The following is a 144,179-nucleotide window of genomic DNA, read 5'->3' as shown; positions in this document are numbered from 1 at the left end:
GCTAATCCAGAGTCATTCCACCCCCACCCCGCCCATTCAGGGAAGGGGCAGTGCTGGGGGCTGTACATCTAGGGGATCAGATTTTAGGAAGAAAATGGCAGGAGAGAAGGGGGGAACAAGCCTTCCCCTGAACACCCAGCTACTCTGCCTCTATGTCTTTAATATCCACAGAAAGGAGCGTGATGGGTTTCTTGAGTTTGTACCACAGCCCTCCCATCTCTCTCACTGTGGCCAGGGATTCAGTGAGGAAACCGGACAAGTGGCCATGGGGGATGAAGAAAAGCCAAACAGACACACAGAGAGAGACAAAAGTGGGGCCAGGTGGGCAGCCAAACTCGGGTGGAGTTTGACAGATCCAGAGCTAGCTTGCATGTTTATTAAATAGGTTTCCCCAAAAGGTTATTTGTGGGAAAGTTTTAGCAGAGCAGGCGATCCATCTGCAGGACACAGGACTGGCGAGTCATTGGAGTTACCTTGTTATGCCCAGAATTCTCTGTTCCCAGGAGTTGGTGACTGAGCTCAGGGTTCCGACTGACACAGCTGCTCAACTTCGCACACAGCCCACGTGCCTCCTCTGGCCGGGCATCACCATAGCAACTGGGCCATCTTGACCTGCACCTTCACACAGGGAGTTCCCAGAGCCAACGCAGCCGAGAGAGAGTCAGAAAGACCGTCATCACTCTCCACCCAGGTTTGAATGGGACCTTTGTTCCTTCCTATTCTGGCCTGGGATTCTCACGTGGGGATCAGTGTCACCGTCCCCCACTCTCTCTCCAGGAGGTGGCAATGAAGATTAGATGAGAGTGCCTGGTTTATAACAGGGTGACTTCAGGAGTGTGTGTTGTGGTCTATACTGTTGTCTGAAAGGCCTCAAGGGGGGTTTGGAGAGGGAGAAGCCCAGGTTCCAGCTCTCCAGGGAGAGGGAGGCTCAGGCCACCTCAAGCAGAGGAATTTTAATTACAAGTCTGTACTTCACAGACAACTAGGGCAGGGACGGCAGAGCTTTTCAGATTCTGGCATCGAACAGGCAGAAACCAGGCTCTTGGGGCCATGGACTCCCTAACCTGTGCTCTGCTCTGCATGTTTACAAATCTCCTCCTTCTCTCATAAATTTGTTGAGAAACTGCTCTATCCCTGGCATGGAGCCAAGAAGTACATATGACTATGAGAATTCAGAGTCTGTCCCCAAAGGGCCCAAGAGGAAGGCTGTGTGGAGATACCACATGATAATCATCCACATGGTAGTAGAACTCTGTACCAGGATTGTCTCCCTTTATGGAGCTAAATAATATTCCACTGTATGTGTATGTATATATATATATATAAACACATTTTGTTTATCCATTTATCCACTGATAGACCCTTGGCTTGCTTCTACCTTTGGGCTATTGTGACTGACCCGCAATAAACATGGGTTTACAAACCTAACCTCCCTTTCACACGTGAAAAAAAAATTATAATTAAGGAGAGTGGACCCCCCTACCATAAAAAAATGCATAATGGAAGGACCTAACCTAGTAGAGGAAGAGAATCCACACAGGGCTCCCCTTTGAGGAAGTGACATTTTGGTTGGAAACTAAAGGACGAGAAGTCATCCAGGAAGAATCTAACTGAAGAATAGTTCTGGCCACATGTGACTGCCCCGAGGTTGTAAGAGACTTGTGTTGTTCCAGAAATGTAAAAGGATCTGGCGTGACTGGGGGATAGAGACCACAGGGCCTTGTCACAAGGGTTCATTAAAAACAAGCTTTTCCCTGGCCAGGCATGGTGGGCACATGCCTGTAATCCCTGCAACTCAGGAGGCTGAGGCAGGAGGATCACAAGTTCAAGACCAGCCCCAGCAATTCCGTGAGGCCCTAAGCAACTTAGTGAGACCCTGTCTCAAAATAAAACATTAAAAAGTTGAGGGATGTGGCTTAGGGGTTAAGCATCGCCAGATTCAATCCCAGTACCCCCTCCCCCCCAAAAAAGGAATGGGGTGGTGTGGGTGGGGGGAGCTTTTCCCCTAAAAACTGTGGTTGATCACTGAAGGCTTTTAAGGAAAAGAGGGAAATGTCCAAATATATAGTTTTTTGAAAAATCACTCTGACCTAGTGGGAGGAATGAACCAGAAGTTGGAAGGGGGTATGTGGTGGGAGTGGGGCAGGAAGACCTACTGGGCACCATGGTGCTTGTCCGGGCAAGAGAAGCTGGTACTCAGGATTGACCTGGTGACAGAGAAGAAGAGAGAAATAGATGTATTAAAGAAACATTCAGGGCCAGATGTGGTGGTGCTCACCTTTAGTTCCAGTGGTACCATGGAGGCTGTCAGGAGGCAGGAGGATCCTAAGTTTGAGGCCTCAGCAACTTAATAAGACCCTATCTCAAAACAAGAATAAAAAAGGGTTGGGGGCAGACTGCAGTAGTAGAGCACCTGGGGTTCGATCCCCAAGACTGAAACACACACACACACACACACAAAACAAACAGAAGCCATCCAGGAAGTCAACATAATTTGATGATTGATTAGATAGATTTTGGGGAATAAAGGAGAAAGGAATATCTGGTCAACCCTGTGTTTGTGGGATGAGCACGTGAGTGTGTGTTGTGTTATTTGCCGTGACAGGGAACAGTGAGGAGACGTGGGTTGGAGGTGTATGGAGATTATTCACTTGGTGTTAGACGTCACAGGGCTGAGATTCCAAATGACATGGCTGTGGTTGCTGGGTAGACACAGTGGGCACGTGGCTCTTAGAAAAGAGGGTAGTGGGAAAAGCAGGCTGGGCCACCTTTAAGATAATGGTAGCCAACAATTTCAAGTCATCTCCATGTGAGAGTTATTATTGCTATTAGCTTATAGACAGGGACACTGAAACATGGAGAGGCTCCAAAACTACCCAAACAATTTACAAGTGACAGTGCCTGGAATCTAGACCCAGGCAGTCCAGGTACCATGTGTCTTGTTTGTCCTACAATCCCAAAATACGAGCAGAGCAGATGTGGCTGGCCCAACCTTTACGTTTACAAGTAAAAAAAAAAAAAGTCACCCAGGATGAATGATTGGCCCAGGAGCACCCCAGCTGGTTTTAGAAGAGATTGAACCAAGCTTCAGGTCCAAGTTGTTTCTCATTATGTCCCCTCCTGTCGTACACTCAATTTCAAGTCGTTCAACTTCTTTTTCTCAGATTTGATAGTATTAACATTTTTTCCCCTTATTTTCTTCTTTTTTTTTTTTGTACCAGGGATTGAACCCAGGGTGCCTAACCACTGAGCCACATTCCCAGCCCTTTCTAGTTTTTAACGTTGAGACAGGGTCTTACAAAGTTGTTTAGGGCCTTGCTTAGTTGCTAAGGCTGACCTTGAACTTAAGATACTCCTGCTTCAGCCTCCCGAGCTGTCAGGATGACAGTGTGCATCACCACGCTGGGCAAGACTGGTTCTTATAAGGACTTTTCACAAGAGTTGGAAATCCTAACATTGAAGTTTAGCCCTGAGATGCTGATTCAGTGTAGACATTTGATGGGTATTTGAAAGCACCTGGCTTGACCTTAGATTGGCAAGAAGTTTTGGATGCAAAGGCTATTTTCTAAGGTATTAGTAATTCCTTTCTTTCACATCTTTGTTTGACAATGTGAACATTGTGGATCAATGGCCAGTTTGGGGTGAATCCTGTGATGTGCAGCTAGAGACCTATTTCTCTGCCTGTGATGATGACTAACAGGAGAAATTGGGGCAATGATGATTCAGACACCATTCCACGTAACCTGGTCTGCATCTGACCTATTTATTAACTTAATTTTTTAAATTCGTTGTTTTGGTACTAGGAATTGAACCCAGGGGTGCTTTACCACTGAGCCACATTCCCCAGCCCTTTTTATTTTTAATTTTTTAAATAATTAATTTATTTTAATTAGGTATATATGACAGCAGAATGAATTTTGAATGACTGTACACAATTGCAGCACAACTTGACATTTCTATGGTTGTACAAGATATAGCATCACACCATATATACAGTCATACATGTACCTAGGGTAATGATGTCTATCTCATTCCACCATCTTTTCTGCCCCCATGCACCCTCAAACAAAGATGTAAAAGAAAGGAATGACTAATACCTGAGAAAATAGCATTTGCATCCAAAACTTCTTGCCAATCTAAGGCCCTCCCCTTTGCCCAAAGTTCCTCTATTTTTCCCATGCCTCTTCCCTCCCTGTTATAGATCAGCTCCACTTACCAGAGAACATTTGACCTTTGGTTTTTTGGGATTGTCTTACTTCACTTAGCATGATATTCTCCAACTTCATCCATGTACCTGCAAGTGCCACAATTTTATTCTTTTTTTTTTTAATGCTGAGTAATATTCCATTGTGTATCTATATCATAGTTTCTTTATCCATTCATCTATTGAAGGGCATCTAGGTTGATTCCGAAGTTTAGCTATTGTGAATTGAGCTGCTATAAACATTGATATGGCTGCGTTACTATAGTATGCTGATTTTAAGTCCTTTGGGTATAGACTGAGGAATGGGATTTTGTTTTTAATTTTGAGACAGGGTCTCCTGAAGTTGCTTATGGCCTCGCTGAGTTGCTGAGGCTGGTTTTGAACTTGTGATCCTCCTGCCTCAGTCGCCTGAGCCCCTGGGATACAGGTGTGCGCCATCGTGCCCAAACTATTTGTTTATTTATCCCATGTTTCTTTTTACATTTGAGCCAATGAGGCATACAGGAGATGCATAACATAAAATGGTAAAGCATAAATTAAGAACCAGGGCGGCTGGGGTTGTGGTTCAGTGGTAGAGCGCTTGCCTAGCACATGCGAGGTGCTGGGTTCAATCCTCCCCACCACATAAAAATAAATAAAATAAAGATATTGTATCCAACTACAGCTAAAAAACAGTTTAAAAAAAAAAAAGACGACTGAGGTTGTGGCTCAGAGGTAGAGCGCTCGCTTACCACGCGTGAGGCCCTGGGTTCAATTCTCAACACCACATAAAAATAAAATAAAGATGTTGTATCCACCTATAACTAAAAAATAAAAATTAAAAAAAAAAGAACCAGAGTAAGGAAAACACATTAAACATGAAGTCAAGACCAGGTGGGTACAGTGTAGATTGGATAGAATGAAGACAGGATCACAACGAAGTCCTCCTGTTGCTACCCATTGGCTGAAGCTTGGGTTTGGGCTTTCTGGAAAGGAGGGGCACAGTTGACTCTTTTCCCTTTGATGGCAAAAGGCCTGCTGACATACAGCTAGTATTGCTCCAATCTATAGCTCATCACCACTGTGAGAAACTAACTGAGATGACACAATTTGCTCTTTGTCACCAACTGTAGCCCCAGTGACCTCCATTTCCTTCCCTCCCTCCCTCATTTCCTTCCTTTCTTTCTCTTTCTCTTTCTTTCTTTCTTTTTGCAGTACTGGGGATTGCACTCAGGGGCACTCTACCACCGAGCTACATCTCCAGCCATTTTCATCTCTTACTCTGAGACAGGGTCTCACTAAATTGCCCAAGCTGGTCTTGAATTCGCCATTCTCCCCAGTTGCTGGGATTACAGGTGTGCACTTCAACTTCTAACTGCCTTCAGGTCACCTCTGCACTGCTCTGTGCCTCTGTCCCTTTCCCACTTCCGGTCCAGGCTTCTGTTATATGCGCAGAGTTTGCCTTCCTTGTAACCTGAGCTCTCATGTGGCTTTGTCTCATCATGGGCCAGATTCCATCCTGGGGTCTTTTCAAATTTGCCTACCTCTACTGAGTCAAGTTATTTGCAAGAATAATAATCTCATTGGCCCAGTTCATCTTTGACACCTTGTTCTAGGTTCTAGGTGGATCACCAGTCTATGGGTCAAGTTACATCATCCAAAATATGACCCGGGGGTGCAGTGGGGATGTGGAAGGAGCTGTGTGGGAAGCAGTTCCTTTGCAGTGAGGCTTAAGTATGGCAAGCCACATCTTCTATTCATCTGGGAGAGGGATTGGGTACTAGCGTGGGAAAACAAGCAGCCCACTTATCTTTCTTGCATTGGTTTATAAAATAAAGACTTTTATCTTTCTGCAAAGCTATCCTGAGTTTCTCAAGTTACTGGGGAGTCCTGCAGTAGACATGCCCTCTTAAATGTATTAAACACAGGGATTTCTGAGGGTATTTGACTTTAAGACTCTTGTGGCTCAGATGGAGGTTCGCAGAGGCATCGCCTGGCAACCTTTATAAATGCAGAATTCAGACTCTCCCCATATATACTGAATCAGAATCTGCATTTCAACGAGACTTCCAGGAGACTGTGATGGGCATTAGGGTTTGAGAAGCACAGATGGTAGAGCACACTCTGGGAAACATTGAACATCTCCAGTAAGTGACTGAGGCTTCTAGAAGGGTTGTGTCTTGCCTGAAGTCCCCTATTGTCAGTAGTAGATTTGGGATCAGAATCCAGGGGTCTAGAGTCCTGGTCACACTCACTTTGCATCTCCAGATGCTGCACCTTCACTTAGGAAGCAAGGAGTCTCCACTGGGAACAGTGGCACCCAGCTATAATCCCAGTGACTCAGGAGGCTGAGGCAGGAGGATGGCAAGTTTGAGGCCAGCCTCAGCAAGTTACTAAGAACCTGTTTCAAAATTAAACAATCAGCATCAACAACAATAACAAGAAGAAGAAGAAGAAAGAGGAGGAGGGGGGAGGAGGAGGAGGAGGAGGAAAGAAAGAAAGAAAAAGGGCTGGAGGTATAGCTTGGTGGTAGAATACCTTTGGGTTTAATCCCCAGTGTCTCTCTCTCTCACACCAAAGGGTGGGGGAGACAAAGCCTCTATTAGATCATGGTTAAAGTAGTAAATTAACTTATAATTTGGGTGACCATATGACTTATTTTCCAAACAATCACTTTTGAGAGTAAAAGAGGACACTGTTAACTATTTCAGGACAATATTGCCATCAGACACACTTTATATACCTGAAGTTTTTTCTTTTCTTTTCTATTATTTCTTTTTTGGTGGCGGGTGGGGATGGGGTACCAGGGATTGAACCCAGGGGTTCTTAACCACTGAGACACATCCCCAGCCCTTTGGAGACAGGGTGTCACTAAGTTGCTTAGTGCCTTGCTAAGCAACTAAGGCTGAGGCTGATTTTGAATTTTCGATCCTCTTGCCTCAGCCTCCTGAGCAGCTGGGATCACAGGCATGAGCCACCACACCCAGTACCTGAAGTTTTTTCTAGTTTACAGAGTAATTAATTGATTAATTATTATTAGTGTTTGGAGGTGGGGTCTTGCTGTATCACCCAGACTGGCCTTGAACGTATGAACTTTCTGCCTCAGCCTCCTAAGTAGCTGGGATTATAGGTGTGTGCCACCATGCCCAGCTTGTTAGCTAAGCAGCACAAATACCCAGTGACTAGATTTTGGTCTCAAAATTCCAACTTAAAGAAAAAAAATAAAAACCTGATCCTCTGCTGGATATAGTGGTGTACACCTATATTCCCTGTGACTTGGGAAGCTGAGGCAGGAGGATGGCAAGTTCAAGGACAGCCTGGGCAAGTTAGTGAGACCCTGCCTCAAAATGAAAAATAAAAAATAAAGGGCTGGGAATGTAGCTCAGTGGTAGAGTGCTCCTGGGCTCAAACCTCGGTACTACTAAGCAAACAAACAAACAAAAATGACAACAACACTCTCCCACCTACATACACAAAGTAGATCTAATTATAATAGGAAAAATCAGTATCTGATCAGATTGAGAAAAGGGGAGCAAATTAGCAAAACAAGATGCAGGAGACACAATCAGAGAGGTGCACAAGTTTAAAAATACTTTGCTGATCCTGTTTGATAGATTTGAAATGTGAATTCAAATAAATATGGGAACCTGGAGGAAGCAGTAGTTTCCCTGCTGTCGGAGGGTGACATCCAGCATCACGGCTGTCTGCCAAGTCATTTCCTGATGAGTCAACTAGACCCTCAGAGCAGCTCTCTGAACTGTTATTCCCACACCGTAACTCAGTGCAGAGGTCTGCGGAGTCCAGATGATCTGCTAGGTGCACCTCTCAGCACAAATGCCCACCCTTCCTCTTCTGACATCAGCTTTATCTGCCCCACTTAGGTCACTCAGCTCTGGGAATAAGAAGCGGGCATGTCTTTGGTCCTGACAATCCTGGGTGTCAGACCTGGGACATCTCATTCTGTCATAGGTTTAGTTAGTATTTCAAATTTTGTGCTCTGTTTATGATTCTAATATTAATAATAGTAATAACAACTGATATTTATTGAATCATTACTCTCTTATCTCCCCTTAATATAACCATTCAAGGTAGGCACTGTCATTGTTCCATCTCCACTTGATAGAAATCAAAGCACAGAGGGGTTAAGCAACTTACCCAAAGTCACACAAATAGTAAGCAGGGTTGAGGTTTGACTCCAAGTAATCTGATTCCATAGACTATACTCTTCTTCCATTTTTACTCCAACAGTTTATAAGCTTAAACACACACACACACACACACACGACTATAATATGTGTTTGTGTGCATACACAGCATACACACATATGATGTTTATATATGTATACATATTACATATGTATATGTGTATGTATGTATGTGCATATATATGTATGTGTGTGTATATATGCATATATACATACATACATGCTTGGGGTGTAGTTCAGTGGTAAAGCTGTCCTTGGCCTGGGAGACAGTGAAGATTCTATTGCTAGCCCTGGGGTAGGGGGTTGGGACTGAGCTTGTGTGTGCAAAGACAGTCCCAGGAGGCAAAGGAGAAATATTACTCACTGGACATTCACCGCGGGTTATTCCTGGTTCTAAAGGGTTGTACGTGCATTGGCTCAGTAATCTCAAAACCAAAACCAGAACCAAAGAAGGAGCAGTTATTCTTGTTGATCAGATGAGAAAAAGGAAGCCCAGAGAGCTACCATACCTGACTCGAAAGCCCAGAGCTGAGTGGCAAATCTGGGTTTCAGAGCCAGCCCCATCTAGCGTGTGAGCAGCGTCTTCGCCACCAACCACACTCCAGGCCATTGGTTGACATGAGGGTCCGCTAGACAAAGCTCCAAAGCTCGCCAAATACGGTTTTCATTTTCTCAGGCTTTAGCGGTGCAGCCAAGTCTCGCTCCTTGGGACAGATCGGTCTGCTGGCGCGTCCCTGACCTGCGGGTCTCACCTGAGGCTCCGCGGGGTACAGGTGGGACCGGACGCCGCCCCCTGGTGGCAGGTGCGCGCCCTCGCAGCGCATGCTAATGAGCCCGCGGCGCCGCTCGCTGATTGGCTGGCGCGGATTCCAGCTGCTTTGCAAGTCGGCGGGTGCGAGGGAGAGTCGAGGGGCCGCGGGCGGCAGCGAGGCTCAGTGATCCCCCCAGTCCGGCTTCTCGCGGGCCACGTCAGGCTGCCTTGCTAACTTGGGGCTTTCCCCTTGTCTCCCATCTGTGTTCAGGGTCCAGGATGTCGACCCGACACCAGGGCCAGCAGTACAGGCCCAGGATGGCATTTCTTCAAAAGATAAACCGGTGCCCACACCTGAGCCTTGGCAGGTGGGCGGGGTCCGAGTCTGGGGAGAGGGAGCCAGGACATTCTGTGCAGAAGGGGCGGGCAGCCCTGCGGGGCGGTCTCGGGGTTCCATCGTATTGACTATATGTGTTTCAATAATATTTTTAAAAATGTATTTATTTAGGTTTCCAATCTGCTTCTGGATCCTGAAGGAAGAATCAGCACTGCATGGGCAGAATGTGGGAGGGGCAGAGCCTGCCCCCAGGAGCAAGGGGCAGACACCCGTTCAGCCGGGCCCCTGGCTGCTCTGAGTCACATAAGGAACCCAGTCACCCACGTGTCAATTTCGCAGCTTCTATAGGTTGCCATTTCTGGATCTGAAGTGTGATATTTGAAAGTAAAAACTTATCCCACACACATAGACCACAACATGCCCGCAGCTCCAAAGGCAGTGGTCACTGTCTCCTGTCGCTTGGATCCCTTGGTTGGGTTTGGGGCTAAATGTCAGGGGTTCTTGGTGCCAACCTCGTTCTGCACCATTTCCTCTCAGTCAGCCAGTCAGCCGTCCACGTGTACAAATACTGTGCTGAGCATTGTTCATGTTCTGGGGACACATGGTGAGCATGACAGGAGCAACCCTGCACTCGATGACCCCAGAGGCTAAGGGACCCATCCAAGGGCAGCTTCAGGGTGTCCAGCCTGGGGCAATGTGGGTGGACTGAGGGCTAGGCCCACCACAAGGAATCTTGTGGTGTCCTAGTCCAGACAAGCCAAGCTCTCTCCGTCCAATGGCAGAGCCGGAGGTAGGCCATATAGATGCTGTTGGCTTCCCACCCCAAACCAAGGACTTCAGCTTCAAGCTCCTGAACCTCTTGACCAGGAGGGTTACTTTAGCACTGTGAACATGACTGGCACTTATGTGACCTGAGTAGATGCCCCAGGAGCAGCCTGCAAATGACACTGAAGGTAAATATGAAGCTTCCTCCCCTCTCAGGTGGGGCTCTTCTGACAGTGTTCCCCTGTTTCTCCTCCCAGTAGGATGCCACTCCAGTGGCCCAGAGGGATAACCTGCTCATAAATGTGTCTGTGTTGCTCTCCTTATGATCCCTGTCTGGTTCCCCAAGTACCTACTATGGCTTCTTAGGGTCTATAGCCCCACCAAGGCTGTAAGTCTATTATCTCCATTTTACAGGGTAAGGAAACTGAGGGAGGGGGAGCAGGGGGCCCAGGCAGCCGGTGCCATGTGCTCCAGGACCCAGGTGTGAGAATCCGGCAGGATTGAGGGCAAGTTGTTCACTAATGCTGAGCTTACTGTGCAAGGGGAGTGTGAGGCTGGGCAGGCAGGAAGGGGGTGGATCATCAGGTCCCCTGAGCTTTACAAATGTGCTCCAGGTTTGCCTGAAGGGAGCCACTGAGGAATTTGTAGCTGAAGAGTGACTTGGTCAGGTTCAGGTTCAAGAGCCCACTCTGATGTAAGCAAGAGCAGTGGCTGGGATGTCTTGTTGAGAGCCACAGCGGAAGGGGCCCAGCAAACTTCCAGCTGCCAGCAAACTTCCAGCTGCCGGCTGATGATTGGCTCACAGCGGCCCCAGCAACATCTAGCTGATTGGCTCCTCTGCGGTGATGCTCATTGGGCTGTTTCCCTGCCCTTTCAGACCACGGAGCTGCTCATTGGGGGACTTTTTTGGCTCTGCCCACGTGACCCAGCCAATCGGCCTCAAGAGCAGGAGGATTGTGGGAGGCGGAGAGAAGCTTGTGGGGGAGAGAGAGGCTTGTGGAAAGCGGTGGTGGCAGTTGAGGCTCTGAGGATTTTTCCTGAGAGGCTGTTTTGTTTGGCCTGTGTGGTTCTAAAAATAAAGTTAGTTTCTTTTGACAAGTGGCTCCTGATTGTGCCCAGCCAGACTGCGGCAATGTCTCTTGTTTTTCCCAAGCTGTAGAGTCTTCCTGTGTCCCCCACAACTCTGGCCACCTAGGAAATGGCAGCTTCTCGTGAGGCCAGGGAGAGCCGTGTGGTCCAAGGGCCCTTCCTTCTCCTGGGATTCCCAGCAAGCTCAAGGTCATGCTTCCACCTCCCCCATCTCAGGCTCAGGCTGCCCCTGGGGAGACTTTCTCCACCAGCCAAGTCGTCAACAAGTGATGCCTGGACTTGTTTAAGATGTGGTAGAGAGAGGGGGAGAGTTCGCCTGCCAGGGGCTTTGCCTGGGGGAGTCAGCCAAGGAATGTAGTGGATGGATGCAGGGGAGGCAGCCTGCCGTGGCCTCCAGCAACCTTGGGCCTCCTGTTCCAGCTCCTGGAAGCTGCTGTGTTCCAGCCGTCCTGGCCCCTAGGATAAGATGGAAAAAAAGAAAAGTTCTCCAGCCCTCTAAAGTACTTTTGTACCTGGCTTAAGGAAACAGTTGGGCTTGGGTGAGGGCTACAAGGAGTAGGGATCTTGAGGAGGTCTGGGTGGGGTTGGACTTGCTTGAATAGTTCATACATTTCTCTGCTTAACGTTTATTGGGCACTTACTATGGTCTCAGATATTGTTAGATGCTGAATAACAAAGACTTCAAGACCCAGTTCTTGTCTTCGGGTAACTTACAGTTTAGTCGTGGGAGATGACCATGGACACTCTGTGGCCTGTCACAGCTGCAATGGCAGACACTTGGAGGCTAAGGAAGTGTCTAAGTATGGGTATTTGCTTTATGCAGGAAGGAGTTCTTTCTGTGAGAAGATTCTGAGAAGCTTGTTGAGTTTTTAGGTGGGCCTAGAAGGATGTGAGGGTGTTCTTCAGGCAGATGGGGTGCCAGAAGGTGGTGTTGCGACAAAGAAGAAGGGAAATGTGGGTTTCACTGTGGCTCTAGTACATGTCTGTTGGTTGGAGCCAAGTGGCAATGTCTGGCAGACAGTTTTCTCTCTCAAGGAATATTCTGGAAGACTTGAGACACACATCGAACAGGTCATTGAGGATGTAACAAGAACAGGCTGGGCCCAGCTAACAGGTCCATACTGGGCCTGGGCACTTTGTGACAGGGATGTCACTGGGATGAGTCATCTTCTAGAAAACAGAGTGGTTTGGGATTATGATTGATGTCTCTGCACAGCCAAGTAGATGATGACGATTGTCCCCCAGGGAGCCCTCTCTGGTTTATAGGAAAATTCCAGTCCTTGAGTTCTGATGGAGGGTGACAGCCACTGAATGAGAGAAAAAAAGTTCGTCTGGGTGAGATGGGTTCACAAGCCATTGATTTCTGACACTTTAGTGACTGTCTGGGTTCTTTGAAGTTAGTTTTTTTTTTGGGGGGGGGGGTGGGGGTGGGAGTAGGGGTGCTGGGGATTGAACCCAGGGCTTCATGCGTGCTAGGCAAACACTCTACCACTGAGCTCCAACCCCGCCCTGGCTGGAGTCTTTCAAACCCTCAACCCCCTGCTTCAGTCAACTGGAATCTGAGAGGGAACACTAGGCCTGGGATGGGGCCCCATGAGGTCCATTGATGACCCATTTCTTGAAACATTTGTCTGTGGCCTGGAGAAATAGTTATGGAGAAGTTGGGATTCTGGAAGAACCAGGAAGTTGTGGTCTGGTCAATAGAGGGGAGGTGGAGTGTGGAGGGGACCGTGTGCAGAAGGACCAGGACACTTCACTGTGCTTGAAAGAGGCCAACCCAGAGGGATGCACGCAGAATGTGAAGATATAGGGGCCTGGAAAGGTCCCAGTATGCACCCTTTCCAGAGAGCTTTCAATCAAGGTGAAACTACAATGCACCAATAAAAATGTGGAAAAAAATAAAGTGATACCTGTTATGATTAAAAAATAAAGCTACAAAAAAAAAATCAAGGTAGATTTTATTTTGTTGTTTCTGCTTGAGCAAGAAGGTCAAGACCACTGCTCCAAGACCATTCCAGACCTCAGTCAGTCAGATTTTTTGTACTTTTGACTCATTATGATTTTAATTTTTTTGGCACTGGGGATGGAACTCAGGGGTGTTTTACCACTGAGCTACATCCCCAGCCCTTTCTATTTTTTATTTTGAAACAGGACCTTGCTAAGTAGCTGAAACTGGCCTCAAAATTGTGATCCTCCTGCTTCAGCCTCCCAAGTCACTGGGACTACAGGTGTGCCACTGTGTCTGTCTTGATTCATTATACTTTTTTGGGGGGCAGGGGTATTGGGGATTGAATTGGGGGAACTCAACCATTGAGCCACAACTCCAGCCCTATTTTGTATTTTCTTTAGAGACAGAGTCTCACTGCGTTGCTTATGCATCGCTTTTTTTGCTGAGGCTGGCTTTGAACTCGTGATCCTCGTGCCTCAGCCTCCCACGCTGCTGGGATTACAGGTGTGCGCCACCACGTCTGGCTGGACTCATTATACTTTTTAAAACGGACCCCTTAAATGAATTTACATGGGGAAAGGGCAGAGGAAAACTATTCTGCACCCTAATGTTAAGGCCCTAAAAATATCCATGGAGCACATGTTCCCTTCTTCCAGCAAATGCGTTTTGTGCAAAGTGAGACTTTCCTGCTGGAAAGAAATCTACCTTTCTTTTTTGTGCTTTTGAAATAACTCTTGTCAATTCTCATTGAAGAATTAGTTTCAAAGTCTTCAGATTGATTTCTTTTTCTTTTTAACACAAAGAGAAGGGAATGAAATGGCTGATACTTTTATCAGAGAAGTTTAAATTTTGAACTGGCAAAGCAGATTCATCCTTCATCCTCTTCATCCTCTGCTGAGAGCCCTCTGCCTCCTTACCAGGAAGATGGTTGCCCCTCCAGCAAGGGAGGACAGTGTTTGGAGTGAAAGTTATTTATTACTTGAAAAGCTACCAACGAGAGGATGAAGAAGCTGTAACCCCTGTCATCAGAAACTAACATGACAGGCCGTGTGTGTGTGTGTGTGTGTGTGTGTGTGTGTTGGGCAGGGAGGAGAGGGCAGGTGGCTGCTGCTGGATCCTCAGTGATGCTGAGGTTGGTGGCTCCTTGGTCCCTGGCCATCCCCAGGAGCAGTGGCTGCCTCCCAGCTCCCTCTCTAATCCCCCCTGGGACTGTCTCTTTGCTTTCCTCTCTGTTGCTGACCCCACAGCCGACCCTGTGGCCTGAGACACTGCCAGGCCCTGACACTGCAGAAGGCCAAGGACTGCAGCTCCGAGTGGAGCCACCATGAAGAGTTCCTTTTCCAAAATAATTCTGTGAGCCAGGAAAGTGTCTGTGCAGATGAAGTGTGCAGTCTTGCACGAGGAGCCCCAGCCGGGCCTTGCATGCTGGCTGAGCCCCTGGTGCTGTGCCCAGAGTGCGGAGGGCTGAGGCGTCCTCACAGTCTGCACCGAGCACCTGATCTTTCTCCAGACTGTGGTCAGCAGCAAGTGCTGGCTTAGCAACAGATCGAAATAGGAAGTCCCAACCCTTGGGGTTGATCTAGGACATTGCCCCGAGCTCCTTCCCTCCTGGAGAAGGTGGGACTCTTCCAGCCACAGGAGCAGGCTGGTGGCAGGTGGAAGTTGTCCGACTCAGCTCTCTCCTGCCTGATTCTTTTCCTCTCTGATGCAACCAGGTGAGTCCACGCCTCCTTCTTGTCTACCTGGCTGCATCATGTCTTACACTTCCTGTTGTAGGAAGCATTCCCTGGGCACCCTGTCATCAGTGTCCCTTCTGAGCTCCTGGGTCATTTGCCCTGCATGGCTCACCTGGGCTGTATGTTTGGTCATCCCTTTCTGTCTAACTTTGCTATCCAGCTCCTGGAGGACAGAAATTATGCCCTTTATTTGCTACAGTCATGGCCCTTGGGTGCATAAGCATCAGTCAGATCCTTTCAGGAAGGTTGTCCAGCTGAGTTTTTCTTATGGAGCTTTCGGCTGGTCCCTAAAGGCCATATTGTGACAACAGTAACTTCTATCAGTACCACTCTCACCCCAGCTGCCACCCTTCCTGTTATTGCCTTTGAGATCATATCTGTTTCACATTCATTATTTTCATTTGATCTTTGCAACCACTCTTTTAAATAGATGGGTCATGTATTAATTTTTTTCCCTAGTGGATGAAAATACTGAGGTTCAGAGAGGTCAAATAATCAGCCCAGGGTCACCCAGCTGACATTTTTTTTCAATTTTTTTAAGATGTCAATGCATCTTTATTTTATTCATTTATTTATATGTGGTGCTGAGAATCGAACCCAGGGCCTCGCACATTCTACCACTGAGCTACAACCCCAGCCCCACAGCTGACTTTTTCTATTTCTCAACTTCACTGAGGTGAGGAAAAACATTGAACTCATTGAGAGCACAGGTGCATTCCTGCATGTTAGAAGAACTTGGTGAATTGAGGGTCTATGCAATGTTACATGGAATTGTAATAAATTGCAATAAATAGTTACTATAAGATTGCAACAGTGAAATCAGAATGACAATCAGGAAGCCTCTGGATTTGGTTGATAGGACCTAGACAGCTGGGTGCATTGAGGGGGCGCCAGATGCAGATATATAACAAGCAGCCGGAAGTGGCTCTGAGCAGGGCTGGAAGGACGGAGTTCATGGGAAGGAGAGACTTGGGTTCTTACCATAGTTACCTGAGTGTACCTGGGAGCTCTAGCCTTCCTTCCTTTGCTTATTCTATTCTCTCATCCTGGGAAGCCCTTCCTCACTCATCAGAGTTCAAGGTTGTATTTCCAGTGAAACTTCATGGACATGTGTGTGTATATGTTCCAGCAGCAGGGCATAACGGAAATCTTTCTCTTCCAAAATAGGCTGCTTCTTCTGAATTTCCTGTTTCAGACACTGATACCAATATTTGCTCAGCAGGAAACCTTGGAATCCTGTTCTCTTGTCCTCCTCAAATCACATCCAGTCTCCAAGTACGAGAGAGTCCCCATCTCCAAGGGTGCTTCCAGAGACCATCCCTGCCTGCCCGTCCTCACTGCTTCTGCCTGGGCCTTTGCTATATCCAGTTGGCTGTCCTGCCATCTCTGCAGTCCTTCTGGCTATCATCTATAATCTTGCAAAACAAGGCAAACTATGATGGTCCCCTTTCCCCCAAGAGCTTCCTGTTGCCTACAGAATGATGTTAAGGCCTTCCATGTCCTAGGCCCACTGCTCTTCCCACCCACACCATGCCCTTTTATATCCTCAAGCCTTTGCACAATATCCCTTGGTCTGGAATGCCCCCTTTCTCTGTGGCAGACAATACATTCTCACCAAACATTCCATGTGCTCTTTTAGTTAGAACTGATGGGTCACGCGTGGAGGTGATGTGTGTGTGCGCGTTCGTGTGTGTGTGTGCGCGCGCGCGTATGTGTGTGTTTTCCAAGTTAAAGAAATGTGAGTTCTTCATGTTTTTCACTCTTTCTCCTGCACAGAAATCAGGAATGCATGGGATGGAATGAGAGGAGCTGCAGGTGGTACCAGCCCAGATTGCTGAGTCACTACGTCAAAGGAGGAACCTGGGCATTGCTCAACTTGAGTTAGTGTATGTGGTAAACCTTTGTTACTGCAGCATGACCTAATCTGTCCTAATACACTCTCATTTTCTACCAGCTAAAAGCTTCATCTTTTAAGTCCCAGTTTAAATGCTAACTCTTTCTTAAAAGCCTTCAGAACCAACCCATCCTGAGTCAGAATTAACGGCTCTCCCTTTGTGCTTTCACAGCATGTGTAAGTCATGTCTGTTTGATGCTTAATGCATATTATCATGGTTGGTTATGTACATGCAGGGTTAGTGACACAGAATGATTAAGAGTGTGAATTCCAGAGCCAGACTGACTGGGTTCATATCTCAGCTCTGTCACTTAGCATTGGGACCTTCAATGAGTTACTTAATCTTCCAGGACCTTGGTACATGTTTGTCCCCTCAGTACCCACTAGAGTACCTGATATGATAATTGTTAAATAGTACCTGTTTGCCAGTCTCTGTTTTGTCTCGCAGACAGAAGCACCAGTAAAAGACACGCAGAACCAGAAATGGGAATCAAAATGCAAAGCCAGGAAATCAGAGGCCTTCTACAACCTACCAGGTGGAGTAGCTCATGGTCCAGGTGAGGTCTGCAATAGGCTATAGTTTTCTCCTACAAATTAATTCCTTCTGCTGGGACAGAACTCTAAAAGGGAGGAAGATATTAGATCTACCGCTTCAAACCACTTTCCCTGAAGTCATTGTTTTTATGTATGTATCCAGATGATTTTATGATTTTGTTTTTTTCCACTATTGTGATAAATTACTTTGATTGATTTTTAGAATATTAAATCACCCTTGCATTCCTGGAATAAACTCTATAGATGGAAGCTTGGTTTTATTTGCTAGATTTTGCATCTATACTCACTAACAAAAAAATTTTTTTTTCTCTTCTCCTGACACCACTCACCAGTTTTTGGATTCTACAACACCAACCAGGCATCCTATATTTCCATCCAATTTTGACACTAACTCCCCAGAGTCAGCATCAGTTCCAACAGATTGAAGGGCTCAGTCCCACAAGACTGCCACCACTTCAGATGCCAGTCACAAGTCCTGGACCACTTGTACTTCTGAGCAACGGGCGATAAATCAGGGAGTCCCATGACTTCTCTTCAGGTTCGATCATTTGCTGGAACAACTCACAGGACTCAGGAAAGTGCTTTTCTTAATGTTACTGGTTTATCATAAGAATACAACTCAGAAATAGCTGAATTGAAGAGATACAGAGGGCAAAGTATGGGTCCATTGCCCTCCCAGCACCTTGATATGTTCACTAACCTGGAAACTTCCTGAGCCCCTTTATTTAGGGGCTTTTATGGAGGTGCCATTACACAGCCATGAATAATTAAATCACAGCCAGTGGCGACTCACTCAGCCTCCAACCCTTCACCTTTCTCTCCTCCCTGGAGGTCGTGGAGGAGCCTGAAAACTCCAACTGTCTAAGCACGCCTAGGTTGTTCTGGTGACCCCCATGTCCCATCCTGATGCTACCCAGAGGCCTCTCATTAGCATACAGAAGACACTCTTGTCTGTGAAGATTCCAAGAGCTTGGGGAGTTCTTAGAACCAAGAGGAACTAAGGACAAAGACCAACTATTTTTTTTTTTTTTTTGTTATACCACAATGATTGAGACTGGTCTATGATTTTTTCCTTTGTGCAGTATCCTAGTCCAGTTTCTTTCTTCTTCTTTTCCTATAGAGGTTATATTGGCCATATAAAAAGAGTTGGGAAGGGTACATGGATTTTTCTGTTTTCTGGAAGAGTTTGTGCAAGATTGTTATTCTTTAAATATTTGAAAGAATTAATTGATGAAGCCATCAAGTTGTCAAATAATAGATTCAATTTATTTATTGCATATTGGATATTCTGATTTTCTTTTCTTTTTCTAGTCCATTTTGGAAAGCTGCATTTCTCAAGGAATTTGTCCATTTCATTCAAACTGCCAAAACAAACAAACAATAAAGTTTTTATTTTTTGAGGTGCTGGGGCAAGTTGTCAATTTTTTGATGTAAGACAACATTCTTTTATCTTTTTGATGTCTGTAGGGTCTATAGTGACGTCCTTTCTGATATTTGGAAGTTTGTGTTTTCTATTTTTGTTGATGGGTATTGCTAGGAATTTATCCATTAAAATATACTATTTTCAAAGAACCAACTTTTTATTTTCTTATTTTCCCCTAATGTATATTTGTTTTCTATTTCACTGATTCATAATTGCTGGGAGCCATTAGCCAAGTAGGTATGACAATTTCCTTGCCAGCGTACCCCATGTTGCATTTTTTTTTTTTTTAAATAAATAACTTGGCTAATGGCTCCCAGCACATAATCTTTATTATTTTCTTCCTTCTATTTTCCTTAGATATATTTTTCTATTCTTTTGTTTTTAATATAGAACAAACCATTTTCAGCCTTTCCATTTTTATAAGGTTATAAATTTCCCTGTATGCCTACCATTAGCTATATCCCATGAATTTTCATGTAATGTCCTTTTTTGGGGCACTGGAGACTGAACCCAGGGGTGCTTAACCACTGAGCCACATCCCCAGCCCTTTTTATTTTTTGAGACAGGGTCTTGCTAAGTTTCTTAGGGCCTTGGAAAGTTGCTGAGGCTGGCTTTTTTTTCTTTTTAAAGAGGAATAAAAGTTTATTTGGGGTTCATGGTTTCAGAGATCTCAGGCCATAGATGGCCAACTCCATTGCTCTGGGCCCGAGCAAGGCAGAACATTGTGGTGGAAGAGTGTGGTGGGAGAAAGCAGCTCAGGTTATGGCACCAGGAAGTAGAGAGAGACAGCGTCACTCAGCAAGGATAAAATCTATATCCCAAAGGCACACCTCCAGGGACCTATTGAGGCTAGCTTTGAGCTTGTGATCCTCCTGTCTCAGCCTCCTGAGTTGCTGGGGTTGCAGGCATGTATTTGAATGGAAATTTTAGATTCACTCAGAAAAGAAAACCTGTATTGGTCAATACATTTTCACAAACAGAATGTGGTATATATATTTTAGAACATAAAATTCTGGGGTCAGGGATGTAGTTCCAGTGGTAGAGCACTTGCCTCATAGGCATGAGGCCCTGGGTTGGTTCCCCAGCACAGTAAAACAAACAAATAAAATAAAAATGAAAAAATTCTGTTAAAAGAAGATATACTTTGTATCCCATAAATACAATACTGTCCATGCAGATGGCTTTCTGAAGAAACGTGTGTGACTTCGCATCGTGTGGCCTTCATTCACAGACCTCCCGACCGTGACCGGGTTTCTTTCTTCTTGCCAAGGTGTCCCCCTCAATTCAATTCATCTCTGCTCAGGCCAACCCAGCCAGGGCCTCCCAGGCAGCTTTCTGGCTTCCTTCCTTCTGGAGGGAAGTCCTTCCTCAAGCTCCCCAGTCTCTTTCCACATGTTGTTCCCCAAGTTGGTCTGGAGCCCGGTGTCCAGGCTGCTCTAAGAAGTGGCCTGGGGCTGGCAGCAGGGCCTCCCTTTGATGGCACCATTTGTCAGCTGTGCTTTGGCCTCCCATGGAGAGGATGGAAAAGGCTCCTGTCAGTGACGACTGATCTGGCAACCAGAGCTTGCACTGTTTGGGAGGGAGGCGGACTGTTAACATCCTAGCAGCCGCCATTCACTGAGCACCTACGGATGCCAGGTTCTTTGCTGGAGACTTCTGGGTGGTGTCTTGTTTATCTTCACCACAACTCTGAGGAAAATGCTATTACTGTCCAATTCTGAATAACGAAGTGGAGCTTCCAAGAAGTAATGTGCCTGTGGACACCGGTGGTCAGTGCAGAGAGGCCTTGCATCAGGTCTGACTCCAGGGCTAGTGCCACTTCCATGACCAGCTCACTGCTGAAACCCTGCGACTCAGCTCTCCCATTTCCCTGGAATTGCAGGAGCTGGACAGGATCAGAGAGCTGGCCCAGCCAAGCCCCTTGTTTCTGATGAGGAGAACAAGACTTGGAGCAGGTTAGTGGCCTGACCAAGGTCACACTGTGATGATGGACAGGCCGGTCCTCACTCTCATGTCTCTGGAGTCCCTTCTCTTACTGTTGGCCGTCATTAGAGGACTACTCTCCTACAATGGGGAACTTTGGCTGTTCTGTGGACCTAATCAATATGTTGGTCTCTGTGTCCATTTCTCTTTCCCAGAAAGGTGTCAATAACAGTTCACCTTGGACCACCAGTGTGATGACTGCTTCTCTGACTCTCAAGGTGGGGCACTCTGCACGGACCATGACCTTCTTTACTACCTATGTTTTTTTCCCACCTCTTCCACACTTGGCGAGGAGGGACTGAAGCCTTGACTCAGAGTGTGTCTTCTTTTGACACTGACTTTCCAAGTCTGCCCAGCAGCTTTGCACTCGAGGTCATACCAGGCTGGATGTGGATATGCTGCAGCTGCTCTGGAATGACACTGGCCATCCCCTTCTTCAGGGTGATGATGTCTCTCCCACTTTGCTGGCACTGGCTGAGGTCACAGTGCTGCGGCCATCATGAGTGTCTGTTTGAGAAGACCCAGCCAAGCCAGAATTTCTTGGTCTTTGCTTATGTAGCAGCAAAGACCTATTCTACACAGTAGTCCTTTTGTGCCTTGACAAGAGTTCCTAGAGGTAGCACATGAAAATGGTACAGAGATGGTTAATTTTGTGCATCAACTTGTCTGGGCCAAAGGATGCCCAGATAGTTGGTAGCACATTACTTGTAGGTGTGTCTGTGAGGGGGTCTCATGAAAAAATTAGCATTTGAATCAGTAGACTGAGAAAGATAGGTTGGCCTCACCAGCATGAGTGGGCATTATCCAATCAGTAGAAAGAATAGATGAAACAAAAAATAGAGAAAGTTGCTGGGGTGGTGGCGCATGCCTGTAATCCCAGCACCTCGGGAGGCTGAGGCAGGAGGATCATGAGTTCAAAGCCAGCCTCTGCAACTTCGAGGTGCTCAGCAACTCAGTGAGACCCTGTGTTTTATTAAAACACAAAAATAGGGCTGGGGATGTGGCTCTGTCTTTGAGTGTCCCTGAGTTTAATCCCCAGTACTCCCCCCTGCAAAAAATGGAGAAAAGGTGAACTCTCTGTTCTTGAGCTGGCGCTTTCATTCTGTCCTGTCCTTGGACGTGGGAGCTTCTGGTTTTTGGACCTTTGGACTCCAGGACTTAACCACTGATAAGCCCCTTCCCTGAACAACACCCATATGAGGCCTTCAACCTGAGACTGAATTGCACCTGTGACTTCCTGGTTCTCCGGTATGTAGATGGCATATTGTGGGAATACTTGGCCTCCACAGTCACGCAAACCAATTCCCAAAGTAAACCTCTTCTCTGATCTCTCTGTATGTCCTATTGGTTTTGTGTCTCTGAAGGATAAGATACTTCCTCTTTCTATCAGTGGGAAAAGTATTCAGTATCTTATTTCAAATATCATAGTTTATAACATTAACCTGGCTACATTCACATATAAGAGAAACAAAACTTTTATGAAACAATATTTGTGATGCTCTTAATTACATGTATTATATTCTAATCCATTTTATTCCATTAAAAAAGTATTAACCCCTCCCCATAGAATTAATTTTAGGACCCCCCATTTATCATGGGCAGTAGGAAAACACTGCTCTATTGTGCTTGTCTACTTTTTTTTTTTTTTTTTTAAGTAGACCTAAAAAAGGAATCTGAAAGCCCTATCAGGCCTCTAGCACAATTCCACAAATTCCAAATATTTAGAAGCTTTGTGGGCTGAATCTTGTCCTCCCTCTAAATTCATATGCTGAAGCCCTAACTCCCAGTAACTTAGAATGTGACTGTATTTAGAGACAGGGACTGTTAAAAAGGTAAAATGAGGTTGTCAGGATGTTCCCTAATGCAGCATGACCAGTGTCCTTACAAGCAGAGGAGATGAGACACACCAAACATGTACACAGACCAAGGGAAGACCATGTGAGGAAGAGAAGGCAGCTACTGAGAGCCAAGGAGGAAAGCCTCAAAGGAAACCAAACTTGATGACACCTTGGTCTTGGACTCTAAGCCTACTGAACTGTGAGAAAATAACTTCTATTGTTATTTCATTATGACAGTCCTTACAAATGAATACAGTACTATTAGCCTTTACATATGATTATACTGTCCCCTCTTGGAATTCTCTCCACCTCCAGACATCCAGTTCTGCATGCACACTTGGCCTTGTGTGAGCTGGTCATCAAAGACCTTGCCATACTACCCACACCCAGTGGCAGCCACTCCAAACTACCCACACTTCTCCAAAGATGAGTAGTCCCCACCTCTCTGCCTTTGCTACTAAGGCTCCCTCTGCTGGAAGCCCCATCTCATCCTTTCAAGTTGATAATCATCTCTTCAGCTTCTGAGGCTCACCCCAAGCGTCATTTCCCTCTAAAGTCTTTCCTGAGCTTCTGCTGCCCAGAGACAACAATTTCTACTGTGCACAGAGTCTCTTTAGTAGGCCTGAGACTGCTCTATTGTGCTTGTCTACTTTTTTTTTTTTGAAGAGCTGCTTCCAAGGTTGGCCCTTGGCTGGGATTTAGGAGCTTGAATTTTGAGAGCATTCCTTGATTCCCTGGTAACAGAGGCTCACTCTGGCTAGGCTGTTAGTGCAAACTGTGGTATACGTTGAACACCTGCTTTCCTTCTGAGACTCTGGAGGAAAGTAGGCCTCCTAATACATGCTGTGCAGAGGGTACCTATACCACCAGTCCCCAAAGAAAACTCTGGAAACTATTTATAATGAACTTTCCTAATAGACTTTTCAAACTCATCCTGCTGGAGGAATGAAATATATCCTGTGTCGAGTCCACTGAGAGAGGACTCTTGGAAGCTTGTACCTAGTGGCTTCCAGACTGCCCCATGTGCCTTATCCCTTTGCTAATTTTGCTTTGGATTCTGTACACTGTAACAATCACAGCCTTGAGAATGGCTATATGCTGAATAGTGCAAGCAAATTTCTTGAGCTTGGGGTGTCTTAGGAATCCCCAACATACCTGTCACATGTTCTACCACATGCCTACATACATATTTCTTGCATCAACACCTTGAACCTTTCTCTTTTTTGTTTTATTTTAAAATTTATTTATTTTGGTACTGGGGATTGAATCCAGGGGCACTTAACCACTGAGCCACATCCCAGCCCTTTGTATATTTTTATTTAGACATAAGATCTCACTAAACTGCTCAAGGTCTCACTAAATTCCTGAGGCTGGCTTTGAGCTTGCAATCCCCCTGCCTCAGCCTTCTGAGCTCCTGGGGTTATAGGCGAGCACCTCTCACCTTGAACATTTCAATGCTCTACTTTCCATATCCCTAATTCATGTTGTTACAAAGGGTGTTTGTCTTATTTACCTTTGTCACTCCTGGGTTAGCATGACACTCAGTTCTGTCGCCCATCTGAGGGTCTTCTCAGGTGGCTCATCTAAACATTACGGTTCACAAATATTGGCTTCAGAAGCTACATTTGTAACCCAACACTTCAGAAGGATAAGTGAACAGGAAACAGATATCTAGCGGTGTAAACATAAGCCTTCCTTTTCTAGAGGAGTCTTTGTGGCAGTCCATAAAGTTCCTTCTTCCCCAGCTGAAGGCTTAGATGTAAGGAGATGAGGACCATACCAGACAGATATAGAAATCAACCTATCTTAAATGCCTCATTCCCACAGGAGATGCCGTGTATGTGTGTGTGTGTGTATTTTTTTGGTATATATGTATAGTGTATGTATGTATTTTATATATGTATGTATATATATTTCTGTTCCAACTTTATAGACGTGGCTTCCAGAGTCCCTGTAGTTACAAGAGTCACCAATAAGAAGGCAGCCCACAGCTGTGGCTTCCTATCAAAAATTTTAGTTCTTCCAACAAGATGCAGTTGACCAATCAGGGCCACTTTTACCACAAGTGTCATTCCTGGCAACTAAATTGACATATCACCTTAATAGGTTACCAAGGGAACCGAGAGTAATGGTAGCCAGGCTCTAAGATGGCTCCCAGTGACGCCCCTGGGTCCTGTATTCATGCCTTATCACTCTCAGTAGGGCCAACCTATGCTATCACTAAGCTACTGGGGAAAAATGATGATGTGAGAATTCTGCAGCTGTCATAAAAGATACTATAGCTTCTCAGTCTCTTTTATCACTTGTTCAGCACAAGTCAGTGCATGTTTTGAGAACATAAGCAACCCTAAGAGGCCCATGGAGTAGGAACAGAGGACTTTTGCCAAAGGCTATGCCAGTACATCTTCTTGGAAGTGGGTCCTCTATCTACATCCAAGTCTTCAGAGCAATGTAGGTCTGAGCAGGCTGGACTAAGCTTGTGATCTCTGACTTTCTCAGAGTCTTCCCTACAGCTTAAGACTTTGGCTTCAATTTTTTATTTTCTTGATTCTTGGAAATATTGTGTTTTCTTCTAGGATCCTCATAATTCTATGCTGATTCCTTTACAAACCCAGTGTTTCCACTTGGCCAACCTCATATTATTTTCAATTAATTACTCCCACTGTTTTATCAATAATTGCATATTGGCAATGTTTGCTCAATACTGTAACATTATTTACTGTCTATGATGTATGTAAGAGGAAGGGCAAGGAGGATAGACTATTTCCTTTACACTGCTTGTGGTACTTTTTCTTGAATGCTCACAGGACTGAAACTATCCTTACTGAAATCTAGTCAGACCATTTCCAAAAAGTAGAACTGCCTTTTGGGAACCGAGAGTGCTTGTGCCCAGGTGACTGATTTGTTTACATCAGCATTACCCAAAATGTGTTCCTGGAAAAAACACGCTGGAAGATATTAATAGGGTGTTACTCAAAGGTCTATGGTCAAAATGCTTGACAAACGCCAGACTAAACAAAGTGAGTTCCATTACCGCAGGCCTCTACAGAACAATTTAATAGTCATTAACTGAGTTAAGAAATTATAGAGTTCACATCCCAAACTTATTTGTCTCGTTTTCGGTCTCACACGACAGTGTCAGAAGCATGTCAGTTTCACAAATGAATCCAGACTTCTCTGTACAATCACATACAGGGGACAGGAAGGCAGAGATGATCTTCATTTAAAAACTGAGGACACCCGAGTTCAAAAAGGTTGCGTGTTTGGTTGGCGCTTTCAGAAAGAGGTTTGGATCGGGAAAGAACGCAGGCAAGTATTCTAAAATGTTGAGTTCCACTTTTCTCCGAAAGAGACCTTGACTTCATGTCCTCACCCTTCTGTCCCCTAGGGAGGGCATTAGGAGCCCCTTCTACCTACCCTCTTTCCAAGGCGCACTGTTCCTTCCCCCGCATTCTTCCAGGCTCAAAATCCTCATCGGCTGACCTAAGGCATCTATCTGTCCACAATTAAATACTAAAGTGCTTTTTCTTTTAAATTTTTAAAGTGGGCAAGACAAAAATGGGTCCTAAACCACGTACTTTTAAACTGAAGAGTCACCATTATTTTCTACGAGGGGTTATAAAAAGGATAAGGGCCCGGCGCTTGGGGCACTGGAGCGCCCTGAGCTTCCAGGTGGCGCCTACTCTCCGCCCCGCAACTCCGCGGCGTGCGAGTCAGCGCCCACCCAGCTCACCGGCTTGTGCGCCGGGAGCCAGCGGCTACAAGAACCCTAAGCCGACGTCCAGCCCAAGACAGGAACCGGCGCGGGGGCGGAACCGGAAGTAGGCCCTGGCGGAAGCCCGCCCCCGGAGCCTGTTTCCCCTCTAGGAGACGGGAGGTTCCGCATCTCTGTGGTCCAGGCTCCCCCGCGGCGCTTTGGCTGGGAGAAAAGGGGCGGAGACCCAAAGGCATGGGTTTTGCTCTCCAGGGCCCCTTTCCTATCCCTTCCTACCAGTACGCACCTGGCAGCACCAGCCGCAGAGGATCAGAAATTGCTTCTGTCACGATTTTAAAAAATCAAGATGCACGAAGACAACAGGCCACCCCCAAATTCAACAATTTTCTGTTTTTTTTTTTAACTCTTGCAGTGTATGCGTACGTACTTTATTAAAAAGTTGAGGTGAAGTCTGACTTTCGTGAACCGTACAGCCGAAATGCCCCCCACCCCCCGCAAAAAAAAAAAAAAAAAAAAAGTTTCACATGTGAAGCGTCTTTCGAACTTGAACTCAGCTGGTGCTACACCAATGCTCTGGTCTCTTTTTCATGGACCCCCCCCCCCTTTCTTATCCCTCGCCCCAATACCACGGGCATGAGCAGGCACACTTGTCCTTACTTTCACTCACCCTGGGCCCTCAGCTGGCTCATTTATTAATTCAAAGATTCAAGTTAGCCAAATTTTACAAGCTCTCTTATTTTTATTTTCTCTTCTAAAAAAAGAAAGGGGAAACTCTGCATATATAACAAACTACCCAGTCTAGCAAAGTTAGAAGGTTCAAACTATGCATTATATCCCACACAAAAAGTGAGATTCTGGGCAAACAGAATGTAAGTTATGAGTCCTGTTGAGGAACTTGGTGTTTTGTATCAAAAGCCATTCCTTGTGTTTACATTGTGACCCACGGGATACCACCTGTGGAAGGTTTACTTTAAGCCAACAAGGACACTGAGAGGAGAAGGTGCATTTATGAAGTGATTCTACAATGGACAACTGTTTATTTTGCTTGCCCAACGTGCCAGTTTTCCTTTTCCTGACTTGGACTCTAGGATTTTTCTATGGGAAACTGGCTGGCACACTTTTGGGGTCGGCACATGATTCAGGCTTGGTCAGTAAAACACATGCTCAGGAGCCAGACTACAGGGCCCCAGTACTGGCTCTGCTGCTTAAGTGGTGCAGGAACTTTTACTTCTTGTTAGCTTCTCTGAGTCTTAGTATCCTCATTCGTGTAATGGGCACATTAATAAGAGACACCTACCTCATAGGGCTACCATGAGGACTGAATGAGTGAAGCAGTTACAATGCCCATGTACCATTATCTGGTTTTTTTTTTTTTTTTTTTGGTACTGGGGATTGAACTCAGGGGTACTTAACCACTGAGCCACATCCCCAGCCCTTTTTATCTTTTTATTTTAAAACAGGGTCTCACTAACTTGATAGGGCCTGGGTAAGTTGCTAGGACTAGACTCAAACTTGCAATCCTCCTGCTTCAGCCTCGGAGTCTCTGGGATTATGGGTGGGGGCCACTGCTCTTGGCCCATTATTCTTTTTTTTACCTCCAGGGCTCTGGCCAATATTTCCTATTTCTGGCAGTTTCTTATCAAATTGCCTTTGTTTAATTCTTTTTTTCTTTCCACATACTTCAATGTCTTTTACTCCATTCTCCCAAGAATTAAATTCCATATCTTCCTTTCCTACTGAAATACTCTGAGAACAGAACTGTGTCTTATCCACCTTTGTACCTTGGGTGCTGAACACAGATCCTGCTCCAAAAATGATGCTCAATAAATGTTTGTTGAACAAACTGAATACTCTCTAACACAACATAGAAAGTTGGATTAATGAAAATGTAATAGATCCTGATGATTAAAGAAAGGGTAAACAGAAAGAACCACAGGAAGCTAGAAAATTTTCTTGCAAAAACTCCTTGATCCTCAGGGATTGCAGACTCTAGTTCTTCCTAGCCCTGGACTTGTTCCCATATGTGGTCAGATGATTTCTAGGAACAGACTTGGACCTACCTATGGCCCACTTTCTGAATAATGGCTGCCCTTTTCTGCCATATAACTCATCTCTTCCCTTGTGGATTGGCAGGAGAGAGAGCTATTCTCTCAAGAGAGATCAAATCTATATCAGGAGATCTGCAAGCCTCTCAAGTGCATGGCAAAGTGGAGAATGGTCTTAAGATAGAGCAAGATACTCTGGATGAAGGAGGTGGGTCAGGCTAACTTAGAAACCCTTTCTAATTGGTGATTGCTTGGCTTTTGATGATACCGGACTGGTAATATCAGCATCCATTTCTCTGCCATACAAAACTCTCTTGGACCCACATCCACCTGAGACTTAAAAAATTCTTAGAGTTGGAGGAGATAGACAGGAGCATTAGTTTACAAATGAATATAGTGTAGATCTCATTTACAACTTTGGACCACGAACATCAAGGCTATAAACACCCTAAGGACACCCAGTTCCCTGCTCCTTGAGATAATCTGTTTTTGAACCAAGTCCTAATTGGTCTTTATTTTTATTTATTTTTTGTGGTGCTAGGAATTAAACCCGGGGTGCTCTATCATGAGCTACATTCCCAGCTCTTTTTATTTTTTATTTTGAGACAGGGTCTCACTAAGTTGCTGAGGCTGACCTCAAACTTATGATCCTCCTGCCTCAATTTCTGGAGAGGCTGGGAGGCCTGGAGGTTTTAAGATCATGCAAATGGGCAAGTAGATGCTGGGCTTAGAGGGCAAGTTATGGGAGTTCAGGCTCGAAAGATGGCCCAGCTTGGGTAAGGGCCAACATATGGCCCTGTACGTCGATGGCTAAAGGGAAACAGATGCAAAGATCAGTGGCAGGGAGGAGGTCAAGGGCTCGTGAGACTCAGGAGTTTTCTGGGTCACTCACTAGTGAGATCACCCAGGATAATAAGAGGAGGATGTGGGTAAGGTGCCAAGTTCTGGGGGAATTCTGGAGGAAGACAAATGAGAGCAAGGAGGACGGGGTGTGGTGCAGTTGGTGCCTGAGCCTCGAGGAGGAAGTGTTCAGCATGAAGGGGGAAGAGTAATGGCACAGAAGTGGCCATGGCAACATGGGGGGAGGGGCTCCTAATGCCAGCCTAGATGTCATTGCCTAGGGGCAATGACAGGGGAGCAAAGCAATCTTCCTGCAGTGGGCATGACATCTCAGGGGACAAGCCCAGGTGCACTTTGGGGGAAGATGTGGTGGAATGTTCCATGAGGACCGAGAGGACCATTCATGAAGAATGCTCTTGAGGGCCCAGCAGAAGGACAAGGCCAGCAGCGGGAGGGGGGACGGTGAGGGGTGGTGGAGTAGCCTGGGAGAAAGTCCTAGGAACCCTCGCATCGGGCAGCCAGCTTGTGCCTGTTGGCCAGAGCTTCTCATGTGCACTAGTTCTCCACCCTGCTCCAGCGACTGCGGTCAGTGAGGTCCCAGAGATCGGCAGTGTCACCAATAACATCTGCTCCTTGCTCCAAAACAAACCTGGAAACAACTGCTTAGAAGTCCCTGGCTGCCCTCGCTCTGGATGAAAGTCACTGATGGGGGGTGGGGGTATGATAGGTGACAAGGATCTAGGGCCCCAAGTCACTGGGGGGGGGGACAGCTCTTGCCTGAGAAGGGAGGCGTCTCCTCAGATGGCGCCACTTGGCCTGGGGTCTGAAGCAGGGAAGCAGAGGTGGGTTTCATTTGTCAGAAATACGGAGGAGGGAATTTTCCACAGAGCAGAGCAAGAGAACAGAGCTGAAGGTGGGGCTCCACCCCTGCTGGCTGTCGGAAAAGCAAACCCCAAGCCTTGCTAGAAAGGAAACTTCACACGGAGACTCAGTGACACTGTGCCTGGAAAGTCAGGTTGGGCCAGACCAGAGAGAAGCACTCCATGCTGGAGCCTGGTGGGGGGCACCGAAGGCCTCTGAGCAAGGGAGGGGCAGCGTAGCACAGCTCCCCAGGAAATTCAGACTTGGTAAACGGCAGTGTTCTCTGGGTTTGTAATTTTAGAAAACTGAGATATCATCCACATGCTGTGAAACTCACCCCTTTAGAGTGAACAGTTTAGTGGTTTTGGTCTATTCCGAGGGTTATGCCCCAGACTTATTGGCAGTCACCCCCGTTCCCTCCTCTCATAAGGGCTGGTACTTTTTTGGGGGGTACTGGGGATTGAACTCAGGGCACTCAACCACTGAGCCACATCTTGGTCCTTTTTTTTCGTATTTTATTTAGAGACAGGGTCTCACTGAGTTGCTTAGTGTCTCACTTTTGCTGAGGCTGGCTTTGAACTCACGATCCTCCTGCCTCAGCCTCCCAAGCCACTGGGATTACAGGGGTTTGTACTTTTTGCAAAACATTCAATTTTGTGTCGGCAGGGTAGCTTGAGTTTTGAGCCCAGAAGGGCTATCTACTAAAGACAAAAGGGAGAATGGGAAAGAGCAGAATTAGCTTTCTCAAGGTTTGGTTGGTGTATTGAGAAACAGCAATAGACAGATGATAGAAAGATTGATATATTGCAAGATATATAGATTGAGGAGGATGTGGGTAAGGTGCCAAGTTCTAAGTCCAGAGGTACTCACATTGTAGGAATCACTAAATCTCACTCTGTTACCCTTTAGGGATCATTGAGTTTTTAAAGATTCTATTTAGAATATTGAAATAATGGGATTTTAAAATGGGGTGGGGATTTTGACATTTATTAAGTGTGATTCTTCTTACTAGTGAAAAACAAGAGATTCAAAGAGATAGGTAACTTGATCAAAGTCACCCATCCAACCAATCCATAATGACAGAAGGCAGATCAGTGATTGTGGGGGAATAGAGGGGGAAGGAGTCAAAAAGGGCACAAGGAAACTTTAGAGGATAATGGATATATTCCCTATGTTGATCTTGATTGAATGCATTACTTTATATGTGTGCATATGTGTGTGTGTGTGTGTGTGTGTGTGTGTGTGTGTGTAAACTTACAGGATTGTACACTCTAAATATCAACAGTTTACTGTATACCAATTACATCTTTTATTGTGGTTAGTACTGGGGATTGAACCCGGGGGTGCTCTATACTAAGCTACATCTCTAACCCTTTTTATTTATTTTTCTATATTGAGACAGAGTCTTTCTAAGTTGCCCAGACTGACCTTGAACTTGTGATCCTCCTGCGTCACCCTCCTGAGTTTCTTGTGCCACCACTACTTATACCCTGATAAATAAAGGTAAACTTTCAAAAATTATATTGTAAAAAGCTACCCACCTCGTCAGAGGCCGAGTGGGGACCAGGACGCACATCCTGCATCTTGAAGGCTTCACACTCCACCTTGACCTCAGCTCCACCTTAAATCCAAAGCCTATTTCAAGTTGTAAAAATACCTTTCCCACAGTGCTATATAAAAAGAATTCTATACTTCCAAATTTTCCATAATGAGAAATGATTATACCCTTTTGAAAAAGTGGCAGATGCCATTCAACGTTTGCAACGTGACTTGGTTGGTGGAGAGAGGGAAGGCCACGCTGCTGAGTTGGGAGGCGGGGAGGGAGAGCAAGGCCTGACTTTGTTCTCTTTAGCAATGCTCGTGAAAGCTCTCATCTCCGAATGCATCCATTTAATTTAATTTAGGATAAGAAGGATAACAGGGACCGTGTTTTTATTACAGGACTGTGTTTTGTGGTGGTGGCTACTGGGCTAAAACCGTTTCTGAATAACCAACCCCTGGATGAGGGAGAGGCAGGAAACCTTCCAGAAAGTGCAGTTCCTTTATTCCCCTCTACATAATCAAGCACATGAGCCACCAGGTGGGGCCAGCTTCTGGAGGGCTAAAATAGGTTTTCTGTGGAGAAGGTGGAACTAGAGAGAAGGGTGGGTGTAGTTAGCCCTACCACCGTTTCCTCGAGCTGAGCTGACCAGAGAGTGGACCCTGCAGGCTCACTTTGTGGGACATAAGACCCTGTGGCTTCCCTACCAGAGTGTTCAAGAGCTGTTACCTCTCTAACAGGAGCTGGGAAGAAACATTCAGCATCTAAGAGAGTTTTCCCTGCTCTGTATGATTTATTTTTTAGAATGGCAAATGTAATAAACACTTGTAACAACTTCAAATGAGTCAGAATTATATGAATGTAAATGGTGGTACAGCATGTCCAGTGGCCCAGGGAGTCAGGAGGACCTGACGCCATTTCTGTCTAAGTCAGGGAGATGGCTGTTCACGGAGGTGTAGACAGTGCTGTCATGGAGCTGTCGAAAGTGCTTGGGGACACAGCATGAGTGGGACATAGGATGAACAGAACGTAGGACATCTCTGGGCATCCACACCATAATAGATATTTAACCCCTTGTCCTGTCTTTTCATAATTTTCCTTCCCAGTATCCCTCCATCCCCCACATCCTTTGCATTTTGCTGCCTGAATTCATGCTCCCAAGGGCTGACCCTAAAAGACTGGGCCACCCAGCCTTCAATGGATTCAAGTCAGGGCTGGACAAAGGGAGGCACCCACAGGAGACTGAGGACAGAATGAAAGAGAGAGATGGTCATTTATTTCCCCAGCTTCCTTTCTGGCCTCCAGGAAGGCAGTCCTTCCACCAGGTGCCCCTCCAAGAAGGCAGTCCTTCCACCAGGGCTCTGGTTCTGTCTCCCTTTGGGTTTGGGAAATGGTTATGGCTTCTGGCATCTGCTCCCCTCTGGACCCATCTGCAGCTCCAGGGGCTCCTTCATGGAAGTCTCTGCCTGGAAGTGGTCTCACCCTTCCCTCATGTTGGAATGAACTATTTAAGGTTCTGTCCATCATTTCTCCTAGACTGGGAGAGGGGCACGGGAGTGGGGAGTGTGCCTTAAGCTTGAGAGCCCAGCACTTGGCACAGTGGGTTGAACTCAAGCACTGAGTTGGCTGGGGGTGGAGAGACACTTTACTGAGAGGCTCTTGGACCCGGGTTTTAAAGGGCATCGATGCTTCTGGTGGATGACACATCGTTGTACCACGACGAGGTCTTATTCTTTGGGGACAAGGTCCAGGACTACATGGATCACAGTGTGGGATATTCAGGGCAGCGTGACTCTACTTGAGGCCCTGAGTCACACCCTTTTGTTGATGCTGTTGAGAACACCAAGGACAACAGTGGCCCTGACGTTGGTGACATGTGTGCTCATCTGAGTCACAGGACTGGAAGTTAGTACTGTGCCCTCTGCCTTATTGCAAGGTAAAGTTGACCGAGGCGTGGTTTATACATAATGACATGCTCTGATTTTAACAGTACAGCTGAATGAGTTTTGACACACAATCTACCTGTGGAGGTGAATTTGCTCTTGTCAAGAGTAGAGCATTTCTGTCACTCTGGCAAGTTCTCTCACGTCCTTTCCTCTCTAACCCCACACCCAGCCTCTCCAAACGGCACCACTATTGTGGGCTGGTGTCCAGCGAACCCTTGTCCCCACCTTCCAGGCCTTCTGATCCTTGCCTCTGCCCCTTTTCTGGTTGCTGTTGTCTGTAGGGTAACTTTGTGTGCCCTCTCACCTGGTTAGCTCCCCATCTTCCTTCAAGACCCCTCCTCCAGGAAGCCTCCCTGATCTTGTCCTCCACTCAGCCTGGATGAGGGTACTCTTCTACAAAGCCTTGTATTGTGTCGTCTGGATCCCCATCAGATTTTGTTTTATGCCATTTTTTTTGTGCAAGTATTCTCTCCACCGTGCCCACCAGATGAGGTCCTTGGTGAGGACTGGGTCGTATTCTACTTTGAATTCCAGACTCTAGCACAATGCTTGGCATACAGTGTTTGCTGTTTAAAATAAATATGGTAATGATATCCATCCCCACCCCACTTCCAGGACACTTCCTAAACCTTTACCACCACATTATACACTGGGCCCTTTTAGTTGCAAGACAAAGAGACTCAGATAGGAAGATGCCCTTAGTCTTGGAAGGGTTCTGACCCAGCTTAGCTTGGCTGCTCTTGGCTTGTGCAATTTATTTGCTTCCCTTTTCTCCTCCTCCTCCCCCTCTTCTACTACTACTACTACCACCACCGGGGATTGAACCCAGGGTCATTTTACCACTGAGCCATCCCCAGCCCTTTTTATGTTGAGACAGGGTCTCTTTAAGTTGCTTCGGGTCTTGCTAAGTTGTTGAGGTTGGCCTTGAACTTGAGGTTCTTCTGCCTCCCCCTCCTGAGCTGCTGAAATTACGGATGTGCACCACGGTGCTCGGTGCCCAGCTGCTTCCCTTTTCTGATTGGCCCCCTCTACCCATCTTACATCTGCGGTTTCCTAACTTCAGCTTGCATTTTTACCTTGGCTTCTTTGGCCCTGACTTTACATCTCTCTGGCTTGACTTGACATTTGTGAAGGTAATAATCTAGCAAGTTCACCTAAGCTTTTTGGATCCACATCTTAGCCATATCATGGGCCAGGAACTGACCTCAGGGTTACATGTCCAGTATCCCTAAGGGTGGGTCCCACAAAACATGGTTGCTTGAAGAGCAGAGCACTATAGAAGAGGTAGGCAGGACTGTGGCAGGCCTTCTGAGATCTCTCCTATCCCATTACTGAGCAAAACTCCTTGTATTTTTGCCCCTCTTTGCTCCTGAATAATTTATGTTTTCTCATCCTTCGTATCAGGAAAGTCCCTTATCATCTTCTCTCTTCTTAGGAATTAAAGGATTAAGGTGTGTTGAAGCTGAAGGAACCTCAGGGACTGTCTGCTTGCGCATGTTCTGTATGACATTAGGCACAAATTTGCTCCGTGAACATACTTCCCAGACCTCTGAGACCTCATCTGCACAGATAGACCCCTGCAGCATCCAGGTCCTCTGCATTGGAGGCTCTGAATCAGGGGCTACTGGAAAGGCTCCACAGGGAACAAACCACAAACCCCTTGAGATTGTCTGCAACCCTGAGTCAGTGCCGAATGTGTGCACGTCTTCCTGAGAGAATGTCTATAGTGCTCATCAAATCATTAAGGTAAATATTACCTGAAAGGAAAAAAAAATGGATAACAACCTCTACTTTAAAAGGTCATTGGCTGACTGTGCCTTCCTAAGGCAAAGCTCTATTCTTCCAAGTTAAACATTTTATTGCTACACTTAGTGTCCACTCACCCAGTGTAAATAGGACAAAGGGCTTTATATGACAAAGCTGAAGGGTCTTGGTTACTTAGGGTCTTTAACCTTTTATTTTTCTAGAGATGAAAACACTAAAATAATTATGCATCATTTTAGGTTCGTCAATTGTAACAATCGTACCACTCTAGGTAGGGATGTTGATAAAGAAGGAAACCATGAATGTCCGGGGAGAGAATATATGGGAAATCTTTATACTACACCCTTCTGCTCAATTTTGTGGCAAATCTAAAAATGCTTCAAAAATTAAAAGTTTACTTAAAAATGGACAAACAAACCAGCCCAACACCAAGAATCAAAGAAGTAAAATATAATTTTCCCAAGGCTAGACAACTGGGTCAGTAGGCACTACAGCCTTTCTCTCTCTTCTTCACTTCTATATTTTAGCCATCATTTTACAAATTCCTGTTATTTTGTGTCAATAAGTCATCATTACTGATCTCCCCCCATCCTGCCCCCCCCAAAACAAAAACAAAAACAAATAAACAAACCAAAAAACAAACAAACAAACATTTGTTTAGGGCCAAGCACTGTGTTATACATTTCTCCATTGACAGGTAGGGGAATCTTTCTATTGGATATTATTACCTCATTTAAAAAATTTTACTTTTCTCATGACGATATTGATTCTTGGAGATTTAAAGAAGTTGCCCAAGGTTGCCTAGCTGCTTAGGGGCAAAGAGGGTGCAGGAAAGCCTGTGTTTCCACCACACTTTATTGATGAGGATTTTCTCTCACTTTTGTACGTAACTCGCCCAGGTTAAAAGGCTCCCTCCTGAGGTCTCACCTGAGGCTCCGCGGGGGTACAGGTAGGACCGGACGCCGCCCCCTGGTGGCAGGTGCGCGCCCTCGCAGCGCATGCTAATGAGCCCGCGGCGCCGCTCGCTGATTGGCTGGCGCGGATTCCAGCTGCTTTGCAAGTCGGCGGGTGCGAGGGAGAGTCGAGGGGCCGCGGGCGGCAGCCGGAGCTCTGCGCGCTCCCCGCCCCGCGCATCACGGTCGACGCCCAGGCTGGGCGGGCCAGGCTGGCTTGCTAACTTGGGGCTTTCCCTCTTCTCTCCCATTTGTGTTGTGGTGGTAGATCCATCCAGGGTCCAGGATGACGATCCGACACCAGGGCCAGCAGTACAGGCCGAGGATGGCATTTCTCCAAAAGGTAACCCGGGTGCCCACACCTGGGCCCTGGCAGGTGGGCGGGGTCCGAGTCTGGGGAGAGTCCGAGGATGTGCTGGGCATCCCTTTTGGGCGGTTCGCGCCGCTAGATTGTATGAAATGACTTATTTGCTTTGTGTGTTGCTTTTGAAGACTATAATAATGAGGGTTTCGTGGAAACTGTTTGTAGTGGAGAATCTGAAGCCAGCTATGATGGTCTGCCGGAGGCTGGAAACAACCTGTTACTCGGAGAGGAGGGTGCCAGAGGCAGTTCAGCTGAGGCTGTGAGGTTTGACACAACCTGCCGGTATTGTTGTAAGACATCCGGATGATAAATCAACATGTCTTTTGGCCATGTTTTTCTGATCCTAAACTGCAGTATTATAAAATAAGTATGTTTGTGTGTATACATAGACGATGAAAATGATGTGATCGGTAGGATCAAGGCCACCCTGTTTACAATGTGAAGAGAGCCCTCATTTGTGGATGGGCACTTGAATCTCCCTCTGATAGTGGCTGGCAGCAACATCACAACCTTGTCCCGTCTGTTGTAAATGCTTTCTCAGACCAAGTGACCAGGCACAGGGTGTCCATTCTGGATGGACACGGAGGGCGTGGTGGTGGAGAGCACTTGGAGAGTGATGTGTTTGGGGATGAAGTGGTTCGTTTTGTTCTGGGCTTTTGAGATATCGAGTGTGGGAAGAGATCGACAGAGGATTAGGTCCCAGGTCACCGTCTGCCCTTCCGAAGCACAGCCACTTTTCGCCGTGTGGTGTCCATCCTCTTAGGCTTATCCTGTTGAGTAGAATTAGCTGAATGCTTTTGACAAGCTGGGCCCTGCCCTGAGCCCCAGGAGCTAAGCAAATTGTCGTAGTCAGTGACCAACCGTTTCGATTTGCTAAATGTGTTAAAGCCTGGACAATCCTGGGCACACCAGGACAGTTGCCACGCTCTGTCCACTGAGGGTGGCTGAATGTTGTCCTGCCGGAAAAGAACCAAAAAGCCAGTATCACAGATGCCAGTTTCTCAAAGCCAAAGAAACTGCCCAAGTCTAGTGTATGAGAGCCTAACACCATCTTCTGGGTTTTATCCCAGGACGGCTTTCTTCTCCCAGGCAGGGCAGCTGTGACTTGGGGACTCAGAGAATAATTTTCTGGAGACGTTCAGCTTGCTTTTATTGAATCTTGGGCATTCTTTTCCATCAAGATGGAAGAGAATCTAGTAGATTCTTCTCTCTTTACCTGGTGTCTTGCTTTCAGCCTCCCCTTCTTCACCCCAGCCTCCCCTCCTCCACCCTCGTCTCCTTCCTCCACCCTGGCCTCTGCTCTCACCCCACTTTTCCCTTTCCACTCGATGTACCCTTCCTTCATGGCATACAACCACTGTTTTCCTTTCCCAAACCAACGATGATCTCCTTCACCCAAAACCCTAAGTGGCTTCCCACGCTCAGGATTCCGTCCACCCTTCTCAGTGTGGCCACTCATGACGCTGCTCTCGCCCCCTGCTCCAGCTTCCCCCCCCCCTGCCCTCCACCGCCAGGAGTGGAAGACCAGGAGAGTTTAGGATGCTTCTCAGGGGCTCTTGACTCAGTGACTTCCCCTGCTCTCTGGGAGTCTGTCCCATGCCCCTTCATGTACCAGCCCCCTCTAAGTCCTATCTCCCCTCTGCCAACCTCCCTCTCCTCCTCTTCTCATGCCCCACTCCCAGCCACTCCTCTCTGAAGGCAGGTTCTGTTGACCCTTCAGCAGAGTGACTTCCTTCTTTGTGCCTACAGACCCTGTCCCACCTCCAGTATATTTTTGTTTTCTTTGCCTCATGCCATCAACAACCCTGTCTGCTGCATATATTGAGTCCCTTGATCACATCACGGATTTCCTAAAGCGAGAGCAGGGCAAAAGGCTGCAAGACAGGTGTTGGGAGCCTGTGCCAGGGGATTCTTAGCAATGCACTAGCCTGGGCATCCCAGGACAGTTGTCACACTCTGTCCACCTTCTGGAGGTGACATCTAGCCTTCTGGAGAAGCCTGAAATGTGCCTTGGGTGCAGTGTCATTCTCCACCGGTTCAAAGCCTGTGCGTGTTCCTGGCAGAGGACTCACATTCCTCCTCTCATCTGTTCCCTCAGACAGTGGGGAGGGTCACTGTTCTATGGAGGAAGAAGCTGAGACTTGGAGAAGTTAAGCCACTTGCCAGTCATACAGTCACAAAGTGATGGAACCAGGAAAAAATACAGGACTGGCCACCATCTGTCCCCATAGTGATCCAGTGCTGTGAAATTCCCCATGATGTGGGTCAGAGTGTGGTGTCTGTGGGAAGACCTGGCTCAGTGTGTCTGGGGGACACAGAGTGAGGACTGAAGAACATATAGGAGGGCGTTCCAAGCAGAGAGGGGGAAGGATGTTCCAGGAGAGGGAACAGCATGGGCCGAGGCAGGGAGGCTCAGGAAATCTGGTGGGTTTGAGGATGGTTGTTCAGTAATGGATGGAGTTTGGAGGGAAGGGGAGAGGAGTGTGGAAAGGTAGGTGAGACAGAGGGGACCACAGTGCCCTTGGAAACTTTTGAAGGTGGTTTGCTTTTTGACAGATTGGCAAATTAAGAAGACTCCTGGTGTGAATAAGAGGATGGAAGGGATGTCTTCTTTTTTCCTGAGCTAGGAGAGTTCACTCAAGGTCTCCTGTGCCTCCCCCAACTCCAGCTACCCAGGACATGGCTGTGTCTCACACTGGGGAGAGTGGAGCTGGTCAAGGGCCCTTCCCTCTGCGATTCCTAAGGCTCTTGCTTTGTGTGCTCACCTCATACTCCATGCGGGGGAGACTGCCCCTCAGCCCAGACGCTGCCCACCTGTGATGCCTGGGCTGGTTTAGGATGTGGTGGGAAGAGATGGAGGGCCAGCCTGCCCAGGCGCATTGCTGGGGGTTTAGCTGAGGACACACAGGGGACTGATGACACAGCTGAGTGGACTCTTGTGGCTCCAGCACCGTGGGCTTTAGTTCTGGTCCTGGACCACGTCCCAGCGGGTTCCAGTTACCGGGATTCACTATAGGACTGACTGTTTTGGAGAAAGAAGCCTTGTGAGATGATTTGACTTTCCTGTGTGGCTCCATTTCTCTCCTCCTCCTCCTCCTCCTCCTCCTCCTCCTCTTTTTGCTTGGGAAGGAGGAATACTGAATATTTTGCTGAAGAGGAACACTGACCACCTGGGAAGAAAGTGGTATCACTTGCTTGTATCATTCAGTGTAGATAATGGAGCACTGATGTCCCAGTGTTAGGATACCAAGGAGGTTAGAGTCTCTGGAGACAGACAGATGTGTAAATTAGGAGAAAAACACGTTCCATGCACCATGGCAAACACTGTTGGAGGCTCCATCAAGGGGTAGAGGTCAGCTCCACCTGGGGGGTGGGGTGGGAATCAGGGCAGGTTTCTCGGGGGGACCTGCAACGGAGCTGAGTTATGAAAAACGAGTCTTTTGTTTTTGGCAGGAGAATGGGAAGATGAGTGACATTTTAGGCAGGTACAAAACACAAAACATGTGAAATAGTCTGGTCGTTTTGGAGGCTGCTCAGCGGTCAGGAGTGCTGACCCAGAGAGGGCAGAAGAAGTGTTTGGGTTTGGTGGACAGCAGGGCTGGTAGGTGAGAAGGGCCTAGAACTGAAGTGCTTCTTATGACATGCTGAGGATTTGGTGCTCTATGTGTTTAACAAGAAGCTCTCTGATGTCAACCAGGGATGAATATGATGAGGTGATTCACATTCGAGAAGGATAATTCTGATGAGACAGTGTGAGGCTTTCCAACTCTGGATGTACCTTTAAAAATGTCAATATCAAGTCACAGTCCTTAGAGTTTCAGATTACGTTGGCCTGGCCTGGGGTGGGGCTTAAGCAATTTTTCTTTTTTTTGGTACTGGAGATGAACCCAGGGCGCTTTACAACTGAGTTACACCCCCAGTCCTTTTTATTATTATTATTTTTTTGAGACAGATTCTTGCCCAGTTGCTTAGGGCCTCAATATCAGACTTGCTGAGTCTGATCTTGAACTTACAATCCTCCTGTTTCAGCCTCCCGAGTTGCTGGGATTCCAGGTATGCCCCACTGCACCCGGCAAGCATTGGTCTTTGAAAGAAAGCTTCCCAGGCGGTTTGAAGTGCAACAAAGATGACATTCCTTGAGGACATTTGGCAATGTGTAGATGCACTGGGGGATTATTACAACTGGGGCTTTTATTGGCATCTAGTGGGTAGAGACCAGAGATGCCAACATCCAACAATGCACTGAACAGCCCCTAAGCAAAAAGTGATCCTGCTGAAAATGTTGGTGGGGCTGTGGTTGAGGGCCCCCGGGCCAGGGGACATGCTGGAGGTTGGAGGCAGGTGCCAGTGAAGACCCAGAACCTGACGGTCCAGGAGGGGGTTAACAGACATTCATAAGGCCGGATTTAATGGGCAGAAAAGAGATGTGTGAAATATAAAAGCACAGTCCCTGGAAGTCACCCATCACTGTTGTTGGCTGGGGTCATCACACAGGGGCCACGGCATGGTGCAGGCTGGGGTGGGCTGGCCACTGACTCCTTGTGGCTGGGTTTATTAGAAAGAGCTCACCCTCCTGTTAGAACAACAGCTGTTGTGAGGTCACCTCCCCCATCTCGATATGGGGAAGTCATGATTATTATTGTTCCCCTGGGAACCTTCTCCAGCTTAAAGGAAAATTCCAGCCCCTGAGATATTCTGCAGTGAGTGACAGCTTCTTAATTCGTGGAGCAGCGTGGGCCTGGTGGGTGGGATGTCAAAGCCAGCGTTTCTGATCCCTTCACGATGTCAGGGTCCCAGGCACACCTGCAGTCACGCATCCAAGAGAAGAACTGTGGGGCTGATATCTCCCCCTCCACCCCCCACACCCAATGCAGGGCCTGACGGGGCTCGGTGGTAGTCTGATTGTGCGGCATTTATGTGTTGCCTGGGAACACGATGGGGCTGATTCTTCATCTCGTGAGGAGCTGGGAGCTGATGTGGCTTGGAAGAGGGGCACTGATGTTCAAGGGCGGGGAAGGCTGTGGCTCACTCTCATCTCCAGAGGGATGCCCCGCAGGTCATAGTAGGCTGGTAGGAAAGTTTGCAGCAGTTTGGAGAAGAAAGGCAAGGCTTTCTGAACAACATGGGAAGCAACTGAGTTTGTGTTCTTTGTGAGGGGAAGGGATTTTTCTGATTCAGGATAGAAAAGAGTCTGTATCAGTCAGCTCAGGTTGCCATAACAAAGCACCACAGGCTGGGTGGCTTAAACAACAGAAATTTATTTTCTCACAGTTATGGAGGCTGGAAGTCTGAGAGCAAGTTGTGGTAGGGTTGTTTTATTCTGAGGATTCTCTCCTTGGCCTGTTTTCTCTGAGTCTTCATGTCATCTTTCCTACTAGTGCCTCCCAAACCCATATAGGATTAGGGCCGTCCACATGACCTCATTTCACCTTAAAGACTCTTTGTCCCCGAACAGTCACATTCTGAGGTACTGGGGGTAAGGATTTCACAATATAAACTTGAAGGGGCTGGGGGCGGACACAATTCAGTGTATGACAGCATCTCTCAGTGCCATGAGTTAGAATCCTGCCATTTCCTGCTCAGGTGATTGAAGAGACCACTCACAAGAATTTGCATCAAGAAAAGTCTGAAGAAAATTGATTGGAGGGGGCTGGGGTTGTGGCTCAGTGGTAGAGCACTTGCAGAGCATTTGTGAGGCACAGGGTTTGATCCTCAGCACTGCATTTAAATAAATTAAATAAAGGTCCATTGACAACTAAAAAATATTAAAAAAAAAAAAAAAGAAAATTGATTGGAAACTCAGCATGCTGAACTCCCTCAAAATGTTCCCAAGGTCCATGTGAGGCCCCCTCCCACACAGCTCCTTCTTTCTGTGAAGGGTGACACACCTGCTAGAAAGAAATCTGACTCCTCTCATTGTGTTTTTAAAATAACTCTCATTATTCCTCCTCTGAAAGTTATTTTCGAACCCTTTATAATAATTTTTTTTTTAAATGCAAAGACAAAGAATCAACTCTGACTTTTGAGAATCTCAGGTTTCTAACTTACAAGGTGGGATTCCATATGGGCCCCCTATTTCCACAAAATGCTGTTGTTTCACCTAATAAAAATATTTAAAATGAATACAGCGTTTCTTCTGGCATCTAATATGAGAGAGGGGAGTCTTGAAGTTTGACATTAGAAAATCCAGGACTTCTTGGAATACATAAATCCAAGATGCATTGTTGGCTAAGAACTCTAAGCAAAGTCACTTCCACAGCCCTCAGATTTATATGGGCTTTTAGTCCACTATCTCCCCTGGCCATCCCCAGGGGCAGCAGCCTCCCGGCCTCTCTGCAGCACCCACCTGTCTCTTTGCTTCTCTGTCTCCTGCCACCCCTCATGTCTGAACCATGGCTCCAGACTGTGACAAGCTCTGACCTTGCAGAAGGCTAAGGGCTATAAGTTCCAGTGGATCTGAAATGAACATCCTCCATTCCAGACAATTCCGTGAGCCAGGACAGCCTGCAGATGAAGCCTGCAGTCTGTCTTGCTCAGGGAGTCCCTGATGCTGCTTGGGTCTTGCTAGCCGGCTGAGTCACTCTGTGCCTGGGAGCGGTCTTGATTGTGACCTGATCTCAGCCCATTTCTTAGAGATTTGGGTTCAAAAGCAAATGCTGGTTTTGCATCAAAGACGGAACTAGTAAATCCCACCCCTCAGCCTTGAGTTGGGACCTTGTCCTACACTCCTGGAAAGGCAAGAAGCCTTCCAGGTGCAGGAAGGAGTAGACTGTATAGGGAAGAGGAAAGACACAGGGAGAGTGTTTGCAATTCAGGGCTTCCTGGAATGACCTTTACCTTGCATACAGCTGGGTCAGTCTCTCTTTTTAAATTTTAATTTCAATTTCATTTTATTGTGGTAAGACCACTTAGCAGGAGATCTACCCTTTTAATAAATTTTAAATGTACAGTACAGCATTATTAACTTCAAGTATTATATTGTACAGCAGATTTCTAGAACTTATTTGTCATAACTGAGATTTTTATATCCATTGATTAGCAAGTTCTCATTCCCTTTCCCACTAGCCCCTGGCAAACACCATTCTGGGAATTTGTCTGTTTTTAAGGGACCTCATAAAGTTGGACCAGGAGGCATTTGTCTTCTAGTCTGGCTCATTTCATGAACTGTAATGACCCACAGTTCATGCATATTGTGTATGGCAGAATTTTCTTCTTATGTGTCTCTGTCTAAGTTATCTTTGTCCATTTATCTGCGGGCACTTAGGTGGTTTCCACACCTCAGCTTTTGCAGTGAACACGGAGGGCAGACCCTTCTTCTAGTCCTGATTTCAGTTCTTTGGGATCTATGCCCAGAGGCAGGACTGTTGAATCTCTTTCTGTTATTTTGGAGGTGTATCCAAACTACTTCCCACAGTGGTCACATCAGTTTCCCTCCCACCCACGGTGTGCAAGGATTCCCAATCCACCCTTTCACCTGAAGCTCAGGCCTCTCGACGCCACGCGCCCTTGGAGGGCACCACACCATCCTCCTCTCCTGGCTGTTACGCCCATCAGTGCCTTCTTATTTCTTGGTGTATAATTTAGTCTGTGGTTGGAATCTCATAAATACTTACTTCATGCATAGCTTGGTCCTAAATGCTTTAAATGCTTAATTTCATTTAATCTTAACAACATCCCTATGATAATGTAGATGCTGTCGTAATCTCCATTTTACACAAATGAGTCTTAGTGGAATTTACCTAAGGCCTCTAGCATCTTAACTGGGGCAGGGATTTGAACTGAGCTCTCTCTGCATCCAGACTCTTTGCTTTTATATTTGTTGATTCTTTATTCTCAAGACAGGGTCTCCTTATGTTGTTCAGGCTGGTCTCAAACTCCTGGGCTTAAGCGATCTTCCATCTCAACCTCCTGAATGCTGAGTCTGTAGATGTGAGCCATGGTGCCTGCCCTCTTGATTTTCACATACTTGTCTCTGCAACTCCCCAAGGGCTGGGAGTATGCCTTTTACCTTGCTGTATCCCCTACAGTGCCGGGGCACTGCCTGGGTGCTCAAGAAGTACCTGTTTTTGTTTGAGAAACAAAACTGGGTTATTATTCCTGGGCATCTGACCATGGCAGTGCATACAAAGTTTCAAAAATACATTAATCGTATGAATGCTGCTGATGTTTTGTTTTGAGATGGGATCCTGCTAAGTTGCCCAGGCTGGCCTCAAAGTGGTAATCCCCCTGCCTCAGCCTCGTGGGTAGCTGGGATTACAGTGCTCAGTCTGCTACTATTAATGATGATAACAACTAACATGTGTGTCTCCTTATAAAGCATACATCTTTATGCTTACAGAGGTAAGCGGCAAAATCAGAAATCTCGAATGCTTCGGAATCTGAAACATTTTGAGCATGAACATGATGGATACCACAAGTGGAAAAGTCCATGTCGAAACTTGTTTTGTGCACAAAGTTATTAAAATACTATATAAAATCACCTTCTGGTATTTGCACAGGGTGTATATGTGCACCATATATACAACTATATACATGAGGGGTAAATGAAACCTAAATGAATTTCATGTGTGTATTTACTTGGGTCCCACCCTAAGACATTGCAGTATGTCTGAAACCGCACCCCCCCCCCCAGAAAAAAAAAAAGAAATCTGAAATCCCAAACACTTCTGGTCCCAGCATTTGGATAAGAGATATTCAACCTATCTTTATACATATGTGATATACATATTTCTTCTTATAAAATGTTCTTGTGCAGTTACTTAATTAGATTCCATGAGATTACAAAAGCACATCTGTTAGTGGGATATGTACTATCTTGGTCCCTATTTTTATGATGGAGGAAGGAGATTCAGAGAGGTCACTGTGTTGCCCCAAATCCTTCAGTTGGGAGAGAAAGAAACTCCACAGGGGATGTGGGACCCTGGGGTTCACCTTTGAATGATAAAAGGCCCTTCCTGAAGTTCATTGTCATGGGCTGTAGGGTGTTGGGGTGCTATTTCGTTAAATGAAAGGAGAAAAATGAGGACATGACCAAGTCAGTTAAATTGAGGGGAAGCAGGTCAGTTGGGGCGCTCTTTTTCTCTGGGCACTGGCTAGGGTGTGGACAGGCTGGTCTGAGGTGCAGCCCTCCCTGAGGATCTGTCCAGCTGTGCTCTAGAGAGCTCTGGGCCAGGGGCAGGGGGAGGTTTCTCATTCCCGCTTGCTGGTGCCTATTCTGAGCCCCTGCTCCTGCTGGGACACCCACCCTCCATTCCAATTTCTGCTGCCCACGTCCTGCTCACCTTTGTAAGGTCCACTTCGGGAGCTCTGTCCTCCTGACCCACTGCACAGGTGCTGCTGATATCGTGAACCTGCCTTCGTCACTGTGCCTCCTGAGCTGCCCTGTTGTCCTGTGCAGTAGCCCCCTTATCCATGGTTTCACTTTATTGATTGCTTCCCTGGTACTAGGGATCGAACTCCAGTGGTTTCACTTCATTCCATGTGATATGCACAATCAACCTTGGCCTGAGAGCACTAAATGGAAAATTCCTATTTGGAGAGAAGAGAGGGGGAGGGCATTCACATAGCTGTTAGTATATTGTTAGAGTTGTCCTATTTTATCATTAGTCATTATTAATCTCTGATGGGCCTAATTCACATACTAAGCTTAGCCACAGCTGGGTATGTATGGGGAAAACCACAGTAAACATGGGGGTACATGATGCTGAGGACAATCAGAGCTGTCCTGTGGCCGTCTTCCTGAAGTTCAGTCTTCCTTGGAAGAATTTGTCGATTTTCTTTGGCCTCCACACTCTCTTGGATGTTTATGACTCTGTAATTCATAGCTCTGACCCTTGTCCTTCTCAGCTTGGGGCAGCCATTTCCAGTCCCTTGCCGGACACTGTGGGTGTCTCAGGGCCTCTTCACAGCTCACATACCAAAGCAGCAGCCTGTGCTTCCAGAAGGTGCTCCTCCCCCGCCCCCACCTTTCATTTTTTGCCTTGCTGGGGTAGAACCCAGGGCCTGGTCACTGCTAGGTGGGTGATCTACCTCTGAGCCACACCTTCAGTCCTTCTTTTGCATTTTCCATTTTGCTCACTGGTAACTCTGGTCCTATAGGTCATGACCTTGGCATTGTTCTCTGCCCTTTCACTGAACTACCAGATCCCTTGCAAGTGCAGATGACGGTCACTTCCGAGGGCTCTGAGAGTCTTGCCTCCTTCCATCTTCTCGCTGCTGTTTTCATGTGTTTATTAATTCATGCATCGACTGTTTATGGAGTACTCTGTGTGTGCCAGGCACTCTCCCAGGCACTTGGAACACAGTAGCAAGCAACCACAGTCTAATGACAGGTGCTTACAGAGCTTACTTTCCAAGTGCAAGGGGACCACACGATAAACCATTTAATAAATAGGCAAGTCACTTTGCAAGTTAGATGGTGAGTTCTATAGAAGTAAGCAGGGGATCAAGAGAGCCAACCATGGAGTTCAGGGTTGCAGCTCTGAGTTGGATTGTCAGCATGGGTCTCCTGGGAACCCCAGAGGAGAAGGAAGTGAGATCCTGAGATAAGTAGATCTTTTTGGAAGACTGGTCCAGGCAGAGGGAATAGCTAGAGCAAAGGCCCTGTGGCAGCCTGGGAGCATGTTTGATATTGTTGGGAGCAGCAGGGGGACCAATATGGAAGGAGCTTGTGGGGAGTGGTAGGACAAGAATCAGAGAAGAAAGGAGATCCCAACCACACAGACCAGCAGGGCGGCCCTGTCATTCACTCCAGGAGAAATGGCTGTGGCAGAGAATGGCCAAGCAGAGAGGGTCCAGGAATTATCCTAATTGAACTGGAAGGCTCATCCGGCTGCCTTGCTGAGAAGAAACCAAGTGGTAGGAGGCGGGGTAGAAGTCCAGCAGTCTATGCCTGGACCATGCGGTGACTTTGAACAGGTCACCCCACTGACTTCCCATCTCTGGGTTCTTCTCTCTGTCATGGTCACACCTCCAAAAGGCTCTCTGGCATTGGCTGCTTGATAAAACCCACACCTGGGGGTGGCATGCGAGGCCACTATGACCTGCCCTCTCTCTGTTCTCTGTCCCTCTTGCTCCGTGGGACAGTGTCATCCTCCATGCTCACAGTGACACTCTCTCACCTGCTCTTAAAAGCCTCCCTGAATCTCCATGTCAGGAGGAATCTCTCCGGGCCTCCCAGCCGGGGAAGTATCTGCGTCTGTGGGTGGTGGCATCAAAGCTGCCCAATGCCCTCAAGGTTCCTGTGCCAGATGGGACGCCCCAGAGTCCTCCTTTGTATCTTTGGATCCTACTCAATGCCATGAAAAGCCTCTGAAATGACTTCTCTTGCTCTGTCTTGCAGATTGAAGCGCTTGTGAAGGACATGCAGAACCCAGAGACGGGGGTCAAGATGCAGAACCAGAGGGTCCTGGTCACCAGTGTCCCTCATGCCATGACAGGTGATGTAACTCGTGGCCTAATCTTGGCCTGGAACAGATCCCCACAAAGGGGTTGGCAAACTTGGTCACACAGGCCCAATGGGGCCCACAGTTGTATTTGTAAATAAAGTTTTATTGAGACGCATCCATGTCCATGCACCTAGGCATTGTCTACAGCCACTTTCACACCATACTGGGGGAGTTGGAATATCCACCATGCAGAGGCTGTGTCAGGAGCCACAGAGCTGAAATATTTACTCGCTCACCCTTTACAGAATAGGTTTTATGAATTCTATAGTACAGTTTTCCTCTCAGATGGGTTAGAAAAGAAAGAGAAAAGGACTCAGGGGGTCACTTGAAGCCATTTCTCCCAGAAGGTCATCACAGAAGGCCTCATGTCAGGTTTGTGTTTGCTTGCTGTTTGTTTTATTTTAATGAAATCAGCAGGAAAACAAAGTGCTGTTTGGCAGAAAAAAAAAAAAAACAATGGCTTTTGTCTTGCTCCACCCTTCCCTACCTTCTAATTCACACCTGGGCCTTCTGAGGTCCCCACAGGGATGGAGCTGCTGTCTCCTCCTTGTGTGTGAGTCCAAGGGCCTGCAGAGCATCCCTAGGGGATATTGGCAGGAGGGAGGGTAGTGTTATCTGGAGATGAGCCCAGGGAACATGTGAGTGGACCCCAGGGGCCTCCCCGGAGCGCTCCAGTAATGTCTCTTCCCTGCCTCGGAAGAGAGAAGTGTCATTTATGACTGTCCAGCCACGAGGAGGCAAGCAGAGGGGTCTTGAGTTCTGGCTCTCTTCTTTGATGTGTTTTATGCCAGTTCCCCTGCAGGCAGGGACCCTACGTGGCCCTTGGAAAGCGAGGAAGTTGGTCGGAAAAAGTGGCCATTGGCATTTGAAGAGGACTTCTGAGTGAGCTCCCAGAGCACCTTGCCTTCCGAGATGCCGCTGCCCTCCTACAGGGAGCGCTTCTGTGGGGTCCCGTTGGTGGAACTTGGCTGCTTGCCTCGGCCTTAGATAAATCTGAGCCCTTGGTGTGCACGTCCTCTCTGGACTCTCCCCTGCCGGCCTCTCCTGCCTCACCCCATGCCCATCTTCACTCTGTGATTTTCCCGACCAGCCTCTAAGACTTGCAGGGCCTCCTGCAAGAGCACAAGTGAAGCCCCACTCCACGGTCCAAAGATAGAAATCAACCTGAAACCCGTTACTCAAATAGGTACCCTCCTCCCACCCTGATAAAACACCTTCACGATAACCTGAAGGCCAGGTTGGAATTTAGCTTTCTGCCTTTTGGGCCTTCTGCCTGGGAGACGGGGTGTGGGGGAGCCAGCAGGGCCTTCAGCCCCCTCTTTTCTTCCCATCTTTGGTTCTGTTTTACTTCCATGTGTCTCAGCTCTATCTAGAGCCCCTCCAACAGCTGGCCTTGGGTCTGTTTTCCCAGTGTTTAGTCTTAGTTTCTTTGCTGTCTGGCTGATGAACGGAGGTCCAAGCACAAGTTTTTGTAAGGTAAAAGATAAGCACAACAACAGAGCTTGATAGTGAGTGTGTGAAGGTCGGGTTACGCTCCAGGTCTGCTGACTTGCAGGCTTCAGAGTTGCACTGGACATACAAGTGGGAGGTGGTGGTGGGGATGATCACAGCCGAGCCGGGAGGGACTGGCCAGGTGACCTCACAGAAGAGGTCATGGCTGTCCAAGGATAGGTCAGGATGCTGTGACAATGACCAGATACTTCCCTGATTTGCAGGAGGCGATGTTCTACAATGGATCATCCAGCGTCTCTGGATCTCCAACCTGGGTGAGGGTCCGTCCTGCATGGGCAGTTATGGCAGACTTGCGGTGCCCACTGCACCACACAAGAAATGAAATGGAGGCTTTGCCTATCTCTAAGAAACCTGCTGGACTTGGTAGTACATGTCTGCAATCCCAGCGGCCCCTGGAGGCTGAGGCAGGAGGATTGCGAGTTCAGAGGCAGCCTCAGCAACTCAGTGAGGCCCTAAGCAACTTAGAGAGATCCTGTCTCAATCAATCAATCAATCAATCAATCAATAAAAGGGCTGGGGGGTATGGCTCAGTGGTTAAACACCTGTAGGTTCAATCCCTTGTAAAATTGGAGAGACATCACTTCCATGCATAAAATAATCAGAAGCAAAAGCATGATAATTTAGGGACAAAATAGTTATTATTACATACAAAATATCGAGAGTGTGTAAATAGTGGGAAGCTGGAAAGACCTAGAAAGGCTTCCCAGAATAGGTGCTGCATGCCCCTGCTCTGGAAAGAAATGATGCTCCTGAATGGGGGAAGGAGAGTTAAGAAGGTCTTTCCGGAAGGAGAGACTAGCAGGAGCAGTGATGTCAGAATGGAATGAACAGGAAATGGAGGGGTCATGTGGGGGATTGGGAGGAGTGACATCAGCTTACTCTGGAGGGTGGTGACAGGGTGGGAGTCCACTTAGCAGGTTGACAGATTCTGCCTTATCTGGAGATAAGTGAGAGGAAGCCACGGGCAGCTTTTGAACCTGGCACCCTGATCAGGGTACTCAAGCTGGGATGTTGGAGCAGAAAGAATCTGGGGACCAGACTTCACCCTAGAAAAAAGGCTGTTGATAAAAGAAGGCATGAAAACCGAGGGTCTGGTGTGTGTGGGAGGGAGTGGGACTTGCAGGGTGGGGTCTGGGGAACAAGTCATCCCAAACCTTCAATGATGATACGGCTGCAGGTTGGGGCCCTGGGCAGGGTGGGCCTGCAGGCAGAGGGATGCATCCCTCTCTTGAGCACGAAAAGCTACCTGCTTCCACTGGTGTTTCTGAAAAAGAACAGGAAAGTTTTCCCTTAATTGATGCAAATCCAGAAACAAGCCCTTGCTTCCAAAACAACTGAGGTGGGGTGGGAATTAAAGTGAGGCGGGTAGGAGTGGAAAGATCTGGACCCGGGGTGCAGGTGAGTTGCACTTGACAGTAAACATGGCCTCCTTCCTGTTTCCTCTTTGATTGAGGAAGTGTCCGTTGGTTAAGCAGAGACATTTGCAACCATTCATGTGATCTTTTCTAGATCCAAAGAACCTAGATCCAAAGAATCAGGGCTTCCCCAGCCATCACCCCCAAGTCACCTGCAGCAGGCCACCTGCGGTACCAGTTGACATCTAGGTTCACTACTTCCCATCCAGACTTACTGAGTTGTCCTGGGAACAGGACCTGGGGGTCCTCTTGGCATGCTCCCCGGCTGGTGCTTGTCCATAGTCAAGTTCAGGAACCTCCACCCCACTCCTTAGGTGCTGCTGTGTGAGGACAGGGCACTCTCGTGGAATTTGGTGGGTGAGGGAGTGGGGCAACGAGCTTCTTCCTTCAGCCCCTGCTCCTGACATCATGTCTGAACTGCTTCTCCCCAGAGGCGCAGAACTTGGGTAACTTCATTGTCAAGTATGGCTACATTTACCCCCTTCAAGACCCCAAGAATCTCATTCTCAAGCCTGATAGCAGTCTCTACAGATTTCAGGTGAGACTTGGCCTTGACCTTGAGTGTTCATGGGGCTGAACTTATTTGAAAGATAATGGTTGGCCTCATGTCCTCACAGTCAGGAGTGCAGAAGTGGTGGAGAGGGATAAGGTGATTTTGTCTGAACCCAGTGGGTGAAGCATGATTTCTCTGCCTTTTTTTTTTTTTGTAGACGCCATATTTTTGGCCCACACAGCAGTGGCCCGCTGAAGATACAGATTATGGTAAATACTTCATCCCCACCTCTGCCTTGGGGTGTGCTTGACACGTTGCTTATTTCTTTTCAGCATTCTGTGACATTTGTCTTGTTGTCGTCACGATCTTTAAGTCATCTGTATTGGGACCCCCAGGGGCAGGGATCCGGTGGGCTGAGCACTCTCCAGCACTCTGACCTCAGCACAGCAGCCTCCTGAAGAGAGAGAGGCGGCCAAGGGAGTTCTGAAATATGATGATGATGGAAAATGTCATTGTTTTCTTTTCTAGCCATCTATCTAGCCAAGAGAAATATCAAGAAGAAAGGAATTTTAGAAGAATATGAAAAGGTACAGAAATGTTTTCAAGTAGAGTTCATTATGATTGAGTGGAATATCATTGTAAGATTTTTTCCCCCTCTTCCCCACATTACTACATTCATCTGTACCCTCATGAGCCATCCATCCACCCATCTATCTATCTACCCACCCACCCACCCATCCATCCATCCACCCATCTATCTATATCCACCTACCCACCCATCTATCCATCCATCTATTCCCCCACCCCACCCATCCATTTATCCACCCACCTATGCATCCATTCATCCACCTTCCCATCCAGCCATCTACACTCCCCACCCATCCACCCATCCTTCTACTCACCCATCCATTCAATCACCCATCCACCTACCTGTTCACTTCCCAGCCTCCCACCCATCCATCCAATTCATCCATCTATCTGTTTGTATAGAAGCAGCTCACTGAAGTAAAGTTTTCCCATATCAAGCTTCAATTTCTTCTCTATAATTTAGGGCCTTGCCTCAATGTCCATTAGGCATGCAGAGACTACCCCCTTCATTTTGCTTTGTCCTGAGACAATATGACTTAATTAATTATATATAACAATGGACAGCCCTTGATTAGGGAATCTGAACCTGAGTTTATGACGTGAAAACAGTAGTATAAGCTTCTCAGGACAGGCGAGTCAGATTTCCCCCAGGACACACCCTAGTCCTGAAAAGGCTAACAATCTTGCTGTGTTATAATTCTTTAGAAATATATATATTAAGGGCCAACATCATATCAATGATAAGGCTTATCTTTGTGGATATTTTTTTGATACTCCATTGTTAAATATTGAGTTTCCATATTCGTCTCCATCCCAGTTTTCTCTTTCTAATCAGATTTGGGTCACATTTATTTTAAACAAAACCCAACACAACTGAGAAAAGCAAGGTCATAGTGGAAGCTTTTGAGAATCCCACACAACCCATGAAAGGAGCCTCATTGACGAGCACGGGCTGAGAGGGCCGGGTCGGGCCAGCAGTTGCAGGGAGCCCGGGTCGTGTCCTCGTGGGTGGAGGGCTCTTTGCCCTGCTTCACGGGCTCACTGTTCTCATTTTGTTTCTTTTCTCTAGGAAAATTACAATTTCTTGAACAAAAAAATCAACTACAAGTGGGACTTTGTCATTATGCAGGCCAAAGAACAGTACAGGTGAGTGAAAGAAGGTCACCTCGGTCCTCTGGTTGTCTCTCCGCCCTCCTCTCTTCTTTGTTTCCTTTCATTAAAATAAACCTTCATTGGGCATTTAAGTGCCAAACACTGGGCTGAGCGTCGGGGAAAAAAGGTAATGGCCTGGTGGGTTGAGAGAACCGGCCATGACATGAAGCTACTGTGACATGAAGGCCACAAGGCAGGAGTTTGTAGAACCAGCTGTAGGAGTGATTGAACCCAGTAGCTCTGCTCACTGAGCTACACCCCCAGCCCTGTTCTCATTCTTGAAACCCAGATGGGATCATGTCATCTGACCTGTCCTCTGAGCTGTTAGAGGGAATGGTGACTTCGAATCTCTCTTCCTCAAAGAGGCCTTTCTGATTAGCTGTTACTCAGCTTATGCAACATTTGTTTTATTGCCTCTCATGATTTCCATAGGTCAGAGATTCAGGAAGGACATTACTGGTTTGTTCAGAGCTGGGGTCTAGCTGGCATTCCTTGCTCTTGTTTGATAGCCTCTGGCCTCTCTGTGTGGTCATTTGAGCTTCTCACAGCAAGGCAGCATGGGGGCAGTGGATTGCTTACAGGTGGTGGAAGCTTCCAGAACCTGTAGTCCAGTGAGGAGGGTGGCGGCTGTCCCATCTTTGGTGGTCCAGCCTCAGAAATTACCCAGCACCATGCCTGACCTACTATATTGGTTAGAACCATCACAAAGCCCACCTGGTTTCGAGGGGAGGGAAAATAGACCCTTTTGTCATTGGAAGGAGTATCAAAAAAAATTAAAGACATGTTTAGAAAAAATCACCACAGAGACCACCCTGATCCTACATTGTGTTACCTGAATGTTTGTTTCCTTGTAGCATATTATGCAACTTGCAATCTTATGTTTATTTCTTTACCATGTGTGTAGTGTTTAGATCAGAAGCTACACAAAAGCTGAGACTTTTGTCTGGCTCACCAGCATTCTCCCAGAGCTTGAAACATAGAGGAAGATCAACAAATCCATGAATGAATGAATGAATGAATGAATGAATGAATAAGCAAATGCTTTTGCTAAAGAAAAATCACAATTTGACCGACTAAAAGAATTCTGAGTTTACTGCCTCTCTTGGATTCCATCTATCTCCTCCCTCTTCCATGAATATCAATCACAGAGAAGCAGATGAGCAAAGCCAGACAGGACCGCGAGTGTGAATTAGAGACGGACTGTTTCTAGGGCCGTCCAGCATCACGGAAACCCCGCCGTGCCGCAGGCTGTGTGTGGCCATCCTCCCGAGGACCCCAGCTAGTTAACCTGGTAGAAAATCCAGTTAGACTGTCAAGGGGAAGTGGGGAGAGACACTGTTTATATTTAATTTCCAGAAGAGGTTGGCAAAACAGCCCGCTGGAGTGGCGCTGCTCACCCATCTGGTCTCTGGATGTTATTGTGTTGTTCACAGAACATTAACGGGGAAATAAATCTGCAGACTCCATGGTGGAGCGGGCCTGTGCGTCATCTCATGTCGCCTGGGAAAACAAGCAGTAATGAATGTGAGCACAGCTCACCGCGGAAATGGGACCGGGTAGGGCCGGTGGCGTGATAATTGGAGCTCCTTTGCTCCAGACAGAGGAAAGCCCAGAGTCGCTACCTCTCCATAATGGGAAAGGAGGTCCCTGAGAGAGGAGAGGGAAATGACCATCCTTTCCCAGGCCCAAGCTGAGTTCAGAAAAGGCCTGAACTCTTTGGAGTGATCAGAAGAACTCATCAGCAGGGAGGAAAGAGGAGTCCTCGAGGCTGCATCTCCCCATCGCAGGAGGCTGACAGCTTGTCCAGATGTTAACTATGTTCTTTACCAAAGCAGGGACCCAGTAATGAAGCCAGGGGGTCCAATGGTGGCCCAGATGGGCATCCCCGCCTGCTCCAGTGTGAAGCCTGTTTGATTCTAGAGCTGGTTATGGCCACACGGTCGACCTCAGCCCAGCCCAGTGCTGTCAGGGAGAGCTGGACCTGGGCCTGACTCTGGGTTCAAGTCCCATTTCTGTTACGTGCTGACAGTGTGGTCCTGGCTGGCCGTTCAACTGCTCTTTGCTTCAGTTCCTTGAATTACGAAGCCAGCAAAGATCACTGAGAGCGTTAACCAGGATCAAACCAGTTAATATGCGTAAAAGAGGTTTGAGTGCCTGAGTGTGAAATTAGCGTTTGTTATTATCGTGGTGCATGCGAATTATTTGCACAGATTGGGTGAGCAGACCAGGACGCCAAGAACACAGACCATCATGGACTAAAAGATGCAAAGGGTTATGGCCCTAATCATGGCTTTTGGTTTCCCAGGGCTGGAAAGGAAAGGAACAAGGCCGACAGGTACGCGCTGGACTGCCAGGAGAAGGCCTACTGGCTGGTGCACCGATGCCCTGTGAGTACCGGTTCCCCCACCTCTTGCCAGGTGTCCCACTCTCTCTCTGCACTCACAGTGCTCATTGCCAGCTCCTCCCACTCTGGAGTTAGAACTGGGTCATCAGGAGGAGCTGCTTAGAGTTGGGTGAGCCTCCAAGCACCACCAGGCTTGGAGAAGACATGCTCTATGTCTGGAGGGTATGAATGTCAGGTAGCAAGGGACGTGGATGAATTTGTCTTTTGTGAGGGCTGGGACATTTTCTTTTTTTGTTTAGGATACCACACCTTGGAAAGGAATATAAGAAGAAAGATGTAGAACACAGGTTTCAAAGCAGAAATATAAAATTCTCTGAGAATGGAAACTCTGCATAGCCAAAGCTGTTCTGTGTGTCTCAGCTCCCTCTCCTTCTGCCTTAGATCCAGGCCCCAGCAACTGAGATGGGAGAAGAGAGGGAATTAGTGTGTGATGAGCTTCTCATGGCTTGAAGCACTTTGCTTTCCTGGCTTGGGAGCGCTTTTGCTTTTCCTGGCTTGGCGGGACAAGCTGTCCATAACCCATGTGACTTGTCCCAGCCCATCTCTGGGAAATGGTCACCTCACCCCCCAGCAGAGAGAAGCAGCCTCTGGCTGCCACCTGCTGGGGTTAATTCCAGTGCCTCGGTGTCCTCCTGGGTCAAGCTCAGGTGCTTCTTCTGGGAGGTGGGAGGTGGGCGATGTGGAAGAGATTCTGGAAACTCAAGAGTTGCAAACAGATGTTCTCCCTCCTCCTCTTTCAGTTTCCTTGCCTGCTGCTAGGTATCAGAAGTTTTTAGAAGCAGAAAGTGAGCTGGGTCAGGTGGGCTGATCAATGGAGCACAGGGTTCTGGAGACCAGGACACCAAGGACATGCTCCTCACTGGTAGCTTAGGAGTGAGATTGTTGCAATGGAAGATGTGCCACTAGCTTGGCAAGGTGCCCCCATGTCCAGTGGCACCATGATGGAGGGAGCCCTCCTCTGCGCCAGGTGGAGCATGATTTCCACTGCATATTCAGAGACTTTGTGATGTAAGATTGCCAGTGTGACTGCATTCCTTAAAAAGGGACAGCCTGGCTGTGCATGTGATCTGCCCAGGGTCTCTCTCCTCCCCTCTGTCTCTGTATCCAGAAAGTCTGTAGGAAAGAAAGTGAATAACACATCGCCTTCATCAGACAAATGGCTGAGCTGAGCGGTTGCTTGCAGCACAATACAGAAGAACATAAATAGGACAGCATGTTAGATGACTCTCCCCACCACGCCCCCATTTCTACCACCATGACCATAGCCGACCTCCAACTCCATCCCCTCCCCCCGCCTTCCCCATTTCCACCACCTTGCTGACTGTCCCCACTTACCTCCCTCAACTCCCCCTCTTTCTCCACCTCACCACCACCATCAGCACAGTTGTCATCGTCATTGATGTCATTATCACAACTGATCTGAGAAAACTCACAGTGTGCTGGGTGCTGTGCTGAGTGTTCTGCATTGGGTCTTCTTTAATCTTTGCAGTAATAATTTCCCTATCTTACTGATAAACAGGCTGAGGCTCAGGGGTGTTGCTAATGTGCCTAGAGCTGCACAGCTTACAAGTGCCAGAGGCTCGGAACCCACACTGCTGACAGGGGATCCTCCCTCTTGCTCTTGGATGCCCCTTTGCCTCTCATGACAATGTCACATGCCATGTTCGTGCGTTTTGGTGTTTCGTAACTTCCTTGGTCATGGGAATACTGCCGGAATACATGGGAATACTGCTGCTCCAAGAAGCATGGTGCCTGGGGTCACATAGGCCTGCTTTCTCTTTAATAGACCCAACTTCAGAGTGCGACTCTGATGTACTTGGAGCAGTCCTAAAACACCTAAGATGCAAACTGCTCTTCATACTCTTCATATCTGATCTCCTCCCTCAGTGCTGCTCCCCTCAGTTGAATCTGGACCAGTAGTCAAGGATGTGGCAGGACTGCATCCGGGGCTTCCCTCCTTGACTCTTTTAAAACAGGCTCCACCTCTCATTGGCCTACAGGGAGTGGACAGTTTTCAGTCTGAGGAGCATCTCAGCCCGGAGTGGAGCAATCCTTCTGAGGAGCCAGGGAGCCTAGAGTCTGTCAAGCCTGTCTCCAGGAGACCCAAACAAGCATCAGTTCAGTGGGACAACAGCCAGTCACAGCAGACTAAGCATTTGGCTCTCTGGAGGGTGAACAGGTTTTCTGTGGACCAACCGTAGCCACCTGTTGTAGAGTGTGACGCGGCTGCAGTCAATGAACTTGTTCATTTGTTCATGAATCTGGGAAGCCCTCATTGGGCCCTGACTCTGTGTGCCAGGAAAGGATTGAGGTGCTGGGCACCCAAGAGCTACATCATCAAGCACCTGCTGTGTACATGCACGCAGCTGTTGGCACAGGTTGTCTCAATCACAACTGGCCGCGGTGCTGTCCAGTGGGAGGTGTCGTTACTCCATTGCTCAGATGAAGAAGTCAAGGCTGAGTTCAGTCTGCTCAGTGCTGGGTGTGTCTCCACCTCTGTGGGATGGCAAAACCCACAGGCTGCTCCCATGCAAGGAGAACCCCACGTGCCCTTCTCTCTCAGCTCAACGAGCTCAAACTCCAAGTTGCCATCACACGGGTGGGTAGCCCCCTTCCAGAGATGAGACCCCAGTGCCCAGCAGGCACAGCCAGTGGTGACTGATTTAAGGAAAGGGGAAGGAAGGTCTGTCGGATGCTCCGTCGGAAACAGCATCCTTGGCAAGAGGCCAGTGGCAGACCTGGGAGACGGTAGTTGAGGAGTCTGATCCTAATTCCCATTCGGAGCCCAAATGCCACCCGTGAGTCAGCATCCTGTTGCAAAGAAAAAACCCCGTTTCTCTTTTGTCTTTGACTTGGATGGAGCAGAGGACGAAGATGGGCATGATGCAGAGAGGAGTGTAAATGGTTCCCGCAGCCAGTCACTCTGAGCCTTCCCTGCATCTTTGTGGTGCCACCTGGGTCTTGAACCTAGTCTGTCACTCAGGACTGGTTTGTGGACAGAGGCTGCTTTCTGGTGGTGTGTGACCTTAATCAAGTGGTCACCTGTGTGAATATCAAGCAAACTGGCCCTTGTTTCAACCACATACCCAGACACTTGCCTTCCAGGTAAGGGGATGTCTGGCTTCCATTTTCCAGTGAGCTAAGTACCCCTTGAGGGAGAAGGCAAAGTAAAGTAAGGCAGCGCCAACATGTTGATGATGATGATGATGATGAAACATTATGAAGCTATTAACCTGACGTTTTCAAAGGCCGTTCGATGACCTACAAAAATGATCCGGCAGACCATGTTGTATTATAAAAACAGCACGGAACACTCCATATACTCTGGTCCTAATCTTTGAGAAATTAGCACATACTTTGTGCATGTCCAGTCTCTGCCAGATGCTTACGAGGCGGTGGGGATATTTGAATTGTGAGCCAGGACAGACACGGCCTGCGACCTCGAGGAACTTACTACAGTCTGGCAGAGAGACAAAGACTAAAACTATTATATAAATGAGTGAGTAATGTACAGAACACCGTGGCAGCTCGTAGGAGGCAGGGGCCCTGCAGCAGATTGGGGTTAGGGAACACCTCTCCGTGGGAGTGACGTTCAAGGCAAGAGAAGCTTGCGGCAGACTTCTCTAATCTTTGAACCTAAAATTCTCTCCCTGTTCCAGCTTCATCCCCTGTTTTATTTTTATTTTTTTGGTACTGAGGATTGAACTCAGGGGCACTCAACCACTGAGCCACACCCCCAGCCCTATTTTGTATTTTATTTAGAGACAAGGTCTCCCTGAGTTGCTTAGTACCTCGCTTTGCTGAGGCTGGCTTTGAACTCACCATCCTCCTGCCTCAGCCTCCCGAGCTGCTAGGACGACAGGTGTGTGTCACCACACCCGGCCCCCTGTTTTATTTTGTTTATTAAATCATTTAGCTTTTCTCTCTCATGCATCAAAATGCTTTCAGAAATACAGTGATGATTAGTGAAGGAGGTGGAAACTGAAGGACACGGTACAGGGTCACCAAGCAGCGCACATCAACTCGGATGCTCACAAAGCGGTTGTCGCAAAATGCAAAAGGCCCTTCCCTAATGCGATCCCCAGGCATTTAGCAAATTTTCTTCAAGCCCAAGGGATGTAGCTGGGGCGGCAAACCCCGGTGTTCACAGTTCTGGTTGAAGCAAGGGAAGTTCGCTCACATGTCTGTGGCGTCCTTCGTGCATGTGGCACCAGGGCAGAAGGTGTCTGTGTGCCTCCTTATCTGCAGGCTGCAGGGGCACATCAGTTGTCCTGATTTTCTGACACTGAGTCAGCTCTAGCGTATTGAAGAATGAGTGAGTGAGTGAGTGAACGCATGAGCCTCGGAGTCTCCCAAACCAGCACAGGCAGAAAGGCAGCCCCCTGGGGGGTTTGGGAGCAGGTCCTGGGTGGGACCACAGCAGGGACATGTAAGACTTAGGGGGATGCTGCCCACAGAGAGCCTAAGAAGGCAGGAGCTGGGCACCAGGACAGCCAAAGGAAGGCGGCAGGATGTCTAGTAGAACTGGTGAGGGAAGCTGAAGGGGGCTGGTTCTGGATCCGCTGGCCGAGTAAGAAAGTCCAGAGGTGGCAGCAGGTCTGACAGTTCACGGCTGCCCAGCCCGGGCTGTTGAGGGTCACCCAGCAGCGCATTCCAGATGAGGGGGGTGATTCCTAGAACCGATTTCAGGCAAGGATGTTTTTTTGGATGGCCGCACTCTCCACTTTTCCTCTCCGCGCTACGCTAGATACCAGTGAGGGCCAGTTTACACCTCTGTATTGTCCCTTCGTGCCACTTGTCACAACTGTAATTTGTTTTGGGGGTGATTAATTGCTGAGTGGCTTCTATCCCTCAAGACTGGAAGTGGCTTGACTTGCCTTCTGAGGATGCCCCCCCCCCCAAACCAGGGGGGCACATCCATTCACCAGCTCCCCAGGGCTGGACACGGCGTCCAGCACATAGGAAGTGCCTCATGATTGCTTGTTGATGGAGGTCCCCAGTAACAGCCAGGGCAAGGATGGGGGCTCCCCTTCCCTGTCCTGCTCCGTGCCCATATTCTGTTTCTTGCTTTCTCGCTCTTTATTTTGCCTAGGCTCTCGGCCCAGTATTTGCCTCCACGGTCGCCTGCTGAGCTAGACTGCCAGATTTAGGAAGTTAAACACAGGGTGTACGGTTCAATTTGAATTTCAGATAAACAACGAATAATCTTTATATAAAAATATATTTTACATCAAAATGTATTTCCTATGAAAATCTATTTGCTATTTTTGGTATAGATACACAGTCAGTGTAAACATAATGGGACTTGAATCATTTGCTGTTTATCTGAAATTAACTGGGCCTCCTCGTTTTTCGTCTGGCAGCCCTACCCCAAGCTAAAAATGGTCTCCATCCTAGATGAGGCTGAATCGGATGGAGAAGAAGCTCAGTCACTTCCAACCCTCTGCTTCGGTGTAGCCAGCCTGGATAATAACAGGTGCTCAGCACTTGGTGGGTCTGCCCCAAACCTGCAGAGAAGTGACCACCTAGACTGCTGGCCTCAGGGAGTTGGGAGAGGCCAAGTGAGATTGGCTGGGGAGTTGGGTGACCTGGTGGAAAAGGGATCTGGCAAAGATTGCTGACCCAGCTTTGGGCCACCTCTTTACATACAGGATCTTACAATGAATACGGTCCCTTGCTCAATGACAGTAGCCCTCTGCTGACAGTGTCACATCCCACCTTGCTAAGCCCTCATGAGAACATTCCAGGTAGGAGGCATCGTCTCTGTTTCTCCGGTGAGTCAGCGAGTGCAGGGAGAAGTGGTTTCCAGGATTTTTGGCACAGCTGGGAAGCAGCAGAATTAGGATGGGAACCCAGAGGTGCCTGATTGAAGCTTGGACTCTTCCAAAGCACTGCTGTGCTACCACTGTGCTACCCAGCCCGAGGCAGAAACTAGAGTGTGGGGAAGGGGCACAGTGGAAGGAGTCAGGAGTTCCACGTATTGATCCCAATGAACTGTGACTGAGCTTGATTGTTACCTATCCAACCATCTACCCATCCACCCACCCATCTGTCCATCCCTCCACCCACCCATCTGTCCATCCACTCATCCATTCATACATCCATCCACCCATCCATCCGTCTATCCATCTACCCTTCCATCTATTCATCCATCCATCCATCCATCCATCCCACTATGGTACTGGAGAGGCCATCCGTCTGTTCACCTATCCTTCTATTGATCCATCCATCTGCCCACCCATCTTTCCCTCCTATTCTCTTAGGCTCTTGGGATGCTGTGGGTGCAGGAAGCTCTCTCGCTCACCTGAAGGGTTCACACACCCTCATGTCTCCCTGTGCACTCTGCCACGAGCCCTTCTCAGCTCAGTCTCACGCTTGGCAGCTTGGTCAAGACCCAGAATCTAATCAGAAACTGGGGACTTCCTGTCGTGATTCTTTCATTGTTTTTATTCCATTCAGCCGGGAATGAACGACGTGCTGGACTATGGCCTGGACCGAGTGACCGATCCAAATGAAGTCAAGGTAAACCAGGTACGTTTTTGCTGCATTGTGGGTGGGACCTAGGTCAGGTTCTGAGGCAGGGAAGGTGTCCACATGTCCCTTCCTACCTGTGTGGGCAGTGCCATCTTCCCTTTGAGACTGCCATGGAGAGGAGCACCATGTCTCTGGCATCAGGGTCCAGGGAGAGGGGAGGCCATGGCCAGGGTCCTGAGTAAAGGGAGGTGACACTTGGAGAGAGGAGAGGGTGCAGAGTGTGGGTCAGAGCAGATGGCATCTAGATGACTGGTTTTCAGTCTTCTGTGAGTTACTTTCCCCTTTGAGAATCTGATGAGAATTATGAGCAACCCTGCCCAAAGATGCACAGGCAGACATTTTACACACACTGAGTAACCTCCAGGCTCAAAACCCTTGAATCAACTTTAGATTTAAACCGTAGTCCACGGGACTAGAATGTCATAGTTTGTTTCATATCCTAGTGGGGACCTTCCAAAGACTCTCAACTTTTTATTTGTAATGGATGGCCAATTTCAAATATATATATATATATTTGTAATTTAAAGAAGCATAGTTTGTATATTGTTGAAACCATGTCACTGTTGACATTTTGGGTCAGATAATTCCCTGGGAGGGGGCATTCTGTACAGTGTAGGATGTTTAGCGGCATCTCTAACCTCTGTGCACTAAATGCCAGAGACTCCATTCCTCTACTGGACCCACATCTCCAGGCCGACGATCAAAAATGCCTCTAGACACGGCCCAGTGTCCCTGGGGAGGGAGTCAGAGTGGCCCAGGTGGGAGCCGCTGACCTCTGCCAGCCAGCCTAAAACCCGTTTAAATTTGAATTGGGTGGTTTCATGGCTTTCCGTCCAGTGAGTCTCTGGTGGCCAGGAAAGGCCCCTCTTCAGTGCAGCTGTCGTCTGCAGGCTTGTGCCTTGCAGCCTGAGCGCAGGGCTGGAGGGCTTGCTGGGCTAGGAAGGTGGCCGGCCGTGGAAGGGGAAGAGACAGGCGCAGGAGAGCAGTGCTGAGGCAGCTCTGGGGCACGCGGAGAGGGACTTGGAGTTCCTAGAGAGTGTCACCGGGGGACTTGTTAGGTCCCTCGTCCACAAGTCAGACTGACCCTTCTTTGATCCCCACGTGGGGCTGTCAGCCTTCCCCCAGCGCCGTTCCCACGGCAGGCAGCCTCTCCTTGTTCCCCTTGTCAGACAGCAGATCACTGCTGAGGCCTTGTAGGCTCGGTTGCCATGGAAACAGAATCAGCCAGTGAAACGCAGAACCGGGTGGAGGATTTGCCTTTTTTGTGTGGCTAAGGGCTGCTCTGGAAACCTCTTTCTTGGGGAGGAGGGGGAGGGCGGAGGAAGAAAGCACGTCACTGGCTCTGACATAGGTGGGGCGTGGGGACAGTGCGGGGGGCACGTGTCTGTGACTGAGGCTCTGCTGCGTGTGTGGCGGGGTGTGTGTGTGTGGCGGAGGACACCGGAACTGAGCTGCTCCATCTGGGGCGCTGTGGTCGGGGTGACCCCTGAGGGTCATGTCCTCCCTGGTGGTGCAGGAGGGAGGGAGCCTCTGGCTCTCAAACCCGTTTCTTGCCAGCGGCTGGCGGTGCCTCCAGCCCAGAGCCAAGGCCCAGAGGGTGTGAGGCTGAGTGTGTGCTCATGGTGGGCTCCACGCAGCAGCGCCTCCTCTGCCGCTCACACCTCTCCCTCTCTCTCTCCCTGCAGCTCTCCTCCTCCGTCTGTGCACACGGGCTGCTGTGGACTAGTGACAAGAGCAGGCGCCTGCTTCTCATGCAAGCTGACCCCTCGGCCTCCCTCAGCCTCCAGCCTGTCCGTCAGACCTGGCTGTGCAGGGCATGGGGCGGGGGCTGGCCTCCTTTCCCACCATCCGAGTGTCCCTGTCCCCACGGCTTACCTGCCCTGAGAGGAGAGGGCGCCTGAGAGTGCAGACTCCCCAGAGCTCTGGGAGGGCAGAGGTTTTGCATTTTGTACATGGCGCCTGAGCTGGTTAGAGGAGAAAGGTGACTTCTGAGAATGAACGATTGAATGAAGAGAGGCCTCTTTTTCTTAAATACAGGCCAAACCCCATCAAGCGCGAGAAAGAGGCCGCTAGGCTGGCAGGTGTCCAGGGCCCCTGGTGAGCCGCTGTGTCAGGCTGATGGCCTCTAGTTGGCAAGGCTGCCCAGCCCTGGGAGGACCTGGTCATGAGCCTCTCCTCAGTTCTGACCCCTTGAGACAATGGGGTGTATAGCTGCCCATTTCCCCTTTATTTCAGAGAGGATTTGGCCCCATGGTAAGGACCCTGATTGGAGGCCAGGCTTTGGCAGTCATGTGCCCTTCCTCCTGACCCTCCCCAGGAAGGGCTCCTCTGACAGGGTTCTCACTGTTTCTAGCAACCAGGGGCAGCACTGAGTGCTGAGGGTCAGGTCAGCTGGAAGGACCAGCGCTGCCTCGCGCTGCCTGGGTGGTCTTGGGCGAGCTCTGGAGCTGTTGCAAGTCTCAGCTTCCTCGTCTGTAACATGGGGACAACCATAGTTCCTTCCTCAGAGGATCGGACAGGATCATTCATGTGAAGTGTCCAGAATGGGAACCGACATGCTTCACAGACAGTAGCCGTGATTGCCAGAACGGGCGCTGGGTTATGTGGGAGATGATTTATGGGGTCCTGTCAACCTTTGACCCCACCCGGGAAGCTGTACTTAGCCGTTTTCCTGTCTGCCCTCATACCTTCGCATACTCCCACGTTGACTGGAGGGAGGGGGGTGCATTCCAATTTCAACCTCTCTGCCTGCTCTAGTCACCGACGGCTGAGCACAGGGTGGTTACATAGGTGTGCGCAAGAGGCTTTGAGTAAAAGGAAGAAATATAAATACTGCAGAGCACTCAGCCTGGGGCCTCAGGGGGCAAAGCCCCCCTAGTGCTCACACCAGTAGGGGACAAATTGCTTTCTTCTTGTGGCCGACCACGCATTGGAAAAAGAGCAACTCTGGGGACTGATGTTTGCTGACGGCTCGCTGCCCAGGGAAGACTCCCGTCCGTCCGAGGAGGGACAGAACGTCGGGGCATCCCTGTTGGAGAGAAGAAAAAACCATGAAGCCCGGATGTGACCCTCAGCTGACAGCCCTGCAGAGCCCGCTCCGTATCCTGCCTGCTGCTTCGTAATGCCCACTGTGTGGCCTTCTGAAGCTTTGCTAGATTTCATTAAGCCCATGACGGGAGGTAATGTCAGCTTCATTTTTCATATGACAAAAACTGCAACCGAGAGATTTAGCCCTTTGCCAAAGGTGGCGCAGTCAGGACTCCAATTTAGATCTTTCCAGTTTTTACAGCTCAGGCCTAAGTCTTGCACCCAGGGCCACTCCACTGGCAAGTGACTTGAACCCTCATCCAAGGCCCCACACAGGAGGGCCTTGTATGATTTAATATCCATCACTGTCTTAAAATTTCTCCTGTTTTTCTGGAGAAGGGGCCCCGCGTCTTCCTTCTGCACCGGGCCCTGCACACTGTGATTAAATTCTGTCTCCACCTGATCAGGAAGTACCTTTTGCAGGGTGGGATTTGCTCCAGATGATAGCAACCTGAGATCCTCACTTCCGGAACAGCAGTCTCTCTTCCCTTTTCCTGTCTGCTTTACATTAACGACTTCCTTTTCTGGATTTCCCTGTTTGCAGCTTCTGTCCCCCTCTCTGCGGTCAGTGATGTCCACTCCTCAGGTTCTTTTCATCTTGCCCTTGGTTCTGCGAGGACGTCTGCCTGGCCGCCTCCTCCCAGACGCTCCCTGGCTCTTATCTGACAGGGGCCTCCGGGTCTCTCAGGCATGGCCCGGATCCCTCTGGCCCTGTGACGATGGTCCACAACCTCCATCCTGGCTTTGGCCCCAGAGCTGTGTAAACAAGTCTAGATGTGTCCCTATTTGGGAAACTCTGCAAGTGAAATATATTGAGTTGTTAGAATTCCAGGAATGCCGAGCACTCCAAGATTCCTTTAGCAGAGTATTCTTAGTGTGGCAAAGTGTATCTCTTCCCCATGGAGTAAAGAGAGGGCCTCAATGCAGGGTGGGGTGGGGGGACTTTTAAGAAAGGAGGGGGTTGATGCGAAATTCTAGATGGAAAAATGTTTGCATCTTCCTATTTCATCAGGAGGTGGTTTTTTTGAATTGCATAGAATGGCAGGTAGGTGGGTGCGTTTTTAATAACTTCACTTTAAAATGATGTTTCTTATGACCTTTGGCTAAGTAATAATAATATTGAGAGTCGGCTTACAAGATTTAGCAAATAAAAACAGAGGATTCCCAGTGAAACTCGAATTCCAGATGAGCAATGATAACTTTTTAAATGGAAGTATGTCCCAACCATAGCCTGAGCATCTTGTAATCTTATCTTATAATGAGGCTTACGCCATACCATGTGTGTGATTAACCACTCCATGTTGGGTCTCAGCAGTTAGCCAGTTACCTGTGTATATTACCTCACTGAATTCCCTTTTTTCTTCTATCTTCCTCTTAAAAATGAGAAATCAGAGGCTCTTGGATGCTAACTAATTCATCTGAGGTGACATAGCTAATCCAATACGTGGTAGAGCCAGAATTTTAACATTTGACCTCAAGACTCTTTCCTGAGCCATTCCTCATCTTATAGATAACATTGTCTCTCCATCTTTTAGAAAAGTCCAGAACCACTTGGGCCAGGCATGGTACACGCCTGTAATCCCAGTGGCTCTGGAGGCTGAGGCAGGAGGATCACAAGTTCAAAGCCAGCCTTAGCATGGAGAGGTGCTAAGCAACTCAGCGAGACCCTGTCTCTAAATAAAATACGAAATAGGGCTGGGGGTGCGGCTCAGTGGTCCAATGTCCCTGAGTTCAATCCCTGGTACCTTCCCTCCCAAAAGGAAAAGTTCAGAACCTTTGCCCTGCACTGTCCCGCCGCCCCTTTCCCTGGGCAGAGATACCTGTGTGCCAATCTGGAGGAAGACCCCATGAACGGCTATTTTTAAAGGTAGAAAAAAAGCTAAGGTTCACATGGACCATCTAAAGTATAGATGAAGCAGCCTCAGATTCAAAAGAATCCTGTCACAGTTGGAGCATCCCTAATCAAAAATCTGAAATCCTCCTAACCCTGAAACCACCAACATGGCGATTCATATTATAAAACTTTGTTTCTGCACAAAATTATTATTACTATTATTTTGGAACTGGGGACTGAACCCTGAGGTGCTTAACCACTGAGCCACATCCCTAGCCTTTTTAATTTAGAGACAGGGTCTCACTGACCTTAGGGCCTCAATAAATTACCGAGGCTGGCTCTGAACTTATGATCCTCCTACCTCTGCCTCCCAAGCTGCTGGGATTACAGGTGTGCGCCACCGTGACTGTCTTCTGCATCAAATTGTTAAAAATATTGTATAAAATTACCTTCGGGCAAGTGTACAAGGTGCATATAAAACACAAATGCATTTTGTGTGTAGACTTGGGTCCCATCCCCAAGATATCTCATTATGTACCTGTAAATATTCCAACATCTGAAAAAAAAATTTGAAATCTGAAACCCTACTGGCCCCAGGCTGTGGTATAAGAGCTTCTCAACCTGCATGAGAGAATCTGGTTCCCAGAAGACAGCTGGTAGTTCTGGAAACCAGAAAACATACAGCAAACCACACCACAGAAGTGGATTCCTAAGGAGATACTAGAAGCAAGTAAAGTCAATAAAAATATAAAAATTTAAAAACCGAAGACTGAGATTAATGGCCCCAGAAGCAAATAAATACATGAGGCCAAAGGAGAACCAGGAGAGGTGGAAGGGAAATGCGGTGCTTGTGGCTATGGCTTGCAAGAACACCAGGGCCCCGCCCCTTCCCTCTGCGTCTTGTCTCAGGAGTCCTGGGCTCCAGGTGTTTGGACAGGAAGTTTGTGGAGCTGGGCTCTTTGAAGGAGGGTGTTTATGCCCCTGGCTGTGGAGCATGTGCCTAGCATGATATTGATCTTTACCATCATTAGAGTCAGTTAAAGAGCATTTCCTGTGTTTGTGTCATCATGTGGTTGAGGCTCTTGCTTTCTTTTTGTTTTAAGTTAAATGACTGGACACTCATTCCATTCTGCAGCATTCTCAGCTTCAGGGCAAAGAAGAAATTGGTGAAGAGAGCAGGCTAGGTGGGAGAGCTCATGGGCTCCCTGATTTTGTGTCTCTCACAGATCCATCCTCAGCTTTGCAAAGGGCAGAGCTGGGTTTGAATCATGGCTCAGCCAATTACTGATCAGAAGATGTTGAGGAAGTTACCCACAACCTCTAATAGCCTTTGCTTTTCTTAGCAGAAAATCTGTATTAAAAATCTCCCTCCCTTGAGCTTTATAAAAACACAGAGTTGTATAAATTGCTTTGCAGTATTTGCTAGTCGTATTATGCAAACATCCCACTTCCCCTTTGAGCAGAGGTCGGAGATCGTTAGATCTATTCTGAGTAATCTGTTTCTGCCAGACTGTAATAGAAAGATCTGATTGCATCAGATTTGATAGCTAGTTCACACTGGCCCTTTTCCTACCTGAAATTCATGTCCTCTAAAAGAGCGCCTTGTATTGAGAGAGAATGGAAGTGGATGGTAAGTGTGGTCGCTAAAATATTTAGATCATTTGGGGGAGTGTTTTCAAATTTTTGAGTGGAAAAGCTTAGAGAAAATCCTCGGTTTTCTAGGCCTCCAACTGTGCTGAAGTCATCATTTATTTGATATTTGTTGAGCATCTACCCTGCATTGGACATTTTTCAAGGGAAGAAAGCCATGGACTCTAGGCCCTTAATGGTGATAGTTTAAAAGAGTCACACAAATAAATACATGATTGGAATTGTCCTGGTGCTGTGAAGAAGGTCAGGATGTGTGAGAATCAGACACCTACCTGAGCTTTCCTTTTCTGAGATAACTTTCCCTACCCTGCTATGGAAGAAAAAGATTTCCCGTGAAGTGCATCTATAAAAGCAGAGTGGAACCCAGCTGGATCAGACAGGAGAGATGAGAACATGGCTTCCCACCGTGGGCCGGCCCTCATCCCTTGTCAATGGGCTCATGAACCAGTGCTGCTTTGGCTAACTGGCTAAGGAAAAGGTGCATCCATCATGGACTCTGACTCCGTTCCAAGTGAAGATTGGGTTTGGTTCAGTGGCATGGATGGCAGCCACCTGGAATGAAGAGGTTCAGCTTGAAGTGGGCCCTAAGCAGGCTGAGGACACAACCACATGTAGGAAGGCCAGGACTGGAATGACCACCCACCATACCCAACCTCATGTGGAGCACAGACATGGTGCCATGGGAGCCTGTCCCTCTGGGGTTGTAGGAGGTGATGTGTTTTAGCTGGAGACAGATTTGCATGGTTTCCAGGGGTTTCTAAAGCAAGCCCTTCTTTCTCTGCCTTAGCTCAAAAAGTCTGGAGAGAGGACACCTTGCAGCCCTTGCCCAGCCTGAACTTGCTTTGGTAGCTCAACTCTGGGGCTCAGCTGTCAACAGACACTGGGTTTTTAATTGTGTGCTTTAGTTTTGGCAATGAACTTTTTTTTTTTTTTAAACTTACAGTTGTTGATTAGATTGTTATGAATGGAGAGACTGAATCTCACCTTTCATTCAGAACTCTCCCCTGTGAGAAAAGAAACACACTCAAGATCTTTGCTACTCTTTCTTTCTCCCTCCTTTTGTATCTCAGTGAGAGGGAAGGATTCTCTTCTTTATCTCCCACTTTCCAGATGGTTCTACAGAAGATCGAGGCCAACCCCAAACTTAGTCTTTAATTCATCTTGGATTTAGAAGAGCAGCATAAAATTACAGTGGTAAATGATACTCCTTCCCTGGCCGAGTCTTGTCCTTGATCTTGTCCTCCAGCGTTTGCATAGAATAGGGTGAAAGATGTGGCAATGGGGAAATCCTACATTTTAAGAAAAGTCGGACAGTTTTCTCTTGGGGAAGGGTTCTTATTTTTCAGATGGGTATTTGAACTGGAATGATTTAATGACATCGGTTTAATGGCTTTGTTTCTTTGCTTTACAGAAACAAACAGTCACTGCTGTCAAAAAAGAGGTAATTAGTTTCCTGGTTCTAGTGAAGTTCGATTTAAAGTCTTCTAACAAATTATATGTACTTTGGCCTCATGCTCTGGGCTCAGTAATGAAATGAAAACCATGTGTACTGTTCAAACAATTGTTTTCAAATTAATGGGCAACACAGAATGACAAAGGATCTTTTGTAAGATCCCACTGGGGCTGATGCTGAGACTCAGGATTTGAAACACGCCTTGAAGTCATGGAGCTGAGGGTTGGCCAGAGAGGACTGTGGGAGTGGACGTAGCAGAGTGTCCATATCCTGGCCCCCTGCTCTTACAACTGCGGGCCACCCAGAAGCTAACCATCATGGTGAACTGCCTATTTGGGCAAATTTTCTCTCCAGGTCTCAAGTCTGAGGCCTGGGAAACATTGGCCACTGATATGGGACATAGAGGGATATCCAAATGCGGGGGAGGGTGGTTGAGAAGGGGATGGCATGCTAGTGCTGAAGCTGTAGAACCAGGTCCCTGTCCTGGTGAGCACCCTGTTTCTGTCAGCCAGAGGCATGTGAGGGCAAGCGAGGCATCTTCTCCCAGGTTTTGGTTTAATGTTCCTTGGGACATTTTTTTATGTGTTTTTCCAGGGGGTTAAGGAGGCCACTGACTTGGAATTTGGGAGTTACCTATCTTGGTGGGAGGGGGATGAGCCCTTTTGGCACACAGGTGCCTGGCTTAAGGGAACAGAGTGGGCTGTTATTATGGATAAATGGCTTCTGGTCTTGGAGCCAAATGTAACATCAGTGTTGGTGACACTTGAGGATGTGGAGTTGGACATGTTCTAACAACTGTGTCTCTTCCAGATCATGTATTACCAACAGGCCTTAATGAGGTCCACAGTGAAGTCGTCAGTGTCCCTTGGAGGGTATGTCCCTGATTTATTGGTCTTTTGGAACCTGGTCTTGCAACAGGTAGACAAGAGGGAAACTTCCGCTTTAAGGCAGACTTGATAAGTCATGAACTGAGATAAGATCCTAAAGAATTGTAAGATACAAACTCAGTCCCTTGGGTTTAGTTTCCAGCTCCTCGCTCAGAATAGATCTCCAGGTCTCACTTGGTTTGGGTAAAATCGAGGGTGGCTGAGGTTCTGTGAGTCTGCCATGTCTCTGGGCCACTACTTGTGTGGATGAGGAGGTCGGAAGAGTCGCCAACTCCATGAACTGGACTCCTGGGGATCTAAAACCATCTAGATTCCTGTCACCACCCACTCCAACCTATTAGGGATATGTACGCCATATTTACTGGTTCAATGTGTTGTTAAATGTCCACTGCTTACCTTCAAGTTCGGTTTGGAGAGATTGGAAATTTATGTTTGATTGATTGAACTATCAGCCTACCTTGTCCAGGTCTGCATGGGGAATTATCTGGGAAACAGATCACTTAAGGGTTTAAGTGCCTCCCCAAATGCAAGAAGTTATCCTTTTGAAATATGGAATTCATTCTAGGAGCATCTTGGTAACTCTGAGATCTTCCTGCACACATGAAAACAAACTCAGTTTGTTTCTTTTCATTGTTTATTCTGACTGTGTTGGACTCCAGCCGTGATAAGGGGTATGATAAGGGGTATGAGGCACTGTGGGGACTGACAAGGTTGTATTTTGTCCAGTACCCTCCTTCCAGTGGGGTTAGGGGTCAGGCTCTTTTAAAAATCTTTCTCATCTTCCCAAATTCCTAGTTTGTAAAAATTCCACCCTGAGAAAATGTCCTGTGACCCCACCCGCATTTTTCAGTGACTTCTCTGTTGAGCTCTGATCATGGGTAAAGAGAGTACCTCTGTGTTCAGTGGGCCCCATTTTGGGTTAGGAGGCTAATCATTGCTCTGTGATAATCTCAAAACTATTTACTCTGATGCTTCAGAAACCAGTTTCACAAAAATGTTCAACATCTCTAGAGAAATGCAAATCAAAACCACTCTAAGATTTCATCTCACTCCAGTCAGAATGGCAGCTATCAAGAACACAAACAACAATAAGTGTTGGCGAGGATGTGGGGGGGAAGGTACACTCATACATTGCTAGTGGGGCTGCAAATTGGTGCAGCCAATATGGAAAGCATATTGGAAAACTGGGAATGGAACCACCATTTGACCCAGCTATCCCACTCCTCGGTCTATACCCAAAAGACTTAAAAACAGCATACTACAGGGACACAGCCACATCAATGTTTATAGCAGCACAATTCGCAATAGTTAAACTGTGGAACCAACCTAGATGCCCTTCAATAGATGAATGGATAAAGAAAATGTGGCATGTATACACAATGGAATATTACTCAGCAATCAAAGGGAATAAAATCATGGCATTTGCAGGTAAATGGATGGTGCTGGAGAAGATAATGCTAAGTGAAGTTAGTCAATCCAAAAAACCAAATGCCGAATGTTTTCTCTGATATAAGGAGACTGATCCATAGTGGGGTTGGGAGCGGGAGCATAGAGTATTAGATGAACTATAGATAGGACAAAGGGGTAGGAGGGGAAGGGAGGGGGCATGGGGATAAAAAGATGGTGGAATGAGATGGATATCATTACCCTAAGTACATGTATGGAGACACAAATGGTGTGAATATACTTTGTATACAACCAGAGATATGAAAATTTGTGCTTTATATGTGTAATATGAATTGTAATGCATTCCACTGTCATATATAAAAAATTAGAATTAAAAAATATAAACCAGTTTCATAAAACCAAATGGAAAGAAAATTGAAGGAGACGTGAATACTTTTGGATACTTCCTAGACTCACTTTCTAGTTTTAGGAAAATTGCCTCATTACCATAAATTTATATTATTAGTGTTTGGACCTGTGGACCAGTCTTTTTTGTCTTTCCAACGGATCCACTGGGTAGTGTGATTAAAGAAAAAGCATGAAGGGAAGCTAGGAGGCTCAAGTTCTGCAAACCCAAGACTCTAGGCCAAGGATCCTGTGCTATCAAAATCCATAACTATGGGAAGATTTTGCAATAGGTGCCTTATATACACCCATGGATGCAGGTTTCCCTACTTCTCAGACATCAGGAAATATATCAACTCAGATGGTCTGATAATTCAGGGGAATTTGCTTTTGCCCAAAGTAGTGGGTTTGGAGTTCACACATCAATTAGGCCATAGGTTTTCAAGTTCCCAAACTTAGGCATGACTCCGACAGAGAGTGGAATCCAAGATGGCAGCAGAATCTTTGCACATGGGGGGCAACCTCGTGCCTCCAAGATGGAAGCCAAGAGACAGGCAGACTGAGTCGGTACTGAATTTTAAAATATCCTGATAAAATGTGAAGAGGTCATGTTTTAATGGTCTAGGGACAGAGAAAGAATAAAGGATCTGGACTGGGGAACAATACCTTGATTTACAGGTAGAATAGGGACAGATATTGCCAAATACCTGCCAATTCCAGCAGCTCTTAGAACACTTTTCTAAGAAGATAGTAATAAGTGTAGAACTAAATCGATACAAGGAAAGAGGAAAAGCTGGTCAACCCAAACACTGATTTACTCTCTTGGTGTTGAGCTTCTAGGAAATTGTTTTTCTGCTTTTCAGGATTGTCAAGTACAGTGAGCAGTTCTCATCTAATGACGCCATTATGTCGGGCTGCCTCCCTAGCAATCCTTGGATAACGGACGACACCCAGTTCTGGGATTTAAATGCCAAATTGTATGTATTCAATATATTGTTTTTTTTTTTTTTTAATAGCTTTTGAATTGTAATTCACATGTATACAATTTAGTACAATTGTCACTACAATTGATTTAAAAATATTTTTATCACCCCCAAAAGAAATCTTGTATCCTTTAGCCATCACCCACCAAGTCTCCATCTCCCAGACCCCTCTAGCCCTAGGCCACTTCTGGTCAACCTACTTCTGTCTCTGTAGAGGGATTTGCCTGCTCTAGATATTCACATAAGTAGAATCAACAGTTCGTGATCGTTAGTTTGTTCACTTAATATAGTGCTTTCAATCCTTGTCCATGTTGTAGCGTGTGCTGGCACCTCGCCTCTGTGTACAGCCTAACAGTATTCACTGTGTAGATGACTGCGTGTTGTTTATCTGTTCATCCATCGATGGACACTTGGGCGGTGTCTGACCTTTAGCTATTATGAGTATGTTGCTGTGAACATTCATGCAAAAGTGGTGAAGGGGCAGCTGCAGTGGGTGACGGGTGGCTGGCTGGTGGCTGTGACTGTAGCATCCATAACCCAGGCTGCACTAGAATTCTCTCCTGGCTGCGGTGGCAGCCTGGCCCTCCACTGGATGGTCTTCAGGCCATCCTGAGGCCTTGGAGTAGGCCTTGAGCTCTTTCCCTGGAGGCTGTGGGAGCAGGGCCTGGTCACGTGGCCCCCACCTCTGCATTGCCCGAGGGTCCGCGTCTGGGGCTGCATCTTCCTGGCGAGTAAACACTTGGATTCGTGTTTATGCGGGCACTGGGAGAGGAGGATTGGGTGAAGAGGTCAAGCCGTGGGTTGTGAGACTAATGGGGAGTGTGAAGCTCCTCGCTGCCACCCTGGCCACCATCAGGGACCTCCGCTGCCTTCACGTGGAGTGTTACATTTATAAATCATTGTCCTTGCAGGGTGGAAATCCCAACCAAGATGCGTGTGGAACGATGGGCCTTCAACTTCAGTGAGTTGATCCGAGACCCCAAGGGTCGACAGAGCTTCCAGTACTTTCTCAAGAAAGAATTCAGTGGTGGGTATTCTTTTTTAAAAATTTTAAAATAAAAATTTGACTTTTAGTAACATTCCTTTAATGTCTAGCCGAGAGATTTAGGACTTTTTCAGTAAACGTTTCCATAGCTCTGCTAAGACACTTAAATAGGGGTTCCCTCCTTTACAGCTTCCAGAGTCAGACCTGGGTCCAGGACCAGTTCTAGGCCTCAAAGGGGCCCCACAGTCCAGGGGGATGATTGCATCTCTGCACAAAGTCCATGTTAGCTTTAGGGCTTCATCCTGAAGTAGGGCTTTTTGGGATGGGATGTAAAATAAGTGAGGTTTACCTCTTTTGCCTCCCAGTTTGATGTTTCTTTAGCCCAGTTCTGCAGATTTGATCCACCAGGGAATATTTTAAAACATATCTTTGCTGGATCCCACCCCTGGAGATTCCTTTTTTATTGGTTTGGGCTATAATCGCTAAGGTGTTGGAAGCTCCCCAGGTGATTCCAATCTGTGATCATGATTGACAGCCACTGCCTTTGCTCCTGTCAGGGACTGAGCAACGTGCAGATGGTGATGAGTCGCAGGACCACATTTTATGCCCCATCTCTGGGTGCCCCAATGGTGGGCAATTGCAATTTCTTAAATATAGTGTGTTGAGAAACATCTGGAAAAACCAAGAGGCCAGATTAGAACCAGTGTCACCAGGCTTCACATTCAACTGGCTTCACCACCTTCATTGAACTATTTGCTTTCCTGGGATGTATTTTGTTACTTATGAAGTCCCCAGCCCTGGGAGCTTCATGTTGAGCCTTGAGACTCAGCTGCTCACCACTCAAAACCTGTGGGGTTGCTCTGGAAACAAATCCCACTGGACATGCCTTTGGTCCATTGGCCTGTCTGATGCAGAACATCACATTATAACATGGATTCTTGAAAAATTTTCTCCCTAATCAAGCCTAATGGCCATAATGTAATAAACCCCAGAAAAGGTGATGGAAGCGAGTGCTCTTAGGGCCAGCAGGTAAATAAGTGGAAATGGTGCCATCTAGTGGCTAGGTGATAAACTACGTCGAGTATAGTTCCCTCGGATCAGATTTCCCTGCGTTATTAAAACCCATTATTGTCAATCTCTTTATGAGAAGCCCAAGGGTTCACGTATGAAGAGAGAAGGTGAATAATCAGTTTTCTCATTTAATTAAAAAACTTAATTTGAGATATGATCCACATAACATGAAGTTCACTCTTTTATATTAAAAAAGTAATAAAGTGTAAATTTCAGTGGTTTTGAGCACATTCATTACGTTTGTACTGCCATCAAAACTAATTCACCATGCCAGAAAGAACCCCCTTGCCTGTTAGAAGTCATTTCCTATTCCTCCCTCTGCCCATTTCTCCCCCCGCCCTCCATTCTCCCCTAACCACCCCCTGCCCTAGACACTCATGGATCTATGGATTTGCTATTCTGGACATTTCTTATAGATGGAATAATAATAAAACACATAATTGTTTGTCTTTCCCCACTTATTATATAGTGTTTTCAAGGATTGTCCACATTTTAGTGTGTAATGGGGCTTCATTCCTTTTTATGACTGCAATATATTCCATTGTATGGATAGACCACCTTTTATCCATTCATCAGTTAATGGACATTTGGGCTGTTTTGACTTTTGTTGTTGTTGTTGTTGTTGATGTTCCAGGAATTGCACCCAGGGCACTTAACCACTGAGTTACATCCCCAGTCTTTTTTATTTTTTATTTTGAGACAGGGTCTTGCTAAGTTACCTAGAGCCTCACTAAATTGCTTAGGCTGGCTCTGGACTTGTGATCCTCCTGCCTCAGCCTCCCAAGCCACTGGGATTATAGGCATGTGCCACTGTGCCCAACTGTTTTGACTTTTATTATAAATAATGCTACTGTGAACATTGGCGCATAGACTTTTCTGTGTATTTACTTAATCTTCTGGTATTAAAATACATATAACAAAATCTACCATTTTATTTTTATTTTTTCCAAGTTATTAAAGTTACCACTTAAACCATATTCTTAAGTGTACAATTCGGCGGCAATGAGCACATTCACATTGCTGTGCAGCCGTCACCACCACCCACCTCCAGAACTTTTTCAGTCTCCCAAGTGAAACTCTGTACCCATCACACACTGAATTCCCAGCTCTTGGCTACCACCATTCTTTCTGTCGCTATGAATTTGATCACTCCAGGCACCACACAAAAGTGGAATCCTTCAATATTTGTCCCTTTGCACCTGGTTTATTGCACGTAGCCTGATGTACTCCAAGTTCATCTGTGTTGGGTCACGTGTTGGGATCCTCTTCCTTTTCACTGTTCTTCCTGAGCTATCCTCCAGCCCACGTGAGGACCACATGTTGTTTCTGCCTTCCTCCATCCATGGCTGTCTGGAGTTATTTTCACCTTTTGGCTACTGTGGATAGTTGCTTATTTAGTTTTAGCCATAGGCAATTAGCTGCCCTTTGTAGTGGGCAGGGTGGTCTCCATCCCACTTGGTCTCAGCTCAGCTGTCAGTTAAGAGCATTGCTGGTCTGTGATCCTGGAGCAAAGAATACCCTGAAGTTCATGCTGAAGAGCAAGGACCTGTGTGGCATGAAGGGACAAATGCCATAGAGTTTAGAATTGTGTAGCCTTTCCCAATATGAAATACCTGGAAGCTTTAAAACACAACAGGAAAGGAGAAGAGGGGAGTCTCCTCCATTTTCCTCTGCCATGGCATTTTGTGGTTTGCACGCAGGCATGCACACACTCATAGGCTCTTGGTCGCCTGTTAGTGTGATCATCTTTATTTTCCCAGTCAAAAATTCCCACCTGGGATCACTGTACCAACATGTTCCCAATGTTTCTGAGTGTCATGGACAACTGAGTGTCATGGACAACTGAGTGTCATGGACAACTGGTGAGAGAACGTAAAGTTGGAAGGAGATGAAGAATTTCTAGGGGTCTGGATTTTCTTCTAGGCCAAGAGGGACAGAGTCCCTCTGACTCTGGTGACGCTCAGTTGAATCTCCCTGGTGGCCAGGCCTTCCCTGAGGGTCAGTCCATCAGCATCATGCCTGAGTGACGCAAGATCCTTGCAAGGACCTCTGGGCTGGAGCCGCTGGGGGCTGCAGAAGTTCATGTCTCCACATGCAGTCACACCGACCGGAGGCAGAAGTCATGCAGTCAGTGAACGCAGCCCAGCAGGCAGGGACGTTCAGGAGGAAAGTCTTGGGTGTAGGGATAGTGCTTACGTGCTTCATCCCATGGGCATAAGCCAATGAGAAAAGAAAGGTCACAACCTGGGGGGGGGGAGGGTTCTGATGAGCCCTGTCCTGTGTATTGCTCTAGAAAGGAACAGCACCCACCATGTGAAAGTGTTGCCCCAAAGGTGGCGGGCACCAAATCAAATGATTTCAAAAGCCATTGCTGGGTTCCAGATGCTCTCCCCGCCCAGGACGTGAGGCGGGGCTCCTTCCCCAGGAGTATTTAGCCCGAGGTCCCAATGTGCAGGGGCTCCCCAGGCTGCAGAGCGGATCCTGTCCCAGCTGACCCATTTCTTTTATGTCTCCTTTTCTTCTCTGGTTGCCCTTTGGTCCGTGTGGACCCTTCCTCCTGGTGCAGGGGAGAATCTGGGATTCTGGGAAGCCTGTGAGGACCTGAAGTATGGAGATCAGTCCAAGGTCAAGGAGAAGGCGGAGGAGATTTACAAGTGAGGCCTAGCTGGATGGTTGGGGGAGACTTCCCGGGTGGGGCCGGGTGGAGCAGGAGGTCTCATACCTGTCCAGCTGTCTGCTTGGGTGCTTCGAAGACAGCCTGGTGGGATGGACATGGGATCCGGTGAGAATGTGTCTGGGGGCTAAAAGAGCAAGCTGCACGATTCCAGGGCAGAATTCTTTAGCTGACCCTCCTCAGGTCTCCCTGGGTTGTGTGTGTGACGTCCTCCCCTCAGCCGGGCAGTACCCTTGTCCTGCTGTGGGCTCCTCCCACTGGTCCTTCTGTCTGTGCTGGGCACAGTGGGCACCAGTCTTGGGCTCCGAGGCCCAGGGCTTTTAGCTCCCACTCACACGGTTCCCAAGGTCCCTACTGTGCGGCTGGAGCCAGCCCTCGGAGCCCCAGTGCTGGTGTTTGGGCAGCAGGCCAGGCGGCCCCTCCCCTCAGGGACTCAGCCTTTGTCCCTGTGACATCCTTCCTTCATGTGGTCTTAGGTGGGACCAGCTGGTGTTCAGAGAGGTGGGGAGGGCAGGGCCTGGCTGCTCTGTTGGGCAGGGTCACTTCCCTCCCCCAGTGGGAGGGGCTCTGGTCTCCAAGAAAGATGTGTGTGTGGGGGGGTCTAAGAAGGACCTGTACAGGCTTCCCCAGAACAATGGACTGTGTTCACGACACATGGAAAACTCCTAATGCCAAAAATCTGCTGGAAGGGAGCATCAGCCTCCAACCACATTAGCCTTCTTTCTCCCCAGCCTCCCCATTTATGTAAATCTTTGAATTCCAAAATGTTAATGTCCATCCTAGGGGTGTAGGAAAACATCCGTGTGAGTGCTTGCAACCCGTAACTACTAAGAATCAGAAGCACTGGGGGAGCTCCCTGTGCTCAGATCCCAGGCAGAGCCACAGGACTTAGAAAGTAGGGCAACTTCAGGGTCAGTAGCCAGGCCACCTCTGGGTGCCGGGAATAAGGGCTGCCTCCTGACTCAGCACTGGAGATTTATCACCAAACCCATTTAGGTTGGCACAGGGGAGAGCAGAACCTCCCTTGGGAGGTGTCTTGTCCTGGCTCCAGGTTGGCCCTGGGATCCGGATGAGTAAGGAGGCGGAAGGTGTTAAACTGGGGTGGACTGGCCAGGGCCTACCCTACCTGGGCCCTCCCTCCCTCCTAGAGGGTAGCAACATCAAACTTAGACACTCTCGTTCCCAATTCTGGCATGGCTGTTTTCTTGCCTCTAGGAAAAGCCACTGGACCACTTCTTCAAAGTTCAAACACTTTAGTGTTTCCTAAACGACGAACCTCACCCTGGGGAGCCCTCCTAGGCAGCTGTGAACTTGGTTTGGCTACTTTTGTGACTATCTCCCTCCTTCCCCAGACTGTTCCTGGCCCCGGGAGCCAGGCGATGGATAAACATAGACGGCAAGACCATGGACATCACGGTGAAGGGGCTGAAGCACCCGCACCGCTACGTGCTGGACGCTGCGCAGACCCACATCTACATGCTCATGAAGAAGGTGGGTGGGGTCCGGCCAAGGACCAGGGGCCAGGGAGCCCTTCCCTTCCTAGCTACCTGGGCGGTTCTTTAGATACGGGGGAGGGAGATGACAGGAGGATATGGCTTTGCTGGTGGTAGGAGGCGGAATTGCCCATTGGGCTGGGCTGGACCCTCCTTGAGCCCCCAGGCCCATGGGCCATGGAGGACACCTCTTTGCATCTTATGGGCCCCTTGCTCTGCAGGAGTAATGTAGGTGGCATCGATGACATTATTAATGATTGTATTAATACGATAGCCACTTGTTGCAACTGGTGTGCCAAGTATAGAACTTGGTTCTCCAGGAGAACCGTGCGGGAGGCATTGCTGCTCCAGAGCCCAGGGTTCGCCCAAGATCTTGGCAGAGATGGGCGTGGGATGCCAGCTCCGGGTGTACCTGAGTCCAGAGTCCTGTGTTTTGGGGTGGTGGCAGTGTTTCTGGTGCTGGGCAAATAGAACCCACGGAAGGCTTGGTGTCTAAATGACACAAATTAGATATGATTGTAACCAGACCCTGAGAGAATCCAGATAGCCTTCTGGGTCATTAGTGAAATGTGAACATAGTACGAATCTTCAGGGAACTGTTAAAAATAAAATGAAGAGAGAAGAGATAAAATCAGGCGGAGTCAGGTTTGGAGAATTGTCTAGTTTGGTCCATCCTTGAGGGTGGGGTGAGGAGGACTGTTGGTCCGGGAAGTTTCCACGACAGCCTTCCCCAGAACAGTTTGGAATCCCCAGTAAGGATGCTTCCATTTCTCATTACGGCAATGATTCCTTTTATGGCAAAGTACCCGGTACCTTGTCGTGTGGTGAAGATCGGTGTGAATGGTCAATGTTTATTTATTTCCCTTATTTATGTTTTTTTTTCCTAGTTAGTCTTTCATTGTGTTGTAAGGAAATATATTTAATGAAAACAGGTAACCCTTTAGAATTTTTGGCAAGCATCCTTAGCCATCTCTCATCACTTTTTCCATCAGTGAAATTTCTCTGTTTTTCTTGCTAGAGGTCCACAGCACGGTTTCTATAAAAATAGTCCTCCTTAATGTACTATGAAATGTGTTGATTCTTAAAAATGTTGCTTCAAGAGAAGCCCAGGGAGGCATCCAGCTCCCAGCCAGGATAGAACAGCGTCTCAGGTGACTTAGGAAATGAGCAGTGTATGTGCTTGTTGGTCTCCACGTTCCCACAGGCCATGACCCATGACGACAAGCTCGATAGGACTCCCAGCTCCATTATCCCTATTTATTCCCAGACTCATCCTGGTTCCAGAACTGTTGCTGCCCACACTTGGTCTTCAGAAGAGCCCTGTCTCAATAGAGCCCCCACCTGCGGTTGTTGCAGCGGGCTTTGTCCTCTATTTGTAATGGCCAGTGCTTTGGGCGAGTTTGGAAGTAGCAAACGTTCATGAAGTGACTTCCCTGAACCTGCCCAGGGCGCCAGGAAACATCCTCGTGAGAGGAGTCCAAGTCTTGGGCTTGTTATTGTTTCTTGCATTCTCTTGCTGTTATTCCCCAAATACAGGCAGACAGGGGCGCTGGTGGGCAGGGACGTGGGTTTCATACCCTTGGCTACTTGTGTTCTTTGAAGAAGATGTTGGATGGGAGAGGTCCCTGTCCTCTTGTCCCTTGTTGGCTTCACAACAGGCGAACAGCTCCAAGGAGGATTTTAATGAGTGGGGTTAGAGACTGGTCGCCCTGTCCTTGGAGTTTCTGATTAGGTAGGACGGGGGTGGGCTGAGGCTGTGCATATCTAGGAAGTTCTGGGGCGAAATCGATGCTGCTGGTCTGGAGTCCACACCTGAGGGTGGCTTCCCTCAACACCTCCCTGGACACCTTGCATCCAGGAGATTGGCCATCCTACCTCCCAGGGGGGCGCTGGAGAGTGGCACATGTATCTTTGTGATGTGATCAATTCCCTCTCATAACCGCTGTTTTTCTCTTGTTCCAATTAGGATTCCTATGCTCGCTATTTAAAATCTCCCATCTATAAGGAAATGCTGGCCAAAGCTATCGAACCTCAGGAAACCACCAAGAAAAGGCAAGTCGAGCTGCTTGTTACTGCTGGCTGTCCACCAGAGGGGCCAGAGGGGCCAGGGTCCCTTCAGCCGAATGGCTACCACTGAGACATTGGCCTGGTGAAAATATAGGGGTCTGGGAAGGATTGTTCAGCCAAGGGGCACCTCGTTGGCTTCACGGTGCCCTGAAATCACTCTAGCAAGACTCCTTAGTAACGGCCTCCAGGAAGTTTCAGTTTCCTGAAGCTGGTGCAAAAGGAAACTGGTTCTGATTGGCACATCAGTAATGACCTTATCACCAGTGGCAACATCTCCCTGGCTTTTTAAATTGCTGTGCTTCTCCCTCTTCAAACGGACCCATAGGAATTCACAAGCTTCATCCCTGGGTCTCTACCGTATGAACCTTAGAATAGCAAACTGTACCCCCAAAGAAGATGCTAGGCTGCTAGGGCAAACAAACAGTGACACTCCAGGTGTTCAGGGACTGCTTTCTAGAAGTCCATTAACTCATTTAATCTCACTTTCCGTATTGGAAACGAGGATCGTGTCATCTTGAACGGCCATCAGGATGTCGGGTGACATGGTGTTTTCCTGGGGGCAGATGGAACTCTTTATTGGGAAAAGATAGTCTACTCCTTGAAGATTCAAAAGAGCAAGGAAACGACAGATTGAGCAAAACCAGGGGACCCTGGCAGAGGTTTGCCAGAACCTCACCAGCCATGTGTGCTTCCAAACGTGGTTGGTAAATTCTCCTGCTTGTCCCTTCAGCTCACTCTGGGCCCTTTTCCAGCTCTTTGGTCCATTCAAAAGCAGGGGTCATTGGGCCAGACTTAAGATCACAGGATCTTAAGAAAAAAGCACCCTGACTTGGTCTAATTCTTGAGGATAATGGCCCTGTTATGACTAAGAGGGAAAGGAGGGGCTCTGTTGTGCTGTTCCAGGTTTAGAAAGTAAGGAAAGGAGTTCAGAGCCCCTGGGGACTTGAAAGCGTCTCCTTGAAACCACAAGAAAGGGCCACAGTAGCTCCAGAAGTTCTGCCAGAAAGCAGTGAGGGAGGAGGGCAGCACCTCGTGCTTCTCCCTACGGATATTTTAAAAGTCAAGGCGCCCATGAGAATTCAGCTGGGATCCTTCCCCTGGCACAGCTGGGGCTTTGAGGGCCCGGGGAGCACCTGGCTCTGGCACAGGGTGTTGTGGTCTGGGAATGTTGTCGTCAACTGTTTCAAGTGAGAACCTCCTGTGAATGCTGTGGTCACCAAGAAGTTCAGCCTGCACCCAGGCAGGGATTGCAGTGGGCCTGAACTGGTTCCCTGATGTGGTCTTAAAAGTTACTCTTTTCGGGATAAGACGAACCTCAGCTCCAAGCCTTCTCCCTGCAAGAGACCCAGTGTCAGGCTTCCTGTTAGGGGAGCTTCCACCTGCCTAGGGTAGACACCAGGGTTCTAAGGGCCTTTACAATCCCTGAGACTGAAATGCTCATTTCCCAAGCCCGTGTGGCCTCAGGGACAGGTGTCTTATCCGCTTAGCTTTCCTGCATCACATGGACTCCTAGGTCCTCGTCTGGCTCCTAAGGGCCTGATGGAGAGTTTGGTCCATGTTTGGCTTCTGAAGACATTTCTGATTCATCCCAAGACCCTGTGCATGAGCAGACAACACCAGCCCACGCCCTGGCAGGGCCTTCCCTCTTTCTCTGCCCACTGGGACTCAGCCCTCTTGGACAGTCCAGCTCTTTTCTTCCTTCTCAGAGTCTTGACTTTTGAGGAGAAAAAAAGTGCCCCAACTCCTCCCTGAGGCCGAGACCCTTGGTTTTCCATTCCCCTAGCCCACCTTGCTTGCTTTTTTTACAGGAACATCTGACTACAGGATGTTCAGCTAATGGGTTGGTTTATGAATGTGTTGGAAAGTGTGTCTGCCATTTTTACCATCCACAGAGTCTTCCTGTGTCTCACCTAAAATCTGACAGCAGGTGATGATCACGCTGGTCCTGTCTTCCAAGTGGGGAGAAAAGAGCTAAGGTTGGCCGTGGCTCTGAGGACCCTACTTAAGGTTCACTGGGAAAATGAGGGAACATATCCAGATTCTGGCCTTCCAGCCACAACTCCCACCAAGTGTCGCTGGGCAAGCAGCATGGTTTCCCACCAACCACCCATCTGTCCTTCCTTCCAGCTCCACCCTGCCGTTCATGAGGCGTCACCTGCGCTCCAGCCCGAGCCCGGTCATCCTGAGGCAGCTAGAAGAAGAAGCCAAAGCTCGAGAAGCAGCCAACACAGTGGACATCACCCAGGTCATGAGCAAACTAGACCGCCGGAGCCTACTCAAGAAGGAGGAGCCTCCCAAATAGACCTGTGAATCCAGGGGGCGTGGGGTGGGGCGTGCCCTCGGGAGAGGCAACCAAAGAAAGGTAGGGTCAGAGTCTAGAAGATTCTGCTCCTGGCAGTGTGGTCAACAAGCTTATCCCAGAGTCCCTTTCAGGGTGGACTTCCTAATACTAGAGTCACCAGAGCTTCTTGTTCTACTCCAGCTCACTAAGGGACTGGGTGGAGGGATCACCGGACTCAGTTGCCCACCTGTCTGACCTTGGGCAGTTCTTGTTGTGAGAACCATCGGGCAAACAGGCTGCTTTGTGTCCCACCATTAGCTTTGGGAAATTAAAGAGAAGGCTTCTCCCTACCCCTAGGGCATAGTTCTTTAAGGGACATTTATTTAAAATAGTTTTAAACAAAATGAAGCTCCTCATCCTGGCTTCCCAGTTTAGATTCTGCTTCTGAAGCAATCTGAGATCTCTCCCAGGGGCCAGTGGCAGTGTCCTCTGCAGAAGCACTTCCCTTGGCTCCTCTGGGACACCTGCTAGGACCCTTCTGTGGAGCTTGTTCTTAGCCACCGTTGCTCGAGGGTTAGTGAGCTCTCTTGTTCCTGACTCCCCATCCTCTTGTATGTGCTGTGTGGAGAGGTAGCTTGCAGGAATGAGGACTCAGGTTAAGCACAAGTGACATGGCTGTCTGAGGAGCATCTTTTCAGCTGAAGAACAAACGATCGGATGTCTTCATGGGTGGGTGGGTGGTGGACACCTGTGACATTTGCAAGATGAGTTAGGATCAAATACAATACTTGTTAGGGTATTTCTGGATGTTGATGCTTCCCTCCTCTCTAGCTATCAACTAGGCCAGTTCTGTGGTCAGGGCTGGAGGGATAGGACAGTTCAAACCTTGACCTTGTGAGCTTTAGAAGGTGATTCTTGGCAGTGAGGCTTACCCCATATACCTGTATGCAAAAGTGAGAATAAAGAAGAGAGTGGGGGACCAGCATCACACAGCAGGAACACTCACTTGTTCAACACATTTATTGAGCATCTGCTGTGTGCGAGGCATTGGTGAACAAAAAAGACATTGTTCCTTTCAGGGAGCTTATAATCCAAGACTGACAAAAAGCAATTAAACTATCAGGTAGAAGCTGCTGTGTCCCAGCCAACAAGAAAACCGGAGTGGCATGCAATCATGTGCTTATTGTTCATGCACACGATCTGTGGCTGTCAGTTTTGGCTGGGTGGACGCGCTTGTCTGGCAGTTGGTCTTCAGTGGTCTAGGCTGGGATGAGGGGAATGAGTCTGCTCTGCTTCATTTGTCTCTCATTTTCCAATCACCTGGCCTAGGCATGAGCCCATGGTGCTGGCAGAGTTGCAAGGAAGCTAGTGGAAATATGGAAGGCTGCACATGGTCTCTTCCACCTCATTTTATGGGCCAAAGCAAGTCACAAAGCTAGTTTAGATTTAAGGGATCGGGAACACACTCATAGCAAAAGTCAGAGTCTCATAGCAAAAGACACGGGTACAGGGAAGTGTCAAGAATTGGGCCATCATTGTAATCAATAGCACAAATATCTGATAAAAACCCATAGAATGTATCATATAGGAATAGCCAGGGAGTTGTGATGAGCATTATGGGGTGTGTGCAGACTGTGCCTCCTTGAAGCAATCACAGGAAGAGGGGACTATGTGGGCCACGACCCAGAGGTGGGAAATGGCCAGTGAGGGGAGCCTGGTGGACGAGGAGGACACAGTGCAGCACAAGGCGGGTGGGCGGGGGCAGGTCACTGTAGGGCCGTGTCAGGCATTCGTGGTCACTGGCCTGTTAGCAAGATGATTCCAACAACAAAAGGGGAGCTTATGCGTCCCAATTTCACTAGTCACAGGTCAGTTCACACTCCTAAAGAGCAGCTGAGGATATCCTTTGTTCATCTGTCTTTTGAGGAATGCTGGAGTCCCCATCCAGTGGTCACCCCCAGAAGAAATTTTAGGTAATGAACCATTATAAACTGAGAAGCATGAGAGGAGGGACGATGGTTGTCTCACCCCAGAACCTAACGTCTAAAACCTAACAGGTTCTGCCCAATATGTATTACATGGATGGATGGGTGGACGGACGGATGGATGGATGGATGGATGGATGGATGGATGGATGGGTAGGTGGATGGGTGGATGGGTGGATGAGTGGGTGGATGGGTGGATGATCTAGAAAAGCCTTGGATTTGGAGAAAGCCTCCTAGGCTCTGTTCCTGGGTCTCATTGCTAGCCATGTGAACTTGAGCAAGTCACTGAAACTTTCTGCTCCCTCCTCCTTTGTGAAAGAGAGGATGGCACAAGATTTATGGTCAGAACAGATTTTATAAATTCCAAAGGGACACCATGACTGGGGCACTAATTTTACTTGAAGATTTGGAATAGGAGGAAAGTCAGGTAATTTTTAAAAATTTGCATTAAAACAATCTTGAATATATTATGAAATAGAATGCAAAATGTGCATGAATTTTTTAGGATAACATTTGAGACATCAAAGACATTTCCTGCTGGGCTGTGGCATGTTCAGGCTCTAGCCTGAGATGCCGGGGGGTGGTGGGGAGGAGGTCTGTTCACCCAGCTCTCCTGCCATTTGGCCTAGTTTAGTGGGGAAGTTTAAGAAGCATGAAACTAGAGGATATCTGCCGTCCTTTCCAGTTATTCCACATGAGCTGAGATCATATACCTGGGAAAATGGTCAGGGTGGTGGAGGTATCGGGTAATTCTTCAGAGCACTGTGTTCTGTTCATCTTTGGTTCAACTCTCCACCATCCGATTCCCCATGTTCTGGCTTCACATATTTCTCATTCTCCAACAGATTACCATGTGCTCTGGGTCTGGCACTTGCTAGATTGTCCCCACATACCCACAGAAACCTACTCCATGTCACACACACAGGATCCACAATCTCATGAGAGGCACAGGCTTGTAAGCAAAACAGGTGATCATTCTTTACTAAATGAATGAAAAAATAAAGGTCTCATTACTCATGAAGGAAGGTTCAGGATCCACAGCTTCACCCCTGGATGTCAGCAATTATGTTCCAGAAATGTATATTAAAGTCCACTTTTGTGTAAGCATGGGTGAAGGGTGCTAAGGGTAGATACAGCAATGGATAAGGTGGTCTCTGCCCTTAAGGGGTTGATACAAAGCCTCTACCATAAGTCTGAGTAAGACTGAGATTGGGTGGAGGATGACACTGCAGAGGAGTCCAGAGTTGAGGGAGAATTTCTTGGCTTGGGAGATCAAGAGAGGCTTCCTGGAGGAGGAGGAGGAGTATCTTTAATAGGTGGAGCCTAGGCAGGGCTATGGCTGTTGTAGACACAGCTTGTGGGATTAGGAAAAGGTGCTCCCTTCAGATAGACATAGCCCCATAATATTTGGCTGGATTTCAGTCCTGGCTGGCCACTTAAGCAGGACACAGCTTGTATAACTATTTGGTGGCTCAGAGCACAGGGTCCATGAAGTGAGCCTGGAAGAGCAGGTTGACGTTGTCCCATGGAAGGTCACAAGCGGGAATGTGGACTCTCTTCTGTTGCCTGTGAGCTAGGTGGACGGGCCTTGGTCTTCAGACTAAAGCGGGATGTAGGAAGTAGGTCCTGGCAGCATCTAGTCCTTGAGAACCAGATGAAATCTATCTGGAGCCATTGAGGAAACTAGACTCAAAGATCAAATGGAATTTTCCAGGTAGAAAGCAGAGATCTATAGTTAATAATTATAATTTTCCAGAAAGACTTTGAGGCAACTTATAATATGATAATACCGTATGATGGAATTTCTAAAAAGATGAGTAGACAACCAATTTTTATCAGTAAGGCTGAGCAGGGTACCTTGGGAGACTGGGTTGTCACAACTGAACCTCACATTTTTTTCAAACATTAAGTTTTGTTCTGAGGTTTCTGATAACCACCAAACAAGAGACTGTGACATGGAACAAGGCATTCAGCCCTTCTTGACCTAGATTCTTCTCCCCCCCAGGTCCCAATAGGAAGTTGAAAATGTGCTTCTGGAAGGAGACTTTTAAGCCATTCCTTTAGGCATGAAGGAAGCAGAACTGCACAAGACAGTCAAGTTTAATCTTATCAAATTTACTCTTAGTGAGAGACCCAGAGTGGATGGTAGGTCAGTGCTCCGAAGGCAAAGGGCGCTGGCTGGAGTAATTCTGAATCATGAAGAGGGAGTCATGTTAGATGGACTCCTTTACCAGGAAGTGATGGTTGAACATGTGAGCGTGGACAAGGACTCAGGGGAGAGGGTGGACAGGAAGAGAGAAGAAGGCTAACCAGGCATCTTGGAGGAAGTCCCATTTTAAAGGTACAAGAGAATAAAGAGTCCAGAATGGATGGAGTGGGGTTAGAATGCGTCATGGAGAGGACGAGGAGCAGATGTGAGGGAGTGGTCAAGTTATGGCACAATACAATTGTTGGGCAGGGACAGTTGGGCCTCGTGAAACAGTGTGAGTCCTTCCACTTCCCAGCCTCCCCTGCGGCTGGTGGGGTCATGTGACCAGTGCTGGCCAATGGGCTGTGCAGAGGCCAAGAGCACGTGTTCCACCCCCACCCTACGCTCTACTGTGGACCTGGAGACTACATCACCTTCAACATAGCACAGCAATAGACACAGGAGGCCTCCGTCTGTGTTAGACTCGGTGTGTGGGGGTTGGAGGCAGGGAGACCTCTATTGGAAAAAGTCCCTGAGAGTTGGGAGCTACTGCAGCCTGGCCCTGCCTGTCCTGACCGATCCAGGAGCTGGATGTGTTGAAGGCTGGGAGGAGGCTGCTGGATCGAGTGGCTTGGAAATCACTGGGGATTTTTGAAGGGAGTGATTTTAGTGGAACAGTGAAGACAAATCCCAGGCTGTGTTGAGGTGAAGAGGGAAGGTGGTGAATGCAGATCAGCATTTCCAGCAGTTTGGGATGAAGGTGAGGGCTGTAGTGGTAACCTAGATGGTGGAGGGTTGAGGGGAGGCCTTTGTAAAGACAGGGTGCAGAGGATGTGTTTGCCAGCTGAAGGGTGGATCTTGGGGAGGCGGGGAGGTAGGAAAAGAAATGATTGATAAGACACACCTTGGACAAGTCTGGAGGATATGACTGACTGGTCTTGGAGAGGATGGGTTCACTGCCTGGTGTCGCAGCTCGGAGAGAATTTGAAATGGAAGAGGGAAATGAAGTCACTCACTTAGCCTGAGATCAATTTTCATGATAAATAGAATTTGCGAGAGCATGGCTGAGGGCGGGCAGTGGGAAGGTGCTTGACACTCTCTGGCCGACAGTGATGATGTGATGCTGAGCCAAATAGAGGGGAGCAGAAAGGCTGTTGAGCTGAGAGAGGTAAGAAGTGTCCTGTATCTTTATCCAGAATCTTCTATATGTTGGAAGGTGAGCAAGAGAGTGAGCCCGTGATGCTCCTTGGCCAGCCGGGTACCATTTTGGGGAAAGTTTTGGAATTCTCAGAACCTTGTCTGTGCGAAATGCTGGGGAATTTCCTCAGCGATGAGAAAAGGTGGGCTTCAGAAAGCACTGGCTACTTTCATCGCTGAACTTGAAGAAAACCACTCACTATTTGCTCCTAGTCAGTCCAGCATCCTGCGTGGGATTGGTCCTTAAATGTCACTGAAAAAAACAAATCTCTGTGTTGACATAAGAAGGATTATTTCTAAACCCAGTGAGTGTGGACCGCAGAGTCGGGAGGACACTGTTTTGATATTTACTAGCTGTGTGACTTTGACCTTCAACTTACCTGCTGTTGTAATTTCTTCTAGAGTGTTACTGAGAGCAGAGTGTCTGGCTCAAAGTGGGTGCTGAGAAATCCTCTTTCTGTCCCCCCTTTTCTCTTTTTCCTGCCTCTTGTAGACCACCAAGACTGGGGTCCAGAGTCTAGCTTCTGTGGTTAAAGGGGCCAGGCTCTGACAGTTTTCTTCTTCTTGTCCCTACCATTCAACATCCAATAAAGACGTTCAGCACCTGTGACATGCTCAGCATCCTGCGAGGTGCTGGGGATCAAGGACGGGGGGACTCTGACCCTTGGGACACTTGCAGTCAACAGGAAAGACAATTGAACAAGAGCATCACTAGCTGAATTATGGGATGGTGCTTTGGGAGGGCATTGCAGGGACCACTAGCTTGGGGATGGAGTGAAGACCAGGAGATCAGAGAGACCCTAGGGCAGGTAGTTGGTGTATGTGATGAGGACCAACAGTCAACCTGGACCGCCCATCCTGGAAGGCTCTCCACAGCCCCTAGGTATGCAGGGCTTCATGCATCTGTGTGGGCTCACTGTAGCTCAGCTCCATGAATCTGCTCTTTTCCACTCTCATCTCCTGCCTGCTCCCCTACTAAAAGGTCCACTGGGTTCTGCTCTCTGATCCTGGAATTTACCAGGAAACTCTCATGTTTGATGTCAGTGGGGCCACAGGTCCCTACCCAGTTCTGAGGTTTTACTAGAGCATCCTCAGCTGTGGCCAGAGCTCTAGCAGGTGGCAGCTGCTCCTGGTGACTTTGTTGCTATGAGTCAAACTAACAGTAGCTCCACGAGGCCCATGTGGATCTGAAATGGCATAAAAAATGGTATTTATTTGGGCACTATTATTGACATGTTTACACCACAGGGATAGCCTCTACCATGCGGTGTACTTAAACATCATCTTAATTCCTTAATGGCATAGTTTAAACACATAACTTACCCATAGAGTGTACATTTATGCTAGAACATAAATTATTCTACAAGATCCCAGTATTCTCTTTGTAGAATTCCATTTTCTAGCTTGACTTTTAGGGAAAAGACTGTTTTCATTATGAATATTAAGTGAAAATACAAGGACTAGGGATAAGGAAATAAGGGTAAGGTCATTAGAACCATGTCTGGCGTATCATAAATGCTCAATAAATGCTTGCTGCTGGTATTGTCATCATCACCATCTTCACCATTGTCAACTCCATCATCATCATCTCCACCATCATCACCGTACTACCATTATTATCACTGTCATCATCACCACCACCATCACCATCATCACCACCACCACCATCATCATCACCACCATTACCATCACCATCATCACCACTATCATCAGCATCACCATCATCACGATCACCATCACCACCATCACCACCATCACCACCATCATCACCACCACCACCATCATCATCACCACCATCATCAGCATCACCATCATCACCATCATCACCACCACCATCATCATCACTATCATCACCACCATCACCACCACCACCATCATCATCACCATCATATTTATCATTGCCCTCTCTGGAAGCTTAATGGTCCTCAAGTAAGCTTGTGCTTTCTCCTACCTGTCAGTGTTGTCTAACACAGTGGCTCATTCTTTATTGTTTAAAGATTTCCTGAGGGATATTTAAAACATTATTGTTCCAAAACATTTTCTGTGCTCCCTCAGAATCTCTCAGTGTAACCCTCTGAACCCTCCAGGGAATATTAGGATATATTCAGGGTGGGGGGAGTTGATGTCGCGCCCCTGCCTGCAGCTCCTAGGAGAGGACTGACTGACCAACAACAGCATAGTGACTGGTCTGTCCTGAAGTCCGAGTTCCATGGCTGAAGTGAGGTCACTCCCAGCTGGAAAGGCTCTTGCAGGACTGTGTCCGGTGGGTTGAGTGGTAGAATGGCATGGTTACCTAAGTGGGTTTTTCCCTGTGGAGCCAGTTTTGCTCGTTTGCTTTTGGAGAACTGGGGAAGGGAAGAATGGGAAGGGACCAGAAGGAACCGCAGACCTTGCATGCTGAATCTGAGTGTGGCCCCTGCTCACCTTCCTGCTGTGGGGAAGGGAGTTCAGGTGGCCTTCACATTCTCAGCCACTCTCTGAGGACAGAAAAGTGAACTGCATCTCTCTGCATCATCTGCTGCGCCTTCTGTGTAAACATTCCTGACTGTCCTCATGTCAGCGTACCTGCTCATTTCATGCTCCTCCCCCCTCTCCTGGCTCTTGCACAATAAAAATGCTGCACACAATGAAACAGAATCAAGCTCTCCTTTACTTTGTTTGTGTCCCATCACATTTCATTGCCATGTGTCTCGCATACCATTGCTTTGCTGCCCCGCACAGGAGTAGGTGGGGCTTGAGCTGGAGGGGCTGGGTCTCGAAGCACAGGCCCTGGCCTCTGTGGAGGGGCCAAGGTGGGAATTCATGGTTCCCTGGTGGAAGGGGGTAGAGAAAGCAGCCCGCTTAAAGTGATGTGGACCCACCAGGCTAATGGCCATCTCAAGTCGGTAAGTGCAAAAAGACAGTGGCCATCATTCTTCCCTGTCTTGTCATTCATTCTGGAAATCAGGAGGTGCTGGGGAGGAGTGGGGTGGGGGAAAGAGAGACAGAGGGAGTAGGAAGGTGGGAGTGAGCACAGAACTGGGGGAGGGTATGTGCAGAGGCTGATCCCATGGAAAGCTTTGATGCTGGTCAAGTTGCATCATCTCCATGAGCCTCAGTTTTCCTATCTGTAAGGTGGAATTAGAGCAGGAGTTTATCACAAATCCTAAAGGAGTGGGATTCAAGTTCATGAGCCCAGGAAGTGCCGCTTTGATACCTCTGTATCCCTCTTCACAAGGCTGATTTCCTAGTTAGAGTATTTTTACCCCACTCTCTAGGACCCCAAGTCCTATCTGAACTCAGCAGACAGTGGAATGGCCACACGGGGGTGGTAGAAACAGCAGGGCATTTGGGTCACACAGGCTTTGGTTCAGCTGCTCACCAAGTCATGGCTTTGGTGCTCTGTTGCTGTGTGACCAATGACCACGGACAACAAGCAGTTGTCCACCTTGGTCCATTTTGGCTGCTATAACAAAATACATAAACTGGGTGGCTCAAAACCAACAGAAACTTCTCACAGTTCTGAAGGTTGGGGAGTCCACAACCAAAGTACCAGTGGGTTCAGAGTCCAAGGCCCGCTCTCTGGTTCTTAGACGCCTTCCCACTGTGTCCTCATGTGGTGGAAGAGCTGGGCTAGTGCTCTCGGGTCTCTTTTTATAAGGACACTAATTCCATTCCTGATCACCTCCTCCCAAAGCCCATCCCCCAACATGAATTTGGGCAGGACAGGAAACCTTCAGACGGAACCGACAGCCGAGTTCCCTGCTCAGGGCTCACATGCAGGCTGAGCAGCTCTTATCTGGAGGCTCTGGGCAGAATCCTCTTTCTAGCTCATTCAGGTTGTTGGCAGGATTCAGGTCCTCGAGACTGCAGGCCTCGTGTCCTTGCTCTTGGCTCTGGAAACTGCCCACTTTCTTTGACCTGAGGCCCTCCATCTTCAAAACCAGCAACAGACAAGTTTGCCCTCCTTGAACCCCTATCATATTTTGAGTCTCTGATTCTGCCCCTAGACTCAGGTTTAAAGGGTTCCTGTGATGAGGTCAAGTTCACTGGCTACTCTCCCTTTGTAAAAGTCAGCTGTGCCCTCTCACGCCGCCTGGCCTAAGAGTCACCAATCCATGGCACTCATGGTTCACATGCACACTACAGGGCAGGGATGGGAACCCCGGGCACCATCTTAGAACTCTACATGCCACAGTTACTTACTAGTCATAAGAGCCTGGGGAGAGCCATGAACCCCTCTGGGCCTCAATGTCCTATTCTCTAAAATGGGGTGATCATAGAGTCATAGAGGAGCCAGCGTGTCAAGTAGATGGGTAAACCTGGGTAAAGGGTTTACTTTCCCCAGAGCAGCGCCTTCTGTGGGGCTGGCTGGGGCCAGGGTCTGTGTTTGTAAAAAGTGGACTTGGGTGATGGTGAGGAGGCGGCTCTGCCCTGCTGTCCCCACAGTCCCTCGGCTGCTTCTTCTCCTTCTAAGATCTCTTTCCTTGGCTTCTTGAAGCAGGTGTTTCCTCGTCTGTACAATGGGGTAATAATAGTTGCTTCACGCAGAGGTTCTGGGGAGTCAACAAATCATCCACACTCAGCCCAGGGCCACATTTGCTAAGGTCCTACTGCCCTCTACAATGACGATGATCGTTATCAGTGTCGTAATCCAGTGGCCCCTGGCCTGGGCCTTGGCTCTGGAGTCTGGGGGCGGGGGCGTGGAGCAGCAGCCCCAGCTGCCCTTCAGAACGGGGTCTTCTCTGAACCTGAGGGAACTGGTGCAGGAGAATGGAGAGCCGCCCTCTCAGCCCAGGCTCTGAGCGCCCAGTGGCCCCTGGCTGCCGTCTTCCTTCAGGAGCTGTTCTTGGGTGCACCTGCCCTGCCCTCTTAGGGTTGGGCCTGGCCTGCTCAGGGGCCTGGAAACTAGGCCTTGCTCTGCGGAGGCCAGAGGCAGCTCCTTCAGCCACAGGGAAGTACTGGGCCAGGGACAGCGGGGCCCTCTGAGGACATCGTGAGGCCATTTCAATCTGTTCTTCACCAGAGTCATTTCCGGTTCTCTCTTGGGGGTGGCATTGGTCCAACTGTCCCACAGGCCCACCCGCCCCAGGACTTCTGTCCTGCTGGGCTTTGATGTGGTGCCCTCAGGAGGAGCCCAGCAGGCCCAGGCGACAGACCCGTGTGTCCTGCGAGGGGAAGGGAGGTCGTGGTGAAGAGCCCCACTGGAAATCCCGATTTCAGTTTCCTTCTGTCGGTTTGGGAGAAGCTCCTTCAGGCTCCTCAAGCTGCAGATGCACCAGATCTGTCCCTCCTGCCCAGCCCTCGGGGCGCTGGGAACGCATGGCCCAGGGAGGCTGACGGCCGCCCTTTCTCCTCAGATCACCTCCTGCCCCACGTCGCCAGCTGGAACACCCAGGCTCCAGGCTCAGCCTCTGTGCCCTTCTCAGGGGAAACCAGGGGAGATGCTGGGGCTGGGCCACCCCCAGGGCACTGCCAGGGTGGACTTGGCAGGCGCCGGCCTGGAGGGGGCAGCGAGGCATGCTCCAGGATGACTTCTGCCACCTCCGCTGCTCAGTTCAGGCGTTAAGTGCCGCCCAGCGATGGAGACTTGTGACGTGGGAAACGGCGGACGGGAGGCCTTGCTCATTTGGGGGCTGGAGCTGAGGGTGAGGGAGACCTCAGCCTGGCTGAACTCCCGCATCCTGAGCCTGGAGGAAGGTGGGGTTGGGATACAACTGTCTGGCCCTGGGGACAGATCCCCGGGTGGGCAGGAGGACTTTATATGGCTATACCTCTGGGTGACAGAGGTGACTCCCCAACTCCTCAGGAGGCAGCCACACCAGGCCTGCGTCTTGCCACTGGAAGAGGGCTGAGTCAGCACAGGGCCGCTCAGGGCCCTGGTGACGGGTCACACGACTCACCGCTGAACCCTGTCCTTCTCTCCTCTACAGCCAGGCCAGCACATGGCTCCCAGCCCCCACCTGGCTGTGTACACTGGGACCTGCGTGCCCCCCTCTCCTTCCAGCCCCTTCTCCTCCTCCTGCCGCTCCCCCAGGAGGCCCTTCCCCTCGCCCAGCCGCTTCATCAGGAGGCCCAGCAGCACCATCTGCCCCTCGCCCATTCAAGTGGCCTTGGAGGGCTCCTCAGGCTTGGAGCCCAAGGGGGAGCCCAGCTGGTCAAGTGTGCAGCGCGGGGCCCTCATGGCCGAGAGCAGCGAGGCCTCCCTTGACGGCCCCAGGCCCCGCAGCCAGCCCAGGGCCCTGCCCAAGGCCCGCGCGGCCCTGTCCTTCAGCAGGTTCCTGAGACGGGGCTGCCTGGCCTCGCCCGTCTTTGCCAGGCTCTCACCCAAGTGCCCTGCGGTGTCCCACGGAAAGGTGCAGCCCCTGGGGGATGTGGGCCAGCTGCCGCGGCTGAAACCCAAGAGAGTAACAAAGTAAGCGGAGGGGCTCGTGCCTGGCGCCGGCACCGGGGGGCTGCGGTGTGGACAAGGCTCCGAGCCATGAGTGTGGTCTGGGGTTGATGGGGTGGGTAGTGAGGAGGGTCCTCCAAAGCAGACACCATGAGTAGGCTGCTCATGTCCCTGGGCCACCGGAAAGTCTCAGTCTTGCTCTTCCTCCTTTTCCGGAGGCCAAGAGACAGGCATCCTTCTCCTCTTCTTTCCCATTCATGCACTTCCGCCCAGCGGCCCATCCAAGCATGTTGGCCAGTACGTGCACTGCATTAGGAAAGGGCAGGAAAGATCTGGCTGCAGTGAGAACCACAGGCGGTGGACCCTGGGAAATGACTCCAGGGTCCCCGCCCTCCCCTGCTTTAGGTGCCCTCATCTCCCCGCCCCAAGGACCCCCGCCCACATCATTCCTGCACCCACCTGCACACTCTCTTGACAGGCTTACAGGACCCTGGCCCCAGCAGGCAGTGGTTTCTGTGAAATCAAGGTGCCCTGTGTTCTCCTGAGCAGTGGCCCCTCTAAACTCCATTTTGGGTGGTCCCGCAAGCCTGATGTCCCCTGATGTAAAACCAGAGCTCAGAGGAGATGCCTGAACCAGGGGCAGAAAGCAAAGAATGGAAACATCAAGAATCAGCCCTGTCCCCGTTGGGCTTGGGAGTGGCCAGGGGCAGGCACCCCGGACCTGATCAACGTGCTCTGTGCTTGGTTCTGCCTGGGTTTGGTGAAGGAAGTGATAGGCAGAGGTCTTAGGTTCCACAGAGACTGAGACATGTGGCCTGGGCAGGGCAATGTCATGGGGGACAGCAGGGAGTGGAGGTTGTTACCCTCTCCTGCCTTGTCTCTTGGGGAAGCAGGAGGCAAGGTGGCTCCGTGGCCTTGGGAGGGGATCGGGATCCAGCGTGTCTGCTGAGTCTTCCCAGCTGGCCCTGCTGAGGGAATGTCCTCTCTTACAGCCACTGTCATGCCTCACACGTGGACCGGAGGCTTTGAAAATGCTCTCTTCTTAGGGATCATCATGTCCTCAGAAAGCAATTTAAAAAGATTGAGAATTAAGTACTGGTGTGTCCTACAGGAACATCCTGAACTCATCAAAACCATGCAAATTCAAGCCCCTTGAAAAAGAAAATCGAACATGTTCAGAATTACCTTTAATTCAGCAGCAAAGCAGGAATCCCCAACCAAGGGATCCCTGGCCAATGCTGTGCATGTGAAGTTTGGGAAACGCCCCCCGGGCTGATCTTCTCTGGGCCCCTCGGGGAACTTGAGGGTGAGTTGCCTTTCTGCCCTTTGATCACGGCTTTTCTTTTGTGCCTGAAGCTTCTTCCAGATCAAAATGGATGTGCCCATAGAGAGTGGACCCTGCCTGATGGACTCGGATGACACTGGAGAGGCTGGTGACCGGGCCACAGACAAGGAGGTCATCTGCCCCTGGGAGAGCCTGGCTGAGGGGAAGGCAGGCTGAGCCGGGCCGGGGTCCCTGAAGATGCTCGTGGCAGACCCTGCTGGACAGGGCCACGGGGCACGCTTGCTCTCAAACCAAAGTGCATTAGGATGGTATGTGAGGGCCGAAGAGTCCAGAGGAGGTGGAGTGTAGGGGAGAGTGCTCTGGCCGGCTCCCGATGGCCAACCCCCTCCCTTGCCCTGACTTCCCTTTGCTTGGCCAGAAAGGCATGTGGGCCAGAGGATGTCCCTTGCTGCCTTAAAACCAATAAAAGGAGAATTTGGAAGATTTTCTTGGATCAAAATGTTAGCATGTGCCTGGCTTAACTAGTTATTCATGACCTATTATTTGTAAGGTAAGCTCATGTCTTCCTGAGTCTTGTCAACAAAGGGACACTGAGTTCCTTCCGAGAGCTCCCTCCCTGTCCAAACTGGTTCGAGCATGATGCTTTCAGTAACTGCACTTCAGGAGTCGGGGTGCCCCAGAGAGTGGCATCCTGCAGGAAGTGGGGGGTGGATGAGGAAAGACACTCTCCTGGAGCTCCAGATCCTCCAAGAAGCTGACACCAAAATGGGATTTGGACCAAGGGCAAGAGCTGGAAGAGCAGCCAGGGGCCCTCAGGCTGTGATGCAGGTCTGACCTGTGGGGAAGGAGGTGGGGAGAGGGAGAGTCTCAGATGGCAGTGCAAATGGCCAGGCCAGCCCTAGGTCACCCTTGAGTTAGAGTCATCGTCAGAGGAGTCCTAGAGATCCTGACTTGGTACAACCACTGTGCATGGTCACTGCATGGGAGTGCTCATGGGAAACTGCCCCAGCAAGGACATATGCTGTGGGTCCCACTCTGCACCAATGAGGCCATCTGTTCACCTGCTGTCTGCAGGAGGTGGTCAGACTGCTCCTCTTCACCCCCACTGCACCAGGTGAACAGCAGGCAGCCGTTCCAGAGGTGCAGACTTGGTGTGCACTTCCCACCTCTCCCCCAAGTACTCATCCAATAAGTAGTGATTAGTTGAGCTCCTACTGTGTGCCCAGCACTGTGCTATGCTTAGGGATGTCACTGTGAGTAGGACTCCTAGCCCCATGGATTCGGATGGTTCTCAACCGGGTCGATTTTTCTCCCCAGGGGACACGGCACAGTGTCTGGAGATATTTTTTGGTTGTCAAGACTTGGGTGGGGAGTGGGAGTAGCATCTGGTATCTAGTGGGTAAAGGCCAGGGATGCTGCTAAACATCCTACAAATGCCCAGAAACCCCACAACAAAAGATTATCAGTCCAAGACGGTGTCACTGTTAAGAAACATAAACTGGAGGTTACGGATTATATTGTCTTTGGTTTCCAACCCCATTCTGAAGCATTGCCCCAAAGAGTCCTGCTGGGATCAAATTGGGTTGGACAGTGGGTTGAGATTAAGAGATACATGGTTAATAAAACAATTCTTCAAAGTTGCATGGAAAGTCCTTGAAGGAGAGCAAAATTCCATTTGTTTGCAAAATCACTCATTATGTTCCTCCCCTTTGGCCCTCAACTGTATCAGAATTCAGTTAGTAGATAAGAACCCCCAACTTGCTTTTAACCTCTGACAGCTTATCTTATTTAGGCCATAAATACTGGGACTGCTGAATCCTCTCTCCACAGGGCAACCACAGATGTGTGAATACTTCAAGAGCTTAAGAGCGTTGCTCAGTTTAGATTCTAGCAAATCTACTCCACGGAGCACACACAGAAGTCACTCACCGAGGGCAAAGGAAACTTTTCTTCCAGGAAATAAATAAAATAGTCTGGTCTTTCCTGAACGGGGCATGGGTTGGTTAATTTGATTCCTTTATTTGTAAAACTGATTCAAAATGAGGTTAAAGATGAGGCCAGTTCCTACCTTTAGTTACTACCAGCCAATATGTCAAGAATAATGACAATCTCGACTCTGGATTTGGATACTAGTGTTTATGGGCCTCTCCTCTAAGACCCCAAGATGCTAAAGAGAACTAACCTTTCCTGGATCCCCAGAATCAATGACAGAAGGCTCCAGGGTCTACTGGTTGGATAAGGTAAAGTCCAGGCTGAAGTTCAGTAATAGACATCAGAAGGAAGTGGCTCAAATAGGATCTTCTGCCTCTGTTACATAGTTACCCAAAGACAGGAGAGTAGTCCTATGGGAGGCAAGTCCAAGGAAGATAGGAAATGCAGGGGCCACTATTTTTTTTAGTTTATTGCTCTGCCCAGACCCAAGTCACAGGCATGGAGTATGATGTTTCTCCATCTTGTGTGGATATTAGAATCCACCGGGGAAACCTGAAAGGTTCAGGACTTTCTAGCCCTTCCCCAGGTGACTTAATGTCCTGATGAGGTTGAGAACCATTGCCCTGGGGTAGGGATTCAAGCTGGCTCACCACCCCCAACACTCATGCCCAGGAGGGAGTGGCAGGAAGGTAGCTGATGTTTAAGTTCACCACCCATTGGTCAGCACTTGGTCACATGGTCTCACCTAACTGCAAAGGAAGTTGGGACATGTAGTCTTTACTCAGGCCCACTAAACTTGAGGAGTTTTGAACACTAGCAAGGAAGATGGAGAGAATTGGTGTTGGTAAACACTTGTTCTCTCCCACTCTGGAACCATTACAGTCTTGGGGGGACTGAGAGTATGATGGGACAGGAGAATACAGGTGGTGGCACCAGTTAATTTTCATTTGATCAAATATTTTGTAAATGCCCCCAAATGCAACTATGCTCTATTCCATGGTCAGGTTGCTTTTCACTCCCTCAAACCCCAAGTGAGGATTGGGGTAAAGGTGTTCCCCTCATAAAGCTGCTCTGAAGCAAGCTGGGGAACTTGGGTCTGGAAGTCCTGGTGGACCATAGGGTGTAGGATGTGTGAGCCCTGCCTGGGGGTTAGTTGGAAACACATGGAGTGAGGTGATGCATATATGGTCCCTGGAAACCCTCACTTGTGTGTCAGTAGTTTTTCATTGCTGTGAACAGACAAGAACAACTTAGAGGAGCAAAAGTCATGTGAGCTCATGGTTTCAGAAGTTCAGTCCATGGCTGACAGACTCCATCACTCTGGGCCTGAGTGAAACAGAACATCATGGTGGAAAGATGTGGTGGTGGAAAGCTATTCAGCTCCTGGTAGCCAGAAAGCAGAGAGAAAGAGAGATGGAGGCTCCCAGAACAAAATATAAACCCCAAAAGCAGGTCCCCAGTGACCTACTTCCTCCAGCCACACCCCACTTGCCAACAGTTAACACCCAGGACAGTTGTTCTTTTCAATTATTAATCCATTAAGTGGATTAATCCACTTACTTAATCACTGATTAGGCCACAACTCTCCTAAGCTAGTCATTTTACCTCAGAACATTCCATTATTAACACAGGAGCTTTTGGGTGACACTTTGGATCCAAATCCTAACACTTAGCTTAAGAGAGGACAAAGCACCCTGTCCCAGTGGGTGAGTTTGTGAGACGAACTTCTGGACCCCTGCCTGATCTAAGCTGCCCATGTGGCCCAGCACCTCCACTTCGTGGGGAGCAGGTGGTTGGTGTCTACTGCTTATTCTCAGCTTCTGGGGTCACAGTGGACATAGAGGCAACAAGAATCCCTTTGTAACATTCCATTACACTTGTCAGAATTACCACAATTATCTCTCGACCAATCTGTAAGCAGAGCGAGTTTCTCCCGGGGCCTAACATGGTCACCCTCACCTTGTCCTCTGGGGCAGGGAACCCTTGGTGGTCCACGTAGGATGGTGAATTCATTGAGCCTGGGAGGAGGCCAAGCTGCTCCGTGCTTATTTGCTAGGAAAGAAAAAAGGGGCATCCAGGATTCTGTGCTGGTCAAGTCCTGGAGGAGTCCCTGGGTGCCCAGCAGGTGGACTGGGCAGGTGAGGGGAATACCGTCCCTTGAACAACTGACTCAGAGTCCCAGCCTTCCAGGCCGCGTGGCTGTTTCCTCCTCACACTTCACCAGAAGAGGGAGTCCACGGCTCACGGATCCCCGAAGAGAGGCATCTGGGATTTCCCCTTAAGAATTCAGAGACCTGTGCTGGGAAGAGAAGGGACTGGAGAGAGGAACTTCACTCTTCAGAAGCTGGGTTGGGGTGTGGGTGACGAGGGTCTGGGCCCCTGCTGTGACTTTGTCCTACTATCCTCAGCCTCCAGATCTCCTGGAGCTGGCCAAGGTGGGGACTCATGAGAGGGAAGCCTCTGGCTGGGCCTTGAAGCTGCCTCATGGCCCTGAGTGACTGTGGGGCCCCCAGCAGGGCTCTCCTGGCCTCTGTGCACAGAGGGGGACCAGGCAGTGAGACCCTATCCCTGGTGGCTTTGGGTGAAGGTTGAGACTTGACAGAAAAGCTTCAGCAGAAAGAAAACCTCCCCCTTCCTTCTCCAGTGGACTGTGGCCAGTAGAGTCTCACCCTGGGGGAGCCATTTCCTTTTGTCTAGCTCTGGTTCCTAGGACTCGAGTCTGATGAATCTTCTCTCATCTTTGACTCCTCAGCCTGAGGGGTCTATCTGCTCCTCTGTGGAAGGCAAGGCTGGGGGGCTGGGGTATCCAGAGGGGCCAGGCCTGCACAGGGGGTTGTGAGCAGGAGAGTCAAGCTTTCCAACTTCTCAGTCGATGGCAGGGATTCGGAGAGGAGCAGGCTCCTTTTCTCGTGGGATTATTCAGAGACCCTCAAGTAGGGGGAGTGTATGGACACAAGCACCCAGGGCCACATGGGCACACCCTAGGCTGGGCATGCGTGGAGAGGCCCCATGGTGTGTGCATGGACGGCTGTGGATGTGGGCCTGGGATTGGCTGCCTGGGGACTCCTCAGACTCCAAGGCAGCAGTAACTGTGGGCTGAGGTTGGGCATCAAGAGGCACATGGGAAGCATCTCCAGGAGGCCCCCGACGAGCCTAATGCTGTAGAAGAACATCTGCCTCCCTGACCCCGTGTTTAGGGACAAGTGAGCTCCGTGCATGAGCCGAGGCAGCTGGAGGTCCATGGGGTCCAGCCCACGGGACCAAGGTCAGGCTCTGGGCTGGGCCTGGGCAGATGACAGCATGTCTCTGCACAGAATCTTTAAAAAAGAAACGTTTTCATGGTCCATCGGCTAACTTTTATCCCTTCACTTCACCCACAGGTAGCCACATGAGTTGTTTGTCCTGAAGGACTGCATCTCAGGGAGTCAGGGATTTGCACACCTGTAGCTGACACACTCACATGGAAACAGCCCTCTCTGAGTTCCTGCCTGCCCCTCACCCTCACCACAGTCCTGTGTGCCCTGCACCACCACCCTCGTTTTGTAGGAGTGGTTTCCCCCTCTCTTTAAATTTCAGAATCTAAAAATATAGAAAAATACAAAGAATAATATAACAAACATTCATAGACACAACACTCAAAAGTGGCTCATGTTATTATTTTGCCCTAATTACTTCGAAAGCTTAAAACAAAGTAAAATGATCTCTCTGTCTCCCTCCCCTCCTTCACCTTCTCTCTTGTCTTCCGTCTGCAATTTTTTTCTCCCCGGTAAATGGCCAGTTGGTAGATGTTTTAGATTTTCCAAGCCTCATTTGGTCTTTGTCATCCCACAACCCCTAAGCTCCTCCTCCTCCTCCTCTTCCTTCTTCCAGCCATTAAAAATGTGATGGCTATCATATATATATATAAGAAGAGATTAATATCTAATATCCAGAATATATAAGGATTTCTCCAACTCAGCAACAATAAATATCAGATGAATGAAAAGTAAGCAATGGACTCGAAGGCCACTTCTCCAAAACAGATACACAATAAGCCCATGAAAAGATGTTCCACGTCACCAGTCATGAAGGACATGCAAGTCAAATCCCCAATTCACACCAATTAGGGTGCCATTTGTAAAAACAAAACAGAAAACAAATAGCATTGGTAAGGATGTGGAGAAATTGGAGCCCTGGTGCATTGCTGGTGGGAATGTAAAATAATGCCATTATTTTAGACAAGAGTATTGTCAAAAAATTAAAAACTGAATTATCAAATGATCCAGCAATTTCATTTCTGGGTATATTCCCCAGAGAACTGAAGGCAGAGACTTGAACAGACATTTGTATACCTATATTCTCAGAAGCATTATTCGAAACAGCCCCAAACTGGAATCAAACCAAATGTTCAATAATAGAGGAATAGATGTTAAGGATGGCACAATAAAACATCATTCAGCCTTAGAAAGGTAGAAAGGTCTAATGAAGGCTGTGACATTTACGGGCCTTGAAGATGATATGCTAAGCCAGTCACAGAAGTACAAATACTGCCTGATTCCACTTTTATGAGTTTTTTTTTTTTTTTTTTTTTTGTCTTTTGTCAGTTAATTTGCAGGCCACCAACCACTGAACTAAATTGTTACAGGGAAATTATTTTACCCTCTTAGTGTATCCATCTGTCCATCTTCCTTCCATCCTTCCATCCATCCATCCTTCCATCCATCCATCCATCCATTTATCCATCCATCTACTCATCCATCCATCCACTCATCCATTCTTCCACCCATCCATCCATCTAACTATCCATCCATCCTTCTATTCATCCACCCAAATATCTACACATCCATTCACTCATCTATAGTTTCATCCAAAAATCCATCCATCCATCCATCCATCCTTCCATCCATCCAAGTTTCATGGAAGGCCTACGAGGCATTTGGTATGCTTTCATGAATCAGGCCCTACTCTCAGGAATGCATGGTTTCGACAGGAAGCATTCTTTTAAATGAACAATTACAACACCCAGTACTAGGAGGGAGTGCAGAGGGTGACAGCTAAGAGCCCACACTCTGGTGTCACAGAGCCTCAGGTCAGGTCCAGGTTCCACCCTTTCCTGAGTGACCTTGAGCATCTTATTAAAATGTTCCAAGCCTCTGTTTTCTTATCCATCAGCTTGGGACCTGGGTGACACTGGCTCCTGGGGCTGTGTGAAGATCATGAGCTGTTTATGTAAATAGCATTGACCTGTGCCTGGGACCTGGTGAACCCTTGATCAATATTTGCTACTTTAATGCATAAGGCGGTATTAAAGCAAAGAGGAGCCTCATTAGTCCCAGAATGTGGCCCTGTGTGTGCATTGGAGCCAGGGGTGGGCAACGTCAGCTTCTTTCAGGAATATTTAGTAGTGATGGCCAGAAACATGAGAAAATTATCTTGGAACACTTAGCCTTCTGCAAGCGTTGAGATGAAGTGAGAAGACACACCATGAGGGAGACAGCCGCCTCTGGGAAGAACTGACAAAATATATCCTGGGATTTAGTTCCTGGAAGTCCAGGAGTTGGGACTTAAGGATATGAGGAAAGAGAAGAGCATATTTCCAGCCACAGGGACTGTGACTATGTATTGAGGAGCTTCCGCTTCCCAACAAGGAGGCCCAGGCACTCCAGCCAAACCCTGAGGTTCTGTTGTGTGTGTTACTAATTCTATATTAGAAAGACCTGAATTCCAGGGTTCTCAGCTTTCCTTGCAGACATCCCAGCCCTGGTTTCCTATGCTAATCCTCCATGTCTCCCCCTCCCCCCTTTTTTGGACTTCACAGCAAGGAGGATTTAGAGCATGGTGTTAATAGATACAGTGCTCTTAGGAGTTTGGGCCTTGCTTCTTGTGTTGGCTTTCTGTCTCTGTGACAAAATACCTGAGAAAAATCAACTTAAAGGAGGAATGATTTATTGTGGCTCACAGTTTCAGAGCTTTCAGCCTAGGATTGGCTGGCTTCCTTGTCTGAGGGCCTGTGGCGATGCAGCACATTATGGGGAAGGCCATGGTGGAGCAAAAATGCTCACCTCATAGCGGCCAGGAAGCAGAGAGAGAGAGAGAGAGAGAGAGGAGGGTGGGGGGCAGGAACAAGATACCCCCTGAAAGAACACACCCTTAGTGACCTACATTCTCTAATAAGACCCCACCTCCTTAAATTTCCACCACCTTCCAATGTTGTCACCAACCGGGGACCAGGCCTTGAACACATGAGCCTTTGGGGACATTGTAGATCCAGGCCTTCTGGACAGGCCTTGGTCACTGTGTCATGGTTATTGAATTCGACTTGTCCAGCTCATTTCTAGATATTTCGACAACGGGAACGTCTATAGGGCAGACGTGACATCTACAGCCTCCTCCTTGTACAGAGCCCAGGCTCAGCCTGGGGTTGACAAGGTAACTCATCTGTTATTAAGACAAAACTCCTTGATTCTACAGCACACGTCCAGACACAGGGTTAATTGAAGCTAATGTTTTTACTTTGTTACTTTACTTTTGCATTTCCTCATCATCTTCTGCATTCTTGTCAAAACAGGCAGAACTGTTAATAACTTCATATCAGTCTGAATTTTTACACCTTTCTTTTAAACCCTAGCAGTGATTTACTGAGACAAGAGTCATACTAGATTAGAGTGAGCCCTAGGCCCAAGGCCTGGGGTTTTATAAGAACAGGAAAGCTGGGTGAGATGGCACATGTGACTCAGGAGGCTGAGGTTCAAAGCCAGCCTCAGCCACTTAGCGAGCCCCTCAGCAATTTAGCGAGACCCTGTGTCAAAATAAAAAAAAAAAATATAAGGACCATGGATGCGGGTCAGTGGTTAAGCACCCCTGGGCTATATCCCCAGTACCCACACCCCACCAAAAAAAAAAAAAAAGAGTAGGGGGGAGACACACAGAGGGAAGAAGGCCACGTGAAGAGGGAAGTGGAGATGGGAGTGATGCAGTCACATTTCAAGGGACACCACAGACTGCTGGGCACCATCAGAAGCTGGAAAAGGCCATAAGGACCCTCCCCCGGGGCCTTCAGCGGGAGCATGGCTCTGTGCACACTGAGTCCTTCCCGCCTCCAGAACCTTAAGAGAGTAACTTCTGCTGTTTCAAGGCACCTGGAGTGGGGTGCTTTGCTCTGCAGCTCTAGGAAACTAACACAGCCCTGCATGCCATCGTTTGCTGAATCTCCTAAAGAAGAACATTAAGTTGTTCCCGATTTGTAATGAACGTCCTTGCGCATTCCTCTGTATCTTTCCAGGACAGACGCTGCAAAGAGGAGTCGCCGGGTTAAAGACTGGCATTAGGACCAAGCCACCATGCCGAATTGCCTCTCTGAAAGCCCACCCTAATTTAGACGACTTCCACCAATGAATGTGTGGGGTGATCATTTCCCTACGCCCTGGGAGGACCACAGGGTCTGCGCTAGTGTTGACCGCAGCACGAGGCAACCTGGGTTGAGTGCATTCTTCCAGAGGCCAAGAAAGCTGGGGTTCTACTCCCACGGCCCGCTCTTAACCCTGGGAGGACAAGGACAGTGAAGATGACCAGATGACTGCTGGGATGCCCTCTGTGGCCTCCCAGATGGCAAAGGGGACTCAGCCTTGGTGGGGTTTGGGGTGTAAGTGTTGGGTGCCACTGTTCCCAGGGTTCCCAGGATAAAGCTTAACCAGAAGTAAGAGATTCTGTGTCACGACATCTGTGACACTGCACTGTGTGACATTGCAATATGTGGTCTATCTCTGAGAGTGCGAAGTCACTGGGACTGGGAACTGGGCAATCGTCTTTGCATCCCTGGATGCACAAGACCCTGTCCCTGGAAGGAAAGTAGTGGGAGTTCTTTTCACCCCCTTGTTGGGATTCTGTCCTTGGGGCTGCTGGTGCCCCTGCATCTTCCCCAATAATAGATTCTGTCTTTGAAAACTTAAATATGACATCCCTATCCCCTGTCCACTCAGGCCTGAGGATGTCAGCTACTGGGGTGGCCGTCCTGACCCTGGAAAATGCTGCAGGTGCCTCCCGCATGCTACGGCCCCTCGTTGTGGGGAGTCCCACCTGGAGAGGCTGGCTCCAGGGTTGCTGAAATAGAAGAGGCAGGTTCTGCCGGTAACTGCTTAAAATTCATGTTGCCATAGCAGCGTGGCGTTGGGCCACGGGTGATCCTGCTGCACAGAGCTTTGATCTCAGGGAAGGCAGGGCTTCTTTTGCTCTTTGGCTGGTTCTAAGGGGACACTGCCTTGGGACCAAGCTTTGCCTTTGCTCCGGGGCCTGGGGATTGTCCCCAAAGCAGAAAGCTGAGGACAGAAAGACAGAGAATGAGGCCCTCAGAAGTCCACAAAGCCTGGAGACTGCGATTCTAGTCTGAGGGAGTTGGCTCGAAACCCTAAGGGCAAGAGATGTGGGTCTGAAGAGAGCAGTCAGATGGGGCTGTAATGAGGGGATGTGCCTGGGCGGGCTGACTTAAGAAAAAAAGCACAAATGAGACATTTGTGTGTGTTTTGGGTCGCAGCGCTGAGGAAGAGGGTGGTTTATAAATAGATGTGGGCTAGCTCAGCAAGTCTCAGCCCTCTTTATAATTTGCCCGTTCATTCAACACACGTTTATTGAGGACGTACTATGTGGCTGGCACTGGGACATGCAAACGGCTCTGACGATTTCAGCCCTCAAGGGCTTTCCCAGCAGGCAGGGCTCTAAAGCATACCCTGGACTCATACAAAGCGGAATGTGATCAGTTGCTGGAGAAAAGAACATTTCAGAAGGGAGAGCTTCACCACCCCCCCTGGCCCCCGGCCCCAGTGCAATTCATAGACACATTTCCATTGAACCTGAAATGACAGGGAGAGATAAGGGGAGCATTCCAACCAGGGGGCACGGCTAGAGGTCGATGTGGTCAGAGGACAGGAGAGAGATGTGTTCTGAAACAACGGGAGCCAGGTTTATTAAAGAGACAGTGGGAGTCCATGCTGAAGTTCAGTTGATCCCAGAACTGAGCCGAAGATGTCGGAGGTGGGGAGCCAGGGAGGGTGGGTCGAGCATGACTGATGGGAGCCACATTTTAGAAAAATGCACGGAGGGTGGCAGGATGTGGGGTGGACTGAGAGGTGAAGTGAAGAGGTAAGGGCGTAGGGTGACGTGATAGGGTGTCACGCACAGGGTGTCCCAGGGCAACAGTGCTGGGATTGGAAAGCCATGAACTGTCAGAGGGGGACGAACAGGGTTAGGGCTGGGGCTGTGACACCCAGGGTGCTGCAGAACACTGCCACCGTTCCAAGGGACCAAGAAAATCAGGAGCAGGGAGAGCAAAGGCTTGACTGGGGACACCAGGCGCTGAGTCACACAGTGAAGCAGGAAGGAAGACGGGGGTGGGGGGGGGAAGGCGGGCGACAGGAGTCAGGGGGGTGGCTGGGGAAGACGTCCCCAAGAAGAGCAGGAAAGGCATTCAGGACCCGGGGAGAGAGAAGCCATTGAGAGGTCTCTAGCTGTGGAGTGGCCTGATGCCACCCTCCTGCTTCTGGCTGCTGAGGATGGACTGCGGAGGCCTGGGGAGAAGCAGGGGGACCATTTAGGAGACTCTGGGATACCAGAGTGAGAAATGACGATGGGTTAGGCCAGGGGCCTAGCCATAGGGGTGTGGGAAGGGGCAGTCCCGGTTGTGTTTCAATGGTGGAGCCAAAGCGATTCCTGGTGGACCGGATATGGGATGTAAATACAAGGAAGGGTCAAGAGTGGTTCCAGATTTTTACAACCAAAGAGACTCAGAGGACAGCACGACTTTTATTGGATGGGAGAACGCTTCAGAAAGAGAAATCATCGGAGTAAGAAGAACAAAAGATCAAAAGTTTTCTTACGCTCACAGATGTGTCAGATGTAGGTGTCTGCATTAGACAGAGGAGAAAGCAGTTCATATCTGAGGCCATGGCTCACGGGAATTCTTTGCACTGGAATTAAAAGGCTGGGGGCGAGTGTGGATGGAAAAAAGAAGAGGCCTAAGGAGGTCCAGGGGCACTCTGCAGTCGGAAGCCTGGTCAGTGAGGAAGAGCCAGGAAAGAATCGGAGAAGGAACAATCAAGGAAGGAAGAGAACCGGGAGAGGGCGCTGTCCTGGAAGCCAGGGAAGAAAGGGCTTCACCGAGGAAGGTGCAGCTGTGTCCACTGCTGCTGACAGGTCAAACAAGGTGTGGGCGCATTCTCCACGGCTAAGTGACGTGGAGGGCACTGTGACCTCCATAGCTGCAGCTTCATTAGAAGGAGGCACCCGCCACGGGCCACCAAACTTTGGGGCTCAAGAGGGTAAGTAAAAGAGAAATCAAAGACATAAGGAAAAGTTTCTTTCCACAAGTTTCTTTAGAAAGAAAGGAGAAAAATGGTCCAGGGGATTGCAGGGGAGTGGGGCCAAGAGCGATTTTTGTTTTAAGGTGGAAGAAATAAGAGTATCCTCCTAAGTTAGTGGGAAAGATCCGAGAGTGGGACAGGAGAAGATGCAGAGGGGGAGAGTCTGGAGGGAAGTCCCTGGGTGAGGAAAAGGGCCGAGAGCTGTACGAGGGGAGGGGAGGAGAGGAGGGGCTTCTGTTGGGCGCAAGGGCAGCAGTGACCAGGGAGGGGGCAGGAGAGGGGAGGTGGTGGATGTGGAGGCTGATGGCCTCTCTTTTCTCAGGGAAGGGGTTGGTGGAGGGATTGCTGGAGAAGCAAGCAGAGAGGCAATGTGGAAGTGATTGAGAATGGCAAGGGGATCACTGAGGTCACTTGGGAGACTTCAGGACTCTCCTGTGATTAGAGAGCAGGAGTTTCCAGTCTATGGTGTAAAACTGCTCCATGTCACAAGTTTGCAGGGGCAAATGTCTCAGTCCCGCTGCAGTCGTCCTTCCTTATCAGCAGAGGATGTATCCCAAGGTCCCCAGGGGACGCCTGAAACGTGGACCATGCTGAACCCTATATACACTGTGTTTCTTACTGCACAGACCTACCTATGACAAAGTTTCACCTTGTCACTTAAAGGAAGCAGTTTATGGCTTCTCTGTAGCACGTCTGAATTATCAGCAATCACTGTTGTCACACTTTGGAGCCATTATTAAGTAAAATAAGGGTTACTTGAACACAAGTATTGGGACATTGAGACAGTGGACCTGATAAGCAAAAAGGCTACCAAGTGACTTGGTCACTCAGCATAAACACGGGTAGCATATACAGTGCGGACACACTGGACAAGGGATGATTCACACCCCAGGTGAGATGGCGTGGGATGGTGTGAGATTTCATGATGCCACTCGAAACGGTGTGCATTTTAAAACTTATGAGTTGGGCTGGGGATGTGGCTCAAGCCGTAGCGCGCTCGCCTGGCATGCGTGCGGCCCGGGTTCGATCCTCGGCACCACATACAAACAGGGATGTTGTGTCCGCCAAATACTAAAAAATAAATATTAAAATTCTCTCTCTCACTCTCTCTTTAAAAAAAAAAAGATTAAAAAAATAAATAAATTCTGGTAAATTGAGTTATCTATAAAAAAAATAAATAAAACTTATGAGTTATTTATTTCTGGAACTTTCCATTCAATATTTTCAGACCACAGTTGATTGCAAGTAACTAAACCCATGGAAAGTGAAATCACAGATAATGGGGAACCCTACTAACTACTGTGTCCAAATACATGTCCTTGAGCCCCTTCTCTAGGCAGGATGACTGTAAGTATTTGACCTCATAATCATGTTTTTGGTGACTTTCAACTTCATTTCCTTTCCCCAAGGCATAGTTGAAATTCTCTCTCAACATCACCCTTAATGGTATGTAGGGAATAAATCAACTTTTTCTTCAACATTTCTTTCTACCTGCTTTACCCACAATGTGTGATGAAGGGCACAAAAGTAATAAATATTACTTTTCTTTCCCTCATACATATTTATGGCTATTTATGTCTCATCTATATCCCAGTGACTCCTTGACTTTATACCACCAAACGTCTTATCCGATTCCGCTCACGTACAACAACTTTAAAAGAATTTAAGAAACTGACTTTATTTAGCATTCACATGTTCTCCCGTTTCATCAATTAAAAAATCACATAGCTCCCAATCAGCTCTGTGGATTCCTAGATCTTCTGATAATTTCTGGATGCTTCAAATCATTTATATGGCCAGAACTTGGTGTGAGAAGTGGAAGGACCAGGGATAGATCTAGAGGGGGTCAAGCCAGACTCTGAGAACTGTTCTCAGTATGAGATTGGGCTGGGAATGTGTGGAGAACCATGGAAGGACCTCAGAAGATTTTAAATTAGGGAAGACATGGTAAGATTTCTACGACAGTAAGCTCTTTTTTAGAGCAACATGGAAAATGGATTGGTTGAACCAAGGAGTGAGATGGAGAGAAGCAGAAAGGTTGGAGAGGTGAATCAGCAGTAGATTAGCAGGACTTGAGGGATCATTTCAATTCAAGAGAGTGAGAGCTGAGGATAAGAGAGCAGTGTTTGAGGGAACCAGATTCAGGCCTGGAACGTGGCAGAGTAAGGTCCAAAGGAAATCCACCACAAAGGAAGAAGAGGTCAGCTCACATGGCAGGAGGAACACACATCTGGATGGAAATGTATAAGCCAGAGCATAAATTTAGTGCCTCAGAGGTCAGTGTCCAAAGCTTTGATTGTATAACAGATACACAAGGAACCATCCCTTCCCCGAGGAACTGAGTTTCTCCTTAGGGAGGAAGACATGGAAATAAATAAATGGCCACCCAGCGTATTATAAAACAAGTATAGATGGAGTACCCTTTGGTCCACTTTCTTCAAGTGATGTTGGTCACATATATGACGTTTTATCAAAAAATTTACTAGATTCTTCTAACTTTACACCAAATACCACATTTTACGTGTAGCTAATTTTATTTTCATCTTTGTGACATTAATTTGCTCTGAAGATTTGACAATGCAATAAGAGTTGAGACAGAAGTTGGAAAACGAGGAGAGATCATTATCGACTATTTGTCGATAATACAACTGTAAATGGAGAAACCCCCACCCCCTAAAAACTATTTCATTAGAATTAGAATTTAGGAGGGAGATTAGATAAAAGACAAATATTCAAAACTGAGTGACTTTCTGCTTTGCAGTAAGGCACATGGTTCACCTGTGTAAAGTTCTTTCTTCCTTTCCTATTTTTGTTGTCATTTTCTTGAAGGCGGCGTAGGCTGAACTTCCTACCCTTGGGGACCATGTGACTTGCTTTGACCAGTGGGAATGTGGAAGACACTGACAAAGTGACCATTCCCCGCTGAGACCCTGAGGCACAAGCTTCCTGTCCACTCTCTTGGAGCACCTGCCCTCCAGGGAAGAACGGATCTCTAGCAGCCTCCACAATCAGGACGGTGTCTAGGAACAAAGGCTCATGCAGGAGACCTGGACTGTCCCCGAAGGCTCCAGAAGAGCTCATTCCAGCTCTAGGAAAGATCGGGCAAATTGCAGCTGACCTACAGAGTGTAAAATACGTGTTTGTATGTGCAAGTGAGGGAGAGTCTTAGAATTGTGGGTTATTCAGAAAAATCATAGAAAGAATGAAGTCCCTGACTTGGGTTGGGAAGAGTGCTTGTGAGGACTGCAAGGAAAAGAATATTTACCTCGACAACCAGTAATAACCAGTTAGGAAATTTAATACAGAATAGGGTATATTTATAAGAGCTTGCCAACCCCAATTCTTACGCATAACCATAACAAGAAAGTAATGATATTTTATGATTTAATTGTTTAAAGCTTTTAGGCCAAAATGCATAGATAAGAATTGTTAAGATATTTTGAAAAGAAGGAATGGCATATGGGGGGATGTTGGCTCTTCCAGATGTTAGCCCAAAGTTACAATATTACAAACATGATAGCACTTGGTGTAAATTAAACAACAATTTTATAATCAAAATATAGGAATAATAAAATACATAATACATAATAAAAGTACTTTATTTTAAGAATTAGATGAAAGGATGGTTATTCAATAAATGGTGCAAGAATAGTTAGTTTCATTTAGAAAAATATTTACTTATTTACTTATTCAGCTTAGAAGCAAACTAAATTCCAGGAGTTAAGTGTAATTAAGGAGTTAAGTGTAAAAATTATGTGCATTTAAATAGAAGAAAATATGGATACTGTAAAAATTTTTAAGATGGGAAAGGACTTTTTACAGTTAAACTATAAGAAAAATAGTGCCAGAAAAGTGGTTGTTCATGGTGCAACCAATCTGGAAAGCAGTATGGAGATAACTTGGAATGGAACCACCATTTGACGAGCTATCTCACTCCTCTGTCTATACCCAAAGGGCTCAAAATCAGCATACTACAGCCACATCAATGTTTATAGCAGCACAATTCATAATAGCTAAACTGTGGAAGCAACCTAGATGCCCTTTGATAGATGAATGGATAAAGAAACTGTGATACATATACACAAGGGAATATTATTTAGTATTATAAGAGAATAAAATTATGGCATTTGCAGGTAAATGGATGGAGTTGGAGAATATCATGCTAAGTGAAATAAGTCAATCCTAAAAAACCAGGGACTGGTAAGTAGATGCTAATCCATAATGTGGGGGAGTATAGGATGAGTGGAGGAACTTTGGATGGAGCAAAAAAGAGGGGAGGGGAGGGGGCAAAGGAGTAGGAAAGACATTATTACCCTAGGTATGTATATAATTCCATGAGTGGTGTAACTCTAGTTCATGTACAACCAGAGAAGCAAATATTCTGCTCCATCGTGTACAATAAATTGAAGAGATTTCTTCTGTCATGTATAATTGATTAGAATTAATAAAAAAAGTGGTTGTTCCTAAGGGGAAAAATATTAACCCCAATGATACATTGTGAACAAAATCAACTCAAGATAAATCATGACTCTAAATATAAAAGCCCAAACAATATTAGAATAAATATATGAGATATTGGAAGAAAATATCAGAGACTATCTTAATGATGAAATACAGATATTTTTGGAAGAGATCAACATTTCTTAGTATATAGAAAACCCAAACCATAAAAGGAAAATTGATAAATTGGACTCCATCAAATTTAAAAACTTCAGCTCATCAAAAAGACACTCTCAAGAAAATAAATAGAACAACCATAGGTGGGGAGAAAACATTTGCAACACGTTTTGTCTGACAGAGCTTGCATCCAGAATGTGGAAAGAGCTCTACAGCTCTGTAGTGGAAAATGAACACCCCTATTATAATGGGCAAAAACCCTGAAAAGACACTTCAAAAATTTAATTTGTACAAATAGCCAATAATTAAGTTAAAACCACAATGGAATGCCATTACAGACATCCTAGAAAGGTCAAAATGAAAAAAAAAATAGTTGACAACATCAATGTGAAGGTAATGCAGGACACTGGAATTTTCCTACACTGACTGTGGGAATGTGAAATGGTCAAACGTTTTGAAAACTAGAAGTTTCATAAAAACTTAATCATATACCTATTTTATGAACCAGCGATTCCACTCCTAGCTTTTTGTTCCGGAAAAAATAAAAGCATATGTTCCCCCAAAACGTTGGTACAGAATGTGCTTAGCAGTTTTGTTCACGACAACCCAGTTCTGGAAACCACCCAGGTGTCCGTCAATAAGAGAATGGACAGACTTTGGTATATTCACACAGTAAAATACTACTCAATGACAAAAAGGAATGAGCTGTTGGTATACATAATAGCACCGATGAATTGTGATTTGAATTCAGCACTTTAAAAAATTATTTTTTAAAAAATTAAGAGTTTAGTGGTTTTACATAGTAGTTGGATTCATCTTGACACACTCATACATGCATGGAAATTGATTTCTTTTCTTTTTTAAAAAAAATTTCTTACCCAGCAATTCTGCATCTAGTTTGGTTGGAAAAAATAATCTGAAATGCATTGTTATTTACTAAAACAGAAAATCTCAACATTCTAGGTTATCAAAGAAGGAGAATGAGTCATGATATTTCAGTAATAGAGCCACTCAAATTACTTTTATAAGCAGCATTTAATATAATATGGTAGATGACAATAGCAGAAAATGAAACTAAATAGACAATATGCTTTCGGCAATAGAAAAATGCCAATAAAAACTAAATCTTAAGACATAGATCTTTTGGTGGTTTTTCTGGAAAGCACGTTATTTCTGCCTAACATTGGTTGCAGATAATCCATCATGGGTTGCGTTGGGCTCATAATTGTATTTATTTGATTATTGGTTCCTTCCATATTTTGTTTGTGCATAATAATTATACATAATAGTGGAATTTATTTACATATTCATACAGGCACATGATGCAACGACATAATTTGGTCAATATTATTCCTAAGTATTTCTCCTTTCCTTCTTCCCTCCTCCTGGTCCCTTTCCTCAACTCTGCTAGGCTCCCTTTCATTTTTATGAGACTCCTCACATTTTTCCTTCTTTCTTTCTACCTTCCACATATGAGAGAAAACATATATCCTTGACTTTCAGAGTTTGGCTTATTTTGCTTAACACAATGCTCTCAAATTCCATCCATTTTCCTGCAAATGACATAGTTTATTTATTTTACTGATTTTAAAATACATTTCTTCTTTTCCATACATTTTTATTGGTGCATTATAGTCGTACATAATGGTGGGATTTGTTGTTCCACATTCGTGAATGCAAACCATATAACCATGTACTTTGGCCAATATCATTCCCCAATATTTCCCCTTTCCCCCCATTCCTCCCTTCCCATAGTCCCTTTCTTCTATGCTCAGAGTTTTGAAAATAATAACTCATTTGCCATATTTTAAAATTCTAGTTCCCAGGTCCTCTTGAATGTTAGAGGGTCTGGCGACAGTGTTTCCACATGGCAGCAACTACTGAAGATCAGTGGTGGCTCCCTTAGACAGGAAAAGTGCCTTCTAATTACTTTTTTTCTTACACGGCGCCTCATTTACATTGCCCATATTGCCCCTGTAGGCATTTGCTCATGCAATCCCTGATTAAACACTGAATTTAATCCTTGGATTATATCAGACCATGACAGAACTCTTTCTTTCAACCACATTGCTTTGGCTTTCTGCCAGCATCTTATGGAATTCATTACTAGAATTATTACAGGAAATTGTTGAGGATGTGGTTCTCTATAATCTACAGGACATTTTTTTTTCTTAGCACTCAGGGCCCCAAAGTACCTTTGCTTCTCCCTGGCCATGATATTTTTCTCATTCAATTGCGTAGACATCATGAATCTTGGGACCAGTCATGACTCTGCCTTCACACTGGTTGCTGGAAAGTTCAGAGCCAAATCTTCCACAAAGTACACTGTGTCTGAGCCAAACAACGTGTGGTGCATTCATAGAAGAAAGGACGTTTTAACATGTGTTAAAACATCAATAGCAATGTCTTAGGTGGGTTCCCCAAAAGTAGACCCTGAGATGAAGATTTGTGAGTAAGCGATTTTTAAAAGTGCTTTTAGGAAAAACCAGTCAGGGAGAGGGGAAGAAGCCAACCATGGTGGTATCTCAGTACCATGGACAGTAGCTTCCATCTCTCACAGGGTAACCCTGGAGTGCTCTTACACCTCACAGGGTTTTGCACTCTGCGCTGCCTTACACCTCTCTGCATGGCTGGGCAAAGCTGCTTCAGGAACTGGGGACAGCCCTTCCAAGAAAGTCTGGCGGTTAGAAACAAAGCCACACTGCAGCAGGTAGAGGAGCTCCGGAAATAGGAAAAGGGACCCGGGGATCTGAGTAGAGCACCAGAGAGTCCACTACCCAGTGAATATTTCTAATAAGTAGGATTATGTGTGATTACTACATTTTTGAATACAATATCATGATGTTCAAATTTTCTATATAATTGACAATGTATGCTTTTATGATAAAAATAAAATATAAAATAAAATGTTAAACCATCCCTAGACCCTATATCTTCCTGTAACCACGACTCTTTCTTCTTTCCCTCTTTGCTAAGCTTCGCTTTAAAGAAAATTTAAGACAAATTTGATTCATTTTTCTTGCAACAAGGATAATACATATTTACTGTCGAAAAGATACAGATGAGTAAAAAGTTAAAAAAAAAAAAAAACAACAAAATCTTCTTGAATCCCACTGCCTGGAGATAAACATTGTGATCACCCTCAAGGATATTCTCCTAGGTGTGTGTCAAATAAAACATGGAAAGATATTGCAAATGCCTGTTTCTAAGATATCTAAACAGACTTTTAAATTTCAGAATAGTTTTATATTTATAGAAAATTTGCCACAACAGTATAGGAATGTTCCCATACACCCCTCACTGAGGATAAACTCTGCTTTTTCCACTCAACTTGTCATGAACATTTTCCCATGTCAGTATGAAAAAAAATCCCAAGTTTTCAATCTTGACATCATTTTTAATGATGAGATTGTATTCTATAATAGGGATAGAGCATAATTTATTTAACAAAGCCCATTTTGTTGGATCTTTGGGGTGTTTCTAATTTTTCATTTTTATAAGTGTTTCTTAAAAGACTCCAGAGGTAGACTTGCTTGGTCACATCGGAAGAAAGAATTTAAGTCTCTTTAACTTGTTGATCATTTGCCTTTCAGAAAAATACTCTTAGCAGAATATGAGGCTATTTATTTCAGCACTCATCTACTGCCTCCTATGTGGGCTCCCTGGCCCCAGTCTTTCCAACCCACATGGCCTCCAATATGGGTTTTTAAAAACATAGACCCTGGGCTGGGGTTGTAGCTCAGTGGTAGAATGCTTGCCTCACATGCATGAGGCCCTGGGTTCAGTCCCCAGTACCACATAAAGATAAACAAATAAAAATAAAGATTTAAAAAAACCAACATAGACCCTGCTTAAAATCCTTCCATGGTCACACTGACTATCAGACAGAGCTCAAACTCCTTGAATGACATCCAAGGTGCTTGCTTTGTTCTTTCCGTGTCCCTAGTAGAGCTTCCCTTCTGTTTAGGGACCATACCCTGCTTGCACTCTCTAACCTGTCATGTGGCTCCATTCTTCTAGAACTTTCCTGAAGCTCTTCTTTCATTCTGCCTGATTGATGAACACGTCTCCATTCTTCCAAGGCTCATTTCAAATATCACCTCTAGGAGGACTCTCTGGAGCCCTCTTTCCTCCCTCCCCAACCTGCTTTCTTTTCTGTGTCCAACTCCATCAAAGCCCAGACTCCCTCTCCAGTTAACTGACACTTCAAAACATGTGCCTTTGGCCTCTAAGGTGGTGACTGGGGTGGGTGGAGAACGGATGTCTGATTCATCTGTGCCTACTGCAGTGATCTAAGCAAGAAGAATTGGATGGGATGGGAAAGGAGGCATCAATTCTGGATACATTCTGAAGGTGACACCAAAGCTTCATGACCAGACTGAGAGACAGTGAGGGTGAGTGATGGGGAGACTGTGGACAAGTCCTCACTTCCAACCTGGTGTAGACCAGCGCCATGTTGGTTTTCTAGGTGGCACTTCTTTGACTTTTTCTTCCTATCAGATCAACATTCTAAGGCCTTGATTCCCCACAGCACCAAGCACTCTGTCCAGTACTCAGGAGGTGCTCAGATCCCCCCCGTGGCTCAGGCACGGTGGCAATTCTAGGCCACACACCACGCTGAGCTTGTTCACCTACAGAATCTTGTCATGCCAACACAACTAATCTTCAAGGTCCACGTAGAAGTAGGTTTGTACATGTAGTTAATATAAAGTTTTCAAGAAAAGTCTAGAAGATTCAAAGAAAATTTTAGTGCAGTGGATGGTGCCTCCTCTCCCATTTTTATCTGCAAGGGAAGGACACTCAAACTCTTTTGAGTGCCATCCATGATGAAGACATATGTGCCACATGGCAAAACTGATGTCGTTGGAGTGCCATCTGTTCCTCTTGGGCTACCTCAACGTCACCATCATGAGCTCCTTTTCACTTGGTCAGCAATCCATCTCTCTGCCTGAGGGCATTCTGTGGCCCTGGGGGGCATCATTGGTATATATGATAGTCATCCTAAAAGTGCTAAGGAGCTGATGTCTGTCCCTGAGCAACAGAAGAAGGGAGCTTGTGGCCCAAGGCTCCTGCTCCTTGCCTTTGGAGGGACAGTTCTGAAGGTGTGCCCACAGGATCTCACCCAAGGTTCCCAGTGGGTTGGAACTCCAGTGGCCACAGTGGTCACCCAGGCACCAATACCCAGTATTGGCTGTCCTCCCTTCCTGCCTCATTTCCTCCACTTCCTCACAGTACTTTCTAGAACCACCCACCCCCACCCCCCCCAACAAGATAAAGGGACAGGATGAGATACAGTAACCCAGTGTACTCAACTGAAGCAAAAGTTTCAAGGAACCATATTTGCCCTAATGCAGTCAGCCTCTGGATTCGCAGATTTTGCCTTTGACCATGTACAGACTTTTTTTTCTTATAATTGCTTCCTCAATAATACAGAATAAGAACCATTTATTTTTTCCATATTTTAATTGATGCATTATAGTTGTAAAATACATAATGGCAGGATCCATTGCGAACATATTTGTGCACGCACACAATATAAGGATAAAATTTGGCCAAAATCATTCCCCAGTGTTTACCCTTTCCCTCTCCTCCTCCCCCTCCCAAGAACTATTTATATAACATTGACATTGTATCAGGTATTAAAGTCATCTACAGATGATTTAATACACACGAGGCTGTGTATTGGTTCTAAGCAAAAAAATGACATCACTTTATGAAAAGGACTCAAATAGATCACAAGTCTCAATAAATTTAAAAACTGAAATCATATCAAGTACGTAAGGGATCTGAGCTTCCCTGGATTTTGGTATGGCAGGGGCTGCTGGGATCAGGTCCCTGCAGGTGCTGAGAGAGGACATCCAATGCTCTCAGACCTCCGCCCTTCTCTCTTTTTTACTCTTCTCTTTCTTCCCCTTCCCTTCCCTTCTTTTCCTTTTCTTTCTGGACACCACCCACTGAATCGTTTAGATGACCCACTCACGGGTCTTGGTCTGCAGATCACCCTCCCAGAAGGCAGGCGGGTCACTTAGGACAAACCGGTCAACAGTCGATCCGTTCCTGGGGAGGCCCAGGGAGCTGGGGTCAGCCGGGAAGGCTTCAAGAGCCTTGCGGACGCCTCCGTTTCATTGAATTTCAAACTGACACTTCTTGTCGAGGGCTATTTCATGGGTCCCTGATGACCATTTTGGCACAAAGCCCAATGGAAACAATGCCCCCCTTTTCTCTGAACAGTCCTTTGGGTCACCTCAGAGAAGACCAGGGCTGGGAATGGAGGGTGGAGAGAGCAATTAGGAAGGAGGAGGAGGAGGAGTGGATGTGGATTTTCAAAGGTCAGCCCGAGTACGATGAGAGAATGCCTGGAGATGTGTTCCAAGTGCTTTTCCCAACTGGGAGAAAAAAAAAAGAAAAACAATAAAAGAAGCAGGAGGAAAAAAAAAAAAGAAAGAAAAAGAAAAAACAACCCAGCCCACAAGTGGGGTAGAAGTTGAAGAACACTTTAATTCATAAGGAAGAGGGCTTGAATAATTGATGCTGCCGCCATGCCAGAGATAATTTCAGCTCTCTCTCTATCTCACAAAGACATTTAGCATTGATTGAGATCAAAGTACCAGGCACCCCTGCCGCTAGGCTGCAAGGCAAAACTGGCAGCGGCCTTTCTGCGCTCTGATAATGTCGTCTTTATGTAGTTAATAAACTGCACACTTCAGTCAAACTCTATCATTACAGAAGAGTTAGGGAGCTAATAATTTAAAAGCAAAGAATTGCCTCTGTTCTCCACTTTGAACTAAACAACATTCTGTTGAATGAGGGGGACATCAAAGTCTTGTCACTATTACCAGTGTGGATCGAGCAGAAGGCCTCACAGAGCGGGTACTTCAGTCATCAAGGAGGGGGAAGAAGAAGAAGAAGAAGAAGGAGAGAGAGAGAGAGAGAGAGAGAGAGAGAGAGAGAGAGAGAGAGAGAGAGATTGATTAAAGATATTGGCTTATCAACCCGAAGGCGGTTCCAGGTGTTTCTATTATTTTTATTTGTACTGGGAGAGCATCAGGTGGCTTGCTTATCGATGCACGTCCTTGTGACGTGGATGCACAGGACCGAGTCTGACTGTTTGCTTTTCACCTTGGGCCCGGTCTGCACTTTGTTGAATGGTGTCTCTGAACACCTTGGGCCCTTCTGCCCACCTTGTCACCTCTGTCCTCTGTGGTCCATATCCCTGGCTTCCTGCACCTCTGTACGGGGCGCCATCCAGTCAGCACGGGCAGGGGCAGGGGCAGCCTGGGCCCTTGAGCTGGGGAGACGCAGCCAGCTTGATCAGGGGTTTCCTGGGTTGGAGAACCCAGTTCCACGACCCACACTCCCATCCTGCCTGGGTGGTGGGGTTTTAGAGAGTGACATTAGCTTTTCCCCAACCTCATGAAGCTGGTGGAAGGGTTCTCAGGATGGGTTTGTTAGAAGGAGGGATTCTCAGGCAAGTGATTTATTGGGGTGGGGTGGGGTGGGGGAGGCTGTGGGGCAAAAAACAGCAACAACACCCCCCCCCCCAATAAAAAACCCTGCACAGAAGCGAAGGGAGCAAGAGAGACAAGAAGAAGCCATCGAGCGTGTGGTCCCTGCCTGAGGCAAGGGGATTGCTTGTGTGCCCTACATCAGTCAGCCAGCGGGCGGACTGACATTTCAGATGTGTCCTGCCTAAGTGGCTCCTGTTGAGGACACTGCCCTGTGACAATGGGAGTTGTGAGCTCTTCACAGGCAACCCTCACAGAGGCTGGGAGACAGGTGCGTCATCCTGCAGAGTGGCCATGGGGAGGGTACTAGGGAGGCTAAAGTGAAGTCCCAGGTGTCTTTAGAAAATTCCAGATGCCTTTAGAAAGGTTAATTATTTCACCCAGCAGTTTTTGTTTTTTTCCTGAGGAAAATATCCGGAATTTGTAAAAAGTCAAATTCCACATATTTGTTGTCATTCCCATCCTCTCTCTCATCCTTTTTTGAGCATGTGTTTGCTGAGCACTTGATGTAGGTCACCTCGTTTAGTTCTTTCAACAATTCAGAGAAGTATTGCGATCTTTTATAAGTCAATAAATGGGGGCTTAGAGAGGTTCTCACCCTTCTTGCCTTGGGACCCACAGCGTGAGGGTGTCATGTCCGGGGGATGTGTATGGAAATGCTATTTATGGTAATAAAGATTTGGAAAAGGTCTCTTTTTCCAACACTGGGCAAAGTTAGGTAAATTACTGCCTCCATGGAATAGCGTGGTGGACGGATAATGAAAATGTTCCATGACAGGGGTTTGGGTCCATAGTGCCACAAGGCTGCATTACACTGGTGTGTGTGTGTGTGTGTGTGTGTGTACACTATTAAGGGATATTATTGTGTCTTCATTTTCTTCTGTACTCTGAGAACCCTCCTCCTATCTCCCAGCTCTGAATTAAAGCTCAGCTCTGGTGCTTTTGGTGTCTGGGGAGGGACGTGAAATAGAAAACGGTGGAGAGGGGAAGTTGCTGGTGGAGGAGCTGGGGCCAGGCCCCTGGTCCACAGGCTCAGGCATCCACCCTGGAGCACATTTGGGCCCCAACCCCTCTCCCTTTTCTTCCAGGAAGGTGGATTGAACTGGAGAGGTTCATTCCTGCCTGCGGTGGTACCTGCACTCAACATCGAGGTCAAGTTGCATTAGAGGGAGTAAAGAGGGGTTTCTTGCCCACCTGAAGGTGTGGCTGGGGTTTATGCCCAGGGAAGGCGCACAGGGACAGAGCTCAGAAGCATGGCTCAGAGCTTCAGGGTTCCCTTCCTGGTGCTCTCCGGTGTGTTTCATGATATTTGCAATAAAAGATTATTTCCAAAGTTCGAAATATAAAGTTCATTTGAAATCTTTCTCCCCACCCGACCGTGGCAGTAGCGCTGGCTTAGGTCATTAGGTAGCTTGACATGGCTGTCATCATTGGGCTGCCACTTGTCCCATCCCATGCATTTCTCACGGCTCCCCGGGGGGTAGGGACTATTGTTATCACATTTTACAGGTAAGAAATTTGACTTACCCAAAGTGACAGACATGTACAGTAGCCTGGGTGTACCTGACTCCAACCCATGGCCTTTCCACTTGCCCCACTGACTACCAGGGGAACTCTTCCTGCCAAACACAGAATTAGCCAAAGCATCTGGGGATGGGGTTGAGACAGCAAATGAGCATAGGTGGGAGCAGAGCCGACCTCACCAATGACGGGAGGAGTCCACCCAGAGGGCTGGTGGGCGCAGAGCCCGAGGACACAGCTGTCTGCACAGCATGAAGGACAGTGGCGCCATTATAGATTTTATTGATGCAACAATGAAAGGATTGTTTTTTGGAAGAACGGAACTGATATTTAAAGACACATGAATCATATCAACATTGATCTACTCCATGTAGCAACCAGCATACAGCCTCATGGATTTTCACCAACCGCACACGCCCCACGCCCCTGTGACCAGCTCCCAGATCAGGAAGTGGGCGTTCCAAGAAGTCACCCGTCTTCCCTTCCTGGCGTTTTCCTTGGTGCCTCCCCCCCACCCCAATCACACCTCTCTCTTTCTCTGCAGGCCTCACTTTTGGGTGGGAGAGCCTCATGGACAGCCAGCAGGGCGCTGTGCTGGAGAGCCAGCCACATTGGCATCCCGGGCAGCAATGCAAGCAGGGGACCATTCCCGGCCCCCTTGTCTGGAGGGGGACAGTGAGCATGGAGGAAGCTCAGAGACACAGAGATGTCTCTCCAGTAGGTCAAGTCATCGTCAGGCAGGGATGGTGCAGTTTCAATTTGTCAGGTCAGCGGAGCTCCCGGGGGGAAACGCGTGGCAGAGAGAGGTTTTGGGAGACAACTGTAGGTTCGGAGACAGTCCACAATTATTTGTCTAATTTCTAATAAGAATCACAAAAGGAAACAGAGGGCTGGAGATGTGGCTCAGAGGTAGGGCACTTGCCCAGCATGTAAAGGGCCCTGAGTTCAATCCCCAGCGGTGGAGCGCTAGTCCAGCATGTGCGAGGTGCTGGGTTCCATCCTCAGCACCACATAAAAATAAATAAATAAATAAATAAAGGTATAAAGAAATCACATTAATCTTAAATGAAAAAAAAAAGAAAGAAGGAAACAGTATTTTCATTTTAGAAAGGAGGCCATTGGATGCCAGGACATTACAGCCATTCCTGTAATTTACATCCTACAAATGGTAGAGCTGGTATTTTAACTCACCTCATCATATTCCTTTATTCATTTGTGCCCAAAATATTTTCATTGACAAATGAAAAAAATCTATATATTATCGGTGATCAATAGGATGTCCTGAAATACGTATAAATAGTGGAATAGCTAAATTGAGCTCATTAACATATGTATCACCTCATTTTTGAGGTGAGATCACTTAAAATCAACAGTCTTAGCGATCTACAAACATGTAATACGTTGTCCTTGACTAGAGTCACCATGTTGGGCAAGAGAGCTCTTGAACTTATTCCTCTGGAACCACGGAACTTTCATATTCTTTGATCAACATCTCCCTGTTCCTTTCCGTACCTGATAACCACCATTCCATTCTCTGTTTCTATGTGTTTGACATTTTTAGATTCCATACATAAGTGAGATGAGATCATACGGTACCTTTGTTTCTGTGCCTGGATTATTTTACTTAACACAAGGTCCTCCGGGTTCACCCATGTTAGACCATATGATGGGATTTTCTTCTTTTAAAGGCTGAATAGTATTCCTCTGTGTATATGTACCATTTTTCTGTCATCCTTCATCCACTGATAGACAGGACGACTATCTTGTCTATGGTGAAATGTGTTGTGATGAGCATGGGAGTTCAGATGTCTCTTCAACATACTGATCCCACTTCCTTTGGGTAAATACCCAGGAGTGGGATTGCTGGATCACATAGTTGCCCCACTTCAAAGTTTTTGAGGAGCCTCTCTACTGTTTCACATCATGATTACACTAATTTACTTGGGCTCCATTTTCTCCATCCTCACCAACAAGTTCGTTTTTTTTTTTTTGTCTTTTGATAATTCCCATTTTAACAAGTAGGAGGTGGTATCTCGTTGTGGTTTTAATTTGCACTTTCCTGATGATGAGTGATGCTGAGAGTGTTTTCATGCACCTGTTGGCAATTTGTATGTCTTCTTTTGAGAAATGTCTATTCAGGTCCTCGATCCATTTTTTTTTTTTTTTTAGTTAGGTTATTTGTCTCCTGCTCTTGGAGTTGTTTGCATTCCTTGTATATTCCGTATTTGATCCCTTATCATATGTATGTTTTGCAATTATTTTTCCCCATTCTGTAGGTTGCCTGTTCCTGGGTTGATTCTTTCCTTGGCTGGGTAGAAGCCTTATTTATTTATTTTTTTTTTCTTGTCTATTTTTCCTTTTATTAGCTCGGCTTTCAGATTTGGTCTTATCCACCCAAAATTGCTGCCCAGGCCAATGTCATAGAGTGTTTTCCCTTTATGTTTTCTTTTAATAGTTTTTCATTCCAGGGCTTATGTTTACATGTTAACATCTTTTGAGTTAATTTTTATATGGTGTGAAATAAGGGTCCGATTTCATTCTTCTGCATGTGGACATCCAGTTCTCCCTATGTGATGGTACGGTCCTTTCTCTGCTGTGTGTTCTTGGCATCTTTGTGACAAGTCAATCAACCCCATATGTGTGGATCTATTTCTGGGCCTCCCTCTGTTCATTCTGTTGGTCTGTTTGTCTGTTTTTATGCTGACACCATGCTGTTTTGATTACCATAGCTTTGTAGTAGATTTGAAATCAGGTCCTGTGATGCCTTTGTTCTTTTTGGTCAAGATTAGATTGGCCATTCAGCTATTTAGTTTGTGTGTGTGTGTGTGTGTGTGTGTGTGTGTGGTTCCATACACATTTTAGGATTTTTTTTTTTATTTATCTGAAAAAAAATGTTATTGATTTTTTTTCTTTTTGTACCACGGATTGAACTCAGGGGCACTCTACCACTGAGCCCAGTCCCCAGCCCTATTTTTGTAGGTTTTTAGAGACAGGGTCTCACTGAGTTGCTTAGTATATACCTCGCTTTTGCTGAGTCTGGCTTTGAACTCATGATCCTTCTGCCTCAGGCTCCCAAGGCGCTGGGATTACAGGTGTGTGCCACCATGCCCAGCTTGTTATTGGGATTTTAATAGGAACTGCATTGAATGACTTTAGGTAGATATTTTAATAATATTACATCTTCCAATCTGTCAACATAGAGAATTTTTTCATTTATTTGAGTAGTTCACTATTTCCTTCATTAGTTTTCAGTATAGAAATCTCTCACACTTTGGTTAAATCTCCCTTCCTTCCTTCCTTCCTTCCTTCCTTCCTTTCTTCCTTCCTTTCCATTGTTTTTTGTGGTGCTGGTTAAATCAAGGGCCTCATGCATGTTAGGCAAGTGCTCTACCACTAAGCTACCTCCCTTGCCCACCTTGGTTTAATTTGTTTCTAAGCATTTGTGACTTTTATGAAGGTAAATATGTCCTTTGGAGAAGCGGAAAAAAAATAGCTGTAGCCTGTGGCAGAATAGTTAATTGCGGTAGTGACCAGGTGGCATTGCTGGGTCCTCCACATCTCTCCTTCTGGACCCAAGAACCTTCCTTTTCCATGTTGGAATCCACTCCTCCTGTCGTTCTCCATCAGCCACCACCCACATCCTGGCCTGACCAATCAGAATATTCATTCCAATGTCCCAGTCACAGTGATTGGCTCAAGACGAGGCACTTGAGCCAGGCCTGCAAGAGTCAGCCCCAGGACTTTAGCTGGAACTACTAAGATCCTCTTTCTCCTATGATCCTTGGCTTAAAGAACCAAGTAAGCTCAGGGCTACTTGGTGCAATCAACTTTTTAAAGCCACATGTGTAAGAACCTGCCTGAGAATGCAGCCAAAACAGAGGAATGTGAAGCTGAGAGATGAAGAGATAAATTTTCTCTTTAAAAAGTATTAATCGTCCATATTAATGGGGTTTGACGTAATATTCCATACAAATCCGTCTCCCCCCTACACACACACCAAAGCAAACTCTGCGGGTTCCATTGTTTACAGACCTGATTTAAGCTGTATACAGGGGCAAATTTACCCCTGGATGTTTTGGTTTATAATGCCAATAAATTCTTTACGGGGCATAAGCCAGGTTGGGTTAGCTTCTTGCACAAGTGTCTTGATTAACATCGTGAACTTCTCCTCTAACTATTAGTATGGAAAAATTGAATCAGAAATTTGCCAAGTTCCCCTGGGAAGAAAATTCCAAGGTTCCAAGGACACGAAAGCATCACATCAAGTAAATCTTGCTCTTCCAGGACAGTCGAAGGAGCAGCAAGGCTGGGCCTGGGAGGAGCAACCCGATGGCTACGCGAGACCCGAATGGCCGAGGAGAGATGGGAGACATCGGTGGATTCTGCTGCTTCTGACAGTGCCTCTGGTCAGTTTCGGCATATTTTCAGAGTCTGTTCAGGCTACTGTAATAAAAGACCAGAAGCTGGGTGGCTTTAAAACAACAGCATTTCCCACAGTTCTGGAAACCAGGACGTCCAGCATCAAGGCACCAGCAGATTCAGTGTCGGGTGAGGGTCTGCTTTCTGGTTCAGAGATGGTGTCCTCACACGGTGGGAGGGGGGAAGGAGCTGTCTGGGGTCTCTTTCACAAGGGCACAAAGTCTATGCATCCGGGTTCTGCCCTCTTGTTCTAACCATCTTCAAGAGGCCCCACCTACAACCAGGCATTGACGATTAGGGCTTAACATGAATCTGGGGCAACACCAGCTTCCAGACTAGGAACAAATATGGAGCCCTGGGCAGGAGAGGAACCGTTTCCAAAGCTAATAGAGTTTCCATCCCCCCCACCCCCAGATTTGCCTATGAATTCAACACATATCTGTTGAGTGTAATTAAGTGCTAGACATAGGATCTCCTGAGAGAGAGGTTTTGAAGCACTAGGTCAAGGTCAGACTAACAAGCTGCTTCCCTTCCTGGAGACCAGGGCTCGGCCAGGTGCCCTCTTTTCTATCTGCAGAGTGAGAACATTTAACTCAGTCACTTGCTCATTGCTTCGAGCACTATTACTCCATGATTCCATTTCTAAAATGGAGGACACCACAGAGCGTTATCTGGTTCAAGTTTCTGGTGTCTGGAATGAGAAAACTCAAACCTGGGGAGCCTGAGGGGTCTGCTCAAAGACCTGACCTCCCTGGTGACTCCATCCCCCGATGATCTGAGGGCTGATGGGAGAGGACAGAAGAAAGACTCAGGGCAGAACGCACAGGTTATGGGCCCCTGGTCTGGCTAAGACCTGAAGTAGCTGGTGTGGTCATGTGGATGCCCACCCAGGCACAGGAAGTGGGAAAGAAGAGGGGGGACACGGAAAAGCTGCCCTGGGGGTTGGTTTCCTCTCTTCCTTCCTTCTTTTGCCCCCCCCTTCTCTCTCTCTCTCTCTCCCCCTTCCCATCCCCCTCTGTTTCCTTCTTTTCTCTCTTCAACAATTGGAACTCTGCACATTATCTGTGTGGACTTGGGAGGGAAGCAGGCCCAGCGGCCTCGCAGGACTGCCTTTCTGAGCAGTGGCCCCAGGAGCATGTGAAAAGCCTGCTCTGAGCGGCCTCAGGGAGGGCGCCAGGCGGCTCTGGCCAATAGCAGTTTCCCCGACTTCTCCTTTCCAAAAAGGAAATTGCAGGCCGTGTTACTGCTTTGCAGAGGACCCGGGGATTACGGAGCTTAAACTCTCTCCTCCAAGCCATGTTCAAGTTTTTGACTTAAAAGGGAAATGTTTCATTTTCGGCCAAATGCATCCCCCTCTTTCCCCCTTCCTGGAACCAGAACAAAGCAATTCAAATCAGAAAACAGAGGGAACTCCAAGAGCACTGTCCACAGGGACCCGGCTCCCAACTGGATCCCACGGAATTTGATTGAAGTGCAACTGAGCCCCTCCACGTTTGTTCAAATGTCATTTAAATAGAAATGTTTCAAATCTCTGCCAAGGAACTGCCCAGGGGGTGGCCTGGGATGGAGTTGGGATGGAGTGGGGCCCTCGCTGCTCTGCAGGCTGCTTGGGGCCCAGACGACAGGGGCGGGACCCAGGCCAGGTTGACTCCAGCCCGGCTCACAGGAAAACAGTGGTGGGAAAAGAGAGGAGAGGAGAAAGGGTTAGGGGGAAGGAGGGCGGAGGAGGGCTCCCTGGGCAGTGTTTACACTAAAGATACTCATATAAATGAGACCTGAGGTGCTCGCACTCCGGCATTCATTCTTTCTTTTCTTTTCTTTTTTTTTTTTCAAACTAGGGACAAATTCAAATCCTAAAAGAATTCATGATCAGGATCACAGTGAGGCTTCAAGTTTCTTTCTGTACAGCTGTTTGGTGCTTACCAGTTGGTTCACCTGGGTCTGTTGGGGCCATTGGTTAGGACTTGATTTGAGGTTTGGGGCTGAGAATGTGGGTCTTGCCGTCCATACCCATGTGAAAGTCAGGGTTATTTTTGGACAGGGGTGGGTGGGTCCCAGAGATTGAACTCAGGGGCACTCACTCCACCACTGAGCCACATCCCCAGCCCTATTTTATATTTTATTTAGAGACGGGGTCTCACTGAGTTGCTTAGTGCCTCACTTTTGCTGAGGCTGGCTTTGAACTTGGGATCCTCCTGCCTCAGCCTCCCAAGTCACTGCTTACATGCACCACCGCACTGGGCCTGAAGTCAGGGATTTGAGATGATGTTGGTACCCAGTCCTGGAGATCTGGAAGCATCTCCAGGTTGCATTCCGGGGAGGCCTGACAGGGAAGAACCCAGAAACTCATCTTCCATTCAACTTGTGATGACTATTGTTTATCTGTTATTTTGTATAAAATCACTATTGATTCATTCCTAAGGAATAAGTTTGTTTTAAATTGTATATACTTTTAGTATTGCCTGGAATGTATTAATTCCTTATTTTAGCAGGAATCTTAGATCCATTAATCTTGAGCTATTGGAGAATGGAAATTCTGTGTTTTGTAGTTCTTGGTATAATTTTGCGGCAAAAAGAAATCTTTGGCCACGCTCTTGAAATCCCAGCTAATGAGGAGGAGGATCGAAAGTTCAAGGCCAGCTTGGGTCTTGTCTAAGTGAGACCTCATCTCAAGAAATAAAAAGGACTGGGGATGTAGCTTAGTGGTGAGAGTGACCCTGGGTACAATCTCCAGTGCCACAAAATAAAACAGAAGGAAGGAAAGAGAAAGAAAGGAGTCTTTTATGGCCACCTCTGTTTGAGAGTCACTGAAGGAAGCATTTCAAAGGTCTGTGAGTCTGACTTCTATGAAATCAAAATTGGGAAGAGATTAGCGTGGGAATCTTTCCTTCCTCTCTGGGACCCATCAGCATGGGAAAGAGTTGATTTATATCCGGACATCTTTCCCAAGACAGATAAGATAAACTTACCTGGCTGTTGGGGACACTGTGTCAATGCCAGTATGTGACATAAAGTAACTCATTCTGTATATTTGAATCCTGCCAAATCATTGCCTCGTGGTTACCTCATATTCTTTCTACCTCTGCCCATGGGAAGGCTATAAAACTGGGGTTCCCCATATTTCTCAGGATAAGAACAGTTTTTTTTTTAAATGCCTTTTATTCCATGAAAATCATGCAGATAGTAGATGACCATTAGTCCTTTTATTTATTTATTTTAATATTTATTTTTTAGTTATCGGCGGACGTTACAACATCTTTGTTTTGTATGTGGTGCTGAGGATCGAACTCGGGGCCACACGCATGCCAGGCGAGTGCGCTACCGCTTAAGCCACATCCCCAGCCCCAAGAACAGTTTTTAAATATCAGGTAGTTATTGTGGAGCCTCTCAGATTGGTAGTTGGACTTACCTTATGTGTGCATAGAGAAAATATATATACTGAAAGAAATCCACTCCAAATTTAATAGTTTTTTAAAGTAAGTTTGTCTTTCATTACTCTATCTACTTGTATTTGAAAGACTATTGTGCATTTCTGTGCAAGACATTACTTATTCACTTTATAAATGATTTTCTGTGTAAGGTTACCTCCCAGTTCATAGACTGGGGAATTTGCTGTTGGGTGTGGGAAAGGAAGAGCAAATCTATGGAGTCTGTGACTCCAGGCCCTTTTCTTTGCCTACTCCATCCTGACATCTTTTCTCCTGCAAAGCCTGGCACTCGACCTCAGAATCCTTCTCAACACAGCACTTTAAGAAGCCACTACCAACGTGTAGAAGTTGATCCATAAGATAAACCCATTTCCTTCCGTGTTTCAGAGTTCAAGTTTCTGGAGGATGAGGGGTGGGGGGTCAGAGGCTGCTTGCTTGACATTGTTCTGAGCCTAACGGCAGTAATGAAAGACTTCTAGAACTTGGGATGGGTCTGAGGGCCCTGATGTAATTAAGCTATTGAGAGACCTGGGACTCATAAAACCCTGAGAAAACTTAGTATTAGTGATCTTACAATATGAGTTTCCCCCAAATTGAAATTATGATCACTAGTTGTAGGAGAAGAGCAGCCAAAGACTTACTGATGGTGAGCCCTCCTGCTCACGTGTAGAGGTTTGCTCTTTTATCTTAGAGAAACTCACAAATCAGCAGGAAGAAGTCAAGCAGAGCCCAGCCCCTTCATCACTGTGTCAACTAAGAAGTAGCTCTGCGGAGTCCCTTTCCTGAGATCACCAAGGGAAAGAGATGGCTCATGAACTGGGAAAAGACTTGAGATAGGAAGGAGTCATTCATTCACTGTTGCTTGGCTAATTACTGAGACCATGGAACTTCAGGGATGGAAGAAACCTGAGAATCATCCTCACTTGCAGATGGGGGAAACTGAGGCCCACATTAATGAGCATTCAAACGTAAGTAATTGTTGTATTTGTTCAGGATGTAATTTGACATGATCATGTATCCATTACATGATTGTACAATAGACAACATACAATGGAGAACCTTGGTCAATTTTCAAGATGGTGGGTGTAACCCCAACTCAAACGTATTGTGCATCTTGACACTTTTAGTCATGGATTAAATCGGATGGAAATCAGTTCATTCCTCTGCAAGTGGTCATGGAATAATGGATAGGCAAATATAAAATGCTTCCCTGGTGTGCTGATTTGGATAAAAAGCCCGTGTCACTCAGCTGTCATTGTAAGTCACAGCTCTATCAACTTTCATGAGCCTCTGCAAAGCAATTGGACTGACACTGTCCTGTTTCCATTTTCAATGTGCTACAAAACTTCCTTACCTGCCTGCAGATTTTCTTCCTTTTTCAAAGTAGAAGGACACGAAGTCAAAATCCTAGCTTCCCTTTTTGCAGGGATTGTTGAGATGGTCCTATAATTCTTATGGAAATGCAAAGGAACCAGATTAGCCATCTTGAAAAAAAAGAGCAGCGTTGGAGAGCTCATACTCTCCTGATATCAAGATGCAATACAGAGTGATAGTGATGGAGACTGTGTGATACTGGTGCAAGGACTCAGCCACAGATCAATGGAATAGAGTTGAGAATCCAAGCCCACACGCTGACGATCAAGTCATTTTAGACAAAGGTGGCAAGACAATTCAATGGAAGTAAAGAACAATCTTCTCAGCAGAGTGCTGGGGTAAACTGGACTTCCATATGCTGAAGAGTGATGTTGATTCTTGCCTTATATCACCTACAAAAATTAACTCAAATGGATCCAAATCCTAAATGTAAGAGCTAAAACTTTAAGAAGAAAACATAGATATGAATCTTCATGACCTTGCATTAGGCAACAGTTTCTTAGATAGGACATCAAAGGTACAAGCAACCAAAGTTTTTTTTTTTTTAAAAAGTTAAGTTGGACCTCATCCAAATTACATGCTTCAAAGGAAAAGTCATTATCAAGAAAGTGAAAAGACAACCCACAGAATAAAAAAAAAAATTAGCAAATTATATATTTGCAAATTGGTAAAGGTCCAGCATCAGAATTCTTACAACTCAAAAATCAAAAGACAAAAACTCAGTTTAAAACATGGGCAAAGGATCTGAATAGGCATCTTCCCAAAGCAAATGTACAACTGGCCAATAAGCCATGAATAGAGTCTCCCTAGCAGCTCCACAAAACATAACTGAAGCTCAAAAGGAAATAAGAAATAGTTTATTCTGAGCCAAATAGGCTCTGGAACATGGATTTGGGTGACCCACAATAATGTGCTTCACCATGGAAGAGGTTATATAAACTTTCATAATCACAGAACAAAAGAAAATGACAAACCAATGCATTTGCCAAATATACTGGTGGGGGTATCCGGGCAGGTGGGCTACAGGAGAGCAGGGAACATTCTACAGGTTTCAGAAGTCGTCACACTAGGGCTGCACTGGGTTTGGCAGTGGCTAGAGGTCTGTTAAGCTTGGCAATACCTTCCAAGAGTTTTACCTGAAAATCACAAAAATGTTAGCCAGACATAGAGGTTGATAGCAAATGGCTATTGAAAAGGGCTAAAGATTGCCCCAAATTATTTTGGCTCTCGACCTGTAGCCTGTTCTCTCTCCATAATCATAATGTTCCAGTCGGCCAAGGTCACAGTCTGCAGGCTTTTCTGTACATACGTGGCTTTCTTAGAGAACTTCAGCTCACAAACGTTCTTAGTCACTACAGAAATAATGTGCTTCACCATGGAAGAGGTTATAAAAACCACAGAGAGTGATCTCTTCAACACACTAGGAAGACTAAGTAAAACACGGTACACAATGACAAATATTGGTGAAGAGGCACATCGCTGGTGGGAATGTAAACTAGTGCATGTACTTGGGAAGACAGTTGATTCCTCAAAAAGTTAAGCACGGAGTTACCATAGAATCTAGGAGTTCCACCTTCAGGTGTGCACCTGAGAGAACAGGAGGCAGATGACCACACCAAAACTTGAACATGAATGTTTAATATGGCCAAAAGGTGGAAGCAACCCAAGTCCCCATCAATCCGTGAATGAATAAAATGGGGTATAATCCACAAGGAAGTATTTTAGGTCATAAAAAGGAAATACTGATACATGCTACAACTCAGATGAACCTTCAGAATATTATGCAAAGTTAAAGAAGTCAGACATGATGAACTATGTATCATATGATCATTCCATAGAAAATGTCCAGAACAGGCAAATCCATAGATACTTAGATTAGTGACTGCCAAGGACTGGGGATTGGGGATGAGGTAGAGTGTGACTGTTAATGGGTTTGGAATTTCTTTTAGGAGCAATTAAAATATTTGGACTTATATGGTGGTGGTATTTGCACAACTTTGTGAGTATACTAAACATCGCTGAATTGCATCCTTTCAATGGATGGATTGATGGTATGTGAGTTATATCTTGATTTTAAGAAAAGGTCATGGAGATGAATCGGGGGAATGTATTTATAGCACTAATCAGGGCTAGTGAGAGCCCAGACTCATTACTCTTGATCATTCTAGGATCTTCCTTAACCATTAAATGCAAATGGAACACACAAGAGGTCACTTGTCCATAGTCTCATTGGCCCCAGCTGGAATTTCCTGGCTGGGTAACTTTAATCTGGTGATGGACATCTTACATTCTCTTTGACATGTAGGTAGCCCAGAGCAGAAGAAAGCACAGGAGCTGCAGAGGCAGAGTTGTGTTGGACGTTGGTTCTGCCCTTGGCTCAACGGGGGCCTTTGGGTAAGTTCCTGGCCCTCCTGAGCCTCAACGTTCTTGTCTGTAACTGGGGTTGCAGGAGGACTCGAGGTCAGGTTCCAGGCCCACGGTACCTTCCCCTTGTCTTCCCAGGATGGTGACGGCTCAGGGTTCATCCACTAGTAAGCATGAATGAAAGCCGCTTGAAGAGGTGAATGGCATCTCCTCCATGTCCCCCCTGGTGTTCTGTAAGGGGAAGGAAATTTGGCCACAGCCAAACCCCTCAGGTCTAGGTTTGGAAGGCGACTTCTCACGAGCCCTCCAAGTTGTGCAGAAACCACGAGGTGCACAGCCAGCACTACAAGGAGCTCCCAGGTCCCCGGGCGCCTGCTGTGTCTTCTAGGACTGCTTGCTAGACCCCTGGGTACCTGCGTCATTGGCTGGTGTCACCTGGCTACCCCAAGGGACTTCCCGCCACCCTCTCCTCTATCTCGGAGAGACCCCTCAGCAGAGGTGGAAATGGTGTCAGAGGCTGCTTTCTGGAAACCCGTCCCCACCTCCTGCCCCCCCCCCCCCCCCCCCCCCCCCCCCCCCCCCCGCTCCTCGCTCTGCCCCGGGAGCTGTCTTTCATTGTCCCTGTCTCTCAAGCTGTGGAGTGTCTCTCCCTAACACTTGTCAAAAATTAAAGCGAGACCTGCTTTCAAATGTTCCGTCTGCACTCCCTGGCCAGGGAGGCTAGCCTGTCTCCAAAGAATTTGCATTTACATTCCAAATATGCGCTTGGGCTAAGACGGAAGAATGCCTTCCCACTTTCAAGCCGGTTCCGCGTGACCTCTAGGTGTTAATATTTTCAACAAAGTGTCGGTTGACAACTCGACTGCATTCAGAAAGAGGAGGAGAGTGGGGTCCTCTCATAGGTGTGCACCCCAGATCACGAGTTGGATGAGAAAACCTAGCTCTGGGCCAACTATTTCATTTTTTTGCTTTCATCCTTTATTTTATTTTTTAAAAATTTCCACAGAAACACTTTTGTTTTCGTTGATAGTTTTTAACTTCTGCTTTGGTTAAGAAGGTCAACACGAGGCTCCTCAGGAACGAAGAGTCTGTATTTCTTAACACAAAGGGATCAAGCCAAAGGGTAGAGCATCTCCCATCTCTGGCATGTCAATCTAGACCCTCATCCTCCCCGCAGGAAGGGGATCTGGTCCCAGTCCAATCGCCAGCTTGAGATCTTGTCTGGGGTCCACATCCCCATTAGCCCTACGACAGTGCAGGTGACTCTGCTCCTTACCCCCGAGTAATGTGAAGCCAGGATCCCAACACCCATTGGGTCCCCAGCTGGGGCCACCTCCCAGGGAGCCCGGAGCTGCTGAGAAGGGTGCAGTCCCTCGAGGTGCCAGGAGGGGGGTGTCTTGTGCTGCAGAAATCCTGTCAATAACCTGTCGTCCCTTCTTGGTTGTCCTTTCTCCTTCCCCTCCTGGGCCAAGGCTCCATCCCGGCTCCTGTGTGGCGTGCGCTCCACGATGCAGCCTGTAGATCAACTTGTCACAATAATCAACGCTGCCCCAGGCCGCGCCACCCAGCTCGGTTTTACTTAGAAGTCGGCCGAGCGGCAGCAGGACTTGGTGGGACAGCTTCACTCAGCACCTGGCAGGCCTGTGGGCACAGGATGGGGGCCCGTTTACACAGATGTGGGTGTCTCTGGCACCCCGAGCAGGTGTCTGTTAACCTCACTCAGACCACCCTCCCAGTGAAGGGACCCCCCCTCGGGCTGGAGGTATGAGAGGCCAGCGTGTGAAGTGGCCTCCAGCGGGGAGTCCGCTGCCCGTCTGTCATCCACCAGCTGGCCAGGGGCCGAGGGCCTGCGCAGATGCTGGGGGACCGCGACTTAGGGTCCGCTTTGGGTTGAGCATTTGGGTGCTTTGCAGGGCGCTGCACTGATTCGTGATGGGCACCCCCAGAGGTGCTGCTGTGCCCATTTACCCACAGAAACAGGCTCAGGTCCGTGACATGTCAAAGGTCACAAAACCAGCAGGGTGCAGAGCCAGGCCTGATGGGAGGCCCTCTGAGCCCTCGGCCCACCCTGCGACCACTGTCCCATCTGCAAAAACAGATGGATCTCCTTGTGCCCTGAAGAAACAGCCAGCCGCCACTGGGTGCTCTCAACCTGTGTGTGTATGGGGGGTGCGGAATGCAACACCTTTTCACAACTCCTCCCCCTGTCTTCTGTCTTCTCACAGATCCCTGGTTTGGCATCTCCCCCAAGGGGCCCTACCAAACGTGTGGGCAGTCTACCCCCAGGAATGGGCAGGTGGCCCTCACCCCTTCCACAGAACCCACAGGGACTTAATGGCCTGTGAATGGCTGGGACTCCCCTGTGCCAACAGGAACATGATAAAATGGGTCCCCTAAGGGTGCTGGAGTTTGGTGTTAGATTCTTGGAGCTTCTAGGCGTCTGCCCGCTGGGTATCCTTAAAGGCTGAGGGGAGGAAAGATGTCTGAAATGGCTTTTACCCGGGCTATTTTATTTATTTATTTATAAAGTTTAAGGACATCCAGGCACGGTGGTGCACACCTATAATCTCAGTGGCTCAGGAGGCTGAGGCAGGAGGGCCACAAGTTCGAGGCCAGCCTCAGCAATTTAGCAAGGCCCTAAGCAAGTTAGTGAGATCCTGTCTTAAAATAAAAAAATAAAAAGGGCTGAGAATGTGACCCACTGGTAAGAAGAAAAGAAAAGAAGTTTAAGGATAATTACATCCTATCTTATCACATATATTTCTTTCTTTTCTTTTTAAAAAATTGTAATAAAATACGAATGTCATAGAATTGGCCATCTTAACCTTTCTAAGGGCACAATTCAGTAGCACTAAGTACATTCACATTATTCTGCACCCATCACCACCATCCATACACAAAATGTTTCATCTCACAGAACAGAAACTCTGCACGTATTGAACCCTGGCTCCTTGTTCCCATTGTGCCCTCTCAGCCCTGGCACCCGCCACCTTCTATCTCAGCCTCCTGAGTTGCTGGGATCACAGGTGAGCGCCACCCACACCAGAAGTGAGATGATTTTTTTTTTCAATTCATTCAGAAATGATTTTCCTCTCCTCCGGGTTCACACGTGTCCCAGAGTTCTGAAGTGGCATGTTCTGCTCAGAACTACCTTCATCTTCATCGTCAGGCCTTTGGCTGAGTCTGTCCCCTCTCTGGCCAAACCCCTTTTCCCAATGTGACTGCTTCTTTCTTGGGTGACCCACAGAATCTTCCCAGCAGCACCACCCCAAGTTACCAGATCCGTGTGCAAATGACCAACTCCCTCAGACCCTACTCAGTCCACCCTAGATGCAGACACTTGGGAAATGGGGGTGTTGCATCTCAAGATGCCAACAGCACCTGGAGCCCAATTCAGGGGTACTTGCCCAGAACTTGCAAAGTATTATCACTTCCACCTGCCCTTCTTGAGTGGCACTTCTACTCAGGACACTTGGCCTCTGCCTTGGGCTGCTAGAGATGCTGACTCCAAACTTAGAATGCGTGTCTGATGTCTTCTACCAAATCTCAGGGGAAGAACACACGCGCTTGGGCACCAGGCAAATCCTACCACCTCCAGGACAGGGTTTCCAAGAGAAGATGTTCTCTTCTCCTTCTAGAGAGCTTTAAAACATTTAAAAACCCAGCTCTATTAAAGTGTAATTGAGTCTACAATTTGACGAGTGTTGACTTAGATATTTATATTCATGGATCCATCACCAACCAAGGATGGGAGTCCATCCATTTCCCCCTAAAATTTCCTCATGCCCCTTGGTCATCCCTTTCTATCCCTCCTCCCCATACCTTTCTCCTCAGCTAACCTCTGATCTGCTTCCCTTCATCATGGATTAGTGTGCATTTTCTCAAGTTTTCCATAAGTGGTTTATGGAGTGTACACTCCTTTTTGTTGACTTCTTCCAGTAAACAATTTTGAGATTCATTCATGACATTGAGCAATCACTGGTTCATTCATTTTTATTGCTGACTAGTATTCTGCTGTATGTATATACTACAATTTATTTATTCCCCACTTGTTGGACATTTGGGTTATTTCCAGTGAATCAGGTCGGGTTGGTTGGTAATGTTGTTCAAATCTACTGTAACCTTGAAGATTTTCTGTTTATACAGTTGATCAGCCATGGAGAAGGAATATGGGACTCTCTAACTAGAAGGATAATTTGTCCATTTCTTCTTGCAGCTCTGTCAGATTTTGCTGTGTGTGTTTGGAAGCTCAGTTATCAGGAGCGTAAGGGTTGAGGATTGTTACGTCCTCTTGATTACTTAATCCTTTTATCATTATGAAAAGGATCTTGGCTATCCAAGGTCCACCTGCTCATCATGGCCCGCAGGAAACACTCTGGTTTCTTAGTTTGGTTTTTCCAGTTGAGAACGTGGGGACACAGAGGCATTCAGGCCATCGTGGAGGGCGGGGAGTGGGGAAGCCCAGTCACACTCAAGCCTGGCCCATTCTGAGGGACGGTGGGACATACCAGGTCCATTTTCCTTCCTGCATTTGCTGGAGGTCAAGTGCATGGTGGGGAATGGAAGCATCTTGTTTTATCACTGGGCACACGCCCCGACCTGACCTGGTGAAGACCCAGTGGTGGCGAAGGGGTTACGGTGACCTGGTCTAGGCTCTAAATTTACTTTTAAGAGACAATTTTGAACCAGGGCCCAGACTGTTCTGAGATGGCATTAAAAGAGCCTACTGTACAGGGGCAATGTCCTTAGGTTTACGGTTTCCTGACTAATTCCACCATAAACTTAATTGCCTTTTCTCTGTCTTTGAAGCCCATGAGCCTCCCTTGGCACAAGACTGCCTCCCGCACACACACCCAGACTCCTGGCAGGAAGTAATGACTCAATAGCCAAGTGCCAGGGCTCCTTGACTCACTCTCTAAACGGTAACTCCTGCCTGGCTGGGGCCCGGACGCTCCCTCTTCAGGAGGTGATGTCAGGGAGGAGCCCATTGCCAAGGACAGGCAGGAGCCTTTGAGAGCCAGTGCCCAGGAGCCGCTGTCCCCAGCGCCCTCCTGAGCCCTCGGGACCCCAGCTCATCTTCTTGGACCCCAGGCCCAGCCCTCTGGAGAAGGAACTGGGCCAACCTTACCTGCACCGTCTCAGACTTCAGATTGCTTTTCCTTCTCACCAGGAGGCAGGGTACGGAGGCCTGGGTGAAGGTGGTGCACAGCTAGGAGGTTCAGAGGCAGCCCTTGAATCTGGGTCGTCTGATTCTAGGCACAGGGCTGCTTCCATTACTGCCCCGGGGCCGCCATAACAAATGACCACAAAGTTAGTGGCTTAAAACAACAGGAATTTGTTCTCTCAGAGTTCTGGAGGCCAGAAGTCCAAAATCAAAGCGCTGGCAGGGGAGGCTCCTTCTGGAGGCTCCGGGGGAGATTCCGTTCCACGCCTCTCTCCAAGCTCCTGGTGGCGGCTGGCGGCCCTTGCTCCCTGGCTTGGAGATGCATCTCTGTGGGCTCCGTCTCTGTCTTCACATGAGTCTTCACAGGACCTACCTTCTCTGATGACATAGTTGGGGGCATGACAGGAAAGGTAACCCAGGCCGAGGAGGATTCAGAGTTGGGGCTTCTAGGCCGATTCCTGGCCAACGGACGTCACTTTCAACTCTTGAGCTTCCCCATCTGCAAAATGCAGGTAGTAATGGCCCGCTCCTGATAGGGTTCTCGTAAGAATTAAATGTAAGTGAGCTGCTTCTTCCAGGCCTGGCAAGTGCTCGGTCTGTGTGAGGGATGCGAGAATATCACTGGTGACACGGTTCCCAGCCCCCAGGGCCAACCCCACCTTCCACGACTGGCCCTGCCATCCTGATCTTACCTGCTAGCCTGGCCCCTCTGATCCCTGCATAGCAGCTGCCCCTGACCCCATGGCTGTTCCCTCCTTCTGCCCCAGGCCTTTGTATCTGCGGTTCTCTGCTTGGCCAGCGTCCTCTGCCTTCCCGTCTGCCTTGCCACTCACATTATTCTCCTCCCTCCTTCCTCCTCCTGAGACCTTCCCGAGATCCCTGTTTAAAAATGCTACCCTGACCTTCCCTGCATCCGCTCTGGCCCTGTGAATTGCTTGATATGTGTTTATTTGTCTGATTATTTCTGTCCTGCTCTGCTGGAGTGCAAGATCCATGGGACTCTATGTGGCTAGTGGCTGAATCCCTCATGTCCATGACAGTGACCAGCAAAGAGTAGTTTTCAATAACTATTTGTTACAGAAATGGATGGATGGATGGACGGATGGATGGGTGGATGGATGGATGGATAGGTGGGTGGATGGGTGGATGAATGAATGGACGGATGGATGGATGGATGGGTGGATGGATGGGTGGATGGATGGATGGATGGTGGATGGATGGGTGGATAGATGGATGGTGGGTAGGTGGATGGATAGATGAATAGATGGATGGGTGGGTGGATAGATGGATGGGGGTAGATAGATGGATGGGGGTGGATAGATGGATGGGTGGGTGGATGGATGGGTGGGTGGGTGGATGGATAGATGAATAGATGGATGGATGGATGGATGGATGGATGGATGGTGGGTAGGTGGATGGATCGATGAATAGATGGATGGGTGGGTGGATAGATGGATGGGTGGATAGATGGATGGGGGTAGATAGATGGATGGGGGTGGATAGATGGATGGGTGGGTGGATGGATGGGTGGGTGGGTGGATGGATGGGTGGGTGGGTGGGTGGATGGATAGATGAATAGATGAATGGATGGGTGGGTGGATGGATGGATGGATGGATGGATGGATGGGTGGATTGATGGATGGATGGATAGGTGAATGGGTGGATGAAAGAAAGAGTCCAGCTGGTCTGTCCCAGCTGGTGGTGAGGTTCACGTCTCCAACCCTGTCTCGTTGGCCACCTTTTAAAGAAGTGGTTCAATGGGTGGTCATAGAGGGACATCCACATCGCGGCTTTGCTGGCTGCCTGCCACCTGAGACCACGAGGACATGATGGTGAGCACAGGCCACACGTATTGTACACCATACACAGGGCCTCAACTCACCTTCACATCTCCTTTCATAGGTGGACAGTCAGGGTCTGAGAGGGTGTCAGTTGCCCCAGATCACACGGTTCATAAGAGTTTGGAAGAGGGAATCAACGCCCTATCTGCCTGTCTCCGTGCCTGCCTGTTTCCACAACCCCAACCGGGGTCTCCCTCAGCTTTAATTTCTAGAGGAGGAAAATGTGGGTAAAGATGGAATTTGTCCCCATCGGGGGGCTCCATGGGAAACTCTCCACCCTTGGCTCCCAGTGGAAGGGTCCTGGCCTCTGGAAATTCTTGGCAAGGCATGAGATGTGCCTGGACCCTCCTGCCATTGACCTTGAAGAAGTGTCTTTAGAAACTCTTTTAATCTAAAATTCCCCGCCGCGTCCAGCCACCCGCGTCCTAAATCGTGTCAGCAGAACCTTCTCATGTTTGACATTCCTTCCTGGAGTTGCTGACCCAGCGTTCCCAGCACAGCTCTCTCCTGCGCTCCCACCTCTGGGGTGAGTGGAGACCTGGGGGAGGGGAGGGACCTGGAGGGACCAGGAGCAGAGGTGCCTCTGCCATTTGGCCTTAGAAGATCCATCTCTAGAAAGCTTCCAGGAGTTTCCGTGAAATTGTTGGTGTCCTTCTAGAGCCACAGGACTGTGGCTCAGTATATGCCAAGTTCAACTTCAGAGGCAACTGCCCCCACCCCCAGGGGCCAGCAGGGTTCCGTGGGTCCGCAGTCTGACAACGGGACTCCCAGCCTGGATCTCAGGGCCCATCCATCGCTCCCTACTCCACCTTGGCACCTCCATTAGAACCAGGTTCAAAGTATGGAACCAGCATACAACTTGCTCCCAGCCCTGGATGCTTCAGGCCAACTTGGAAGGTCCATTCCCAGCCCCCTGCTGTCTGCTGGTCAAGAGCTGGCTCAGACCTCAGATCCACACAGAGGCCTTCCCAGGTCCAGTTTGCCCGACGGAGAGCCTTCCACACCACACCCCGTGAGGCGACCACGGCAGTGTGACGGGAGCTCTGCCCTGCTCGGAAGGAGGAAGCCAGGGGTTTCAAAGCTCTGGGGACCTTCTGCGTCACTTTTGCTGCTGCTGTCCTCAGGAGGTGCTCAGCTGCTCCTTCTGTGGCCCATGCTCTTCCCCCCTGTGCACCGGGTTGAGAGGCGTCCCCCCTCCCCAATTCACATCCTTCCCAGAAACTCCGAGTGTGACCTTGGTTGGCAGCAGGGTCCTTGGAGAAGCAATGAGTGGAGGCGAGGTCATACTGAAGTGGCGAGCCCTTGGTCTTGGCAGAGGGGGCCCACGTGAGATGGAGGCAGAGGCTGGAATGGCGCAGACAGACTCAAGAACGTACAGGACTGTCCACAAGGAGGCAGAGATGTCTCCTTGTCGGGGCCTCTGGAGGGAGCAGGTGCTGATGCCGATACTTTGACTTCAGATTCTAGCCTCCAGACCTGGGAAGGAAAAAAAAATCCTGTGCATTTAAGGCTGCCAGTTCATGGTGCTTGGTTACGGCAGCCCTCGGAGACTAAAGGTACCACCCACCACCACCCTGGACGCGCATCTCCACTTCCCGGACCCACGTCCACTCCATCTTCCTGGGACAGTCCCCTCCCACTCAGCCTACAGCCCCCCACATTGGACAGCTCCTCCTGATCGCCCCAAACCAGGTCAGATTCTCCCCCAATGCACCCCATTTTCCCCTCTCGTGGTGATTTTCTGTTTGCTTGCTACCTGTCCCCGCACCTCCCCACCAACGGCACCCCAAAGTGTGGCTCTGAGACGTTCTAGGCAGATGGAGCACATTTCGTAGGACATGGACTGAGAGATTTCCCCTAACCGCTCTGTCCTTGCGTCAGACGTGAGCTTGGGTCCCCTGGACAGCCCAGCCCCTCTTCTCCCTCTAGCCTGCGGGTCCCGTCCTCCCCTCTCAGACTTTGGTGGGGACTCACACCCTCAGGTGTGGAGTCTGGAGTGGCCACCGGGGGGACCCGATGACACAGCTGAATAGAGCCAGCTCAGCTCCTAGTGGGGGGGACTTGGACCCATGGGACACGGGAGGGGGCTCAGCAGATAAATTCTCTTTCTATTTGGGGGGTA

At 47.8% G+C, this 144,179-nt stretch overlaps 1 protein-coding gene across 1 annotated transcript; it reads left to right on the top strand.

Annotated features, from left to right (window-relative positions):
* Positions 1–36,614: 36,614 nt before the first annotated feature.
* On the top strand, positions 36,615–98,019 carry Rgs9 (regulator of G protein signaling 9). Its single transcript, XM_027946266.3, has 19 exons — positions 36,615–36,714; positions 48,077–48,173; positions 49,898–49,948; positions 51,541–51,647; positions 51,820–51,871; positions 52,131–52,189; positions 53,260–53,336; positions 55,648–55,729; positions 62,206–62,268; positions 70,263–70,292; positions 71,115–71,176; positions 73,846–73,959; positions 74,877–74,992; positions 78,588–78,675; positions 80,048–80,186; positions 82,155–82,240; positions 84,383–84,500; positions 95,819–96,300; positions 97,633–98,019. The coding sequence occupies exons 1-19, from the start codon at positions 36,658–36,660 to the stop codon at positions 97,775–97,777; spliced, it is 2,025 nt and encodes a 674-aa protein (XP_027802067.1). The 5' UTR covers positions 36,615–36,657; the 3' UTR covers positions 97,778–98,019.
* The last annotated feature ends 46,160 nt before the right edge of the window (positions 98,020–144,179 follow it).

The sequence above is a fragment of the Marmota flaviventris genome, chromosome 17 (genome assembly GCF_047511675.1).
Source record: "Marmota flaviventris isolate mMarFla1 chromosome 17, mMarFla1.hap1, whole genome shotgun sequence".
Taxonomy (NCBI): domain Eukaryota; kingdom Metazoa; phylum Chordata; class Mammalia; order Rodentia; family Sciuridae; genus Marmota; species Marmota flaviventris.
This window is presented reverse-complemented; position numbering and strand designations above follow the sequence as displayed.

Bases quoted from the DNA above. Each gene is read 5' to 3' on its own strand.
- Rgs9 (XM_027946266.3), top strand. From the start codon at position 36,658: ATGACGATCCGACACCAGGGCCAGCAGTACAGGCCGAGGATGGCATTT. The intron at 51,648-51,819 runs GTGAGACTTGGC...TTTTTTTTGTAG, and splicing joins GCAGTCTCTACAGATTTCAG to ACGCCATATTTTTGGCCCAC. The intron at 55,730-62,205 runs GTGAGTACCGGT...TATTCCATTCAG, and splicing joins GGCTGGTGCACCGATGCCCT to CCGGGAATGAACGACGTGCT.